Here is a 142,476-nt window from a genome sequence, read left to right as displayed (position 1 = left end):
CCCATGTCAGGAGTATTTTTTCAGTGGTAGTCGTTTGTTGCCTTGTATCATATATTTTTTTAATTTGTGCACAGACCAAACTGTTAGTTTTCTCTTTTAACTGTTCAATTGTTTAACATACGTCATCTCGGTACCTTGTATACATGACTATGCTGTACGTGATTTGGTTTCCTCATTGTTAAAGGTCATACGGTGATCTAAAGTTGTTATCCCTATTTGGTCTCGGGTGAACAGTTGTCATACTGGCAATCATACCAAATCTTCTAATTTTTATGAGCAATGTTTAATAATCAGAAAATCTGATTACAGATTTTATAACTATTATTTTACATAAATTTCGTCCCAGGTCATATCTAATCTCGCACGTTCAAATACTATGAAACATAAATACTTAAAGGTCACCAACAATCTTTTAAGATTTCTCCATGTATTACTTCTATTAATCTGTATGTAGTTCAAACTAATATTTATAAATTGATTTTCGTTAAGTAAATGACACCTCTGTATAAAAATTACTACGTGCAATACCGAATGTTACAATGATCATGCATAATGACTTCAATTCTTTTCGTTTCTTGTATAGTGCAAAACTATTATCTTGATTTGAAAAAAAAAAAACATATTTGTCAAATAATGTCTTAGCTGGGCTTTTTTATGTCATAGAAAACAGCAAAAAGGGATAAGATACCAAGATGGCAATACAAATACATGACAACTCTGAAACCACGCTAAAGTGAGGCAAACCAAAACAAAAACCTGGAATGACTCAATTAAACCATCCACAATTTCGAACTCTCAGGTTTGGTATGATTACCATTGGAAACTATCCATTGGTCATCGTAAGGCATTTAGCAGTAGGCCATACCACAATCATAGAGTAAGCTTTAAATTGCTGCTTAAATGACAAAATGATAAGCAATTTTAAACAAAACAAGAAAAAACGTAAACAAACTAAAAATATCACAGACATCAACGAACTACAACCACGGAATAACAGGCTGCTTCTGAATTGGGGCAGTCGAATAAATAACGAATTGTAAAGTCAATTGGTGCACAAAATGCCTGTACCAAGTCAGGAATATGACATTTGTTATCCATTAGTTTGATGTGTTTGAAATTTTTATTTCGCCATTTGATAAGGGACTTTCCTTCTTGAAATATCCTCGGAGTTCAGTATTTTCGTGATTTTACTTTTTGGAAATAGAAAATATTTCATCAAATTGGTACAACGCACGAAAACGACTTCCAAAGAGACACAATGTACCCATCTAAGAGTACTCGTAGTTATTGAAAGCTATTGCAAGCCAAACACAACGTAGAATTGCCTGTCGACTTGTCTATTCTCGTTTGTGCATAATTTACGTAAAGTATTAAACAATATTTCTGTTGGCTTCAGATATATTCCAATCATACTATAATGAGATTTATTATAAACAATTATAGACAGTATCTTTTCATTAAACATTGACAATAACATTGCCAAATAAATTGGCTTACATGATGTTAGGCTTGTACATATTTATTTGTCTTGAGACAAGGCTAAAGACCAGTTCTTGTCACGACAAGACAGGGGTGGGCGATGTACTTTTGAGGTGATAGATTGAGTGTTTAGTCACAAAAGTACAATGTATTTTCGATTTTAAAATTGTTTTCTCCTGTTTCAAACAGAAAGTTTGATTGAATTTATGAAATTATATTATGGTTTCTATTAGTTTTATGCCAATGAATAAATCACGAATATTCGATTGCTACAATCTTGTAAAAGAAATAGATTATAGGACATTTAAGGGAAAATATATTTTACGGAAAACGTTTACGAGATCATATCGTTCTTTGTGGGCTATAACATATTAAAACAGAACATGATTCCTTTTTTATCTGTCCCTTTGAAATGATAGTAATCGTTTTTAATCCATATACGAAGCTCATTGTGTGAACCGATACTAATCCCTATTAATTATCATAACTATTGTTAGAGCGTGAAATTACAAAGGGTCAATTCTCCTGCTTTGACAAGATATGTTTGATTGAAAATCTGATTTTGTTGCATTGTGAAATAGTTATTACAACTTACATTGTACTGGACACAACCTTAAGGTAAAGATACTTTTATTACCAGTCCTCCCAAAATGCAAAGTAAAAATAAAGTGATAAGATGGACGCATATGTATGTTGTCTTAGACCTGAATAGGTTTTATTCGATCTTCATTAGATTGTAAACCCCAGAATCTTTTGAGATGCCGCAATACAGGTGAATATAATTTTGTCTATTTGCACAACAAAACATTTCCTTTTATAGTGATCTATTAATATTCTTAATTAGTTCTATCTTTACTAAAGAAAGATGTAAAGATCTTTTGATTTAACTTTGATGATCTAATAATTTAAAGCCTCATTTCTGAATAGATCATTCAATTAGTACGTCTGAATTTATAGAAAATGAAACCTCATTTTTTGCACATTTCGCCAAATTTCAGTATTTATTCATGCAATCTGTAAGAAGGACATAATTCTCATTATGATTGTTTTTTTTTAGAATTTATGTTATAACCATGTTAAAAAGACCAATGTGACTATTACATTGTCATGTCAGTCAATTTGTTTTAACAAAACAAATATGAGCGAAATCCTTACCCAAAAAGATATTATATACACATTCACATTTTCGTATAAATACATCAAGAAGCAACATTTATTTTAGGCGTTAAGTCTTATCTCTATGTAAATATTAATTATACTAGTAAGCTATTCTGACAGTTTGAAGCCCTAATCAATTGTGCAGGACAAAAGTAAAAAAATATAGTTACTGATGCATGACTTGCATTATACTTGAAATATGCAATATAATCATGTATACTTGATTTTTTTTTTTTTTTTTTTTGCATTTTAGGAAGGATCTTCAGTTTTCGTTAGGGACACGTGCTCTTTAAGATGCACTCAATGTTGCTGGATTCGGTTATATATATTACACAATCGGTGAGCGTAAAATTGATTGAAATCAAAAATGGATTTGCTGAAAAATTACGTTATTAATGCGGTTTTCCTGATATATAATGCCTATTAATCTTCACGGAAGTAGTGAACTAATTATTTTATCTAAATGTATTTTTGTTTTTGAAAAAAGTACATTACTCCTTGGTTTTTATGCTGAAAAAAGACATATTTCTTCATTTCTTGATCTTTTTTTAGTTTGAAACGATCGAATGTTATTGTTCCCGAACTCCATTAAACAAATTACCGCTATCGAAAGTGTAATTTGAATAAAATATAATAACAATATTAGCTATTACATAATTCATGGTTAAAATGAATGTCACTTACTGTACATAGAATTCCCTAAAGTGTGTAATAAATTGCTAAAGAGGGTTTGCAGGTCGTATACAATAGCAATTAACATCGCAGTGGGAAGTTTAAGACGCGAATTGACTGACTATGTTGATGCCAGATGATGTCACAAGTATTGTTTTCAGTGCTTATAATGGTTAAAAGCTTTTTATAAAATATTTTAAAATGATGTGTTCGTTAAAAATTATCTAACATTGTTGAGCTAAATTTCAAACCAAGTATAATAATTTGTGGCATAGAGAAGCCTTGTTAGTCCATGGTTATTGAATGGAGAATGTCAATCCCATATTTAGACATAACAAACACATATTGATACGACTGCATGGTACGAACAGACATTTATCAGCCTTTACGACCAAAAACCCTGGCGGATTTGTAAGGTATCTATCTATATTTCACCATACATCATGTATTGAATTATAAACCTAGCTACAGCTGACGAAGAAAGGCATTACTCAACTATTGAAGATATATTTTTATTCTTGCTAGTAGTCGAGTGGTCTAGGTAGTTTGACATATATCTAATTTATAAAAAAGTGGTTGAACAAATTACTGGTTAAGTTGCCACCATACCACAAATACAGGGGTTTAAATCCCGTTGAGGAAAGAACAAAATGTTCATCTACAATTGTTTGGGTTTTTTTTTTTTTTGACCCGGTAGCATCATACAGTAAATATATTGATAGATGTTTGACTTTCAATAATTTAGTTTCTTTAAAAAAAATGTTTAATCACTCATTTTTATATTCATGCAATCAGTAATAGGATCGAATTTACTAAGAACATATATTCTGTAAGTTTAGACAAGGAAGTATTATAGACTAGATGACATTTGCATGGTTTCAGTAATTAAAGTAGCTACATCCATTGATGAATAAATTGGTATTGTTAAATGGTTTAGCAAACTGCATTTGTAAGTAAATATCAAATCATCGTGGGAAATATAAATGCAATTCTAATTTGGAAAGTAAGCTAATATAAAATTGAATATATAAGCCATACAATATAAGTGTATATAATAAGATAAACATGCATCTCTGGGACATATCAATTTCCGTCAAAACATTGTTTACGTGCACGTTCCACATTTTAGGTTTAAAATAAATTAATAGTCATCAAAATTTGAAATTGGAATTATATTGATTCAAATAGATTTGCATTACTTCCATTAAATCAGATGTAGAAATATAGATTCCTACTGCAACAAGTGTACTACGATTTTTCTCCACTCGAGACAGTTAAATTTTATTATTTGAAGCGCGAGGCTTGCCGAGCTTTTTAGATAATTAAAATTTAATTGTTGAGAGTGGAGAAATATCGCAATACACGAGTTACAGTGGTGGAATCTGTTTCTCTTATGGTTTTTAATCCTTCCTTTACAAAGATTTGAGGAAGTTGTGTCCTTTTGATGTGACGTCATCAGACATGGGTGTATTTTTTTCATAACGTCACAATAAGAAAATTCAGAAGAAAACAAGAAAATTTAACGTCACAAATAAATTTCAACCAATCATTTGCCGAGAACAGATTTTTCACAAGTCAGTAAATGTGAAAATAGCACAGAAATTAGAGAAAATATTATTTTAAATAAAATGTATACTTAAGTTGCAGACAGCTAGCCTATAAGCAATGTGGTATCATGGTGAACAAGATATTGGTAGGTCAACACAATATATTTTGATGTACAACATATAATGTAGTTACAAGTGAAGAAATATATAGAGTGTTTTCAGCTATATTTTTGTTCTTCGTGATACAGATTTTAGAAGGGAAGGCCTTCGTTAATGCGGAGAACTCACGCCTTACAGCAATATAAAAACGTATTGAGGTTAGATTTTAAATAGGCATTTAAACCGAATGACCTGATGTTCAAGAAGTACACCAGAACTCTAGTTGCTGACTTTGTCTTAACACCTCAGTTTGGCTCAAGATTTAAGTGGAAAAGGGAAGGGTTCTTATTACATTTTTTTTACCGCCTTCAAAATGAGCTGACATCAAGTTGTATATCACTAACTAACTATAGCATTCTGTTTTTAAGTAAGAAAACTTGGTTTTCGCTGTTTAGAAAGATAATATTCAAAGGAATTCTAACCAAAATAGAATGACGATATACTTAAATTATAAGCAGATGCATAAACTCATCACAGATACATGTTATAAAATACATTCATGTAGTAGAACCTAAACGTAAAACCAATTAACAAAAAACAAACAAACACAAACATGATATTGATACCTCTACACCCATGTATATTTGTGTGTGAATGCACAAAAAACAGAAACATAATCTACTTGTTTAGTTATAGCTAAAGCTCTATTGCATTCATGTTGCAATGATAGTCTAAGTTTTCCCTAATTATAAGCTGTTACACCTGTTCAATGATAAACACCTTAACATATTTTAGCAATTGTTTTTGATTGGTTTCAAATTGAAATACGACAGTACCTGTTAGCACAAATAATTGCAATTAATTAGCTCTTCTTCTCAAAAAAGAAAAACAAATAAAAGCTATCATTTTAAAAAAAACCTACAAAATAATTAAAGATTAGAAGTTGAGAGTGTTTATATACTATAAAGGAGACGGACTTAGATTGTATGATCTCTTTCGGATCTTTAGAATTTACAGTATCTCTGGCCGATTCACATCCCAAGTAAGTAGGTAGTTCTCTCTTAACTCGGATAAAAGCATGATTACATCATGTTATAATATTTATTCGTCTGCAGCACTTTTCTCGATTAACCTTCATCAGGAACGCCCAAATAAAAATTAATAATTTGGAAAGATGTTTTGTGGAACATTTGATGATTCAGCAAAATAAAGTAATTGGTATCGAAAAAATTTCGGTGTTGGGGAGATTTGGAAATAACTTTTTGATTGAAATTCCGAAGAAAGCTGTAAGCCTCATGGTATTGTTCAGTATTACATTTTCAGTACGTGTCATCGTAGGTTACTTTTAGTTTCCAAATGAATTTTTAATACGCAATTCCTCTTTTAAAAGTACTTCATATAGATTTATTTACACACAAGAACAATAATATTTGGGGCTACAGGGAAAACGACATTTTTTTTCGTGGAGGTGTTTGGTAACAATTAAAATCTTTATAGATAGATGGGAAAATTGCATGCTCTATCCAATAAGTGCTTACATAATGTCAAATTATCCCACTTGAATAGCAAATTATAATCTACGTAATCTTTCCAAGTGTTTAAGGTGAATGCCTTACCAATTCGGTTAAGATCGGTAGATTGAATTTCTATTCATTTTTATTTAAAAAGAACATATCCATGCTTTGAATATAGATAAAGATGAAGAGATGTAGTATTATTGTGGAAGCATTGCCAATGAGACGATATAAAAAAATTACAAGGTACAAAGATGTTTAAGAAAACCTACATGTAACCAATTGCCCTTAAACTATGAGGTAAACCGTTTCTCTGTAGTAAGCGTTAAACAGTTCAGGGATGCCTGTTTAAAATCAAACAAATTTAATGATTAATTGGTCGTCACTCGCCCTCTGTATTGAATACAGGGTACCAACTAAAAACAAAGTACTGATATGGTCAATTACGAAAATAACTATATTTGTGTTATTAAAAAAAATGTTTAAAGATATATATTCATGCATTTAGCAGGAATGTCTCTGACTTGGTCATTGGTGGTCATTGCGCTCTGTTTTGAATAGTCAATCTTCAATATCAATCTCGAATTTACAGTATTTAACAATATTTTTTCTATTGGTTCGTTTGAAACTCCTGTCTACGGGTGTGATATTGATATATTGTATATGATTCTGCAATTTCCATGTACAATATACATTGTGCTGTAAATTTTTCCCCTTTATAAGGTTAACAAGGTATATTTCAGGACAAAATAATGACAAAAACCTTTTTCCTCTAAATTGACCAAAAAGGTCATATTATTGGAAGCTGGTGTATTGACTTTTTATTGTCATTGGAGAAGATACTGATGCCTTGACATAAGTATATATTATAATCTTAGTTCTTTATTTTCTTATCTCAATTTGCACTATTATCAGACAATCAAACATGTTATAATAACTGAATTGTCTATCTGGTAAAGCAATCAGCATTTGCTTTTCTATTTTTTATAAATTAAAACATGATATCTCATTGCTTATTAATTTGTATTATTTGTTGCAATTATTTGTAAACACAATTATTTATGCTTCATCGTTCATAAAATTGTTTGTTGGAGTTTTTTAAGTCGTAAACACATACTTACATACTTAATTAACACTCGGAAACAATTATTTTCTCCGACTGCCGTCAATAGAAAATTGTGTCCTTCTAAGATGTTTAATTTACCAACTAATTCACACATTTTGTTATTTGAGATTTAAACAAATAGCATTTAAATAGATAAAAACTAAGTTATTTAAGTAAACATTAAAGCAACTAAATCTTTTATAATACACACTGAAAATGAGGCGGATTATATTTTGAGAGAACAAATAGCATTAAAATATATATATGTATATAAAAATAGTCTAGCCAAAAAGGTTCAGCATGTTTAGAAATTCTGCGTGCTATCATGAATGCAGACGACATCAGGTGATTGTACTTTAAAAAATGCCGACTGGTATGCTAAATATATACTTTGAAAAGTCATTATCCTTATTTATACTTTATCAATTTTTAATCTTATTAGTTGTATGCTAAAAAGTCAAATCACAAAAATACTGAACTCCGATGAAAATTCAAAAAGAAAGTCTCTAATCATATAGTTATATTTATAAGCTACATGATTGATTGAACCTTTTCATGCTGCGTTTCTAAAGTACAATGTTCTGATACCTCTGAAGATTTAAATGGGAAAGAGACATGTGTCTGTTCATTGTTGAAGATTACAAAATGTCTTAATGATTTTATATCCTATTGTTTCTGTTACATGGAATTCCTGTTTCCACATGCTATCACTACAACTTGAGTATTATATGTTGGCATGACCATCTGATCCTTCATCATATTTTTACATCAGTCATTGAACCCGGAAAAAATAAAACATGCATTTCTTACAAAAGTTAACTCTGCAATTTTTTTCCCAGCGCAAATAATATTTTTTTTTTCACCATCCTTAGCTATGTCGACTAGTCACTTAGATCGAAATATATTTGTGAATTTATTTGAAATAAAACAATAAATGAGGATAATCTTTGTATAAAAGAGCTTAAACGGAAGCATATACAGACATTGGAGTACTTAATTGCTGACAGAAGTTACAAAACAGTGAGAGAGCATGCAAACTCGGAGAACAGATGTTAACATTCAAAACAAAACTCACTACAGATACTAGTCTTATCTTTTTGTATTCCAGAAGCGGCTTTCGTCAGAGGCCTCCGGGTGCGGAAATTTGTCTCTGCATTGATGACTAATTTGTGACCTTCTGCTGTTGTCTGCTTTATGGTCGGGTTGTTGTCTCTTTGACACATTCCCTATTTCCATTCTCAATTTAAAACATTCATCAGTGACGGTCAAGTAAAATAAAAGGCCAAATAAAGTAAGAAGTTAAAGAGCGTTGCAAAATAACTAGTTCGAATTGTTTTGCTAGATACAGCTAAAGCAATATATTCCACGGTATAAAATCCATAGTATTTGGAAAAAGTATATTTTTTAAACCGCTAATGTATTGATATTTTATTAGTACATAGACACAGTGGCAAACAAGCATAAATTAACCCAATGTAAGTAGATAGTTGTACAGCCCTACAAAATTTCAAAAAAAGGAAAAAAACTATATAGGCTTGCATTATACCTTTGTAAGTCTTGCATGTTGTTTTAATTTTAGTTCATTTATATATTTTGAAGTTCAGTGTTACGTCAATTTTATTTAGGGGCCAGCTGAGGACCGCCTCAGGATGCAAGATTTTCTCGCTGAGTTGAAGACCCATTGGTGGCCTTCGGTTGTTGTCTGCTCTTTGGTCGGGTTGTTGTTTCTTTGACATATTTCTCATTTCCATTCCCAATTTTATTATTCCTTTTCCAACAGCCGATGCCGATTAGTCTTCTTGTGAGAAAAATATGAATTACTACGGGTTTTATTGATTCGATATTTCTTGGTATTATTTTGGAATTCCATATACATTTTATTAGTACAAATACTTACTTTGAACCATTATCAGAATGATATGGACAATGAATGATGACAAATTGTATTACATAAATACAACTTTAATTGCATCAGTATAATAAAAGCATATGATGGCAGTCATCAATTTACATTTCCTAGATACAGGATTATAGAAATGTAGCAAATCATATTAAAAGGTCAAATGTTCCTTGATAGAGATGTTTTTCCTCCACGTTAATGTTTATTAACGAGCTCCTATGCCTGTATCTTATATGGCAGAATTAAAAACATTGCATAATGTTACAGTACAGTATGATGTTAATAACCTTTGGGAATCGGTCAGTAACATCAAAATTTTGTGTTTCCTTGTTTCCTCAAATTACTTTAATTGAAGGTCACATACCATTGCTGTCTAATAAGGAAAATGTAGATTTATCTTGATTTTGTTTTATAATGATAGTCGTTAAACACAATAGAACACTAACATTTCTAAAGATCTCGAGCACGGCCCATATTCAGTATTGAGAAATAGAAAACGACAAAATAATGAGAAAAGACCTTGTATTGATGTGTCTAAACACTATTCTGTTCATCAAGAATGGAACTTATAAAATATCAATTGTATAATATGGCATTACAAAAGAAAATCATATTTATTGAAGAAATCGATTAAAAAATCCTTAGCCGTGATTTAAGGTGATATGGGAGTCGAAATTCAAGTTGATAGAATTTGTTCATACTTTACCAAAACGTATTATTTATTGATATATGTTCAAAAATATAATAAAAATGATAGGTCACCGCGCATTTTCTCAAGATACAGGTTGTGACAAAATGGCATATTGTGTATGGATTATACAGGAAAAAGCATCAATATATCATAAGAAGCTAAACTAAATGATAGAATTATCAAATAGAATACGAGAAGATACCTTTAGAAAATGTTTTCAGAATGTCAAAAGATAAGATAGGGTCACCGTGCGTTTTTTTTTTTCAGGCTAAAATACAAAATAGTAAAATTCTAGTAGATTCCTTCAGAAAATGCACTATTTCAGAATTACCTCCCCTTAAAATACCATTTTTTTATATATTAAAAATGATGCAAAAACAATCTGCACTTGTAAAAATATTAATATGTATAAGCTATAATCTAATAAATGATTGAAAATCTGGAACTTAGATTCTCTGATTTTTTATACAATTCAAGATGGCGAAAGACACACATTCTACCTTAAAATACAATAAGGACTAAATAATATTTCATGAGAGAGAATAAATAGCTCCCTCAAAAACAGTAATGAAAAATATTCATTATCTATTTTTGACATTTTTTCATATTATGTCTGTTTGTTTTTGTCACACATCGTTGTCAATATAATGGAATTTTAAATGACTGTCATACAAGTGAGAGTTTTATCTAGCTATAAAACCAGGTTTAAATCACCATTTCTGCATAAGAAAATGCTTGTACAAAGTTAGTAATATGAAAGTTAGTGTTCATTCGTTTGATGTGTTTGAGCATTTTATTTTGCCATTTGATTAGGCACTTACCGTTTTGAATTTTCTTCAAAGTCAGTATTATTGTGATTTTACTTTTTGCATGCTGAATAAATCTAATCCGTTGTAAAACATAAATTCAGTATCATGTGTACGCTAAATTAATGTAACCCGTTGTAAAATGTATTCAGTATCATGTGTACGCTGAATTAATGTAACCCATTGTAAAATGTATTCAGTATCATGTGTAAGCTGAATTAATGTAACCCGTTGTAAAATGCATTCAGTATCATGTGTACCCTGAATTAATGTAACCCGTTTTAAAATGTATTCAGTATCATGTGTACGCTGAATTAATGTAACCCATTGTAAAATGTATTCAGTATCATGTGTACGCTGAATTAATGTAACCCGTTGTAAAATGTATTCAGTATCATTGTACGAAGAATCAATGTAAACCGTTGCTAATTTTATTCGTTTTACACTTAGTAAATATTAAGCATAGTAAATAATTAATCTAAATCGTTTGTAATTTTTTTAGTATTATCTGTATGACGAATGAATTAATTACAATTAAGACGACAGTATTTTATTGATGTTTCTGAAGCGGTTTGGAAGTGAGACATCGGGATGACAAACACAAACCATTGTAAAATCCATTCCATTTTATAATTTTTACACTAAATTTGCACAGTATTATTAGTACGTTAAATGTAATTAGTATTATTTGTACGCTGCAGAATCTATCTGATTCATAATTCATAAAACAAAGATTTATGTAAGCTGTGTTACATTTTTGTCATGGCTAAGTTTTCAATCGCCATGATTGCTACATTTTTGCATATTCGTTTTGGCTTTCACACCTGTTTAATACAGTTTTTGAAATGTTTATGACAAAGAAAATGTTCATGTTTTTGGTTTTAGATACTTTAATTTAAAATTTTGGATATGAAACTCAAAGATACCAGGTTTATAACTGTGTACGCCATACACGAGTGTTGTCTACAAGAGAGGCAAAAGATACCAGAGGGACATTCAATTTCATAATTCAAAAATAATCTAAAAACGCCATTATTTTTATTACCTCAGTTTTAAAACAACATTTACCTTAACGTTCAGTTATAATTTAGATCAAATGAGACACCTTTCGAACTGTGTGCATTAAACAAATTTTTATATTTCTTATACATTTGAAATTTACATGAAAATAATGATATAAGAAGCTTAATTTTAAACTTATTAAAAGTGTGAATTTCTAATATTTATTTAGAGTTGCATCAGATCAATAGTTTTAATTTCAAATGACGTTTGCTTCGAAGATGGACATGCCTCCATGTGACTAAAATTTATGAAAAAGAAAAATAATGTACTAGCTTCCAACACAATGTGTATTGTTTTTGGTTTTTATTAGAAAAAGTAAAACAATTTGAAAATGCTAGTATTGCCGCCTATTGAGAAAAACAAATACTAACATTTTTCTTTTACCCAACACATGCCGTGAAAAATCAATCTAAGTTTGTAATGAATAAAATTAATTTGATTACCATATTGTTTTTTTCATTCAACTTTGTGAGTGGTCATAATTTGAATATTTTTGCCGAGGTTTGTTTTCGTTTCCGTAAGATTGTTTAGACACTGGCAATTAAAGTTCATTAAAAATTCTTAAAAAGACCGCATGACGTTTGCATACAAATTGGTAAGCCGATTAAATTAACAAGACATCAGATATATCTAAATAATGTAACACAATTCCCAGTATGGAGGAAAAATGATAAATCAGTTACTGTGGTGGATTATGTAACACATTGTTAAAATGAACGGCATTTCCTATAAATTAATTTAAATATGATAAAGATGCCTTACATAAAGACAATTTCGTTTTCTGAGAAAAGATCATTTATTGTTCATGAAGAGATTGTAAAAAGAAAAGTAATATTAAAGTATTTATTCTTTTTTAACTATTGCTTGTTCTCAACTGCTTATTTAATGTTTCGCTTTTTTTATTTTAAGTTCGGAGCATCTGAACTCTTTTAATCATAGTTAAGAATTAATTTCTGTATGGATTGTGGATGCAGCAATGTACATTTTTCTATATTTGTAAAAAGTAAATTAACAAAATACAGAACTCGAAGGAAAATTCTAAGAGGAAAGTCCATAAGCAAATGACAAAATTAAAAGCTCAAACACATGAAACGAATGGATAACAATTGTCATATTCATGAATTGCTACAATCATTTTCTTATGTAGATAAATACATATCTAGATAAATGGTAATTGTTAAGTGAAATATTAAAAACAAAATCGTGTTCTGTGTATTCTCTTCAGTTTAATGGTACTCAAATTTGACAACGTTTCAAGGTAATTTTTCAAAAATAACTTTAGTTGCTTTTCATTGCTATATGATATACAATTGGTAGCTTAACAAGATAATAAAGTATATCATATTATGCAACTTTGGTGTTACTGACAAAATCAACACTGTTTTCTTAGTTAAACTACTGTGATTGACATTTCTGAACTCGATGTAGATATTTGTATTTGTTTAAAATTATTTGCTCGATGCAACAGATGGATATCAACAAAGCACTTTAAAACCTACATATACTCCAGTAATCAATTTATAGAGATTAATTCATGAAAGAGAAAAAAATATTGTTATTTTGTTAATAGAGCTTTTCATTAATGCTAGAGGCCGCAATGTTACGTTTTAATATAGATCAGCTTCAAAAGTGCAAATCCATCGCATTGGGTTTTGCAAAGTGAATGCAGGAATTTTGTGTCATTAGTTAACACACCTTTTGTCACTACAGAATTGAATGTTAGTTTTTTTTTAATTCATTCGAGTGTAAAGCAGGTGATGAGTAACAATTAACATCTTGTTGATTTTCGCGTTTCGTGAAAAATGTGAATCGTCTATTGTTTATGCTTTAAATCGATTTTCAAAAGTAAAGCATTCATTTCATTCATAGTTATAGTTTTTCATAATAAATAGATACTTTGATATTATTTTGAATTTTGAATGTGAAGGAAAAACATTTTAAGGCAAAACTATCGGTTCGGAAGGAAGACACCATGAAAACAAACAAACAAAATTCTAAAATGCATTACATTTTATTTGTACTAGAAATTAACACCATATTTTCACTAAGTTAAATGTAATCAGTATTATTCGTACGCTATTTTACTCAATATTATTTATATACGTATACGGTGCAGGAAATGTTTACCCTTCCGGAGCACCCAATTTCACCCCAACTAAAAACCGGGAGTGAATTCGGGTGCTCCAGAAGGGTAAGCATTTCCTTCACCGTATACGTACCGTATATTTCACTTCAGGTTTTTAGCGGAGTTCGTGTTGTTTCTTATTTATTATTTATAACTGTTGATGTAAATGTCCTTTGGTTTTTTTGAGTGTTTGTTTACTCCTTGGTTTTGATTGTTATTGTCTTGTAAGCTTAAGAATCTCTCAGATTAATTAATCATTTATATCATCATCAAACAAAGATTTATGCAAGTTGTGTTACATTTTTGTGGAATAACGTCGCTGAGACTACGTTTTCGATGGCAATGATTGCTACATGTTTGCACCTTTCTTGCTTGTACATATGTTAAACACAGTTTTTTTCTGTTTTTATGACAAAAATAAATGTTAGTGTTTTTTGTTTTAGATATTTCATTAAATATTCTGAATAGACAACTCAAAGATACCAGGTTTATAACTGTGTACGCCAAACACGAGTGTTGTCTACAAGAGAGTCGAACGATACCAGAGGGACATTCAAACTCATAATTCAAAATAAACTGACTACGCCATAGGTGAAAGAGAAAAAGACCATCAAACAAACAATAGTACACAAAACAAAACATAGAAAAATAAAGACTCGTGATTGAAGCTCAAATCAAAAATATAAAAGGCTAAATAAAGTACAAAATTGGAGAGTTTTTGAATTGACATTTTCATACCCATGTTAATTCATGACAATACATAAATGCTGAAAACTGGGTTAGCAACACCTTCGGCGAGGAAAACTCCACGAGAGATCGCATCGACCAAGTGTCTGTAAAAAAAACTAATCCAATGTACCAGGCCTACTATTTTTGTAAAGGACGAGTTTGAAGCGTATTGACGAGCCAAAATTCAAAAAGATTCAACCAAATACAGCTAATGTTATATATTAGTGGGATGGAAGATCTTTAATATTTCGATCAATTGAAAGTGTTGTATATTTTGTATGAATCATTGTTTCTGCTAGCTGTTTTAGAATTCGTTTTTTTAACGATGCTGTTCTTAAAAAAGATACAAAAAATCAGAAACTTCTATAATGAATCTTTTGAACCCCAAAAAGAATCAACATATTTCTCAGTGTCTCGAGAACGGGACATACATAGTATTGACGGATAGAATGCAAATAAAATTGAGAAAAGACACTCACCTTTTAAAACTAGTACTACTCATTGTTCTTAATTTTTTTTCAAGATTGCAACATAAGATTTATCAGAAATACAATATGGCAGCGCAAATAATTTAATTTTTTTTTGGAATAAAAACGATTAAAGAAAAGTTAATCGTGATTGATCGATTAATGGTTCATAAAAGGAAACACCTTGCTGCCTTAAAAACAGTTATAAAGTTTATTCAGTATCATTTGTACGCTGAATGAATATAAACGTTGTAAAATTTGATCAATTATAATTCGTGTCAACACAGTAGTGTTGACTACTAGATGAACGTAACCACACTTAAGATGGCGAATACGATAAAACCCTTTTTCTTGGAATAAAAGGATGAATGGGGTGTGTTATGTGTCCTTTTTGGCTTAAACAATGCAGTTATATTAGAAAATCCGATTATTCTATCTTGATAATAATTGTTAAGTATGAGTAGTTGAAATATAATGAAGATCTATGAAGATTTTATGGTAGAAAGATTTGCATATTTTTAAACATATTTGTTAGTTATAAATGTTGAGCAAGCCAGGCCAAATGCAAGGCACCAATGTTGTTCATAATAATTTCGACTTGAATGTGTTTCCTAATTGTTAGTCTAAAATATCTAAAAATTTGTAATGAGTATTTTCAGACAGCGTTGAAGGGCATTGTCCTTTAGGTCATAGATGTATTTGATTTGACTTCTTTATCGAAAACAACTCGTTTTTCGTTTTATTCAGTTTTAAAACAGTATTTACTTAAACATTCAGTCGAAATTTAGATCAAATGAGACACCTTTCAAATTTTGTGCATTAAGCAAATACTTAGATGTAGCAATTGATGATACAAGAAGCTTATTTTTAACTGATTAAAGTGTAGTTTTTAAAATTTATTTAGAGCTGCATCATATCAATAGTTTTGATTTCAAATGACGGTTGTTTGGAAAATATCCATTCCACCATTTAATTAAAATTATGAAAAAGAAAAATAATGTACTAGCTTCCAACATAATGTCTATTGTTTTGGTTTTTATTAGAAAAAGTAAAACATTTTGAAAATGTTAGTGTATTGCCGCCTTTTGAGGAAAACAAAAACTAGCATTTTCTTTTACCCAACACATGCCGTGAAAAATGAATATAATTTTGTAATGAATAAAATTAATTTTTATTCAACCTTGTGAGTGGTCATAACTTTTTCCCGAGGTTTGTTTGAGTTGCAGTAAGATTGTTGAGACACTGAAAATTAAAGGTCATTAGAGATTCTTAACGACAGCATGACACTTACAAATAAATTTGGTAAGCCGATTAAATTAACAAGACATCAGATATATCTACATAATGTAACACAATTCCCAGTATGGAAGGGAAATGATAAATCAGTTACTGTGATGGATTATGTAACAAATTGTTAAAATAAACTGTATTTCCTATAAATTAATCAACAAATGGTAAAGATGTTTTCAACTGACCTTACTTAAATACAATTTAGTTTTCTGAGAAAATTATCATTTATTGTTTGTGAAGAGATTGTAAAAAGAAACGTAATGTTATAATATTTTTTTAACTATTGCTTGTTCTCAACTGCTTATTTAATGTTTCGATTTTTTTTTATTTTATGTTTAGTGCATCTGGAAGTCTTATAATCATAATTAAGAATTAATTTCTGTGTGTATGGGGGATGAAGCAATGTACATTTTTCTATATTTGTAAAAAGTAAATTAACAAAATACAGAACTTCGAGGAAAATTCTAATTTAAATTAGGAAAGTCCATAAGCAAATGGCAAAATCAAAAGCTCAAACACATGAAACGAATGGATAACAATTGTCATATTCATGACTTGCTTCAATCTTTTCTTATGTAGATTTATACATATCTAGATAAATGGTACTTGTTAAGTGAAATATTAAAAACAAAATCGTGTTCTGTGTATTCTCTTCAGTTTAATGGTACTCAAATTTGACAACGTTTCAAGGTAATTTTTCAAAAATAACTTTAGTTGCTTTTCATTGCTGCATAATATACAATTTGTAGCTTAACAAGATAATAAAGTATATCATATTATGCAACTTTGGTGTTATTGACAAAATCAATGCTGTTTTTAGTTAAACTACTGTGATTGACATTTCTGAACTCGATGTAGATATTTGTATTTGTTTAACATTGTCTGCTCGAAGCAACAGATGGATATCAACAAAGCACTTTAAAACCCTACATATACTCCAGTAATCAATTTATAGAGATTAATTCATGAAAGAGAAAATAACTGTTATTTTGTTAATAGAGCTTTTCATCAATGCTGGAGGCGCAATGTTACGTTTTAATATAGAGCAGCTTCAAAAGTGCAAATCAATCGCATTGCGTTTTGCCAAGTGAATGCAGGCATTTTGTGTCATGAGTCAACACACCTTTTGTCACTACAGAATGGAATGTTAGTTTCTTTTATAAATTCATTAGGACGAAAGCAGTTGATGAGTCACAAATAGCATCTTGTGGATTTTCGCGTTTCGTGCATAATGTGAATCGTCTATTGTTTATGCTTTAAATCGATTTTCAAAAGTACAGCATTCATTTCTTATAGTTACAGTTCTTTGAAATAAACAATTACTTTCAATGGATATTATTTTGAACGTGATAGAAAAACATTTGAAGGCAAAACTACGATAAACATTGCTTGGTAAAATTTTCAAAAAAAAAAGACAAACGATCCTTACGGTCATGACAATTTCTAAGCCGAAAATAATCTGACAACGCCATGACAAAAAAGAAAAAGAACATAAAACAAAGAAAAGTATACAAACCAAAACACAGAAAACTAAAGACTGAACAACACAAATCCTTCCGGGAGTAGTCAACATGTCGAATGTGGGAAGTATATGAAAGATGAACGTTGTTTGAAAAAAAACATCTATGCAATAAAGCGTTCCTTTTTACCAAGACAGGAACAAAACCGTTGTTTTCAAGTCGATCTGTCGTTTTATATAGTCGACCGCTTCGTTATTTTGGACACCTTATCTATTAAATAACCTTGTAGTTCTGTTTTTGTTATTTCATTTGTGGTTTTCATAAAATAGTTTTCATTTACGTATTTGAATAAAGTTTGTTGCGTATTAAAGGAATTTTGAAGAGGACAAAAAGTAACCTTCTAATCTTGTTTATTGTAAATGTTTTGACATGTTTTGTTCAAAATTATATAATACATGTTTCACAATTATCTTCTGTTCATTTCATGGTAGTGCATCTAAAATTCTTTCAAAGATAAGACTTTGCTGGAACAAAGCTGCATGTTTAGTTTTTTTTAAATTCATTTATGTTCTAAAAATATAAAAAAAGAGGTAAGAATGATCCATAATGAATGCCTGTCCAAATAGAACTCAGGCTAAAGCCATGTTTCGGGCTCATTAAAGGTTCATTTAAACAAAATTTAACATGAGTGAAAGGTTCTGTTTTGAATGAAAGTGTTATATGTCATTAAAACCGTTAATTAACCATTACTTTATACACGAAAGCAACAAAACATGACAGCCGTTTTCGTTTTCTGCAATTTTGCAGTCTTAACAATGCTATTTAGTTTTCTCTTATTCAAATCGGATGGTTACCTTGTTAGTACATTTAGCATGTATTCAACAAAGAAGAGCTGTCTATATACAATGTGTATACAAATGACAACGAATCTTGATCATACTATTAGGCTATTTCATTTATTATCATTATTATACATACATGGTGCTATAAACATATACATAGTTAACAAAACAGAAATTTTCACATATCTTCTTGGCAAAGACCTGATTGGCGGTAATTGACAATATAAATCATTATATAACATAAGATAGATAACATCTATGGAGGTCTTAAAATACAAGTAAAACATTTAATACAATTATTGGCTTATTTATTACTAAAGAATCCGATTATTTCCGAGATGAATTCTTTAAAGCAAAATGTCTTTAATTTAGGAGAGAGAGTGCAAGTGGGTTTTTCTGTAAATTAACATTAACAAATTTTGAATTGCACATTTCCTGAAAGCACTCGATTAAAGGAAAACTGTTCCTATTTATAATATTAACCAATAAAGTATATTGAATATATAACTATCTTTCAGGAAAAATTAACAGTATATATAAATGATTGATTGGTGTCAATGTCAAATGGAAAATATTGCATGCATAGGAAAGGAACAAATATAACTCCAAAAAAATCTTTTTTTTTTGAAAAAAAATATGGACAATTGGAAACAATGGATGGAAATTTAGGCTGCTGCTGAAAAGTAGAATATGTTTTAAAGATGCAAACCTTTTGCCTGGCAATTTGCATACTTATACAGATCACTCAAAGTAATGTTGCGATGTTTCTTTAATGTGCGAAGAGCATTACACTCTCTTTATAATAGACATGGGATTTAACGTCCCTATTCCTACCGTACTATGTTGAATACTTGTATACCCCCTCACAGTCAACCAGACACTACACTTTGGCTCCACTGGTTTTGTTGGATAATCAGCAAAGTTTTTTACCCTAAATCAATACACAGGTCATTCTTATAAATAAACTGCTTGCAAAGTATAACTTATTCGAAATACTAGGAAATATCATATTCCAAACATATATTACCTTAGCTGTATTTAGCTATTTTTTTATTTTTTTTTAATTTCAGGTCCTCGATGCTCGTCAACTTTATACTTGTTAAGCTTTCTACTTATTTTGGTCTGAGCGCCGCTAATTAGTCTAATGTAAACGCAACGCGTGTCTGAAGTATCAAATATGTACGCCTGGTACCTTTGATAACTAATTAGGGTCTAATTCAGAATATAAATATTAGTGTCTATCCACCTTAAAAGAACCTTAAAATAATCAATTGTAACTAAATTCAATGACGAAGCTTGATTTTTCCGTTATGCATGTCAATGACGACAGACTTGGCAGCTTGAAGAGGTGTGTATAATGTTTTCCTGTGAAGATTTGGTCAATATTTATCTTCACTAAAAACAAAACATAGACAAACTGTTTTGTTCTTGTCCAGTAAGCTAATGGATTTTAGATTATATATAATTACAAGTCCATTTACCTATTAGCTGGATTGCCATGCCTATATAGTCAACATACTATTCCTTTGATGAATATAACTTGTTGACAAATACAACAAATATATCATTCTATATATGTATAAGTTTTTTTAAATGACCACATCTGATGGCATTTAAATAAACTTTCCCCAGACATTTTTCAACTTATGATGGTTGGAGGTGCATGTTTAGAAGACTTTAAAAAGTATGATTCAATAATACAATTGCCAGTTATTAATTGCTAAGCAAACTGAAAACTATACCACGCTTGAACCAGAAAAAAACTTGTGATTAATGGTTGCATTTTGAGTGTGACATTGTGGTTGTTAAAAGGAGAAGAGGAAGTATTGTATTTCTGGATCAACCCAAGTTTTTCAACGGAATCGTGTTGCCCTTTATTTCATTTTCTGTGACTGTTGTTTCTCTTTTTCTCTTTTTTTCCTTTACCATTGTGGTGTCTTAATCTCATCTTCTGACAGTTATCAATTGCCCTTTAATATTTTCATTTCCTTTGAACGGCCTAAAGTTGATATTGAGTGTTCTTTCGAAATATTTTTCATATTTTTTTATATAAAATTGCGTTTAAAACATATTGTTCAAATCAAGTTCAGGCTGTAGTAGCTACTGTTGTTTTCAGAATGGGTGTTTAGTTTAGCATTGTTAGGTGTATGAATATGCAGCCACTTCCGATTGTTGTATGAAGTGTTCTTGTTTGAAGACTACAATTTTACCTGTACGCAAACTAATTGTTGCTATAATATAGATATGTCAATAGCCTTTTACGAGGCAATCTTTCTGTTCTTGTTAAGTGAACAATTTCAAATGACAATATTACTTATCATGTTGTGGCTTTTTAAATTCTTCTATATATACGGTATGATTATGTTCACAGTTGAAGGTCGTATCGTATTCTGTAGTTAATTACTTCCTCTTTCCTCAATCTCTAGTGAATTATCATAGTTATAATCATCAGTCTCTGGTAGAGATTAGATAATGCGTTATATAAATATTGTAAATAATAAAAGTAAAGAATAAAAATAAAGTATCCTTATTTGTATATTACTTGTCTCAGTAGATCCAGTTTGCAATAACCTAAATGATAGATATGTTATTTAAAGTATTCTTGTGCTTGATATGCATGGAATGCTTACTCCGGAAGTTGGTTAAATATCTAAGGAATGTTTAGTTCATGCGGGATAAAAAGTCAATTACAAAGTATTATAATTTTATGAAATTATGCAGAGATTGAGTACAGACAACCCTATTATGTAATATAACGGATAACCGTTAGACTAAGTCATTAGCATGAGGTCAACACCTTCATATATGTTCCGGAAGGAAAATAAATAATCCTAATGTACAGAAATATTTTAGTTAGCAGTAATGGTCTTTGTTTTTATGTGAAAATAACCACAGAAAACCACCAAGATGTAACAGTTGTCATTTTGGAATATTGGTACTATGTATAAATTATCATAATTCCTGTACGTAAATATATCGAACACAGGACATAAAATCAGCCTACTACATGAAATACTCATCATAAAAATTCATAAACACCTTATCGCCAATGCGTAATTATCGAGTCCCATGTTTTTCTTACTGGTCTCATTTTCCAGCTTCGAACTGCAAGTCTTTTTTTATTCTTCATTCTTTCAAAGCAATGTTTTTTTCTATCTGTATACCTGTTCTGGAAATCACTAACACGAAAAAAGACAAACAAATCAACGGTTAATTTTATAATTCTTGAAGTTTGTATATAAGTTATAAGATAATCGAGGCTTTATCTGTTACATTGCAGAATTTCTAAGATAATATCAGTGTTCTTTTTGCAACAATTGTTATTTAAAGGGTTGGCAAATGAAAGCAAAAGACCGCTGATCCTATCGTAGAAATTCTGCAGTGTCAGAGATAAAAACATCAAACTTTTTATCAATAACTTCAATTTCCTGTACCAAGTCACGAATATGGCAGTTGTTATCAAATAGTTTGTTTCTATGCATATATTGGCGTTTGATTTGTTGCACTGCAGTGTTTCTGTTGTTCCGTTGTTTTGTTTCCCCGGGCTTAGTTTGTAATCAGAATTTCTATTCTCTCAATCGTTTTGTGACTTTTGAACAGTGGTATACTACTGCTGCCATTATTCGTACATATTAGCTGCAAACATGGTAGGTTATCTTCGCTATGCCAGAATACGATAATTTCAATGTACAAAACTGCCCAAAGTAGACCGTATCCGGTAACCGTTTTGTATTTTTCCGAATTAACAATGTTTGCAGCTAATGTGTAGTAGTCACATTGTTCTTTGGTCTCTGCTGAGTATCCCATTGACAAAAGGAACACCACATCATTGCATTCAATCATCAACGGACAATCAGTCTGGATGTGATAGCATCCACACTTTAGGACTAGCCACAGTGGAACTAGCACATTTAATTGATATCCAACTAGTGCCGAAAATATAAAAGATAACACGGTACACCGTCCAACGCACATTTCCTGAGTTACCTCATGTGCGCAATTTCCTGAACCAAACACTTCTCACAGAGAATACAGAGTAAGAGAAAGAGAAAGGATGAAATCATAACTGAAGTTTTCAAAGAAGTATAAAAGACTCGGGTTATTTTTGATAATTGCTTTAGTGGTTTGCATATATTGACCCAAAACCAGTATCATAGTATTCCTAAAGGACATCAGAAGATTCCTATTAAGCTATAAACGTTCTCGTAAAAATGTCATCTACTGTTATCTTGTATTTTGTCTCTGTTGCAATATACCGCATGATATATCTAGCATGCTAATGTGTTCAACTCAAGATATTTTTGTTTCATTATTTCAAGGCATAGAAAATGATTTTTTTTATCTTGATGTGGGTTACCAGTTTCATAATGTTAGTACAATCTTATTAACTATATTGGAGACTTTGTACCACTTGAGACTGTCTAATAATAGAATATTGAAAAATAGTTAAAATTTCATACACGTTCCAACATATGTGAAAATGTATCATGAAGCCCGACTTTGTGTTGTTCCCAATGTTTTAACATGTAAAATAAACTCGACATGGATACTAGACTTAAAGTGTGTACGCCAGATTCACGTTTTTTCCACAAAAGACTCCTTAATGATGTTTGAAACAAAAAAATTAAAAGGCAAACTTAAGTACGAAGTTGAAGAATATAGAGGACCCAAAACAATTTTTCTCCGACAGATTTTGCCAAATACAGGTAAGGTAATATATTCTTGAGGTAGAAAATCCTAAATATTACGAAAAATTTCAAAATTATGTAAACAGTTTCAAAATTTATCATCATGATTAAATCAATAACAATCAATGTCAACCAGAAAGTGTTGATTACTGTGCTGTTGATATCTTCGGGATGGAAACCGCCACCAGCAGTGTCATCGGCACATATTTGGTATTTTGATGGAGACCATGGTAAAGTTAAATATACAATTATCTAAACCATACTAAACATATTGACACGTCTCTTTGAAAATATTTCGGCACCATATTTTATTCTTAAAACTGATCAGAATATTTAATATTTACCTTAGCAATATGTAGCTCAAATATTACATCATAGAGATTGCTGTTAATGTATTATGCGTTTTGAATAATTGGAATATTCGCTTGGCTGTGAAGATCTTAAATCGGACGTGAAATTATCCAAAGAAATAGGGATTTTTCTACAAATGATATGTTATTAATGTGTTTAGTGACAGAAAAAAAAGAAGTGCGTAACAAATGATGTTTGAGTTCTTTAAATCATAATTCATTCAGGTATAATTAATTTCTAATCTACGATAGCAGCATGTTAAACACATTAAATTACATTTTATGTCATGCTGCATTTACTTTATATTTGTAATCAATGCTTTTTTGTATTTTATTTTGCAAATAAAACTTCTGATATACATTTTGATAACTGTTGAAATAGAGAATATTTAAAACAGCTAAAAACATGTAGCTTTTTTATATTGTTGTCAGATTTCAAATCTTGTACTATAACAGTATTCCTTGCAAAAGTCACGTTTGTTGTTTTGCGAAAAAAAATCTAATACAATTGTTTTCAAAACAAAATCTAGCGTTATACATATTACCTTGAAAGGAATAATTAAAAATACATAGACAGAAACTGTAGACAGCAAACATGATTAAAACCATCCACTGAAACCCCATAGGGAGAGTTCTTTCACTATTGACGATTTATTACATTTTTTATTGGTTTATCATATATCTTTAAAATAATGAAAGAATGATAAAAACAATATACTTATAGCGATAAACAATATAAAGTCTACAAAATACAGTTAAATACTGAACCCTTCATTGGCTTCATTATAAAGTATTACCTGGTAATAATTATTTTTATGAAGTTATGATGTTTTTGTATAAAGAATTCAATCTTGAAAACATCAATGAATAGATAGAATATGTAACCAGTAACTTAAAGATTAAAACGCAAGCTAATCGAGGTATGTTTGTAAATCATTGATTGATTTTTAATATTACCATGAGTACTTACTAGTAGAAGAGGAACTTTTGAGTTACGGAAGAAAGAGGGTCGGGTCTTGGAGGATTTTGTCATTAGAGAAATAGGAGCCTCGGAATTCTTGTTTCCTTTGTCTGATTACTTTCATTAATTAAGGAGTCTTTTTAAAAGGAAGATTAAATAAATCAATGATTGTTATTGATGATAATATGTCGGATATCTGTTGTGGGTTTTGTTGATTATTTTCCGACCGTCCGATATCCTTATTGGAATTCAAATGTGATTTAACACCCCATACTTCGCATATATGGGTATGGACCAAATGATGATGCAAGTGCTACCTTTTAAGTGCAGATCATAATTTGTAATTTTGAGTCATATGAAAAATCGAGATTATTTTAATTTCTCATTTAATATCCTAATGCATTTGATATTAAAGAGAAAAGATAGTATTTAAGTCAATGATAAGAATCCTTGTATCAAATGTGATAAAACGAATGAATTGAAGGTTAAAGATTTCATTTAGTTTTATCTCATACTAAATATAATTGAATTATCCAGCTCAGTAGTTGCACAAAATGTCGAATGTACTTCAATGATTCAAGTCAACACAAATGTCACTAACTATTAGCTGCTAATCTAAATGAAATGTATCTGACCATAGAGAAGCTGGTTTTCTCCAGGAAGAAAACAAGTTAAATCATGCGTGAAATTATACCATTCTGATAGATTAAATTAAAAGAACAAGGGTTAGTTTTTATTTTCAAGGGATTGTATTCGTTGATGCTGATAATTAGGCAGTAATTTTAGTAATCTGAAGACTGATCCTTTTTTTAACTAGACTAGTGTTTGAAAGTTCAACTGCATAAATTTTATTTTATAATCTCAGTCAATCCAATTTTCCGTTTTCCAGCTATGACTTAAAAAAAATTAAAAAAAATTAGATTAACTTTGTGCACTATAACATTTTTATTAAACTCGCAATAAACAATACACCAATGAATACAAATACTATACACATATAGCCTTTGTATGAGGTCGATACAAGGATAATTATATTGACCTGAAAGAAGTATATTGACTGAGGACGAAGTCCGAGTTCGATATACTTCTTTGGGTCGATATATCTTGTATTGACCTCATACAAAGGCTATATTTGTTATATTATTAATTTCCGACCATATTTGTATCAAAATCGTCATTTGATTTTGTTTGATATTTATAGATATCATATTATCTCCTTGACAATAACAAAATATAAGTTGTTATTCAATTTACTTTTTTTTTTGGTTTGATTGACAAATCTTATGACATAATACTGTATACGTATTTGAAGATTTTTTTTCGTCAAATAATCAATCACAGATATCCTTTGTTGCAAAACGTTTAACAATATCCTGAAATTCATTACATGACGTCACAAAGTATATCGGTTTTTAGATATTCTAAAAATAACCGTGCAATATGCGTTTTGCTGTGCAATATGCTTTTTGCTATCCGCCGTTTTCGCTCTACCTTCGAAAATATAGTTTAAAATGTGACTATCGCTAAACGAATCAAATTTTTTAAAAATATGCGAATAAATAATATTAACTATTTTAGTATAAGAATATCACCAAAAGACAATAAGTTGGTGTTTGACGGTATAGCTGTCTCATTAATACATAAACTAACAGCATGGCAATTAGTCATTATTGCTCGATTTTTGAGCATTTTGTATGCACGCAGCTTTTGAAAACATATATCAAGGTAAGAGGGTTTCTTACATCAGAAATAAAAGAGAGAAAAAATAGTATCTGATGGAGTTATTCCTAAAACTCCAGAATTGAGTATTTTTCGGGATTTATTTTCTTAAACCAGTGGGCTTTAAATTATCAGCATCTAAAATATTTTCGAGTCCTACACGTAAAATCAGTACTTTTACTCTTCCGATTATCTTTGTTTTGCAATGTTTATCTGTATGTATTTCCAGGATTAAGTCCTTATTCAAAATAGATCGGACTTACTATGTTCGAAACCCTTTTTCTCGGCCTCACTGTTGCTTAGCAGTGGACTAGCTCACTCTTATAATTTTTACGCGCAAATGTTATGGTTATGGGTGCAATTATAATGCACGGTCGTGTGGCAAGTTTTTATTCATCTCTGGCCGGGATTCAAACTTATGCTAATGAGTTATCGAAGCACCAAATCGCCTTGCACTATTACCGGTGTGCTAGACCACTCGACCACCTAGGTTCGACAAAAATTAAGATTTCGGAGGCCGAGGGTTAATTTTCCTCGTCAGTTTTTATTACAGATTACAACATAATAATTAGTGGTATTGTTTTATACGTGGGTTATTTCGCGTTGTACTTTTTCTTAATTGAATGAATAAACATTTCGCACAGGGGTTTACTGACAGAACGAAAAGTTCTAGAAAAAAAAATAGACGTTATTTCAGCCGGAATGTGGTGGAGAAAAGTGATAACAAAAAAGTTCTATCTTGTACTTTCTTCTGCTATTCCGAACTTTTCGATGTGTATATTAAAAGTACAAAACGTTAGTTTAAAGTGCCAGTAAATCATACAGAGATATGCTGAACTGTCTCCCGTAGACAATCCGGTCTTAAAAGATTGATTCAGACAATGGCTGGCGAGTTGACATTCTTTCTTTCATCTCTTTAAAAGATTGATTCTGACAATGGCTGGCGAGTTGACATTCTAATCTTTCTTTCATCTCTTTAAAGTTGTAGGAGTATTGCATAACTATTGTATATGTCTATGACATTTCAAAATTAAGAAATCACACTGACAAGGATTAAAGCACTTAAATTTTTAACTTTGAATTGTTCTATTTCCTTCAGATGCGTTTAAATTGAAACAATTAGTAAGTGGGGTGTAGGTTTTGTTTTATTTTCTATTAGAAGTGCTATTAGATATACGCTACGAAATGTTACCAGACAATTGGAAATTCCTGACTTTAGATTTATAGTAAGTAAGTAATTAGTTTATTACAGTGTCACAATTCAACATCATACATAATATATTATACATCAGATGAAAGCAGCATAAAAATATATTAGATTCCTGCCATAAAAGACATATTAAACACCTTTACCTAATGCTCATATAACTCCGTCCTGTTTATGTAAAATGTGTTTATTTATTTTTTTGTAAAGTTGGTATATGTATTAGTGAGATATTCGACTAATTATTTCAGCTTTAAACTTTCCCTGAACTTTTTTTTGAAATTATATTAACTTACACAATACATGTAACACCTAGAAAAACATCTGAAACTTAAAAACTTGAATAAACACTAGTAATGGGTGGTAAGTACTTGTTAATGTCTATAAATGTGTTTGTAGAACATTTCTAGACGTGATAAGCACACTCTTTGTCCATCAATCTTTATAACAAGCTCTGTAGTTTTGGGTCAGTGAAAATTACATAGACTTCATATGTTAACGAGGTTGAAGAACATATTTATAAACTTTTTCCTGTCAGTTAAGATCGATGTTGAAATGATGGTATTAGGGTGAACGAATTATTTTCTAAAAACCGAATCGACGAACGTTAATCTTGTCAGTGTCAGAGGTAAAGACTGAATTTTAGTTTTCTTTTCTGTCTTTTTTGCTTTCTGTTTTGCATACTATAACAGCTTTTGCAGTTGGCGTGTTTAATTCAAAACGCATGCAAGAAAACAAAAGCTGAGTAATATTCAGTAGAATTTTACCTCCTACATGGTCAATTTTGTATTTATTTCTGTATTTTTGGATCAAATGATTCTTTCTTCTTTACTGTGATTTAATCATTATCAAACAATGGGATTTGGTGCCATTGCAAATAGGGAAACTATAATCATCAAATATAAATAAGAAGATGTGGTACGAGTGCCAATGAGATAACTCCATCCAAGTCACAAATTGTAAAAGTAAACCATTATAGGTCAAAGTACGGTCTTCAACACAGCGTCTTGGCTAACACCGAACAGCAAGCTCTAAAGGGCCCCAAATATGACTAGTGTACAACCATTCAAGCGGGAAAACCAACGATCTAATCTATATCAAAACGGGAAACGAGAAACACGTACTTATAAACTACATGAAAAACAACAACTACTGGACATCAGATTCCTGACTTAGGACGTGCAAACAAATGCAGCGGGTTTAAACATTTTTAGGTACCAACCTTCACCTATAACAATAAACAAATACTTGCATGTTTATTGAGTTAACATATGTTTCCGTTTTGTAATGCTCAAACTGAAGGAACGGATTGTTTTTATGTTATCATTAAACTACAGGTCCATTTGAGTTAACAAGATTGGCCGCAGAATAATAGATTAATAAAGTTTCGTCAGAATTATCAAATTACAACTTTTTGCCATTTTCGCTATTTTCATATCTTAGTTGTTCCTAGATTAATTGTAAAACTGTAAGCTACAATAATTAATTACGCTTAGAAAACTAGGCTCTACTTAACAATTTGATATACATTTTATTTATATATTTTAGTATAATATGAGTCATTATTTTCCCTCTGAAATTGCTAAAAGTTAAATGTGTCAATCCTTTCAAAATCAGGTTAGTTCAATTTATTGATAAATGAAAGGATGGTATATAATCTAGACGCTTCATTTCAGAAATGTCGAATATGTTTTCATTAATAATGGTATAACATCTTAAAAGTGTCGAACATGACTTAAAACAAAGTGTAGACGAAATCTCTAAATTAGACTATGTTTGCAGTTTTGCATAAATGCAAGAATTTTGTGTGAGATGAACAATTGAATTTACATTCGTAATTTCCAGGTTCATAGTAAAGATTATAAATGATAAATCTTTCTCTTGATTTTGATGTTGAAGCTAACACTTCTGCACTGAAGTACACTCATCTTATGGAAATTTATCAGAAACCAAATATAACACGGTTTTTACTCTTTTCTTTCTCCCTTCTATGATACAGATTTAAGATAAATGTGTTGTGTAACAAAACGTTTAAGGAATAATTCTATTATGTGTCTCATATACCTTCATGAAATGCTCACAGCATTTCCATTTTAAAATTCCATTTTTTCGTTGACACAATAACTGAAATTTCCACTGAAATTGTTTTGAACACGAGGTTGTCCTACTTATACGAATCTGTTGACATGAAAGATGGATATTAAATTAAACTGATATGTTGAAGGATTGAAACATTATGTAATCGCTAGTTTAGGACTTCCTAATCGTTTCTTCTTCACTTCTTTATAAATGTCTTTTTTTATACTAGTAATTAAAAAGTCTAAAGAAAGACCAACTGCATTTTAAGCATACCTGTAGCCAGTCTTGAACATATATCTTCTTTAACTCATATGAATATGCATGAAATAGTTACTCCTGGACTTTAGGTAGACAATAATCAATCCTTCAATCCTTTTATTCATGATTAAAAGCATTTTAAGATATTTTAACCGGATTTTTTTTGTAACCATGTGCATGCGATTTCCTATGTTTTCAGTCGATTTGTATTACTAGTATCAAAACGGATTTACGGTATTTGATCATTGGTAAACTACTGTAATATAATTTGAATTGTATTGATACTAGTTTAGACTATTGAAACGAAGTTTGATATGACAATATTATCAATCTTATAATAAACTGCTTTAGATTCTCCGTTTAATCCCCATTGGACCATTCATTTTTCAATTATTTGTTTGCATCATTACTTCTCCTCTTGTAAATCTAATGTTTGCATATAGAAGTTAAATGAGATTTAAACCTGAAATATTCCAATTTGATTTAAAATGCATTCCATGCAGAAAAATAGATATCTAAATTAATGTAAACTGCTGATAACACATTTTTACAATTTAAGGAAGTACTTTAAGAACCGTGCTTTAACAAGAAGGGAATTTTGTTATCTTTATTTTATTAATTATTCTAGATATTGGACAGATTCTTGTCAAACGTCTGCGATCGTATACAATCTCTATCATTATTGCAACAATACTGTAAACATAATGCATCATAATTATCTTGCCTTTGTCTATCTATTTGTCAGACCATTCATTTATGGCTGATTATAGTACTTTACTTCCATCGGTTCTGTGTTTTAGTCTGTTTCTTGTCCAAGTATACAAAAAAGAAAATATGTAGACTTTTTTTTCAAATTTGATACCTTACAGGATTTCTTTTCAACTTGGTTGCTCGTGATTTTCACCTTTTTGCTTAAATCTTATTGTTATGATAACCTGAAAATGATATTGACGTACTATATACTATAATATATGTTTTTATATTATATAAGCATGTAATGACATATCTTTTGATAGTATAATTCAGCATGACTAACACTATATTTTTTTTAAATTATGAGGTATGTGTTCATTAGATAATATCCTGTTAACGACAAAATCACCAATATATATCTAGAGGGTATCATACTGTCTTCAATCATAGTCGAATGTTGATACAAAATGTCAAGCTCCTAGTAAATCGTCCCAAGTCTTTATCGCCACAAGTCCTTATCGTCCCAAGTCTATTTCGTCCCAAGTCTTTAAAAACAAAGTGTGAATAAACTTTAAAGAATCCACCAAAAGTCTAAACTTGTTTCAAATGCGTATAGTGTATATTTTTGAATAGGTACCTTTATTACATATAGATGCGATGAATGAAACTAAAATGTGTGTGTGTTTAGAAAACCCTTCTGGCGTATATACTAAATTTAGTCCCGGTATCTATGATGAGTTTAATTATCACATATGCATGCAACCAAAAGATTGATGTATGCTTTGGATAGTTTACCCTTTATTACTATTGCATGCGATGCATGAAACCAAATGATTAGTGTAGGTTTTGAAAACCCTTTTATCACATATATGCATGCGATGTATGAAACCAAAAGATCGATGTATGTTTGGGATACCCTTTATTACGTACTATGCATGCGATATAAGAAACCATAAGATTGGTATATGTTTTGGGTACACTTTATTGCGTGTACATGCCATGCATGTAATCATAAGATTGGTGTATGTTTCGGATACGCTTTATTCGGCAAACATGCCATGCATGAAACTAAAGCATTAATGTTTGTTTTGGATACATTTTATTACGCATACATGCGATGCATGAAACCAAGAATGATTGAGGAAAATATTTTAGAAAAAAAAAACTAATATACAACCTAAACAGAACAGCCAATATCATGCAAGGTCAATTTTGTATGTAGGAGTTGCAATCTTAATTTAAGTTCAATTAAGAAGCTAAAAATTGACAGTTGTAAACCATCAATTGATGATTAAATTGTCTAAATGTACTATAGTAATGAATATATATAACACTATTTGAATACTAACAATGCAGTTCTCGTGTTTATTTTGTTGACCTCGAGATATATAGGGAAAGTGTTATAAATTGAATTTTGTTGAAAGTGTTAAAGGATTGGTATATATTATAATCATTGTTATATGAGAAGACAGATTGATTTCTTTGCATGACCACATTTCCTGGAGACGTTACGACAGAACAGCTCTTTAAAACTAATCAAACAATGATGCAGTCTGAGTAAAACAAATATAATAAACATTTCCATTTTCAGCTTAATCTTTCTAACAGGAACTTATTACGACGCGGAAGCATTTGTCATTCTGCCACTGCTTTTAATTTCTTAATTTGTTTTTCTTTTCTGGTAAAATGTATGTTATCACTACAAGTAGACAGACAGATGCTGTTGTTTAGTACATAAATCAGGCTTTTAAATTTTCGTTTGCATTGTTTAATATTTGTCATTTCGGTGCATTTTATAGCTGACTATGCGTAAGGTCGTACGGTATGCTTTTGTTGTTCCCTTCAACGCCATTTGGTCTCTGGTAAAGAGTTGCCCATCTCATTGGCAATCATGCATTTATTTATTTTTTTTTTATACAGAAAGCTACTGTTTGATAAAATAAAAGGCTCCAGTGATACATTATTTATTTTATTCATTTATTAGTTGTGGGTGCCTACTCATGTTTAGTTACAGGGCATATCAGAATAAGAATTTTTATTTATTAGTTTAAAATCGAAACCAATATGATTGTTAATAAATTAAAAAAACAAACAAACATACAAATAACATTACGATAGACATAAAACATTACAAAATATGTAGCATTGAAAAAAATAAAGAATATTAATATTTTATTAAGATACTGCAAACTGATGTTACTGACTCAAAACAAAAATTAATTTTCTGTTCACAATTGTCTCTGGTGCTCTAATGAGAGATACCGCATAAGTTGGTCACCATGTCAATAAAACTAATGCCTCAAATATTTGTAAATCTCACTTAATCTCTAATGTCTTACGGTTGGAGACATGGTTCTCATTTCATTTACAGTTTATTTTGACATCAATCCCATTTTATCTTCCTTCAGACATTGAACGAGTTTTCTTGACATGGAAAAATACAGATTGAACAATATAATCAGCAAGCTGTTGTATGCGATAAATTAAAACTGAAGTAATCGAAAGTCAAATTGATATTAAAATATCTTTTTTTTTTAGCTATATGGATGCATCTCAGTTTCACGCGACTTATGTGATTTTTTGCAAGATAAAGCAATGCATTTTATAAATAATGTCAAGGGTAAAGTACAGACTTATTGGCTGGTTATACCCTCTGTTAGAAACAGTCCACCAGAAGCTCTATCAAATCAGTACTAAAATGATAAAATCATACTTTATTCTTACCATGTCCGGTTTGTCTTTTTGATAGACTTTTTTCTGCTAAATATCGATCTATTGATTGTCAAGGTTTGTTCTTATGTTGACCTGTTACAACACTGCATGTTTCAGGTTAGGGTAATTTGTCCCTTTCAAGCATGTTTGACCACGCCACATTCTTTATTTGCATTTACCAAATCAAGAGCCTCAAGTCAAGAGCCTGTAGTTCAGTGGTTGGGATTGGTTCTTTTCTGTCATATTAATTTGTTTTAAGCAAGTTGTAAAAAATCCTACCGTTCGTTTTCTCAATAGAAATGTTTCATATTTTTCTTGTCGGTGACTTTTATTGTCGACTATACGGTATAGGTTTTTTCATTGTTGAAGGCCGTATGAATGCTTATAATTGTTTATATCCACTTCATTTTGACTTTAGTGCAAAGTTGTTTAATTGGCAAGCATACCACACCACCTTTTTTATAATGGGGTATGCTGTCAAAGTATAATTATTCTGTAAATAAGTTCAAAACTGAATAGGACTGAAAGCAGTCTAAACTGATACAATGTAAACGTATGCAGTTTCATGAAATTATGCGTCTTGAATGGTATTTTCTTTCTATAATAAACGTAGAAAGTCTTTGCGCGATATCAGTTATAGTAGTTAATTGCGTAATTGTCTCAAATAAAAAAAAGTGTTTGCAATTTTCAAATTTTCCATTATTGTTCTATAATTCCGATGATATATGATATAGTGTTAAAACGAGCTTTGTCAGGATAACTTTGAATTTGAAGTATGTTTTGTTTTATCAGATAATGTTTTGTTAAATAATTGGTGCTTTAGATTATATCTACAACATTCAAATGTCTTTATGGTAAGCGAAGATGACATTGGCTGTTTGAGTAAGTAGATGTTGTGTAGTACGTTATATTTACAGAGTTCTCTAGATACGCATGTACCAAAACAAAGCTCTCTAGATACGCATACTTGTACCAAAACAGAGTTTTACTGATCTTTGTGCACGGTGTACGTTTAATTTCAAACATTTATCTAAATACGCATGCATGTACCAAAACTGAGTTTTACAAATGTGTCAACTATGATCTTTGTGGCAGTTTATAATAAATAGTATGTTACCGATCTAAACATTACAATTATGTTATCTCTCCTAGATAAAATAAAAATTATTGTCGGATTGCAGTGTGGTAAACGTTTTGCTTGTAGAATCTTGTTCTTTTCTTGAGGTGAAGATAATACCTCGTTCTGGATTAATATGCAAAATAAAACACCTTTTCATATTTTTTTGAAAAACAGATCTGTTTACTAAAAGCAAATGATCTCCATGCCATTTGCAAATTATGCATCATATTTTATTTATTTATTATAGTTTCTATTGGTGTTATTATTATGACGTACGTGTGTCTTTAACAAAAAGCAAGAATGGTCTTTTGCAAATCTAAGTTGAAAGAAATCTATTTCCATGCTTTGTATTTTTTTTTTTTTACATCATAAATACTAGTCGTACCACGCAACTGCTTATTATCTTCTAATAAAATAAAACGTGAGAAGACATTAAAAGATAATTGATTGTGTAGCAATCTGTATTGGTTATGAGAATAGAGATATTGGTATTGGTATTGTAGCATTCACTCCTATGGACAAAGGTCTACATTTCTAGGAAAGTAATGAATGAACTCAAAAGAGACAATTTTTTTTATTAAATCATCAAGATAAACAAACCACTTGACAACCACTGACGAGATGTTTTACATGACTATCGACATGTTGTGATATAGTATTTAATATTCACATACTTATCTCGTTCAGTTTGTCTAGTGGCTCTTCGCATTTTCAATCTTCGATTTGTCAATCTACTCCTCAACTATATTCAGCAGAAGATTTCTTCTGATGGATTAAGCTACAGACATTTTTGTTCTAATAATACTTCTAAGATGTTGAAGTATTTTGACTTGTAGTTTGAACGGTTTAAATAATTTCTAAATTGACCATTCAGAATCTATTTGAAAAATATCTTCATGTAGCCTTCAATTTTATCCGCTAGTAATTAAACTGAGGATCATCTCTTTACAATTTTTGGACAATATGGTTAAAACTGACAAAGTAGTTTCAGAGCAAGCATGATAATGTAATTGTCCGAAGGGTTGCCTGAGAGTTTTGAGCAACCTATGACGTTATGTTTGCCAACTTTAGCATTTTGCATTGACAATCATATGTAAAGTGTCTTTTAACCTGAAATATACTTACGATAAAATTTGGACTTGTTCTGTCGGGGAACAAATATTTTTTCAGAAATGTAAAATTGACCAATCTGAATCAAAGACTGATTGAATGGCAATGTATTTCGTCCAGTCGGGACCCAAATAGATAAGATCAAAACGCAACGATCATCATAGTTTGAATGGGAGATAAATAGTATGTTATGTTGACCTCTCGATCAACATTAACATATATCAAAAACACGTTGTCTAATCATTGCCTTAAGTTTACAAACTTTTGCAATTTATTTTTACAACATTCTCTTTAAATTGTCTAAATAAAATCAAATATTTCTGGGTCAAACACTTTGTATTTTACTAACCAATGCAGTTCAATTTGGCCTGGTGATGTGCAAAATCTAAATTATCTATCGATTGACGGACACATTGTCTATCGATGGACGAACATACAGCTCTTCAAGTGAGCTATACGAACAAGCACAGTTCAAATTACAGAACAAATATCGGTTAACAAAAACGCTGAACTCAAAAATGATTTGCCATTATCCTCATCAGAATTCGGTTTATAGTTTCATTTATTACATACATATATTGTTTGACGAAGCATTTTTTTCTCTTTTAGAAACCTCTATCAACCAAAAGTTTTTTAACCAAAAGTTTTAAGCGTTTGCACCGGAAAATACCTTTTTGAAGAAAATTAGATCAAAATAATTTGTGAAACCAAACCTTCACATTTCATTAACTTGATGGTTTTAACGATTATTTCTTCCCGTCAATAAAATAACAACAAAGAACGTCATACAAAAGCACAAATTAGATCAAACTTCTAGTTTGTGTATTTAGACTGTCTAGGTATCAGTTCATTCACTTAAACAAAGCCATTACTGAATAATAAATCGACATTATATAAACAAGATTACAAATAATCGTTGTGCAAAAGTGCAACAATGCATAAATAACCTAAGTATTTATAGTAATTCTAGGACATAAAATATTAATAAAGTTTACAAAGCGTTTTAACCTATTAATATATGTATATAAGTTTGTTAAAAACTTTGCCAAGAAGGGTGTCTAAAATGACAAGTAAGACAGTCGGCATATATCATGTGTTTCTGAATTTCTATATGTAATATAAATTTTTCATCGGTGGAGAGTTCAAAATTTGTAATTTAAATGATTATTCTAGACAGATTTTAATTATTATGATTTTATATTTTTTAAGTGGGTTTTTGTATATGCTTTGCAAATTGTTTTTCCTAAGACCAGCCAAATAATAATTGATGGAAACACAAAAAATACTTTGGAGCAAAGGTTTTTTTTTAATTTAAACAGTCGTTCCAAATATACAGCTTATCAAAACATATATGTGTCTTATCTAAATATTATAAAGGTTTTTAAAGCCAAGCAAGAATCTCTTATGAGCTTTCAAAAATATCAAGAGCAACGCTGGAGATTTGTGAAAACTACAAATAATATGTTTGTACATAAGCTTTTTTGTAGGAATTTCCGTGAATTAATGTAAAAATCATTCAGTGCATTTTTAAAATGTTATAATGTTATGCACTTGTAGGTTCAGATAGACTTAATTCTTAATTAAAGGAAGCTTAATTGAAATACGTCTGAATGCTTTTCTAAAATTTGCACTGACAGAACATACTGCTGTATAATTAATTCATCGAATAATTAACATTTACTTTCAGGAATTGATTGAAAGTCTTAATTTTCTACGAAGATTTTTTTTCTTCTAAATTGATATTCCAAGTCGTAATGCGTAGGAGAACGTGATAATTTAATCACAAACTAACAGAAAAAAACAATTCATTCACCTCAAAATGATTTCTTTGCGAATTCCCAACTCATATTTTTTTATATTTTATTCAAAAAATAATTGATTGATAAATTTAGTTATATTGCAAGATCAGCTATAATTGACTTACAAATGAAGCACATTTTGGATTTATATAATATATTTACGTACAGATAACAAAAATGATATCTTGAAAATCAAGGAGGTTAATTATAACCAATATCGGTATAACTAAATTTCATTAAAAAAAGAAGCGGAAGTGATTTTCTTCTGATGAATCATGTACCTGTTTTTTTCTAAAGTGCTATAATTCCAGATTAACTGGCATTTACACGTAGATGCTAGTTAGTGTACATGTAGCAAAATCAATTAATTACTGGGAAGCTTACCGTTCAGCTTCAATAGATCTTGCATATTCAAAACCGAAACCTAAACATGTGAAAGAACTCGTTTCAAAGAAGATAGAAAAAGTGGAATAAACTTATCTGATTATGTGCGGATATATCAACACCTGTTCGTCAGTAGTCTATTCATATCATACCCTTACCAACCCCGCAAAGACGGCGTCTCCTATTTATCATTTTAGAAACACTGAATCTTTCAGCACCATGAGTTTCTGAGATTTGACAGATATGCCAAAGGTCGCCAGGAAAGCTCGTTTGTTCATCACTATAATCATTTACGGATTCTACCATATCCTTTTTATGAAACCAGAAGGTAGAATGCGATAGCCAATAAGACTTCTCCTGCCAAGCAATACAACTGATGCTGGGTCGGGATCGTCGATTTAGATATTCCGCAACGTATGATCGCAATGGCGACGGCATATCCGGTCATCGCACAAGTCGATGATCAAGCTCACTTTTGCCTGCCCCAACCAAACAATCCCCTTTCAATTCTGCGTCAAAATAATTAACCAACTCGTCATTCTTGTGGTCGACCCACATATCTAACACTTATAATATTAATAATAATAATTGCTAATTCTTCCGTTTTGTATTGAAGAATTAAAAATGGACCTAAAAATTGGATAAACTACTAAACAGGCGTATTTTAAAATCGACAATTATTTTATGTTGCGAAAGCTGCTCAATATCAATAAGCTGTATTTGATTAGATACTTTCTATTTTCATACAACTACCTTCTAGTCTATAGTGCATGAAGTATCAAAAAAGGATATAACACAACTGGGGAGGGGAAGAATTTCAACAATTGCGTAACATTTTTTTAATGAATGGAAAACTAACATGTACACTGATACAATCTGTACAGTTTTGACAGTTCTACCGTAATTCATTTATCATAAGATCGTATCACTATATTTCAGATCTGTTTTAATATTTGAAAAAATAATTATTTGAAAAATCATAGATAAGTATAGATGTTTGGTTATTTAACATATGTCAGCTTGCTAATAAGATATCAATAATTTTATCAAATTGTAAAAAAGTGTTTTCATTACAGGATAAAACATCTGCTAAACGACAAATCTTGGCAGAGAGCTTATCTGAAGCTTAGTTTTTATGTATTGAACCTGAAATAATAAGATCTAATAAGTATCCAATAATACGCTCTCCCTAGCAAATCAAAGATGCATTCAGGTTTTCCGCTAATTTTCTCTCCAATAAAAGGTGGTTATAGTCAACACCATGGTGGTATAAACTATACGTGCATTTCTGTTTAATAAGCAGACATTATTTTTAGTCAATATTTGATGAAAAGTATCATGTTATAGTTATATGAGCGACTTGTTTTTGGATATACACTTTTTGTATTTTTGAAGTAAGCTATTTATATAGTTATTATGATATTTGATGAAAAGTATCATTTCATAGTTATATGATCGATTTGTTTCTGGATATACACTTTTTGTATCTTGAAGTAAGCCTATTTATATAATTATCATGATGCATGCAACGTCTTAGGTTCTGTTATTATTCAACGTATCAAACAATAGATCAATCAGAATCAATTAACCGTTTTATTTTCTATATGTTGGATGTAAACTATATGTTGTGGCTTTGATATTTATTTATTACCAAAGTGTCTTCCGCGAGTGTTCAAATGAATTGGAAATAAAGTAATAATTCTTCGGTAACAATAGATTTTCTGTTGAAGAAGTAATTTGTGCCTCATGATATAATAATCAAAAACAAAACCTGCCTTTTCATAATCAATTTGCTTCGTTAATTGTGCATGTTAAAGGATTGCTTCAGCTGACACTGTAAGATGGTGAACATTTAAATATATTATTTCATAGTTTGATTTATAATAACTGATTTTTCTTCTATTGTGTGCAATCTATTAATTAATACTCTTGAAAGCAACAGTTTCTATAAATCCAATAATTTATAAAAACTCGTGGCTATAAAAGCGCGATTGAAAGCAATGACCATTTTGTAACGCTATATTATATATTGAGAAGTGATCGTAAGGAGATTCAACTATTACTGTTACGCTCGTTACGTTCAAGATATTTAATTAATATCTCTATCGTTTCTTTCAGAACGAATTACCAGCCATACTGACTACGGAAGGCTTTGATTGTGAATGAATAAAGGCATGTCTGATTCGTATATTACAATATAGCTTGTGTTTTACTTGAGCAAATAACATAAATACTAGAGAATAGAATTGGAATGGCTGACGAGGAAACATGTATCAGCGAAAACGAAATTCATTTCACAGTAGATTTAATTCCAACAACTTTAACATTGACTATCATCAACTTGGTCATTTTGGCGGGAAATAGTTTAGTTATCATTGCAGTAATTACAACAAGAAAGTTACGAACAAACACGAACACATATATAGTGTCTTTAGCATGTTCAGATATTTTGTTGGGAATTTTTGTGATTCCTTTCTCCGCATCATTAGAAATTTTGACATATTGGCCGTTTGGTGAAGTATGGTGTAGTATCTGGCTAGCTATAGATGTATTGCTGTGTACTGCTTCCATTTTAAATTTGTTAGCCATAAGTTTTGACCGATACTTAGCTGTAACTAAGCCTATACAGTATGCTAGTGCTATGTCCAGACGTCGGAGTAAAGTACTCGTGACTTTTGTATGGCTGTTATCCTTTGTAATATGTATCCCTCCGTTATTAGGATGGAATGATAAAACTTCATATTCCAAAGAAACCCAAACGAGAAACGTAACCATTTACGTCAATAACAATTTCTCATCATGGGTAAATATTGAGCCCGTCGTCTGTAATAATACAGCGCCACAGTGCGAACTAATATCTACCCAAGGATACAGGATATATTCCGCTTTGGGTTCATTTTATATTCCAATGTTTTTAATGGTTTTCTTTTATTGTAAGATTTATAAAGCCGCAGTTCGAACAACATCGGCAATTCGAACGGGAATTTTAACCGCAAGACAAAACGACGATCTTAAAAATGATGATCCGATTATCCTGCGTATTCATAGAGGAAATTCAGTTGTTTCAAGATCATCGGCTTCGTCTCGGTATTCTCAGAGAACTGGTTCTTTAAGAAGTGCTCTACGTAACACGGGAGATAGGTGTACCCGTAATAGACATTGTGTTTATTCAGAATGTAACCCGAACGGCGGAATTCCGAGTAGTAAAGAAATGGAAAGAATGCAGTCGAAACGATTATATTTTGAAGATCCAGGACCGGAAGCTGAAAAAGAACCTTTGGAATATATAAAACTAAACAATAATACAAAAACTCCGGAAGATAGTCCATTTATGAAAAGGAGGCGATCTACTCCATTTATATACGCTATGAATAAGAGAAGTATGGAATCCAGATCATTGGCTACAGTACCAGAAGGTCGTCATAGTAATAGAATTCATATAAGAAAAATTTTGAAAGAAACAAAAGCTACCAAAACGGTTGCCATAATTGTTGGAGTGTTTACAATGTGTTGGTTTCCATTCTTTACAATGTATCTAATAGAGGCGTTTTGGGGAACACGTGTTCCGTCGTTGGCTTTTTCTGTGATGTTTTGGTTAGGGTATTGTAATTCTATGTTAAATCCATTTATATATGGGATGTTTTCTAGAGATTTCCGCTGTGCTTTCAGACGGATTCTTCGAAGATCTTGTTATAAATGTTGTAAGTGCAAATGTTTTAAACGTCCAAAGAACGTGATTGTTCACAAACATCATCTTGGATTCCCGGTGATTGACTTTGAAAGCACATCAGAATCGTAATAAGGGTTCAGCAAATGGAGTACCGTTTAACATTGGATCTCCCGAACATTTGTAAAAATCCAAGAGCTCTAACTGAACTTCTTTTGTAAAAAAAAATAGAAATTAGAAGAAAACTACTATTAAATTATGTGTCATTGAAAGAATGTTTTGCATCTATAGAATAAATAAAATATTATGGAATACAAACCTGCTTACTCTGCATAAAACGTCAAAGACATGCAGTTACTATCTGTAAGTTATAATATTTTGATTTTATTCAATCGATAATACCAGATCAATAGCTATATTTCACAAGAGCAGTAAAAATTATTAGCACACCACTGTGAGTTTTGCCCTTACAAAAATAAGATCACTTTTAAGTCCAATATGGCACTAACAGACACTGCTGTGAAAAGGAAAAAAAATCGAAAAAGTCCTTTTTTACAATATTAAAAAAATTCACTTAAACCCAACCATTTCAATTTAAATATTTTATAACCATATTTCGTTTAAAATGTATAGGTATGAGTCAATTAAAAATACAACTGTTTTGTGTACTTCTTCCGACTTCTTAAAATTCAAAATTAAGTAGTATTGTAAATCAAAAATCGACTTTCAGATGTTTGTCTCACCCTATGGATTTTACTAACCCTCTATGGATCCGAAGGGGGTCAGTAGCGAACCATATAACTTATATTAGTGTCAACTTGACGTTTTTCTTCCATATGTTATTAAGAGACTTCGATAGTTATAGAATTTACTGAAAAACTATACACCAACATTTTTTCGTATTGAAATCGCACTTTTTAATATTTAGAAATGCTAGAAAAAATGTAAAACGCAATTTTAGTTCATCGATATCAATTTCGACATGTTTATGACATCATAGTGACATCACAATCGACATTTCTGCTATGAATGAGAGGAGATATAGTTATTAGTAAATGGGGCGGCTACAAAACGACATAAAAGCCAAAATGATCTATATTATATTATCAACCTATGATTCTGTATATAAAGCGTTTGTAAAACTACTACTTGGTTATGTACTTGCCATTCCAAAGTTTTGAACCTTCTGTTCTGTTTTGACGAATTTTGTTTTGATGCGCCTCGGTGTTTCATGTACTAAACGGTCCAAAATTTCGAACCTTCTGTTCTATTTTGGCTAATTTTGTTTTGATGCGCTTCGGTGCTTTATGTACTTGGCGTTCCAAAGTTTCGAACCTTTTGTTACGGGTACACCTATCTCCCGTGTTACGTAGAGCACTTCTTAAAGAACCAGTTCTCTGAGAATACCGAGACGAAGCCGATGATCTTGAAACAAGTTTAATGTGACTTGGCGTTCTAAATTTTCGAACCTTCTGTTCTATTTTGACGAATTTTGTTTTGATGCGCTTCGGTGCTTTATGTACTTGGCGTTCCAAAGTTTCGAACCTTTTGTTCTATGTTGGCTTATTTTGTTTTGATGCGCTTCGGAGATTAATGTGACTTGGCGTTCAAAATTTTCGAACCTTTTGTTCTGTTTAGGCTAATATAAGTTTGATGCGCTTCGATGTTTAATTTACTGGGCGTTCTAAAGTTTCTGCAGCGAATTACGAATCACGCGGTGTGTGCACTGGATTATACTGTATATGTTTTTGTATCACACAAGGTTCTACACCGATCTCAATGTAAAGCTGACCATGTGGTATGGGTTTTTGCCATTGTTGTAGGCGATGCTGTTGTCTTTAATTGCTTAAATCCACTTCATTTGAACTTTGAACGTATAGTTGCCTCCCTGACAATCATACAATATCTCCTATCTTTCTTTTTTTTTTTTCTTGGTCTTTAAAACAGTCATTGCTGCCAATTTTAAACTTATGAATGGGATAATGTTAATGTGTCACTTATTTTGGCAATCATTTACTGTACAATTGTTTAGTACAATGAACAATCATGTTGTGCACATAGAACATCTTCTGAATAAAAATCTAGAAATAGTTGTTTTCATCACGGTATAATGTAAATAGTACAAGCAAATATAGTTAAATGTAGCATACTTCATTGTGGTGTCAAAAAGATAAATTAAGAAACAATCAGATTGTATTTTCATGTATATTACTGACGGGAAGTAATATAGCAAGCGATTATAACAGAGAAAAGAAAAATACAACAAACAATCGTGTGAACAGTTTAAAAACCAATTAAGTGGTCCAAGCCAAAGCATCTTTCAAAATGATAAGTCTATAAATTTTAGTTTATTTAAACAAAGCTCAACATCAAAAGCATATAAAAGACAATAGTGTCATTTTTCAGTAGAAAAAATATTTCATCAATAGATATGAACGGTTCTACATACACATAATACATATAATAGTGCCTTTATCATTGCAGACATTAGCAATATTTTTTTCGAAAGATTTATTTGAATTCATCATTGAATTTCACGAAATCTACAGAAGCATTTCTAAAACAGGGACATTGACTTTTTTTGAGTATTTATTTTTAACGACGAACATCTTATTGAACTTTACAACTAAAAAAACAAGGTTTAAGATTGTGCGTTTTCAATTGAATCACGTACATTGACATTATGGTGTTTATAACTAATAAAGCACACAGTTAGTTTGTCAACTTTTGTCTTTCGTTCCAAATTTGAAAATCTTTTAATTCCAGCGGGCTGATATAACAAACTTTTAGTTCCGAAAAATTGTATGAATTAAGTTCGTAACGAAAAACCTGATTTCATTGGATATGGTTAGACATTTGCTCCATACTAAGTCAAGATTTCTTAACGGCAGATGGACTTGAAATCTACAAACACGTGCATTGGATGAAATCGGGAAAATGTTCATGCATTCCCTTTATCTCACCCATCAATAGTGTACAAACTATCTCCAAATCACGATTATATGATCATCCGATCGAACGATTTATGGAGTTCTAAATCTGAATTGAATGATTCCAACAAGATTTTGGTTAAATGATTGAATTATTGGTTATTTGTTCCTTAACATCAGGTGCCCTAAAAATGATTCATGTTGCACTGCGTTATGATTAAGGATTAAAGCAAATGTAATGCGTAAAGAGTAGTTTGAAGATGGACTGCGTTATGATTAAGGATTAAAGCAAATATAATACGTAAAGAGTAGTTTGAAGATGGACTAGAAGTAGGAGCTGATCTGCACGAACACAGTTAAGCGTAAATCGTTAGCTCATTTACAGTCAAGAAAAATGACATATTATAGATAAATGAAGATGCTGCGTTCACCACAATCGTTTAAGCCTCGGTCACACCTTACCGGATAGCACGAACGGACGCCTAACGGATGGAATTAAAAGTTGTCCGTTGACAAAATTGTTATCCGTTGGGAGTCCGTTGATGTACTGACCGAATAAAACGGACGTGTAACGGATGTATAACGGACACACACCAGATATGCAACGTACGAGAAACGGACACGTACCGGACAGAACGGATGTCGAACGTACATCCAACGGACGAGTACCGCATAAAACGGACACCTAAAGGAAGCGTACCGGATAAAACGGATGAACAAGATATACGGAAAAATCAAAGGAGATAATAATAAAACATGAAAATCGCATAAATATTCAAAATGTTTCTGTGTTACTGGTTTTGGTTTGTTCTTCAAAATTCCGACAAAGGGCAGTGTCTGCCCTGAATGTGAACTGCTTGATTGTGAAGACGTGCCTAGCTATATTCTAAGATCGATTATGAATAATAAGAATTCATGAACCTTAAGAAATCTGATATACCAATAATTGGCATTTCTGACGCAAAATTTTCAATTAGCATTTATCCGTTTCAGATCCGTTCATCATCCGTTTTATCCGTTATACGTCCGGTAGAAGTCCGTTTCTCATCCGTTCAACATCCGTTATATCCATTAAACGTCCGGTAGAGGTCCGTTGGTGAATTTATCTTCCAGACCTCCAACGGATGTATAACGCATGTAACGAATACAAAACGGACGCCTAACGGACGTTCAACGGACATTTTATCCGTTGGACGTCCGTTCAAAGTTTTGAACATGCTAAAAATTTTCCACCGGACAGAACGGACGTCGATGGATAAAACGTAAGCTTAACGGATATGCAACGGATATGGACGGACGTCTGACGGACATGAACGGATTGAAAACAAGTTATCCGTTAGGCGTCCGTTCGAGCTATCCGGTAAGGTGTGACCGAGGCTTAAGCAAGCAAATGAAACAAAAACACACATTATGTCATATTAGAGTCTTTAATAATAACAAGATGACTAGACTAAATGGCTTGCTCTACAAATATCACAATATTTCAAAACTCCAGTAACGGTATGGTTCACCAAAAACAGGAAAAGGCATTTATATATTGTCACAGCAAAACCAAAAGATATTTTGATATTTAAACAAGAAAGCATTATCACATATACAAATAAATATTAGAGTTGAAGTATATATTATAGTGATGGTTATACAATAAAAAAACTGCAGAAAAAAGATTTCAAAATTAATATTCTAGGGATGAATTAAAGACAACTCCGATTATGATTTCTTTTCAGAATTTTAGGGATGACCTTTTTTATATTTATAAGAAATTTTAATCTTATGATTCAGAAATGTGGAACAGTCTTGTTTATATTGCGGTGACATATAAAAAAGAGAACGTTTAAGTTTAGTATTTCATCCTTATAAATAGAATCTGTCGTTTGGCTTCCCTGGTGCACAGATTACGGAAAACACTGTAAAGTATACTTTAAAATCTGCAGAGAAAAGCAAATAAGAAGATTATATAATGTTTTTAGGAGTCATCTGTGATCAATTTACGATAGTATTAGTCGTATTATTGCAACAGGACAGCTAAAGTGCAGACAAAAATAACAGACACCGTCATTATTGTTATCAAGCACTTTCCTGAATAAATTTGTTATGGCATGAAGCCAAAAGATTTGAAAGGAAACAGTTAGTATGGTAAAATCTACAAGTCTCAAGACACCCTTTTAAGTACTTTAGTTCTACTACAGTTCTGATTAGATTTTGTTCTGATTCCTGGTGGTAATTTGACAACGATCATGATTTTATCATAATCACCGTCGTCTTCGTCTTCTTCTTCTCCTCCTCCTCCTTCTCCTCCTTTAATTATTATTATTTTATTATGATTATGATTATTATGATTATTAATATTAGTATTTTTATTATTATTATTATTATTATTATTATTATTATTATTATTATTATTATTATTATTATTATTATTATTATTATTATTATTATTATTATTATTATTGTGGATGTAACGCGTCTTCTGATTGGCTGACGTTATTTTTTTATGAGCCCATAGACATATTTAGTCATGTGACCGTGATGTCATCAACGTTTTTTCATGGTTTTCTACGGTTTAAAATGGAATTCAGAATTAAATTATAGGAAATGACTGTAATATTTTTTCTGTCTATTCGAAATAACATAAAAAAAATGTGGTGTACACTATTAAATAACCTGCTACGGTCGTTATTCAGTGTGCACCAATTTTTTTATGTTATTTCTTCATAGACAGAAAAAATATTACAGTCATTCCTTAATTATACTATTATTAATTTTTTTTTATTATTATCATTTTTTATTATTATTATTAATATCATTATAAATAAAAAAAAACTATTATTACTATTTTTTTATTATTGGATGTTCATTCTACGTCAAACACGGTTTTTGTTGTTTTAAGTTTTCTAATGGAAGGCAAACTTTATCGATGCATCAATACAGCATATAAACTACAAGTGAAAGAAAGAATACGATTTTTGTGAAAAGTGGAACAGATCGCAACCGTTAACAACTCATATATGAATCATTAGGTCAGTTATAAATGAATGTCTTGGTGATAGCATATTGCCTATAACGAACATGAGGCGTCTGTTATTCGTGTAGTGAAAGAATCTATCTCTCGCAAATCATAATTGTTCTTGTTTACTTTTCTAAACATACATACTAATGTGTGTTAACTGTTAACTCATTTTTGAGATATCCGTCGATATAGATTTCTAAAGGAAATACTTTGTGTTCTAAAATTCGATGACGCCAAAAAATAAGGAAATAACTTCTTCTGAAACGTATTTACTGTTTTATTGCTTACAAAGAAACCGCGACTTTTTTTGGTTACCAATCCTTATTCATGCAAATGCACGAAGAGCACAACTTGAGAATTAACTGAGTTAACAAACGCATTGGCGAATTAATATGAAGGTTGATTTTTGCTGATACCACGAAAGCAGGTTTGAAAAGTATCAACCTTTCAATATGTCTATTTACATGCATTAATCATACATTTGGCACTTTTCAAACATCGTTAAATGTTTTGATTCTGTTTTCATTATATACATTTTCCGTTCATCGTGGCAATGTTCTACGAATAAACTAAATTGCATACGAAAGTAAATATAATTGAATTATTTTTCTGGCTCAATATACCGAAAACGAGCCTATTCATATACTCCTAATGAATACCAACAAACAAATTATTATTCTGAGCGTCGAGCGGAATTTTCAAGGATGGAAAATTATGTTGCAAGTAAGGTATAACCGTTACAACACGCAATTAAGGACTCTTCGAACGTGTCGAACGTGTCTGACCGCATTCTAGTGATTCAAATAACTAAAACTAAAGAAGATATTTTTTTATCTTTATGAAAATATAGTGATTGTATCATTTTTAATAATCATCAATTAATTTGATTCCCCTTCCGTTTATTTTTGATAAAATCATAGTATCAGACCTTCGCTCTAAGATACTAGACAGGATAATATACGTTTTTATACATTTTATAATTTAAACTGATTTAAAGGTCGGGTTTATTGCAACATTTATTTCTGTACATAAATGCAACATTTCTCTTAAAGAAATTGCAGCAATTCCAGTAAATTTCAATTCAAAAGAGGCGTCTTTTGTTGTGACACTAATTTGTAATTATAGTTTTAGCTCTATCTAATATTTTCAAACATTTACTGTTATTACCGTTTTTATATATGAGTGATCTCAATCGTAAAATAACAAATAATACTGGAGGCTTTTACAGACGGTTAAAGTCGATAGGGATACTTTGCTTAGATCAGATGAAACTAAATTGAATATGGTTTTATATATGATTTAGAATAAATATCAATACCCTCCATAAATAAAGCAAGGGCTCATCTGATTAATCTGTGTTCCTGGAAATGGGAAAAAATATATTATTATGCATATATTTATGGCCGTTAGGTAATATTAACAAAAAGTTAGATTCATTTTATAATTTGCTCCTGTTCCGGAACATACAAGTAAATGTATTTGGAACGTATGCGTATGGTTTTAACGGGTCGGACCATATGCATATTTAGACTATATATAGGTATTTTTCGAATAAATTCAAGTTGCAAATTTTTTTATTTGATATGGATTGTATACGAAAGACAAAACGTTATTTATGAGTTGGAAGCAGTCTAAATTATAAGATGTTGAAATAAAATGTAGGAAATGGCGTTTTTTAAATACAAAATGGATAATGTTCAAAGATTTTCTTGTTCATATGAACGTGTGTTACTACCAAGAGTCGAACTTTCTTGACTGTTAATAAGTTATCTTTGTGTTTTGTTTTTGTCTTTGTATGTACATTGTATATGTACGTCTGGTGGCTTTTCCAAGACGGAGTCGATTGTTAGTGGTTACTGTTGTCTGTTGTATTGTCTAGTATTTTCTTCTAACTTGAACACTTTTAAAAACAAAAAGGGAATTCCATTTCCAAAAGATCATTTAAAATTTTCTATTAGTATAAAGCAACATTACAGTGGCGGTTACATTTGGGTTTATTTTTCTACGAGTTTCCTCTAAGAGTTAACTTGTAAAAAGTTTGCTGCATACAAGTAGGATATGAAACCTTGGTCTCTTATGCAATTTCCAGTCATCTCTTGGAAAGTTTACGCGGACGCAAAATGTTGTTATTTAGATGACAATTAAGAAAAGGCGATGTTATAGATTATTCCAGATATGTTCACTTAGCTATACACACACTTGTTTATAACTTGTCAAAGATGCGACTCTACTTTTTTTTATTGTTATTAGCAACACGACGGGTGCCAGTAGTGGAGCAAAACTATTTGTCCTTACAAAAGGGCACAAGTATTCTGTCCCATTTATGGGTTAGTCTATAGCATTGTTTCGATCGTTTTTTTGTTTGTGATGATGTCATTTGTTTTGCTCAGGCATATTATTTTCGTTGACCCTTCACATGAACAGTCTGTCATATGTGTTTTTCGTTTATTGTTTTATGCATATATCAAGTTGGGTTTCTGTTTGAATTGTTTTACATTTTGACATGTCGGAGCCTATAATTGCTGAAATTTACGTCATTTGGTCTCTGATGGATAATTATACCACATTTTCTAAGTTTTAATAATAAATAATATTATTTTATAGCAACAACATAATTTTTACAGAATGTAACCAAAAGTTAGTTTTTAATAAATAAAAAATTGCACTAAATTTATGAAAATAGGGCTTCAAATTAATGACGTCATTAAGGAACACAGCATCTTCTCGGATTATTTTGGACATAATTTCTGGCCTCATCGAATTGTTTCAAGTTTTTTTTTTTTACCGTGCATACAGACTGTCAAACTCCTGTGCAAGGCATTGAATTTGTATATCCTTATTCTGAACGGACACTGGACGTTAATCAATCAATCTTTCTGGATTATTCGAATCCACTGCAAAACGGAAGTCTCTTTTTAGCATGGGTTGATTAATCAAAATATTGGAGATGTTAAGGGTACCATATTATTTCAATACCCAGTAATTTATTCGGGTATGATTGCCTGAAATGATATGGATAATAAATGGAAAATAAAAATACTAGAAACCAATAGTATGCAAAGCAAGATAACTCAATAGACTTGCATGTATCAGATAAATTATTATATATTTGTACATATCGAAATATTTGACAAATTTTTATCTTGATTTTGTACGTTGCCATTTTCTAGTTTCTTATCTCTTACCCAATATATCATTACTGCTCGAGCGTAATTTTGTTAATTTGTTAACTTTGTGTGTTACGTATTCATATAACAAAATCTCCATGTATATCAATGTTCTAACTGGCGAGCTTTAAGGATGGTGGGGGTAATTAAAAAAGCATCTGAAACGTTGAATATATTTAAATTAACTAGCTAAGAACAAATCAGAATTGTAAGACAATTTGAATATAAATCAAGAATCCTAATTCCAAGTTGTAAATAACTACTTCTTATATTTCTTTTTAAAAGAAACAACAAACAAATAAACGAACAAACAGGAAATCGTGTGTGTACCAAATATATATGGGTATTTATAAGCATGCACCAAAGAGATAGATAATGAACCCTCTAATTGTTTCTTTTTTTACTTTGATGTGTCTATAAACGTTTGTATGTCTTATATTCCTATTATTATATAGTTGATGTATTTCCCTCGGTTTTGGTTTGATTTGAAACCCGGATTTGTTTTTTCTTAGTTTTCATGACTATTTTTACTGACTTTTGAAAACCAGCATACTTCTGTTGCCTTTATTCATTGGTTCTAATTGACTTTACTACATATTTGTATGCATTCCGGGATTTCAAATATTTAGCACTTAGCGAATATGGGTTTTCTAATTGTTGAAGGTCGTACGATCATTCGCCATTTCAACTATGTTGGATAGTTGGAAATTATATCACATCCTTTTTTTATGATCTCGTGACGAATGATATGAAGATAAAACTATCCATTAATGTCACATTCCACAATAAAGATTATGTTTTCTTATTCAAATATTCTAAGTTTGGTGACTGTGTCAAACGCATCAATCCCATCGAACTTAAAATAAAGAATATCCCATTCACAGTTCAGTATATATATGCCCCGTGTCTTGACTTAATTATAGAATTTGGTAATAAGGATCGAATGGGATCACTTCAGCTTTTCAGTTGTGAATTATCCATTTCTATGAGGCAACATTCAAGCACCCCCTACTAATATAGTATATATATCCCAGTTGATACGATATTACACAGCTTTCTGCGTTTCTTCTTATTATATCCCGGGCAGAGGGTTAACGCTACAGCTTACAAGGAAGGTATTAGCAAAACGTTTCAAGAAGTAAAGTTTAAGTCATCTCTTCCAAAGTTTATCGAGATGTAATAATTTTATAACCACAATTTCGTCCTCGTTTCTTCGATTGTGACACCACCGAGTGAGACTCGTCGCCAAACTTGAACTAAACACATGAGCAAAGCGATGAGTGCCACTCGTCGAGCAGGATCAGCTCACCCTTCCAGAGTACTTTAGACCATCCTATGCTGTTTCGTTGTCTTTAGAATTTGTATATATAGTCTGTTATAACCATTTTTGTTTTTTTATGTTGTCTTTCACTGTTTCTCATGGCGTATTCAGTTTGTCCGCACTTATGAGTTTTGGATGTCAGATTGGTACATTCTGCCTCTTTTATGAAAAACAAATGATATACTAGTACTTGTCCATTTTTATTTGCAATTTATAAATTTAGCTTGCTAACTTCACTCTTAAGATATATGTGTAAAGATTACTGATTAATATCTTCAAACCTACCTTTTATACATCCTATTTTTTTTTTTTTAACTCCTTTCTTTTATTATCTTGCAGCGAAACGTCATTTATCTTTTTTACTAGTTGTTTGAACCGTTTGAAGATATAAGTTAATTAAAAGTGGTTTCTTTTTTTTATTGTTACGTCGTTTCCATTAGCACGATGTCCTTTTTTCCAATTACTTTAGATTTCTTTCAACTTATATTTAAAAGATAATTGTAAGACTTTCACATACGCTCAAGTTTTAGGTTGTAACTTACAAGTGTCTATGGTTTATGAATATGATGATGCCTAAATTGAAGAATATAAATGCAAGAGTAAGTAGAATTTGTATATGGGATGTAACACTCTCTACACTAGTTACAGATGTGTTAAAAACAACCATTCTGAGGCCGTTGCATATAGTATTTTTAAAATGTCCCCTACCGACCGTTACGTTTATATGTAATGCATTTATATCTATACTGCTTAATCGGAATGTAACTTTTGTTTTTAACTCTGATATGTAACTCTGTATATGAAATACCTAAGTACATGCAGTCAATTGCTTCAGGACTAAGCATCATAGAAGAAAGTGCGGAATACCCAGATTTAAAAAAAAGTTTTTCATCCAAAGTGAAGTGAAAAACATTGGCAAAAATATCTCACCAGAATAAAATTTAAAAGGCAAGCTGTAACTTCTTATGACAAGCACATACACCAAATATAGGAATGATAAATGGAAACATTATTAAACATGAACGAAAGTAGATTTCCAAGAAAAAAACCTGTTTCTAAGGGTTACAATCGTGATAAATATTACTCAACCATGATAACTGAACTCTTAGAATAATAAAGTCAGTAAGTTTGCACGGCATGGGTACATGCCATATACCAAACCAATAGATAAAAGCAAAACAGGAGAAAGAGTGGAAAACTTAAAAAATCACCTTTTGATATTTAGGTGGGGGGGGGGGGGGGGGGGGTAGGATTAAATTTGAAAAGAAAGGCAGGACAGAAGTTTTGATAATAATAAAAAAAACAGAATGAGACCATTTTCAAAAAGAAATTATAGTCTCAAAGTTCTGAATGGCATTATAATCTAGAAGTGCTTCAACTTTCAAACTCCTTGACGTGTTAATAAATTTGCCAACCAGCAAATGATGAACGCGCAAAATATCTGCTGAACAAATTTCCTTTCGGTGTATATCCACCTCCAACTCTTATAAAAACAACATCTCCTTGATTTAGAGAAATCACAATTGTCAAAGAACTGTATACAAAGTTATTAGTTTCCGCAGCATCTACGAAAAACACGCCTTCAACATCTGCATTTTTCACGATTTCAAATGATGCAAATGCCTCAGTCCCGTCCATAGCTAAGCTGCTGGTAAATACATATAAACCACTAGTAGAACACGTGAACATACCAGAATATCTGTTATATCCATTTTCAGAGTTCGTTTTTACGACGTCAAACACTAGTATTTGATGGATTCCTGGTTTGATAACATCTCTGCTTTGAAATGCATAAAAGGCTACCATCTTATCAAGTCCACGAGTTACCACTTCTTTACTGTCTTTAAAAGAATATAAAATAATTTTAAGCTGACTTTGTTTGGTACCGCATATTATGTTTTCTGTGTACTAGTAGCTGAAATACTAATAGTATACTTGCATACATTATGGTACATCATAGTTTTGTAGTTTCTTTGATGTGAAAAATAATTGTGGTATCATTAAAATATCAATCTACAAGATGAGTTTACGTGCTTTAATTGATTTAGTGGAAACTTTTCATAATTGTTGGAATTGCTGAACATAACAAACTGCTCTATTCAAAATGTGTGTACCGGTATTTATTCAATTTGAATGCCAGTAATGATCTTATATAAAAATGTACGAATTGTTGTAATAACGCTGCGTGTAGTTGTCGATGCTTATTTGAATTAGTAGGACTGTGATGTAAATATAGGAATAAGAGAAGCGAAAGATACAAAAGGGACCTTCGAAGATATCCAAATATGAACCGAATCATTGTCAACTTCCGACATTCTTGAGCATTCACATTTTTTCTCGATTTCCACCAGATTTTCCTTTTTCAATCAGCGATTTAGATTTGTAAATCTATTATCTATAGGTTATCTCTTTGGACAAAGTTTGGCATTGGTCTTGAGAATTACTACTATGTAATTCTCGTAAAAATGGCTCTTGAATTATATCTTCCTTTTTGTTCTTCTCGTATTGGTGTTAACTGAATTTATGAGAAACTCCATTATCTATTTACTTCTGTACTGTGCTACGTTTAAAAAAAAAAGCCTTATCAAATCATATCTGACAATAATCCCAATTACAGAATCACTAATAATATATAACAAATGATACAAGGGGTAGTATGGCTTAAATCTAAACTTCTATCAGATTTTGACCAGTTTCAGTGGATAATGGAAATTATACTTTATAATTTGTGGCGTTTAAAGAACGTTCCTTTACCGTTTTTCTATTATCCAACATTTGAAAGCCAAGGGTGTATAAGTAAGCGAATAAATGTAAATGTGTAGAGTTGTCTCATTATCAATCATACCACATCTTCTTGTTTTTATCCGTAAGGAGCAATATGTATGACCATAAGGGACAATCAAAGAACAGTCAAATCCATCTAAGGTAAAAACAACTATGCAAATGAGAACAATGTCTAGAATTCAATCTTATTTTTAGTCATTGGTTCTCGTTTGTACCTCTGCAGATTCATTTTCTTTGGCAAAATAAAACTTACTTGTAGTAACATAATTTTCATTCCGGATAACTGGTTCAGCTTGCTCAACTCTATGGTTTTCGTTTTTCATACTAGCTTTATTCTGTTGAACTGCACGTCTCCTGTTGTAACCAAGCGCCTTACTGATCCACGAATCGGAGTTCTGACATTTTAGTTTATTTTTCCTCAATTTAGTCTCCATGTATTTTAGTCGCTCATTCAAACGTTTGATACTCATGTCTTGTTCGTGAATTGTGCTTTCTAGATCAGAAAGTCGCGAGTTCTGAATATCGACTTTTTTCTCAAGTTTCAAAAATCTTTCCTCTGAAATAGACTCGCATCCACGAATAAGTAAAACGGTCAGAACAACCGAACCAAAGAGCAATATAAAGACCCGTCCCATACTTTAATATTCAGATGTAAAACGTTTGAAATGATTGAAAGGAGAGATAAGATAATTCATGTAGGCCATATAACTAGATAAAAAATGTTTCGGACAGGTCCAATCAATATTCAACTACCGATCTATTAACTGAACAAACAGAATAAATAATATTGAGTCGTTATATCTTATTTGTGTCTTAAATAATTTTTAGGTATTTTTATTTGAAATTGCAACATTCTGCATGGTCGTTCGTAATTTTATCTGCCTGAAAAAGGGTCAGACATATAAATGTACAATATTATCCGATCGACCCTACTGAAGTAATTCCATTCTCTTTTTTTTAAAAGAGAAACGAAAGATACTAAATGATCATTCAAACTAAAAAAAAAACTGACAATACTGATACTGTCCTTTAAATTTTAGAGGGGTCCGAGGGTTGCATGAAGGGATATGTAATACATTCCATAATTTCAAACTATTTCAAATTGTAATAACAGGTGGTTTCCGGCAGCTATCATCGAGGGGCACCGAAGAGGTGATACAAAGAGGTAAGTGTAAAAACATCAGATGATGTTGTGCTATGTGGATTTTAATAGTGTGGTTATATAGAATGTTGCTTTAGAATACTGCATTTGGGGTTCAAAAAGGGAACTCAAAGAAAAAGGTCATATTAAACAGTGTATTTGTTTTGAAATCAATTTATTTTCCATCCTGCGAAAGATGATCTTCAAAGACTTGCATATGATCTACTAACCACATTTCCTTTTGGTGAATATGAGGAACCCATTCTGACGAAAACAGTGTCAGATTGTTGTACTTGGATCACAACTGTTAGGGAACTGTATTCGAATCTCTGATTTACGGAAAATGCACCTACGATATCCGCATTTTCATTATCTCATATAAAGCAGAAGCATCGTGTTCTCCGTCCATGACGATAGAACATGTTAACATATACAGTCCACTTATTGGAACGGTAAACGTTCCTGAAAACTGGTTATATGCATTTTTTACGTTTGTGTTTATAACGTCAAAAATTAAGGTGTGCAGTTTTCCGGGATTTACAACATCTCCATGGCCACTTAGGTATGCGTAAAATGCCACGCTAGTATTCTGTGTATCCTGTTTGTGAAACAGTGATATACTTTCTGAAGAAGAAAAGAAATAGCTAGGTATACATTTCAGTATTCAACATATCGAAATTAAAAATAAGAAGTTCAAGTACTCGAATAAAACTGATTTTACCCTGTCGAAGGTCCATGCACCTATTAGTGAAAGGTACCTCGTCAATGGTTTCTATATTTTAATCTAATACATTAAATGATGTTTTTGTGCTATTTGAACATTTAATTGTATTAGTCATTTGATTTATAACTGTAGATAAAGCATAATTCAACATAAGTTCAAGGTTCAAATTATTTCAATATGATTTAAGTTTGGATGTAATGCGTCTTCTGAAGTTCTGATTGGCTGACAGTGTTTTGTCTATCAGCTCATAGACATATAATTTGTCATGTGACCGTGAAGTCATCATCGCTTTTTCATGACTTACTCCCGCTTAAATTGGAATTTAGAGTTAAATTATAAGGAATGACTATAATATTTTGTCTGTCTATTCGAAATATCATTTAAAATGTGGATTATTCAATGTGCACCACAATTTTTATGTTATGTCGAATAGACAAAAAACGCGGGTTATGTCATTGTAAGCATTACATTTTTTATGTTATTTGAAATAGACAGATTTTTTTTACAGTCATTCCTTAAATAATTATTTCTTGTTCAGCTGAAAGTTCAGATATTTTCGAATTGCGCATATGTTGCATCAAATGAGTTTATGTATTGAGTAACTGTATATTGTCAAGTATAAAAAACATTCATCATTTTCCCTAAGCAACATTGACATGGTCAAGTACTCCTTAAGATAAACTCGCTACCTTTTGGTCAGCCACAAGTGAAAGATTTCCTCTGGCTTATCTGCTATAATTGTTTTTATCAATTTGTAGAATTCGCTTTTCTACATAGAGAACACCCTCCCCTCTTATAATACATTTATATTGTTAAAATCATTTTATGTTAAAGTATTCTCTTCATTCAAATGAGTTTAGCTCATTATGCATAAAGCCAGCAAAACTATTTATTGAAACAGATGATTTAAGATATTTCGGACGGACGAACAAATTTATTGTTCGATCGAATATGATAATTATACTCCTCTGCCGATTATTATTCAAATTTATTGTCGACTCCTAGGAGTCGATATTAAGAATTGAACGATGGACAGTCAGTGCGTGAATTTTTCTTGCTACCTGATTGGAAGATATTACGAGACGTGAATAATCAAAGTTTATTGATTGGTGAAGACAATCCAAACCTAGTAAATGTCCTTCAATCCCGTAGAGTATCGGATTTGTCCTCTCTATTTTAGCAATTAGATTTTGCCTGGTCATTAATCATGCATATTCATGACATTGGTACACAGGTAACTTTTATCTATAAATAGTCGAATCTTCTGGAGTTTCGTAAACAACAACGTTAAACGATTATACTACTTCATAACGTGTGACCTCACGTGTGTGGTAAAATTTTTTGATTGATGCACGTGGCTATTCTAGTAAATGAATTAATCTACAAAGCGAGAGCACTTTCAATTTTCATCAGCTAAGAGTCGACTAGCCCTTTTTGAAAGGCTAATGCTTGTATAATACATCTAGCATAGTACCCTCAGCATTTACTTTCCGTCGATCAATACCGTTATATGTGCCATGAACTTTCTCCGGATTTGTTGAATAATTTTCATTTGATCTCCATTTCCCAAACTGCTTCTTCATTATGATTTTTATTAGGATTTTCGAACCATGTTCTATAAATTGAATGTGTGGTTCGTGTTTGTTAATTTGTTGTTTTAAGGTCTGTACTTCGTCATTTTGATGCGCAATATTTTCTTCCAAATAGGATATTCTGTCATTTTGCTTAATCACGAGTTTTTCGAATTGGAGCATTTTATCATTCAGATAACTTAAAGATATCTCTGAATCTTCTGTAACTACATCGCCATAAAACCGAAAAAGCACTATAATCCAAGCAAGTAAAGGAATTGACATGATTCTTTTGAATTCTATGGTTATCTATGTAGAAACTTTCCTTGGATAAAAACACCTTATCAATATACGTTTAACTAGTTTGTCACCTACGTTATATACATGCAAGATAATTTGTACAATAGATATATGCATAAATGATGATGTCAGTGCGTGTTCGGAACCTTACAATAACTGAACTGGACACATGTACTGATGTTATAAGTTTGTCGTGATTTTAGAAGGTGACGTTCGGGAAAGGCAACATAGTTAGAAACGGAGCATATATGTTATAACATTTGCGCGTATACACGAGTACCCCCTATGTTAGTCTACGGTACGGCTCCTGCTTACCACCGATGAACTGGAAGTGGGATTTCAAGCAGGATGTTTTGTACATATGTAGGACTCGGAGGTGCGATGGGGACGCTGAGGAGCGATGGTCACGCTAAAGTGCGATGGTCCACGCCGAAGTACGATGGTCCTTTCGCTGAAGTGCGATGGTTTTGTGTATGACGTTTGAATAATGTGATGTTTTGAAAATACAACATGGATTCGCAGGCAGGAGAATAGGGTTTTGTAGAAGGTTTCATGCTAAGAAAAGAAAAGTAAGGAAAAAGAAAGAAACGAACGATTCAAGTCTCGAACAGTTTTATGCATTATATGTTAAGGTTACAAAAATATTTTAAAACTTTTTAGGCAGCAAAGCGGCTGAAAGATAAACTTGTTCATCAAATGGGCTATTCAGTATTCTGAATTATGTCGCAGACTTTTTGTACGATAAATACAGTGTACTAATTAATCTAAATATTAATCTTAATTTATCTTTACGTAAGCGTCACATGAATTATATGTGGGCAATTAAATAACAAATGCTATAGTATTAGCAATGTTTCAATGTTTTTGCTATATCAAGTTCATATGATGTTGTTTTATTCCCCAGATATTTTTTTTTGTTTTAAAAGAACACCGTCGCTCTAGTCTTATTTTTTTATGGTGTCAGTGTAAATGTTCTACTGTAACAACATGTCAGACAGAAATTAACCTGACTAAACCCTACGTGGACTTCCCAATTTATCATCATCATTTTTTTTTTCGTGAAATAATTGACAAGCCTCGCTATTAGTCAAGCATAAATTTATTTCGTGGATACTATTCCGACATCAGGTATATATATGAATATATAAATTGATGAATAATTGTTGAGTTATTATTTTAAAAGTTATATCGTCATATTTAAGTAAATTAGATGGACATTTTTTGTACTAATATAAAGACCTACACGCTGAATCTTTTTTTTTTTATTTATTTCTCCCGTAAACACCTTATTCCATACTCTTGCGTGCTAAAAGGAGAATTGGAGACGTGCAAAATTAGATTAAAACAAAAAAAAATAAAGACTTTGGTTTGATCTAAACAGAAGTTAAAACATCTTCCAAATAAGAGGCTAGCAGCTACTTTTGTCAAATCTTAATGGTGTCATTTTATTAAAACAGCTCATGTACATTTTGCTTTTACCCAAAGTCTTAGGTTGGCAATCGCACTACAGCAGTAACCACCATCGCACTTCAGCGTAGATATCAACAAGTTAACGTCACAATGTCACCATCGCACTTAACCATCTCACTTCAGCGTGACCATTGCGGTTCGGAGTACCATTGCGGTTCCGAGTCCTACATATGTATGTATTATTCTGCACAAGAACTAAGTCCTCGAAATATACACAGATACAAGTGTACAAAAATAGCAATTTTACAGGGTAAAAACACGGAGTTAACATGTCGGTGTTCGTGTACATGTGTTTAGTTTCCAGTTTTCTGGCTTGTAACATACTGTACATTAAGCTGTAGTTCGTTTGAATGGCTTTCAGCATTATATATTTACCCCAAAACTTGTCCTTTTCGCTCAAACGTGCCTTAAAAGTCACGATTATTATCTTCGCTCAAACTTTCCCTATATTTTCCACCTCAACAAACGATACAGGCAATTTTTAACCAGCGACGCAAAGCAAGAATTTTTCAAAATTTTCAGTGATATTATTTTCTCAATGACGTCAATAATGTCTATAGCAAAACCAATATCAATCGCTATAAGCTTTACAAAGAACAGAGATGCAAGTGTCCCAGTTGTACATATTTTATTTGTCGGAAGACGATAACAAGAACAAATTATTTGGTTCATTAAAACTTTTTATAGATATTTCAAAGTAATGTAGGCATTATATCACTTAAAATGCAATCTTCCAATTACAATTTCAAAGGACCATAACTCTTTTAAAAAAAAGTTCATCGGCACTGATTTTCGATCTTGTACGAGACATTGCTGATATATACCCTTGATATATATTTCATATTAAATATTTGGCAAGAAATAAACATGTAAGAGCGCTTACAATGCAATTTTTCATATTATCTAATATTTCCGAGGGGCAGAATTCATTTAAAAATAGTTTATCGTTACTGATTTTAGAGCTTGTTCGAGACATCCACATAGTTTAATACTAATAGTATAGAAAATATGTTAAGGATTATGTACCCTTGTGTTGCTTCAATGCTAAACATATGGAAATTTTATAGAAAATCCACAGTCTTCATCCTTGTTCTATCATATCTGGCAATTTGATGACTGATAGATATATGATTAATGCATGCAGTGCTAGCATTGATTTCCTTAAAACAAGTTTATTAATGTAGTTATTGGTAAGAACAAATAAAAATATGGACCAAATCAAGTACAACTTTTAGGGTGCGCTCGACTTTAGTTACTCTGCACGAGGTATTTTGGAATTTACAGGTTGGTTAGAACTTTTTGTAAAAAATAAACACTAGCACATCATAGAAAAGCAAATGAGTAATCTATGCTTCAATTTTTATAACAAAAATCTCTTTATTAAAGGCTGTGGATTTTCTATAATAATCTTGGTTTTTTTGCCACAAAGTACTCTTTTTCTATTAAATGCAACGCAACAGTAAATAATAATGCTTTGCATCAAGTTTCCCCTAGTATATGTTCAAAAAGGCCTGTCTCTATTATTCATTATATCTGTAGTTTTGATACAATTGATGTTTAAAAAATTCGTACAAAAATGGCTACAGAAGGGTATATAAACCTTAATTTGATAATTGTTGGTGATTAACCACGTCAATATGGGAATCACTATTGTTACTAAATAAGGAGCGGTAAGGATGGTGAAGGAAATTAAAGAAACATTCTAAACGTAGAATTGTCAGTTAATTTGAACTTAAATCAAGAACACTAATTAAAGGTTGGAAATCGACTTCTCCTTTTTTCTATAAGAAAGTGGAATTAAGGGAATAAACAAATTATGAAACTTTGTGTAGAAAAATGCCAGCACATCAATATAGAGTTATACTGGTTTAAATCAACGTCATCTTAAAAGAAATAATATTCGAAAAAAAATTGGAAATCGTGTTTTACCTTATCTATACGAATATTCTAGTACAAAAAAAAAACGTCATACCAATGAGAGATGGACTAGGACACCCTAGTTTTATTACAATAAAGCACCACGCAGTTGTTAATAGTGATACAGTACTTAGCAGTCATAGTATAAGAGTAAGTCATGTAGAAATGAAGGATGCTGGTGTTGATGCTCCAATAAATAAATAAAATTGAGAATGGAAATGGGGAATGTGCCAATGAGACAACAACCCGACCAAAGAGCAAGTAACAGCCGAAGGCTACTAATGAATCTTCAATGCAGCGAGAAAATCCAGCACTCGGAGGTGTGCTTCAGCTGGCCCCCAAAACAAAAATATATACTAGTTTAGCGATAATGGAAGTCATACTAAACTCCGAAATATATACAAAAAACTAAGATAAAAATTCATACAAGACTAAAGCATGCCTTCAAATTGTTTCAGGTATTCGTGCTTGCTAAAACATCTAAATACTTACTTATCTTGTAATTAAAACTATGTCAATGGTAGCACTGCATGTTGTGATGTCAGTCCTTACAAGTGACGTTCTTTGACAAAATCATGGTCCATCAACATCTCAGTCAATGGTGACGTTTCAAAAAGTATGAGTAGCAGCTGCAAGCTTTTGGATACCAAATGAGATGGGAAATGTATATCCCAGATGCAACAGAAGTTAGTATATTGGTACTAGAGTGACGGAAATTGATGATTTCAAAATTAAAATCGTCTCGATTGTTATAGATTCTGGTACTGAGATAACCACTATTGACATATTTCAGGAAAACTAAAAGTTCCAATATCACAAGTTGCATGACAATTCAGTGTAACATATCGTGGTATCTTATTACTTGTGCGTGGAATATTTCAACATTACATGTAGTTTTCCATATTAAACGGTGGTACAGACTGCATTTTCTGATACAGTGAGAACATCCATAGCAAATTCAAAATGTTCCCCCCCCCCCCTTATATTTAGAATAAGATTTCATTTGAGTTCTTCCCGGTTTATTGGTCGATACCGCAGCTAGTCGATTGTTAGCATCCTTCATTAGCAATCAAAAGGCACGTGTCTCAGAAACATATAAAAGCTATACTAGTAAAAGGAAAAAAATTCTGAGGAAAGTGCCTGTGCGTGATTTATATATGATATATAGTTTTTTTTAATAAGTTTATCAAATTATGTAACTTTAAACAAAATGAAGAAGAAAAAGTTTAAACTAAAAACACTCAACTCCTCGGTAAATTCAAAACATAGAAAGTTCATAAAACCAAACGATCTCGACTATATCAACCAACGTCACCGTGACTGGAAACAACTGTCATATTCCCGGCTTGGAATAGCCAAATCACAGGCGTTTGCGGAGTGGATCCCCCTTTATTTGTGTGTTTTTATATGATTAGAATATATTTTTCCATATTTCAACTTATATTAACTTTGTTTTACTTATTTAAGGTGTTTAAAGTCTTTTCAATGCGATTTTAAAACAACATTATGCTGCGTTCACACGTAATTCAAATTCGATTCGCATATATAATTGCCTGTTAATGTTAATGTTTATCCAGTTTTGCTTTTGTGGAAAACTTTGGTAAATAAAGAACCAAAAAAGATCAGCAAGACAAGATCAACATAGGGAACAACTACGACCTTTCAACGGGCAAGTTCACAGCACCAAAACAGGATTGTACCAGATAGCATGTACTATACAAGGGTATCAGACGTCTGCTGTAACCTTCCAAATACAGAAAAATAATGACAGATTTGACTTTGGTTATGCAGGAGGTTGGGACTGGCATGCTGTAACTCGTGTCATTCTGCTGCAGCTAAAAGAGGGAGATACCGTGTTCGTACAGCATAGAGAACGACGGAGAAAAGAAACTGCTGCAGGAGGTCGCCTTTCGTATTTCTCTGGACGTTTTTTGCAATAAAATTAAATTTGATATGAAATTTATCAATAATAAATGTATTTTCTTTTCTTTTCAACCTGAACGTAGTGACATAAAAGGCAAATGTGTATTCACAACAAACACTTAAAATTATTGGTTTAGGTAAAACATTAATGCAATCCAAAACTGTTGGTAATTTAAAGAACCGGTCAATGTTTTTAATTGTAAATTTTAATTTTGGATTTTTTCCATGTCCTACTCGTGAAATTCAATACTAATCTTGAAGACCCAAGTTCATTTTATCTAAATCTCAACAAATACTCTTGTCACACGTGCCAGTCGAAATTTCCGGTCTACCCAATATTCAGGTACGTACATGCAGGGTTTATAGTTGACTTGCGTATAGTATTGTCCCAGGGTTTATAGTTAACAATTTTGTGACACCAAATTTGCCCTTTGATCTTCAACTCCTAAGCAGCTTTGCGTTCATTCACCGGTACTGATGACTACCTGGCTGCATATCGAACAAACTAGTGTCAAATTACCCTGAAGTTGTGTTCGAAAAAAAAGTGCTATCTTGCATATCGTTATAGCATTACAACAAACTTTTAAAAGTATTTTTGTTAATCCCATCAACAAAATTTTGTAATTCATTTTCGTATTTCTAACTCATATTTACTGTTTTGCAAATAACATTTTGTCAATTATATATTGGAAAAATTGAAACAATTTGTTATATTTTTAACTCAAAATATAAATCATATTTAGATATTTAGGGGACGACCATTTGATTTTCTGGGAGGGGGGGGAGGAGGATTTCGAAAATAAATAACTCAGCCTTGATAATCACAAATATAAATGGTTTGTTCTGTGGTAGTTTGAAAATAAATTACCTGACTTGCAATGTTTTGAAAATAAATAACTCAGCAGGTCTAATCCAGACCAGATTCTTCATTAATACATCTTTTTTCTCAAAAAAAAAAAAAAAAAAAAATCAGGAAACACAATTTTTTTAATGATAAAAGTTATTAGTATAAATATTATTCAAATATACTTGAAATTGGTTTCATTAAACTTGAGGTGTATCAATGTCTCAGGAAACCACAGGGCCGTAACTCAGTACATTGAGGCAAATGCCTCATGTAGGAAATTTCAAAACCAAACGCTTGTCTCCATATCAAATTGTGTTCACGGTGAGTGCCTTGCAAGAAGCAAGTTCTGTTTTCCCTCAGACGTAGCCCTGATTTTTCGGGATCAATGTTTCTTATTTAATTGTCTTTCGTTCATTAATTGCCCTTCTGTATTCTGTTAGTGTTGCATTCCTTTTGTAATCTAGCAATTTTGTTATGAACTTGATCATGAGTTTAAATTTAAAAAAAAAACACCAGCCACAGGTTTAACTATGTGAATTCTATTTTTGCTTTATCATGCACATTGGTCTTTTGATGTTGTCCCTAGAAACTTAAGTCTTACACTGAATTTATACATTTTGCTTTGAGACTAAAGCATTGTCAAAAAATTATTAAAAAAAAACTTGCATTTTTAGATTATGAAAGGGTCTTTGGAACACCCAGAAAGCATGATTTTGCATCATTTGTTCTATAGCTACTTGGGCCTTCAGTGGCTCCAAAACCCTTCAAAAAAACTTTTGCCTCGCTCCGCTCGGCAAAATATATTTGCCAATACTTTTAAAAGAGGTTGGTTTCAATCAAACTTTAATAATATGTGTGTATGCAATACATACATGTGCAGTTAGGAATATAAAAGATTCATTTCTGCAGAGGATGATGATTAATTCTGATTAAATGGTACAATGTTTTCGAATATCATAAATATAGTTGTGAAAACTGAATAATCAGTCCCTTGTTTAAATGAAAATGAAAAATCTTGCTTCAATAGTGCGGAAAATGAATAATCTGTCCTCTTAGTCAAAAACAAATCCTCCTGCCCCCCCCCCCCCTTAAGAATATCAAATGGTCGTCCCCTTAAGCGTATTTAACATGATGTACGTTTTTGCGATTCGTAACTCATATTCATGACTTAAAAATGAAGAAATTCGATGAGAAATTCAACTAAACATGTACAACCGGCATAACAATTTCTATTTACAACTTCGAAACTCACCTTTTCAATTTCGTAGCTCATTTTATGACGGAAAAATGTATAATTTGAAAACAAACATTGAACATAAACTCTTCATAAAAAAAACAGGCTGCAAACAATTAACCGTTACCAAATGACTCATCAGTGACGCCGAATTAATAAAGTGATACACTGCAAATAAATTAAGAGGTCGAATGGCAGTGACGTCGACATCTCAAAATTCCGAATATTTTAGCCATATACAGGTAAGGTAATCTGTTACGTACTTGAGTAGTTAATTTAGGATTTCGAAAATGCAAAGTTTTGTAAACAGTTGATTTATCATCATTATCAATGATACTGTATGTCCGCACTATAGAGTAGGATGACCACTGGTCGGGTGAAAATATTATGATATTGTTGTACAATACAGTTAATTTTTTTAAACTATAATTTATTTGTGTAAAAACGTGGACAAAAGGCAGGCCGCCGTGTCAGTCACGTAATGAACGTCCAGGAAAAAAGCAGTATTACATTTTCCTGGCTTTAGGTTAGCCTTAATTTTGGTGTAAAATTTTAGACAAAAGTCAGACGCCTAGTCAGTCATCCAATGTCCTATGAACGTCAAGAAAAAAATTAGTATTACATGTTCCTGTCTTTTGTTTATTTTTATTTTTTTAACCTTAATTTATTTTGGTGTAAAAATATGGACAAAAGTTATTCCCGAGTCATTTACACTATGACTGTCCAGAAAAAAGTAGTATTACATTTCCTGGATTTAGGTCGGCCTTTTGGGATTCATGCAGTAAATAAATGTACGTCATCAAGGACCGCCCATTTGGGGGAGAGCTTTCTGTATATAACTGAAGTTTTGTGCTCTTCTGATTGGTAGATAATGTTTGTAACAAATATTTTTTGATAGAAGGATCAACACTAGAGTAAAAAAAATCAATAAAAAAAGAATGCTGAATGTACTAATTTTTGTTAATACAGGACTGAAAAGTAATTAAGTGCAAATATACAGTGTTTGTAAACAAGGCCATGTGAATGCCCAAACATGCCATATAACCCTATGTATTTATTGTTGCAAAAGATAGGGCATTATTTATACTTTCAGGCGTCATTATTTATACTTTCAGGCGTCAAATTTTATTGGGATGTCTTTTATCTACTTTTAGGAATCATTTCTATGTATGTATCGCCGGGACGTCAGACAATTATGTGCGTTTTTACACGTAATCATGTAATAAGAAAAAATACTATTAACCTTATTTTACTGAACATATCACATTTGTAAAACTCATGTAGAGATCCTGCGCGGGTAAGATCATACTTTTAGGGATCATTTCTATAGTATGTATCGCCGGGACGTCAGATAACTCTGACTGGACCTAAACCCACGATGAAGAGAAATAGCGTTTTCTTCTGAGCGTGAAGCTGACCGAGACTGTCTCTAGCTTGGTGAGACACGGTCTTCGGTCATTGATGACCGTTCCTCTCCCTCTTAAGTGGGGAGTTGGAGGAAGGAAACGCATTCTGAGTGGTAAAAAAATAAATAATAAAATCATCTTGCTTTTAAAAGTATTCGTATTTCCACATCTATAACTTTAGACCATATAGAAATAATCAAACTCCAGAAAAGTCCTTTCAGGTATTATATCTTCTCAGAATTACTTTTTCTCATGATAACAATTCAAGTCCGCAAAGTTTTATTTTTTAATTTTATTGGGATGTCTTATAGCTACACAATTTAAACTAACTTTATTTGGCTGCAATTCTAAATTTTCAAGTTGACCATTTATAGATATATATTATACATGTAGGTTGCACTTTTTAAATGTAGCTGATGTATATACAACACCTCTTTTTGACCTAATATTGTGGTTATTTGTTTAAACTACTTAATTTTGTTACCAAAAATATGCTTTTGTACTAGACTTAGGATTGTCATAGTCATAGTAATAATTTGGTTATTTCCCCTTGAACGTACGTGTTTTACATATATACCGTAACGTTTAAAACTCAAAAGCTGAATGAAAATCCTGCTATATTTTCTTCTTCTGTATTTGATTACGTTTCAAAATTACAATTGCAACTTGGTATTGTGTGCGTTTTTACACGTAATCATGTAATAAGAAAAAATACTATTAACCTTATTTTACTGAACATATCACATTTGTAAAACTCATGTAGAGATCCTGCGCGGGTAAGATCATACTTTTAGGGATCATTTCTATAGTATGTATCGCCGGGACGTCAGATAACTCTGACTGGACCTAAACCCACGATGAAGAGAAATAGCGTTTTCTTCTGAGCGTGAAGCTGACCGAGACTGTCTCTAGCTTGGTGAGACACGGTCTTCGGTCATTGATGACCGTTCCTCTCCCTCTTAAGTGGGGAGTTGGAGGAAGGAAACGCATTCTGAGTGGTAAAAAAATAAATAATAAAATCATCTTGCTTTTAAAAGTATTCGTATTTCCACATCTATAACTTTAGACCATATAGAAATAATCAAACTCCAGAAAAGTCCTTTCAGGTATTATATCTTCTCAGAATTACTTTTTCTCATGATAACAATTCAAGTCCGCAAAGTTTTATTTTTTAATTTTATTGGGATGTCTTATAGCTACACAATTTAAACTAACTTTATTTCGCTGCAATTCTAAATTTTCAAGTTGACCATTTATAGATATATATTATACATGTAGGTTGCACTTTTTAAATGTAGCTGATGTATATACAACACCTCTTTTTGACCTAATATTGTGGTTATTTGTTTAAACTACTTAATTTTGTTACCAAAAATATGCTTTTGTACTAGACTTAGGATTGTCATAGTCATAGTAATAATTTGGTTATTTCCCCTTGAACGTACGTGTTTTACATATATACCGTAACGTTTAAAACTCAAAAGCTGAATGAAAATCCTGCTATATTTTCTTCTTCTGTATTTGATTACGTTTCAAAATTACAATTGCAACTTGGTATTGTGTGCGTTTTTACACGTAATCATGTAATAAGAAAAAATACTATTAACCTTATTTTACTGAACATATCACATTTGTAAAACTCATGTAGAGATCCTGCGCGGGTAAGATCATACTTTTAGGGATCATTTCTATAGTATGTATCGCCGGGACGTCAGATAACTCTGACTGGACCTAAACCCACGATGAAGAGAAATAGCGTTTTCTTCTGAGCGTGAAGCTGACCGAGACTGTCTCTAGCTTGGTGAGACACGGTCTTCGGTCATTGATGACCGTTCCTCTCCCTCTTAAGTGGGGAGTTGGAGGAAGGAAACGCATTCTGAGTGGTAAAAAAATAAATAATAAAATCATCTTGCTTTTAAAAGTATTCGTATTTCCACATCTATAACTTTAGACCATATAGAAATAATCAAACTCCAGAAAAGTCCTTTCAGGTATTATATCTTCTCAGAATTACTTTTTCTCATGATAACAATTCAAGTCCGCAAAGTTTTATTTTTTAATTTTATTGGGATGTCTTATAGCTACACAATTTAAACTAACTTTATTTCGCTGCAATTCTAAATTTTCAAGTTGACCATTTATAGATATATATTATACATGTAGGTTGCACTTTTTAAATGTAGCTGATGTATATACAACACCTCTTTTTGACCTAATATTGTGGTTATTTGTTTAAACTACTTAATTTTGTTACCAAAAATATGCTTTTGTACTAGACTTAGGATTGTCATAGTCATAGTAATAATTTGGTTATTTCCCCTTGAACGTACGTGTTTTACATATATACCGTAACGTTTAAAACTCAAAAGCTGAATGAAAATCCTGCTATATTTTCTTCTTCTGTATTTGATTACGTTTCAAAATTACAATTGCAACTTGGTATTGTGTGCGTTTTTACACGTAATCATGTAATAAGAAAAAATACTATTAACCTTATTTTACTGAACATATCACATTTGTAAAACTCATGTAGAGATCCTGCGCGGGTAAGATCATACTTTTAGGGATCATTTCTATAGTATGTATCGCCGGGACGTCAGATAACTCTGACTGGACCTAAACCCACGATGAAGAGAAATAGCGTTTTCTTCTGAGCGTGAAGCTGACCGAGACTGTCTCTAGCTTGGTGAGACACGGTCTTCGGTCATTGATGACCGTTCCTCTCCCTCTTAAGTGGGGAGTTGGAGGAAGGAAACGCATTCTGAGTGGTAAAAAAATAAATAATAAAATCATCTTGCTTTTAAAAGTATTCGTATTTCCACATCTATAACTTTAGACCATATAGAAATAATCAAACTCCAGAAAAGTCCTTTCAGGTATTATATCTTCTCAGAATTACTTTTTCTCATGATAACAATTCAAGTCCGCAAAGTTTTATTTTTTAATTTTATTGGGATGTCTTATAGCTACACAATTTAAACTAACTTTATTTCGCTGCAATTCTAAATTTTCAAGTTGACCATTTATAGATATATATTATACATGTAGGTTGCACTTTTTAAATGTAGCTGATGTATATACAACACCTCTTTTTGACCTAATATTGTGGTTATTTGTTTAAACTACTTAATTTTGTTACCAAAAATATGCTTTTGTACTAGACTTAGGATTGTCATAGTCATAGTAATAATTTGGTTATTTCCCCTTGAACGTACGTGTTTTACATATATACCGTAACGTTTAAAACTCAAAAGCTGAATGAAAATCCTGCTATATTTTCTTCTTCTGTATTTGATTACGTTTCAAAATTACAATTGCAACTTGGTATTGTGTGCGTTTTTACACGTAATCATGTAATAAGAAAAAATACTATTAACCTTATTTTACTGAACATATCACATTTGTAAAACTCATGTAGAGATCCTGCGCGGGTAAGATCATACTTTTAGGGATCATTTCTATAGTATGTATCGCCGGGACGTCAGATAACTCTGACTGGACCTAAACCCACGATGAAGAGAAATAGCCTTTTCTTCTGAGCGTGAAGCTGACCGAGACTGTCTCTAGCTTGGTGAGACACGGTCTTCGGTCATTGATGACCGTTCCTCTCCCTCTTAAGTGGGGAGTTGGAGGAAGGAAACGCATTCTGAGTGGTAAAAAAATAAATAATAAAATCATCTTGCTTTTAAAAGTATTCGTATTTCCACATCTATAACTTTAGACCATATAGAAATAATCAAACTCCAGAAAAGTCCTTTCAGGTATTATATCTTCTCAGAATTACTTTTTCTCATGATAACAATTCAAGTCCGCAAAGTTTTATTTTTTAATTTTATTGGGATGTCTTATAGCTACACAATTTAAACTAACTTTATTTCGCTGCAATTCTAAATTTTCAAGTTGACCATTTATAGATATATATTATACATGTAGGTTGCACTTTTTAAATGTAGCTGATGTATATACAACACCTCTTTTTGACCTAATATTGTGGTTATTTGTTTAAACTACTTAATTTTGTTACCAAAAATATGCTTTTGTACTAGACTTAGGATTGTCATAGTCATAGTAATAATTTGGTTATTTCCCCTTGAACGTACGTGTTTTACATATATACCGTAACGTTTAAAACTCAAAAGCTGAATGAAAATCCTGCTATATTTTCTTCTTCTGTATTTGATTACGTTTCAAAATTACAATTGCAACTTGGTATTGTGTGCGTTTTTACACGTAATCATGTAATAAGAAAAAATACTATTAACCTTATTTTACTGAACATATCACATTTGTAAAACTCATGTAGAGATCCTGCGCGGGTAAGATCATACTTTTAGGGATCATTTCTATAGTATGTATCGCCGGGACGTCAGATAACTCTGACTGGACCTAAACCCACGATGAAGAGAAATAGCGTTTTCTTCTGAGCGTGAAGCTGACCGAGACTGTCTCTAGCTTGGTGAGACACGGTCTTCGGTCATTGATGACCGTTCCTCTCCCTCTTAAGTGGGGAGTTGGAGGAAGGAAACGCATTCTGAGTGGTAAAAAAATAAATAATAAAATCATCTTGCTTTTAAAAGTATTCGTATTTCCACATCTATAACTTTAGACCATATAGAAATAATCAAACTCCAGAAAAGTCCTTTCAGGTATTATATCTTCTCAGAATTACTTTTTCTCATGATAACAATTCAAGTCCGCAAAGTTTTATTTTTTAATTTTATTGGGATGTCTTATAGCTACACAATTTAAACTAACTTTATTTCGCTGCAATTCTAAATTTTCAAGTTGACCATTTATAGATATATATTATACATGTAGGTTGCACTTTTTAAATGTAGCTGATGTATATACAACACCTCTTTTTGACCTAATATTGTGGTTATTTGTTTAAACTACTTAATTTTGTTACCAAAAATATGCTTTTGTACTAGACTTAGGATTGTCATAGTCATAGTAATAATTTGGTTATTTCCCCTTGAACGTACGTGTTTTACATATATACCGTAACGTTTAAAACTCAAAAGCTGAATGAAAATCCTGCTATATTTTCTTCTTCTGTATTTGATTACGTTTCAAAATTACAATTGCAACTTGGTATTGTGTGCGTTTTTACACGTAATCATGTAATAAGAAAAAATACTATTAACCTTATTTTACTGAACATATCACATTTGTAAAACTCATGTAGAGATCCTGCGCGGGTAAGATCATACTTTTAGGGATCATTTCTATAGTATGTATCGCCGGGACGTCAGATAACTCTGACTGGACCTAAACCCACGATGAAGAGAAATAGCGTTTTCTTCTGAGCGTGAAGCTGACCGAGACTGTCTCTAGCTTGGTGAGACACGGTCTTCGGTCATTGATGACCGTTCCTCTCCCTCTTAAGTGGGGAGTTGGAGGAAGGAAACGCATTCTGAGTGGTAAAAAAATAAATAATAAAATCATCTTGCTTTTAAAAGTATTCGTATTTCCACATCTATAACTTTAGACCATATAGAAATAATCAAACTCCAGAAAAGTCCTTTCAGGTATTATATCTTCTCAGAATTACTTTTTCTCATGATAACAATTCAAGTCCGCAAAGTTTTATTTTTTAATTTTATTGGGATGTCTTATAGCTACACAATTTAAACTAACTTTATTTCGCTGCAATTCTAAATTTTCAAGTTGACCATTTATAGATATATATTATACATGTAGGTTGCACTTTTTAAATGTAGCTGATGTATATACAACACCTCTTTTTGACCTAATATTGTGGTTATTTGTTTAAACTACTTAATTTTGTTACCAAAAATATGCTTTTGTACTAGACTTAGGATTGTCATAGTCATAGTAATAATTTGGTTATTTCCCCTTGAACGTACGTGTTTTACATATATACCGTAACGTTTAAAACTCAAAAGCTGAATGAAAATCCTGCTATATTTTCTTCTTCTGTATTTGATTACGTTTCAAAATTACAATTGCAACTTGGTATTGTGTGCGTTTTTACACGTAATCATGTAATAAGAAAAAATACTATTAACCTTATTTTACTGAACATATCACATTTGTAAAACTCATGTAGAGATCCTGCGCGGGTAAGATCATACTTTTAGGGATCATTTCTATAGTATGTATCGCCGGGACGTCAGATAACTCTGACTGGACCTAAACCCACGATGAAGAGAAATAGCGTTTTCTTCTGAGCGTGAAGCTGACCGAGACTGTCTCTAGCTTGGTGAGACACGGTCTTCGGTCATTGATGACCGTTCCTCTCCCTCTTAAGTGGGGAGTTGGAGGAAGGAAACGCATTCTGAGTGGTAAAAAAATAAATAATAAAATCATCTTGCTTTTAAAAGTATTCGTATTTCCACATCTATAACTTTAGACCATATAGAAATAATCAAACTCCAGAAAAGTCCTTTCAGGTATTATATCTTCTCAGAATTACTTTTTCTCATGATAACAATTCAAGTCCGCAAAGTTTTATTTTTTAATTTTATTGGGATGTCTTATAGCTACACAATTTAAACTAACTTTATTTCGCTGCAATTCTAAATTTTCAAGTTGACCATTTATAGATATATATTATACATGTAGGTTGCACTTTTTAAATGTAGCTGATGTATATACAACACCTCTTTTTGACCTAATATTGTGGTTATTTGTTTAAACTACTTAATTTTGTTACCAAAAATATGCTTTTGTACTAGACTTAGGATTGTCATAGTCATAGTAATAATTTGGTTATTTCCCCTTGAACGTACGTGTTTTACATATATACCGTAACGTTTAAAACTCAAAAGCTGAATGAAAATCCTGCTATATTTTCTTCTTCTGTATTTGATTACGTTTCAAAATTACAATTGCAACTTGGTATTGTGTGCGTTTTTACACGTAATCATGTAATAAGAAAAAATACTATTAACCTTATTTTACTGAACATATCACATTTGTAAAACTCATGTAGAGATCCTGCGCGGGTAAGATCATACTTTTAGGGATCATTTCTATAGTATGTATCGCCGGGACGTCAGATAACTCTGACTGGACCTAAACCCACGATGAAGAGAAATAGCGTTTTCTTCTGAGCGTGAAGCTGACCGAGACTGTCTCTAGCTTGGTGAGACACGGTCTTCGGTCATTGATGACCGTTCCTCTCCCTCTTAAGTGGGGAGTTGGAGGAAGGAAACGCATTCTGAGTGGTAAAAAAATAAATAATAAAATCATCTTGCTTTTAAAAGTATTCGTATTTCCACATCTATAACTTTAGACCATATAGAAATAATCAAACTCCAGAAAAGTCCTTTCAGGTATTATATCTTCTCAGAATTACTTTTTCTCATGATAACAATTCAAGTCCGCAAAGTTTTATTTTTTAATTTTATTGGGATGTCTTATAGCTACACAATTTAAACTAACTTTATTTCGCTGCAATTCTAAATTTTCAAGTTGACCATTTATAGATATATATTATACATGTAGGTTGCACTTTTTAAATGTAGCTGATGTATATACAACACCTCTTTTTGACCTAATATTGTGGTTATTTGTTTAAACTACTTAATTTTGTTACCAAAAATATGCTTTTGTACTAGACTTAGGATTGTCATAGTCATAGTAATAATTTGGTTATTTCCCCTTGAACGTACGTGTTTTACATATATACCGTAACGTTTAAAACTCAAAAGCTGAATGAAAATCCTGCTATATTTTCTTCTTCTGTATTTGATTACGTTTCAAAATTACAATTGCAACTTGGTATTGTGTGCGTTTTTACACGTAATCATGTAATAAGAAAAAATACTATTAACCTTATTTTACTGAACATATCACATTTGTAAAACTCATGTAGAGATCCTGCGCGGGTAAGATCATACTTTTAGGGATCATTTCTATAGTATGTATCGCCGGGACGTCAGATAACTCTGACTGGACCTAAACCCACGATGAAGAGAAATAGCGTTTTCTTCTGAGCGTGAAGCTGACCGAGACTGTCTCTAGCTTGGTGAGACACGGTCTTCGGTCATTGATGACCGTTCCTCTCCCTCTTAAGTGGGGAGTTGGAGGAAGGAAACGCATTCTAAGTGGTAAAAAAATAAATAATAAAATCATCTTGCTTTTAAAAGTATTCGTATTTCCACATCTATAACTTTAGACCATATAGAAATAATCAAACTCCAGAAAAGTCCTTTCAGGTATTATATCTTCTCAGAATTACTTTTTCTCATGATAACAATTCAAGTCCGCAAAGTTTTATTTTTTAATTTTATTGGGATGTCTTATAGCTACACAATTTAAACTAACTTTATTTCGCTGCAATTCTAAATTTTCAAGTTGACCATTTATAGATATATATTATACATGTAGGTTGCACTTTTTAAATGTAGCTGATGTATATACAACACCTCTTTTTGACCTAATATTGTGGTTATTTGTTTAAACTACTTAATTTTGTTACCAAAAATATGCTTTTGTACTAGACTTAGGATTGTCATAGTCATAGTAATAATTTGGTTATTTCCCCTTGAACGTACGTGTTTTACATATATACCGTAACGTTTAAAACTCAAAAGCTGAATGAAAATCCTGCTATATTTTCTTCTTCTGTATTTGATTACGTTTCAAAATTACAATTGCAACTTGGTATTGTGTGCGTTTTTACACGTAATCATGTAATAAGAAAAAATACTATTAACCTTATTTTACTGAACATATCACATTTGTAAAACTCATGTAGAGATCCTGCGCGGGTAAGATCATACTTTTAGGGATCATTTCTATAGTATGTATCGCCGGGACGTCAGATAACTCTGACTGGACCTAAACCCACGATGAAGAGAAATAGCGTTTTCTTCTGAGCGTGAAGCTGACCGAGACTGTCTCTAGCTTGGTGAGACACGGTCTTCGGTCATTGATGACCGTTCCTCTCCCTCTTAAGTGGGGAGTTGGAGGAAGGAAACGCATTCTGAGTGGTAAAAAAATAAATAATAAAATCATCTTGCTTTTAAAAGTATTCGTATTTCCACATCTATAACTTTAGACCATATAGAAATAATCAAACTCCAGAAAAGTCCTTTCAGGTATTATATCTTCTCAGAATTACTTTTTCTCATGATAACAATTCAAGTCCGCAAAGTTTTATTTTTTAATTTTATTGGGATGTCTTATAGCTACACAATTTAAACTAACTTTATTTCGCTGCAATTCTAAATTTTCAAGTTGACCATTTATAGATATATATTATACATGTAGGTTGCACTTTTTAAATGTAGCTGATGTATATACAACACCTCTTTTTGACCTAATATTGTGGTTATTTGTTTAAACTACTTAATTTTGTTACCAAAAATATGCTTTTGTACTAGACTTAGGATTGTCATAGTCATAGTAATAATTTGGTTATTTCCCCTTGAACGTACGTGTTTTACATATATACCGTAACGTTTAAAACTCAAAAGCTGAATGAAAATCCTGCTATATTTTCTTCTTCTGTATTTGATTACGTTTCAAAATTACAATTGCAACTTGGTATTGTGTGCGTTTTTACACGTAATCATGTAATAAGAAAAAATACTATTAACCTTATTTTACTGAACATATCACATTTGTAAAACTCATGTAGAGATCCTGCGCGGGTAAGATCATACTTTTAGGGATCATTTCTATAGTATGTATCGCCGGGACGTCAGATAACTCTGACTGGACCTAAACCCACGATGAAGAGAAATAGCGTTTTCTTCTGAGCGTGAAGCTGACCGAGACTGTCTCTAGCTTGGTGAGACACGGTCTTCGGTCATTGATGACCGTTCCTCTCCCTCTTAAGTGGGGAGTTGGAGGAAGGAAACGCATTCTGAGTGGTAAAAAAATAAATAATAAAATCATCTTGCTTTTAAAAGTATTCGTATTTCCACATCTATAACTTTAGACCATATAGAAATAATCAAACTCCAGAAAAGTCCTTTCAGGTATTATATCTTCTCAGAATTACTTTTTCTCATGATAACAATTCAAGTCCGCAAAGTTTTATTTTTTAATTTTATTGGGATGTCTTATAGCTACACAATTTAAACTAACTTTATTTGGCTGCAATTCTAAATTTTCAAGTTGACCATTTATAGATATATATTATACATGTAGGTTGCACTTTTTAAATGTAGCTGATGTATATACAACACCTCTTTTTGACCTAATATTGTGGTTATTTGTTTAAACTACTTAATTTTGTTACCAAAAATATGCTTTTGTACTAGACTTAGGATTGTCATAGTCATAGTAATAATTTGGTTATTTCCCCTTGAACGTACGTGTTTTACATATATACCGTAACGTTTAAAACTCAAAAGCTGAATGAAAATCCTGCTATATTTTCTTCTTCTGTATTTGATTACGTTTCAAAATTACAATTGCAACTTGGTATTGTGTGCGTTTTTACACGTAATCATGTAATAAGAAAAAATACTATTAACCTTATTTTACTGAACATATCACATTTGTAAAACTCATGTAGAGATCCTGCGCGGGTAAGATCATACTTTTAGGGATCATTTCTATAGTATGTATCGCCGGGACGTCAGATAACTCTGACTGGACCTAAACCCACGATGAAGAGAAATAGCGTTTTCTTCTGAGCGTGAAGCTGACCGAGACTGTCTCTAGCTTGGTGAGACACGGTCTTCGGTCATTGATGACCGTTCCTCTCCCTCTTAAGTGGGGAGTTGGAGGAAGGAAACGCATTCTGAGTGGTAAAAAAATAAATAATAAAATCATCTTGCTTTTAAAAGTATTCGTATTTCCACATCTATAACTTTAGACCATATAGAAATAATCAAACTCCAGAAAAGTCCTTTCAGGTATTATATCTTCTCAGAATTACTTTTTCTCATGATAACAATTCAAGTCCGCAAAGTTTTATTTTTTAATTTTATTGGGATGTCTTATAGCTACACAATTTAAACTAACTTTATTTCGCTGCAATTCTAAATTTTCAAGTTGACCATTTATAGATATATATTATACATGTAGGTTGCACTTTTTAAATGTAGCTGATGTATATACAACACCTCTTTTTGACCTAATATTGTGGTTATTTGTTTAAACTACTTAATTTTGTTACCAAAAATATGCTTTTGTACTAGACTTAGGATTGTCATAGTCATAGTAATAATTTGGTTATTTCCCCTTGAACGTACGTGTTTTACATATATACCGTAACGTTTAAAACTCAAAAGCTGAATGAAAATCCTGCTATATTTTCTTCTTCTGTATTTGATTACGTTTCAAAATTACAATTGCAACTTGGTATTGTGTGCGTTTTTACACGTAATCATGTAATAAGAAAAAATACTATTAACCTTATTTTACTGAACATATCACATTTGTAAAACTCATGTAGAGATCCTGCGCGGGTAAGATCATACTTTTAGGGATCATTTCTATAGTATGTATCGCCGGGACGTCAGATAACTCTGACTGGACCTAAACCCACGATGAAGAGAAATAGCGTTTTCTTCTGAGCGTGAAGCTGACCGAGACTGTCTCTAGCTTGGTGAGACACGGTCTTCGGTCATTGATGACCGTTCCTCTCCCTCTTAAGTGGGGAGTTGGAGGAAGGAAACGCATTCTGAGTGGTAAAAAAATAAATAATAAAATCATCTTGCTTTTAAAAGTATTCGTATTTCCACATCTATAACTTTAGACCATATAGAAATAATCAAACTCCAGAAAAGTCCTTTCAGGTATTATATCTTCTCAGAATTACTTTTTCTCATGATAACAATTCAAGTCCGCAAAGTTTTATTTTTTAATTTTATTGGGATGTCTTATAGCTACACAATTTAAACTAACTTTATTTCGCTGCAATTCTAAATTTTCAAGTTGACCATTTATAGATATATATTATACATGTAGGTTGCACTTTTTAAATGTAGCTGATGTATATACAACACCTCTTTTTGACCTAATATTGTGGTTATTTGTTTAAACTACTTAATTTTGTTACCAAAAATATGCTTTTGTACTAGACTTAGGATTGTCATAGTCATAGTAATAATTTGGTTATTTCCCCTTGAACGTACGTGTTTTACATATATACCGTAACGTTTAAAACTCAAAAGCTGAATGAAAATCCTGCTATATTTTCTTCTTCTGTATTTGATTACGTTTCAAAATTACAATTGCAACTTGGTATTGTGTGCGTTTTTACACGTAATCATGTAATAAGAAAAAATACTATTAACCTTATTTTACTGAACATATCACATTTGTAAAACTCATGTAGAGATCCTGCGCGGGTAAGATCATACTTTTAGGGATCATTTCTATAGTATGTATCGCCGGGACGTCAGATAACTCTGACTGGACCTAAACCCACGATGAAGAGAAATAGCGTTTTCTTCTGAGCGTGAAGCTGACCGAGACTGTCTCTAGCTTGGTGAGACACGGTCTTCGGTCATTGATGACCGTTCCTCTCCCTCTTAAGTGGGGAGTTGGAGGAAGGAAACGCATTCTGAGTGGTAAAAAAATAAATAATAAAATCATCTTGCTTTTAAAAGTATTCGTATTTCCACATCTATAACTTTAGACCATATAGAAATAATCAAACTCCAGAAAAGTCCTTTCAGGTATTATATCTTCTCAGAATTACTTTTTCTCATGATAACAATTCAAGTCCGCAAAGTTTTATTTTTTAATTTTATTGGGATGTCTTATAGCTACACAATTTAAACTAACTTTATTTGGCTGCAATTCTAAATTTTCAAGTTGACCATTTATAGATATATATTATACATGTAGGTTGCACTTTTTAAATGTAGCTGATGTATATACAACACCTCTTTTTGACCTAATATTGTGGTTATTTGTTTAAACTACTTAATTTTGTTACCAAAAATATGCTTTTGTACTAGACTTAGGATTGTCATAGTCATAGTAATAATTTGGTTATTTCCCCTTGAACGTACGTGTTTTACATATATACCGTAACGTTTAAAACTCAAAAGCTGAATGAAAATCCTGCTATATTTTCTTCTTCTGTATTTGATTACGTTTCAAAATTACAATTGCAACTTGGTATTGTGTGCGTTTTTACACGTAATCATGTAATAAGAAAAAATACTATTAACCTTATTTTACTGAACATATCACATTTGTAAAACTCATGTAGAGATCCTGCGCGGGTAAGATCATACTTTTAGGGATCATTTCTATAGTATGTATCGCCGGGACGTCAGATAACTCTGACTGGACCTAAACCCACGATGAAGAGAAATAGCGTTTTCTTCTGAGCGTGAAGCTGACCGAGACTGTCTCTAGCTTGGTGAGACACGGTCTTCGGTCATTGATGACCGTTCCTCTCCCTCTTAAGTGGGGAGTTGGAGGAAGGAAACGCATTCTGAGTGGTAAAAAAATAAATAATAAAATCATCTTGCTTTTAAAAGTATTCGTATTTCCACATCTATAACTTTAGACCATATAGAAATAATCAAACTCCAGAAAAGTCCTTTCAGGTATTATATCTTCTCAGAATTACTTTTTCTCATGATAACAATTCAAGTCCGCAAAGTTTTATTTTTTAATTTTATTGGGATGTCTTATAGCTACACAATTTAAACTAACTTTATTTCGCTGCAATTCTAAATTTTCAAGTTGACCATTTATAGATATATATTATACATGTAGGTTGCACTTTTTAAATGTAGCTGATGTATATACAACACCTCTTTTTGACCTAATATTGTGGTTATTTGTTTAAACTACTTAATTTTGTTACCAAAAATATGCTTTTGTACTAGACTTAGGATTGTCATAGTCATAGTAATAATTTGGTTATTTCCCCTTGAACGTACGTGTTTTACATATATACCGTAACGTTTAAAACTCAAAAGCTGAATGAAAATCCTGCTATATTTTCTTCTTCTGTATTTGATTACGTTTCAAAATTACAATTGCAACTTGGTATTGTGTGCGTTTTTACACGTAATCATGTAATAAGAAAAAATACTATTAACCTTATTTTACTGAACATATCACATTTGTAAAACTCATGTAGAGATCCTGCGCGGGTAAGATCATACTTTTAGGGATCATTTCTATAGTATGTATCGCCGGGACGTCAGATAACTCTGACTGGACCTAAACCCACGATGAAGAGAAATAGCGTTTTCTTCTGAGCGTGAAGCTGACCGAGACTGTCTCTAGCTTGGTGAGACACGGTCTTCGGTCATTGATGACCGTTCCTCTCCCTCTTAAGTGGGGAGTTGGAGGAAGGAAACGCATTCTGAGTGGTAAAAAAATAAATAATAAAATCATCTTGCTTTTAAAAGTATTCGTATTTCCACATCTATAACTTTAGACCATATAGAAATAATCAAACTCCAGAAAAGTCCTTTCAGGTATTATATCTTCTCAGAATTACTTTTTCTCATGATAACAATTCAAGTCCGCAAAGTTTTATTTTTTAATTTTATTGGGATGTCTTATAGCTACACAATTTAAACTAACTTTATTTCGCTGCAATTCTAAATTTTCAAGTTGACCATTTATAGATATATATTATACATGTAGGTTGCACTTTTTAAATGTAGCTGATGTATATACAACACCTCTTTTTGACCTAATATTGTGGTTATTTGTTTAAACTACTTAATTTTGTTACCAAAAATATGCTTTTGTACTAGACTTAGGATTGTCATAGTCATAGTAATAATTTGGTTATTTCCCCTTGAACGTACGTGTTTTACATATATACCGTAACGTTTAAAACTCAAAAGCTGAATGAAAATCCTGCTATATTTTCTTCTTCTGTATTTGATTACGTTTCAAAATTACAATTGCAACTTGGTATTGTGTGCGTTTTTACACGTAATCATGTAATAAGAAAAAATACTATTAACCTTATTTTACTGAACATATCACATTTGTAAAACTCATGTAGAGATCCTGCGCGGGTAAGATCATACTTTTAGGGATCATTTCTATAGTATGTATCGCCGGGACGTCAGATAACTCTGACTGGACCTAAACCCACGATGAAGAGAAATAGCGTTTTCTTCTGAGCGTGAAGCTGACCGAGACTGTCTCTAGCTTGGTGAGACACGGTCTTCGGTCATTGATGACCGTTCCTCTCCCTCTTAAGTGGGGAGTTGGAGGAAGGAAACGCATTCTGAGTGGTAAAAAAATAAATAATAAAATCATCTTGCTTTTAAAAGTATTCGTATTTCCACATCTATAACTTTAGACCATATAGAAATAATCAAACTCCAGAAAAGTCCTTTCAGGTATTATATCTTCTCAGAATTACTTTTTCTCATGATAACAATTCAAGTCCGCAAAGTTTTATTTTTTAATTTTTTGGGATGTCTTATAGCTACACAATTTAAACTAACTTTATTTCGCTGCAATTCTAAATTTTCAAGTTGACCATTTATAGATATATATTATACATGTAGGTTGCACTTTTTAAATGTAGCTGATGTATATACAACACCTCTTTTTGACCTAATATTGTGGTTATTTGTTTAAACTACTTAATTTTGTTACCAAAAATATGCTTTTGTACTAGACTTAGGATTGTCATAGTCATAGTAATAATTTGGTTATTTCCCCTTGAACGTACGTGTTTTACATATATACCGTAACGTTTAAAACTCAAAAGCTGAATGAAAATCCTGCTATATTTTCTTCTTCTGTATTTGATTACGTTTCAAAATTACAATTGCAACTTGGTATTGTGTGCGTTTTTACACGTAATCATGTAATAAGAAAAAATACTATTAACCTTATTTTACTGAACATATCACATTTGTAAAACTCATGTAGAGATCCTGCGCGGGTAAGATCATACTTTTAGGGATCATTTCTATAGTATGTATCGCCGGGACGTCAGATAACTCTGACTGGACCTAAACCCACGATGAAGAGAAATAGCGTTTTCTTCTGAGCGTGAAGCTGACCGAGACTGTCTCTAGCTTGGTGAGACACGGTCTTCGGTCATTGATGACCGTTCCTCTCCCTCTTAAGTGGGGAGTTGGAGGAAGGAAACGCATTCTGAGTGGTAAAAAAATAAATAATAAAATCATCTTGCTTTTAAAAGTATTCGTATTTCCACATCTATAACTTTAGACCATATAGAAATAATCAAACTCCAGAAAAGTCCTTTCAGGTATTATATCTTCTCAGAATTACTTTTTCTCATGATAACAATTCAAGTCCGCAAAGTTTTATTTTTTAATTTTATTGGGATGTCTTATAGCTACACAATTTAAACTAACTTTATTTCGCTGCAATTCTAAATTTTCAAGTTGACCATTTATAGATATATATTATACATGTAGGTTGCACTTTTTAAATGTAGCTGATGTATATACAACACCTCTTTTTGACCTAATATTGTGGTTATTTGTTTAAACTACTTAATTTTGTTACCAAAAATATGCTTTTGTACTAGACTTAGGATTGTCATAGTCATAGTAATAATTTGGTTATTTCCCCTTGAACGTACGTGTTTTACATATATACCGTAACGTTTAAAACTCAAAAGCTGAATGAAAATCCTGCTATATTTTCTTCTTCTGTATTTGATTACGTTTCAAAATTACAATTGCAACTTGGTATTGTGTGCGTTTTTACACGTAATCATGTAATAAGAAAAAATACTATTAACCTTATTTTACTGAACATATCACATTTGTAAAACTCATGTAGAGATCCTGCGCGGGTAAGATCATACTTTTAGGGATCATTTCTATAGTATGTATCGCCGGGACGTCAGATAACTCTGACTGGACCTAAACCCACGATGAAGAGAAATAGCGTTTTCTTCTGAGCGTGAAGCTGACCGAGACTGTCTCTAGCTTGGTGAGACACGGTCTTCGGTCATTGATGACCGTTCCTCTCCCTCTTAAGTGGGGAGTTGGAGGAAGGAAACGCATTCTGAGTGGTAAAAAAATAAATAATAAAATCATCTTGCTTTTAAAAGTATTCGTATTTCCACATCTATAACTTTAGACCATATAGAAATAATCAAACTCCAGAAAAGTCCTTTCAGGTATTATATCTTCTCAGAATTACTTTTTCTCATGATAACAATTCAAGTCCGCAAAGTTTTATTTTTTAATTTTATTGGGATGTCTTATAGCTACACAATTTAAACTAACTTTATTTCGCTGCAATTCTAAATTTTCAAGTTGACCATTTATAGATATATATTATACATGTAGGTTGCACTTTTTAAATGTAGCTGATGTATATACAACACCTCTTTTTGACCTAATATTGTGGTTATTTGTTTAAACTACTTAATTTTGTTACCAAAAATATGCTTTTGTACTAGACTTAGGATTGTCATAGTCATAGTAATAATTTGGTTATTTCCCCTTGAACGTACGTGTTTTACATATATACCGTAACGTTTAAAACTCAAAAGCTGAATGAAAATCCTGCTATATTTTCTTCTTCTGTATTTGATTACGTTTCAAAATTACAATTGCAACTTGGTATTGTGTGCGTTTTTACACGTAATCATGTAATAAGAAAAAATACTATTAACCTTATTTTACTGAACATATCACATTTGTAAAACTCATGTAGAGATCCTGCGCGGGTAAGATCATACTTTTAGGGATCATTTCTATAGTATGTATCGCCGGGACGTCAGATAACTCTGACTGGACCTAAACCCACGATGAAGAGAAATAGCGTTTTCTTCTGAGCGTGAAGCTGACCGAGACTGTCTCTAGCTTGGTGAGACACGGTCTTCGGTCATTGATGACCGTTCCTCTCCCTCTTAAGTGGGGAGTTGGAGGAAGGAAACGCATTCTGAGTGGTAAAAAAATAAATAATAAAATCATCTTGCTTTTAAAAGTATTCGTATTTCCACATCTATAACTTTAGACCATATAGAAATAATCAAACTCCAGAAAAGTCCTTTCAGGTATTATATCTTCTCAGAATTACTTTTTCTCATGATAACAATTCAAGTCCGCAAAGTTTTATTTTTTAATTTTATTGGGATGTCTTATAGCTACACAATTTAAACTAACTTTATTTCGCTGCAATTCTAAATTTTCAAGTTGACCATTTATAGATATATATTATACATGTAGGTTGCACTTTTTAAATGTAGCTGATGTATATACAACACCTCTTTTTGACCTAATATTGTGGTTATTTGTTTAAACTACTTAATTTTGTTACCAAAAATATGCTTTTGTACTAGACTTAGGATTGTCATAGTCATAGTAATAATTTGGTTATTTCCCCTTGAACGTACGTGTTTTACATATATACCGTAACGTTTAAAACTCAAAAGCTGAATGAAAATCCTGCTATATTTTCTTCTTCTGTATTTGATTACGTTTCAAAATTACAATTGCAACTTGGTATTGTGTGCGTTTTTACACGTAATCATGTAATAAGAAAAAATACTATTAACCTTATTTTACTGAACATATCACATTTGTAAAACTCATGTAGAGATCCTGCGCGGGTAAGATCATACTTTTAGGGATCATTTCTATAGTATGTATCGCCGGGACGTCAGATGACTGGACCTTTAAACCCACGATGAAGAGAAATAGCGTTTTCTTCTGAGCGTGAAGCTGACCGAGACTGTCTCTAGCTTGGTGAGACACGGTCTTCGGTCATTGATGACCGTTCCTCTCCCTCTTAAGTGGGGAGTTGGAGGAAGGAAACGCATTCTGAGTGGTAAAAAAATAAATAATAAAATCATCTTGCTTTTAAAAGTATTCGTATTTCCACATCTATAACTTTAGACCATATAGAAATAATCAAACTCCAGAAAAGTCCTTTCAGGTATTATATCTTCTCAGAATTACTTTTTCTCATGATAACAATTCAAGTCCGCAAAGTTTTATTTTTTAATTTTATTGGGATGTCTTATAGCTACACAATTTAAACTAACTTTATTTCGCTGCAATTCTAAATTTTCAAGTTGACCATTTATAGATATATACTGTGAAAGTACTTTAATTCGTGGGTATCAATTTTCGTGGTTTCAGGAATATTTACATGTTCGTGGGTTTTTAAATTCGTGGATTTAAGTTTTCTAAAAAAAAAATGAAAAATTTAAGCCATTAGAAACCACGGTTACACATAGTCTGGATTGAAGGAAATTGCTAAGTAAACATTGACCTGTATATATGTATAAATCGTAGTGTCAACACTTATTAACTCAATATAAAGTGATCAACAGATTAAAGACCATCAAATGTGTTAATTAGGCCATAAACATGTCACCTAAAGAAAACAGTAACATAATCAAATGCTATAAACATATCTTGAATTGTAAAATAATTCTTATCAAAATCAAGCCCAGCATGAAATTATTATTTCCCATATGTACGAGAACTATGAGGATATAAAATGAACACTTTATCATACTAGCATATCAATACCGGAAATCTGACTTCATTGATCAAAATTATTGTATGAGGAATTAAAAGATCAAAAGTTGTACAGTTTAGGTTCTTAAAGATTAAATGGATATAATCCTGCACGCAGTTGTAGTTCATAGTTCATTTGCCCTTTCTTTCCATGACTTGATTTGGACATTGGTTGTTTTAATTCGTTGAACACTTAAATTCGTGGATCAAGTCATCCACGAAAACCACGAAAATTGGTACCCCACGAATAAAAGTACTTTCACAGTATTATACATGTAGGTTGCACTTTTTAAATGTAGCTGATGTATATACAACACCTCTTTTTGACCTAATATTGTGGTTATTTGTTTAAACTACTTAATTTTGTTACCAAAAATATGCTTTTGTACTAGACTTAGGATTGTCATAGTCATAGTAATAATTTGGTTATTTCCCCTTGAACGTACGTGTTTTACATATATACCGTAACGTTTAAAACTCAAAAGCTGAATGAAAATCCTGCTATATTTTCTTCTTCTGTATTTGATTACGTTTCAAAATTACAATTGCAACTTGGTATTGTGTGCGTTTTTACACGTAATCATGTAATAAGAAAAAATACTATTAACCTTATTTTACTGAACATATCACATTTGTAAAACTCATGTAGAGATCCTGCGCGGGTAAGATCATACTTTTAGGGATCATTTCTATAGTATGTATCGCCGGGACGTCAGATAACTCTGACTGGACCTAAACCCACGATGAAGAGAAATAGCGTTTTCTTCTGAGCGTGAAGCTGACCGAGACTGTCTCTAGCTTGGTGAGACACGGTCTTCGGTCATTGATGACCGTTCCTCTCCCTCTTAAGTGGGGAGTTGGAGGAAGGAAACGCATTCTGAGTGGTAAAAAAATAAATAATAAAATCATCTTGCTTTTAAAAGTATTCGTATTTCCACATCTATAACTTTAGACCATATAGAAATAATCAAACTCCAGAAAAGTCCTTTCAGGTATTATATCTTCTCAGAATTACTTTTTCTCATGATAACAATTCAAGTCCGCAAAGTTTTATTTTTTAATTTTATTGGGATGTCTTATAGCTACACAATTTAAACTAACTTTATTTCGCTGCAATTCTAAATTTTCAAGTTGACCATTTATAGATATATATTATACATGTAGGTTGCACTTTTTAAATGTAGCTGATGTATATACAACACCTCTTTTTGACCTAATATTGTGGTTATTTGTTTAAACTACTTAATTTTGTTACCAAAAATATGCTTTTGTACTAGACTTAGGATTGTCATAGTCATAGTAATAATTTGGTTATTTCCCCTTGAACGTACGTGTTTTACATATATACCGTAACGTTTAAAACTCAAAAGCTGAATGAAAATCCTGCTATATTTTCTTCTTCTGTATTTGATTACGTTTCAAAATTACAATTGCAACTTGGTATTGTGTGCGTTTTTACACGTAATCATGTAATAAGAAAAAATACTATTAACCTTATTTTACTGAACATATCACATTTGTAAAACTCATGTAGAGATCCTGCGCGGGTAAGATCATACTTTTAGGGATCATTTCTATAGTATGTATCGCCGGGACGTCAGATAACTCTGACTGGACCTAAACCCACGATGAAGAGAAATAGCCTTTTCTTCTGAGCGTGAAGCTGACCGAGACTGTCTCTAGCTTGGTGAGACACGGTCTTCGGTCATTGATGACCGTTCCTCTCCCTCTTAAGTGGGGAGTTGGAGGAAGGAAACGCATTCTGAGTGGTAAAAAAATAAATAATAAAATCATCTTGCTTTTAAAAGTATTCGTATTTCCACATCTATAACTTTAGACCATATAGAAATAATCAAACTCCAGAAAAGTCCTTTCAGGTATTATATCTTCTCAGAATTACTTTTTCTCATGATAACAATTCAAGTCCGCAAAGTTTTATTTTTTAATTTTATTGGGATGTCTTATAGCTACACAATTTAAACTAACTTTATTTCGCTGCAATTCTAAATTTTCAAGTTGACCATTTATAGATATATATTATACATGTAGGTTGCACTTTTTAAATGTAGCTGATGTATATACAACACCTCTTTTTGACCTAATATTGTGGTTATTTGTTTAAACTACTTAATTTTGTTACCAAAAATATGCTTTTGTACTAGACTTAGGATTGTCATAGTCATAGTAATAATTTGGTTATTTCCCCTTGAACGTACGTGTTTTACATATATACCGTAACGTTTAAAACTCAAAAGCTGAATGAAAATCCTGCTATATTTTCTTCTTCTGTATTTGATTACGTTTCAAAATTACAATTGCAACTTGGTATTGTGTGCGTTTTTACACGTAATCATGTAATAAGAAAAAATACTATTAACCTTATTTTACTGAACATATCACATTTGTAAAACTCATGTAGAGATCCTGCGCGGGTAAGATCATACTTTTAGGGATCATTTCTATAGTATGTATCGCCGGGACGTCAGATAACTCTGACTGGACCTAAACCCACGATGAAGAGAAATAGCGTTTTCTTCTGAGCGTGAAGCTGACCGAGACTGTCTCTAGCTTGGTGAGACACGGTCTTCGGTCATTGATGACCGTTCCTCTCCCTCTTAAGTGGGGAGTTGGAGGAAGGAAACGCATTCTGAGTGGTAAAAAAATAAATAATAAAATCATCTTGCTTTTAAAAGTATTCGTATTTCCACATCTATAACTTTAGACCATATAGAAATAATCAAACTCCACAAAAGTCCTTTCAGGTATTATATCTTCTCAGAATTACTTTTTCTCATGATAACAATTCAAGTCCGCAAAGTTTTATTTTTTAATTTTATTGGGATGTCTTATAGCTACACAATTTAAACTAACTTTATTTCGCTGCAATTCTAAATTTTCAAGTTGACCATTTATAGATATATATTATACATGTAGGTTGCACTTTTTAAATGTAGCTGATGTATATACAACACCTCTTTTTGACCTAATATTGTGGTTATTTGTTTAAACTACTTAATTTTGTTACCAAAAATATGCTTTTGTACTAGACTTAGGATTGTCATAGTCATAGTAATAATTTGGTTATTTCCCCTTGAACGTACGTGTTTTACATATATACCGTAACGTTTAAAACTCAAAAGCTGAATGAAAATCCTGCTATATTTTCTTCTTCTGTATTTGATTACGTTTCAAAATTACAATTGCAACTTGGTATTGTGTGCGTTTTTACACGTAATCATGTAATAAGAAAAAATACTATTAACCTTATTTTACTGAACATATCACATTTGTAAAACTCATGTAGAGATCCTGCGCGGGTAAGATCATACTTTTAGGGATCATTTCTATAGTATGTATCGCCGGGACGTCAGATAACTCTGACTGGACCTAAACCCACGATGAAGAGAAATAGCGTTTTCTTCTGAGCGTGAAGCTGACCGAGACTGTCTCTAGCTTGGTGAGACACGGTCTTCGGTCATTGATGACCGTTCCTCTCCCTCTTAAGTGGGGAGTTGGAGGAAGGAAACGCATTCTGAGTGGTAAAAAAATAAATAATAAAATCATCTTGCTTTTAAAAGTATTCGTATTTCCACATCTATAACTTTAGACCATATAGAAATAATCAAACTCCAGAAAAGTCCTTTCAGGTATTATATCTTCTCAGAATTACTTTTTCTCATGATAACAATTCAAGTCCGCAAAGTTTTATTTTTTAATTTTATTGGGATGTCTTATAGCTACACAATTTAAACTAACTTTATTTCGCTGCAATTCTAAATTTTCAAGTTGACCATTTATAGATATATATTATACATGTAGGTTGCACTTTTTAAATGTAGCTGATGTATATACAACACCTCTTTTTGACCTAATATTGTGGTTATTTGTTTAAACTACTTAATTTTGTTACCAAAAATATGCTTTTGTACTAGACTTAGGATTGTCATAGTCATAGTAATAATTTGGTTATTTCCCCTTGAACGTACGTGTTTTACATATATACCGTAACGTTTAAAACTCAAAAGCTGAATGAAAATCCTGCTATATTTTCTTCTTCTGTATTTGATTACGTTTCAAAATTACAATTGCAACTTGGTATTGTGTGCGTTTTTACACGTAATCATGTAATAAGAAAAAATACTATTAACCTTATTTTACTGAACATATCACATTTGTAAAACTCATGTAGAGATCCTGCGCGGGTAAGATCATACTTTTAGGGATCATTTCTATAGTATGTATCGCCGGGACGTCAGATAACTCTGACTGGACCTAAACCCACGATGAAGAGAAATAGCGTTTTCTTCTGAGCGTGAAGCTGACCGAGACTGTCTCTAGCTTGGTGAGACACGGTCTTCGGTCATTGATGACCGTTCCTCTCCCTCTTAAGTGGGGAGTTGGAGGAAGGAAACGCATTCTGAGTGGTAAAAAAATAAATAATAAAATCATCTTGCTTTTAAAAGTATTCGTATTTCCACATCTATAACTTTAGACCATATAGAAATAATCAAACTCCAGAAAAGTCCTTTCAGGTATTATATCTTCTCAGAATTACTTTTTCTCATGATAACAATTCAAGTCCGCAAAGTTTTATTTTTTAATTTTATTGGGATGTCTTATAGCTACACAATTTAAACTAACTTTATTTCGCTGCAATTCTAAATTTTCAAGTTGACCATTTATAGATATATATTATACATGTAGGTTGCACTTTTTAAATGTAGCTGATGTATATACAACACCTCTTTTTGACCTAATATTGTGGTTATTTGTTTAAACTACTTAATTTTGTTACCAAAAATATGCTTTTGTACTAGACTTAGGATTGTCATAGTCATAGTAATAATTTGGTTATTTCCCCTTGAACGTACGTGTTTTACATATATACCGTAACGTTTAAAACTCAAAAGCTGAATGAAAATCCTGCTATATTTTCTTCTTCTGTATTTGATTACGTTTCAAAATTACAATTGCAACTTGGTATTGTGTGCGTTTTTACACGTAATCATGTAATAAGAAAAAATACTATTAACCTTATTTTACTGAACATATCACATTTGTAAAACTCATGTAGAGATCCTGCGCGGGTAAGATCATACTTTTAGGGATCATTTCTATAGTATGTATCGCCGGGACGTCAGATAACTCTGACTGGACCTAAACCCACGATGAAGAGAAATAGCGTTTTCTTCTTGAGCGTGAAGCTGACCGAGACTGTCTCTAGCTTGGTGAGACACGGTCTTCGGTCATTGATGACCGTTCCTCTCCCTCTTAAGTGGGGAGTTGGAGGAAGGAAACGCATTCTGAGTGGTAAAAAAATAAATAATAAAATCATCTTGCTTTTAAAAGTATTCGTATTTCCACATCTATAACTTTAGACCATATAGAAATAATCAAACTCCAGAAAAGTCCTTTCAGGTATTATATCTTCTCAGAATTACTTTTTCTCATGATAACAATTCAAGTCCGCAAAGTTTTATTTTTTAATTTTATTGGGATGTCTTATAGCTACACAATTTAAACTAACTTTATTTCGCTGCAATTCTAAATTTTCAAGTTGACCATTTATAGATATATATTATACATGTAGGTTGCACTTTTTAAATGTAGCTGATGTATATACAACACCTCTTTTTGACCTAATATTGTGGTTATTTGTTTAAACTACTTAATTTTGTTACCAAAAATATGCTTTTGTACTAGACTTAGGATTGTCATAGTCATAGTAATAATTTGGTTATTTCCCCTTGAACGTACGTGTTTTACATATATACCGTAACGTTTAAAACTCAAAAGCTGAATGAAAATCCTGCTATATTTTCTTCTTCTGTATTTGATTACGTTTCAAAATTACAATTGCAACTTGGTATTGTGTGCGTTTTTACACGTAATCATGTAATAAGAAAAAATACTATTAACCTTATTTTACTGAACATATCACATTTGTAAAACTCATGTAGAGATCCTGCGCGGGTAAGATCATACTTTTAGGGATCATTTCTATAGTATGTATCGCCGGGACGTCAGATAACTCTGACTGGACCTAAACCCACGATGAAGAGAAATAGCGTTTTCTTCTGAGCGTGAAGCTGACCGAGACTGTCTCTAGCTTGGTGAGACACGGTCTTCGGTCATTGATGACCGTTCCTCTCCCTCTTAAGTGGGGAGTTGGAGGAAGGAAACGCATTCTGAGTGGTAAAAAAATAAATAATAAAATCATCTTGCTTTTAAAAGTATTCGTATTTCCACATCTATAACTTTAGACCATATAGAAATAATCAAACTCCAGAAAAGTCCTTTCAGGTATTATATCTTCTCAGAATTACTTTTTCTCATGATAACAATTCAAGTCCGCAAAGTTTTATTTTTTAATTTTATTGGGATGTCTTATAGCTACACAATTTAAACTAACTTTATTTCGCTGCAATTCTAAATTTTCAAGTTGACCATTTATAGATATATATTATACATGTAGGTTGCACTTTTTAAATGTAGCTGATGTATATACAACACCTCTTTTTGACCTAATATTGTGGTTATTTGTTTAAACTACTTAATTTTGTTACCAAAAATATGCTTTTGTACTAGACTTAGGATTGTCATAGTCATAGTAATAATTTGGTTATTTCCCCTTGAACGTACGTGTTTTACATATATACCGTAACGTTTAAAACTCAAAAGCTGAATGAAAATCCTGCTATATTTTCTTCTTCTGTATTTGATTACGTTTCAAAATTACAATTGCAACTTGGTATTGTGTGCGTTTTTACACGTAATCATGTAATAAGAAAAAATACTATTAACCTTATTTTACTGAACATATCACATTTGTAAAACTCATGTAGAGATCCTGCGCGGGTAAGATCATACTTTTAGGGATCATTTCTATAGTATGTATCGCCGGGACGTCAGATAACTCTGACTGGACCTAAACCCACGATGAAGAGAAATAGCGTTTTCTTCTGAGCGTGAAGCTGACCGAGACTGTCTCTAGCTTGGTGAGACACGGTCTTCGGTCATTGATGACCGTTCCTCTCCCTCTTAAGTGGGGAGTTGGAGGAAGGAAACGCATTCTGAGTGGTAAAAAAATAAATAATAAAATCATCTTGCTTTTAAAAGTATTCGTATTTCCACATCTATAACTTTAGACCATATAGAAATAATCAAACTCCAGAAAAGTCCTTTCAGGTATTATATCTTCTCAGAATTACTTTTTCTCATGATAACAATTCAAGTCCGCAAAGTTTTATTTTTTAATTTTATTGGGATGTCTTATAGCTACACAATTTAAACTAACTTTATTTCGCTGCAATTCTAAATTTTCAAGTTGACCATTTATAGATATATATTATACATGTAGGTTGCACTTTTTAAATGTAGCTGATGTATATACAACACCTCTTTTTGACCTAATATTGTGGTTATTTGTTTAAACTACTTAATTTTGTTACCAAAAATATGCTTTTGTACTAGACTTAGGATTGTCATAGTCATAGTAATAATTTGGTTATTTCCCCTTGAACGTACGTGTTTTACATATATACCGTAACGTTTAAAACTCAAAAGCTGAATGAAAATCCTGCTATATTTTCTTCTTCTGTATTTGATTACGTTTCAAAATTACAATTGCAACTTGGTATTGTGTGCGTTTTTACACGTAATCATGTAATAAGAAAAAATACTATTAACCTTATTTTACTGAACATATCACATTTGTAAAACTCATGTAGAGATCCTGCGCGGGTAAGATCATACTTTTAGGGATCATTTCTATAGTATGTATCGCCGGGACGTCAGATAACTCTGACTGGACCTAAACCCACGATGAAGAGAAATAGCGTTTTCTTCTGAGCGTGAAGCTGACCGAGACTGTCTCTAGCTTGGTGAGACACGGTCTTCGGTCATTGATGACCGTTCCTCTCCCTCTTAAGTGGGGAGTTGGAGGAAGGAAACGCATTCTGAGTGGTAAAAAAATAAATAATAAAATCATCTTGCTTTTAAAAGTATTCGTATTTCCACATCTATAACTTTAGACCATATAGAAATAATCAAACTCCAGAAAAGTCCTTTCAGGTATTATATCTTCTCAGAATTACTTTTTCTCATGATAACAATTCAAGTCCGCAAAGTTTTATTTTTTAATTTTATTGGGATGTCTTATAGCTACACAATTTAAACTAACTTTATTTCGCTGCAATTCTAAATTTTCAAGTTGACCATTTATAGATATATATTATACATGTAGGTTGCACTTTTTAAATGTAGCTGATGTATATACAACACCTCTTTTTGACCTAATATTGTGGTTATTTGTTTAAACTACTTAATTTTGTTACCAAAAATATGCTTTTGTACTAGACTTAGGATTGTCATAGTCATAGTAATAATTTGGTTATTTCCCCTTGAACGTACGTGTTTTACATATATACCGTAACGTTTAAAACTCAAAAGCTGAATGAAAATCCTGCTATATTTTCTTCTTCTGTATTTGATTACGTTTCAAAATTACAATTGCAACTTGGTATTGTGTGCGTTTTTACACGTAATCATGTAATAAGAAAAAATACTATTAACCTTATTTTACTGAACATATCACATTTGTAAAACTCATGTAGAGATCCTGCGCGGGTAAGATCATACTTTTAGGGATCATTTCTATAGTATGTATCGCCGGGACGTCAGATAACTCTGACTGGACCTAAACCCACGATGAAGAGAAATAGCGTTTTCTTCTGAGCGTGAAGCTGACCGAGACTGTCTCTAGCTTGGTGAGACACGGTCTTCGGTCATTGATGACCGTTCCTCTCCCTCTTAAGTGGGGAGTTGGAGGAAGGAAACGCATTCTGAGTGGTAAAAAAATAAATAATAAAATCATCTTGCTTTTAAAAGTATTCGTATTTCCACATCTATAACTTTAGACCATATAGAAATAATCAAACTCCAGAAAAGTCCTTTCAGGTATTATATCTTCTCAGAATTACTTTTTCTCATGATAACAATTCAAGTCCGCAAAGTTTTATTTTTTAATTTTATTGGGATGTCTTATAGCTACACAATTTAAACTAACTTTATTTCGCTGCAATTCTAAATTTTCAAGTTGACCATTTATAGATATATATTATACATGTAGGTTGCACTTTTTAAATGTAGCTGATGTATATACAACACCTCTTTTTGACCTAATATTGTGGTTATTTGTTTAAACTACTTAATTTTGTTACCAAAAATATGCTTTTGTACTAGACTTAGGATTGTCATAGTCATAGTAATAATTTGGTTATTTCCCCTTGAACGTACGTGTTTTACATATATACCGTAACGTTTAAAACTCAAAAGCTGAATGAAAATCCTGCTATATTTTCTTCTTCTGTATTTGATTACGTTTCAAAATTACAATTGCAACTTGGTATTGTGTGCGTTTTTACACGTAATCATGTAATAAGAAAAAATACTATTAACCTTATTTTACTGAACATATCACATTTGTAAAACTCATGTAGAGATCCTGCGCGGGTAAGATCATACTTTTAGGGATCATTTCTATAGTATGTATCGCCGGGACGTCAGATAACTCTGACTGGACCTAAACCCACGATGAAGAGAAATAGCGTTTTCTTCTGAGCGTGAAGCTGACCGAGACTGTCTCTAGCTTGGTGAGACACGGTCTTCGGTCATTGATGACCGTTCCTCTCCCTCTTAAGTGGGGAGTTGGAGGAAGGAAACGCATTCTGAGTGGTAAAAAAATAAATAATAAAATCATCTTGCTTTTAAAAGTATTCGTATTTCCACATCTATAACTTTAGACCATATAGAAATAATCAAACTCCAGAAAAGTCCTTTCAGGTATTATATCTTCTCAGAATTACTTTTTCTCATGATAACAATTCAAGTCCGCAAAGTTTTATTTTTTAATTTTATTGGGATGTCTTATAGCTACACAATTTAAACTAACTTTATTTCGCTGCAATTCTAAATTTTCAAGTTGACCATTTATAGATATATATTATACATGTAGGTTGCACTTTTTAAATGTAGCTGATGTATATACAACACCTCTTTTTGACCTAATATTGTGGTTATTTGTTTAAACTACTTAATTTTGTTACCAAAAATATGCTTTTGTACTAGACTTAGGATTGTCATAGTCATAGTAATAATTTGGTTATTTCCCCTTGAACGTACGTGTTTTACATATATACCGTAACGTTTAAAACTCAAAAGCTGAATGAAAATCCTGCTATATTTTCTTCTTCTGTATTTGATTACGTTTCAAAATTACAATTGCAACTTGGTATTGTGTGCGTTTTTACACGTAATCATGTAATAAGAAAAAATACTATTAACCTTATTTTACTGAACATATCACATTTGTAAAACTCATGTAGAGATCCTGCGCGGGTAAGATCATACTTTTAGGGATCATTTCTATAGTATGTATCGCCGGGACGTCAGATAACTCTGACTGGACCTAAACCCACGATGAAGAGAAATAGCGTTTTCTTCTGAGCGTGAAGCTGACCGAGACTGTCTCTAGCTTGGTGAGACACGGTCTTCGGTCATTGATGACCGTTCCTCTCCCTCTTAAGTGGGGAGTTGGAGGAAGGAAACGCATTCTGAGTGGTAGAAAAATAAATAATAAAATCATCTTGCTTTTAAAAGTATTCGTATTTCCACATCTATAACTTTAGACCATATAGAAATAATCAAACTCCAGAAAAGTCCTTTCAGGTATTATATCTTCTCAGAATTACTTTTTCTCATGATAACAATTCAAGTCCGCAAAGTTTTATTTTTTAATTTTATTGGGATGTCTTATAGCTACACAATTTAAACTAACTTTATTTCGCTGCAATTCTAAATTTTCAAGTTGACCATTTATAGATATATATTATACATGTAGGTTGCACTTTTTAAATGTAGCTGATGTATATACAACACCTCTTTTTGACCTAATATTGTGGTTATTTGTTTAAACTACTTAATTTTGTTACCAAAAATATGCTTTTGTACTAGACTTAGGATTGTCATAGTCATAGTAATAATTTGGTTATTTCCCCTTGAACGTACGTGTTTTACATATATACCGTAACGTTTAAAACTCAAAAGCTGAATGAAAATCCTGCTATATTTTCTTCTTCTGTATTTGATTACGTTTCAAAATTACAATTGCAACTTGGTATTGTGTGCGTTTTTACACGTAATCATGTAATAAGAAAAAATACTATTAACCTTATTTTACTGAACATATCACATTTGTAAAACTCATGTAGCGATCCTGCGCGGGTAAGATCATACTTTTAGGGATCATTTCTATAGTATGTATCGCCGGGACGTCAGATAACCCTGACTGGACCTAAACCCACGATGAAGAGAAATAGCGTTTTCTTCTGAGCGTGAAGCTGACCGAGACTGTCTCTAGCTTGGTGAGACACGGTCTTCGGTCATTGATGACCGTTCCTCTCCCTCTTAAGTGGGGAGTTGGAGGAAGGAAACGCATTCTGAGTGGTAAAAAAATAAATAATAAAATCATCTTGCTTTTAAAAGTATTCGTATTTCCACATCTATAACTTTAGACCATATAGAAATAATCAAACTCCAGAAAAGTCCTTTCAGGTATTATATCTTCTCAGAATTACTTTTTCTCATGATAACAATTCAAGTCCGCAAAGTTTTATTTTTTAATTTTATTGGGATGTCTTATAGCTACACAATTTAAACTAACTTTATTTCGCTGCAATTCTAAATTTTCAAGTTGACCATTTATAGATATATATTATACATGTAGGTTGCACTTTTTAAATGTAGCTGATGTATATACAACACCTCTTTTTGACCTAATATTGTGGTTATTTGTTTAAACTACTTAATTTTGTTACCAAAAATATGCTTTTGTACTAGACTTAGGATTGTCATAGTCATAGTAATAATTTGGTTATTTCCCCTTGAACGTACGTGTTTTACATATATACCGTAACGTTTAAAACTCAAAAGCTGAATGAAAATCCTGCTATATTTTCTTCTTCTGTATTTGATTACGTTTCAAAATTACAATTGCAACTTGGTATTGTGTGCGTTTTTACACGTAATCATGTAATAAGAAAAAATACTATTAACCTTATTTTACTGAACATATCACATTTGTAAAACTCATGTAGAGATCCTGCGCGGGTAAGATCATACTTTTAGGGATCATTTCTATAGTATGTATCGCCGGGACGTCAGATAACTCTGACTGGACCTAAACCCACGATGAAGAGAAATAGCGTTTTCTTCTGAGCGTGAAGCTGACCGAGACTGTCTCTAGCTTGGTGAGACACGGTCTTCGGTCATTGATGACCGTTCCTCTCCCTCTTAAGTGGGGAGTTGGAGGAAGGAAACGCATTCTGAGTGGTAAAAAAATAAATAATAAAATCATCTTGCTTTTAAAAGTATTCGTATTTCCACATCTATAACTTTAGACCATATAGAAATAATCAAACTCCAGAAAAGTCCTTTCAGGTATTATATCTTCTCAGAATTACTTTTTCTCATGATAACAATTCAAGTCCGCAAAGTTTTATTTTTTAATTTTATTGGGATGTCTTATAGCTACACAATTTAAACTAACTTTATTTCGCTGCAATTCTAAATTTTCAAGTTGACCATTTATAGATATATATTATACATGTAGGTTGCACTTTTTAAATGTAGCTGATGTATATACAACACCTCTTTTTGACCTAATATTGTGGTTATTTGTTTAAACTACTTAATTTTGTTACCAAAAATATGCTTTTGTACTAGACTTAGGATTGTCATAGTCATAGTAATAATTTGGTTATTTCCCCTTGAACGTACGTGTTTTACATATATACCGTAACGTTTAAAACTCAAAAGCTGAATGAAAATCCTGCTATATTTTCTTCTTCTGTATTTGATTACGTTTCAAAATTACAATTGCAACTTGGTATTGTGTGCGTTTTTACACGTAATCATGTAATAAGAAAAAATACTATTAACCTTATTTTACTGAACATATCACATTTGTAAAACTCATGTAGAGATCCTGCGCGGGTAAGATCATACTTTTAGGGATCATTTCTATAGTATGTATCGCCGGGACGTCAGATAACTCTGACTGGACCTAAACCCACGATGAAGAGAAATAGCGTTTTCTTCTGAGCGTGAAGCTGACCGAGACTGTCTCTAGCTTGGTGAGACACGGTCTTCGGTCATTGATGACCGTTCCTCTCCCTCTTAAGTGGGGAGTTGGAGGAAGGAAACGCATTCTGAGTGGTAGAAAAATAAATAATAAAATCATCTTGCTTTTAAAAGTATTCGTATTTCCACATCTATAACTTTAGACCATATAGAAATAATCAAACTCCAGAAAAGTCCTTTCAGGTATTATATCTTCTCAGAATTACTTTTTCTCATGATAACAATTCAAGTCCGCAAAGTTTTATTTTTTAATTTTATTGGGATGTCTTATAGCTACACAATTTAAACTAACTTTATTTCGCTGCAATTCTAAATTTTCAAGTTGACCATTTATAGATATATATTATACATGTAGGTTGCACTTTTTAAATGTAGCTGATGTATATACAACACCTCTTTTTGACCTAATATTGTGGTTATTTGTTTAAACTACTTAATTTTGTTACCAAAAATATGCTTTTGTACTAGACTTAGGATTGTCATAGTCATAGTAATAATTTGGTTATTTCCCCTTGAACGTACGTGTTTTACATATATACCGTAACGTTTAAAACTCAAAAGCTGAATGAAAATCCTGCTATATTTTCTTCTTCTGTATTTGATTACGTTTCAAAATTACAATTGCAACTTGGTATTGTGTGCGTTTTTACACGTAATCATGTAATAAGAAAAAATACTATTAACCTTATTTTACTGAACATATCACATTTGTAAAACTCATGTAGAGATCCTGCGCGGGTAAGATCATACTTTTAGGGATCATTTCTATAGTATGTATCGCCGGGACGTCAGATAACTCTGACTGGACCTAAACCCACGATGAAGAGAAATAGCGTTTTCTTCTGAGCGTGAAGCTGACCGAGACTGTCTCTAGCTTGGTGAGACACGGTCTTCGGTCATTGATGACCGTTCCTCTCCCTCTTAAGTGGGGAGTTGGAGGAAGGAAACGCATTCTGAGTGGTAAAAAAATAAATAATAAAATCATCTTGCTTTTAAAAGTATTCGTATTTCCACATCTATAACTTTAGACCATATAGAAATAATCAAACTCCAGAAAAGTCCTTTCAGGTATTATATCTTCTCAGAATTACTTTTTCTCATGATAACAATTCAAGTCCGCAAAGTTTTATTTTTTAATTTTATTGGGATGTCTTATAGCTACACAATTTAAACTAACTTTATTTCGCTGCAATTCTAAATTTTCAAGTTGACCATTTATAGATATATATTATACATGTAGGTTGCACTTTTTAAATGTAGCTGATGTATATACAACACCTCTTTTTGACCTAATATTGTGGTTATTTGTTTAAACTACTTAATTTTGTTACCAAAAATATGCTTTTGTACTAGACTTAGGATTGTCATAGTCATAGTAATAATTTGGTTATTTCCCCTTGAACGTACGTGTTTTACATATATACCGTAACGTTTAAAACTCAAAAGCTGAATGAAAATCCTGCTATATTTTCTTCTTCTGTATTTGATTACGTTTCAAAATTACAATTGCAACTTGGTATTGTGTGCGTTTTTACACGTAATCATGTAATAAGAAAAAATACTATTAACCTTATTTTACTGAACATATCACATTTGTAAAACTCATGTAGAGATCCTGCGCGGGTAAGATCATACTTTTAGGGATCATTTCTATAGTATGTATCGCCGGGACGTCAGATAACTCTGACTGGACCTAAACCCACGATGAAGAGAAATAGCGTTTTCTTCTGAGCGTGAAGCTGACCGAGACTGTCTCTAGCTTGGTGAGACACGGTCTTCGGTCATTGATGACCGTTCCTCTCCCTCTTAAGTGGGGAGTTGGAGGAAGGAAACGCATTCTGAGTGGTAAAAAAATAAATAATAAAATCATCTTGCTTTTAAAAGTATTCGTATTTCCACATCTATAACTTTAGACCATATAGAAATAATCAAACTCCAGAAAAGTCCTTTCAGGTATTATATCTTCTCAGAATTACTTTTTCTCATGATAACAATTCAAGTCCGCAAAGTTTTATTTTTTAATTTTATTGGGATGTCTTATAGCTACACAATTTAAACTAACTTTATTTCGCTGCAATTCTAAATTTTCAAGTTGACCATTTATAGATATATATTATACATGTAGGTTGCACTTTTTAAATGTAGCTGATGTATATACAACACCTCTTTTTGACCTAATATTGTGGTTATTTGTTTAAACTACTTAATTTTGTTACCAAAAATATGCTTTTGTACTAGACTTAGGATTGTCATAGTCATAGTAATAATTTGGTTATTTCCCCTTGAACGTACGTGTTTTACATATATACCGTAACGTTTAAAACTCAAAAGCTGAATGAAAATCCTGCTATATTTTCTTCTTCTGTATTTGATTACGTTTCAAAATTACAATTGCAACTTGGTATTGTGTGCGTTTTTACACGTAATCATGTAATAAGAAAAAATACTATTAACCTTATTTTACTGAACATATCACATTTGTAAAACTCATGTAGAGATCCTGCGCGGGTAAGATCATACTTTTAGGGATCATTTCTATAGTATGTATCGCCGGGACGTCAGATAACTCTGACTGGACCTAAACCCACGATGAAGAGAAATAGCGTTTTCTTCTGAGCGTGAAGCTGACCGAGACTGTCTCTAGCTTGGTGAGACACGGTCTTCGGTCATTGATGACCGTTCCTCTCCCTCTTAAGTGGGGAGTTGGAGGAAGGAAACGCATTCTGAGTGGTAGAAAAATAAATAATAAAATCATCTTGCTTTTAAAAGTATTCGTATTTCCACATCTATAACTTTAGACCATATAGAAATAATCAAACTCCAGAAAAGTCCTTTCAGGTATTATATCTTCTCAGAATTACTTTTTCTCATGATAACAATTCAAGTCCGCAAAGTTTTATTTTTTAATTTTATTGGGATGTCTTATAGCTACACAATTTAAACTAACTTTATTTCGCTGCAATTCTAAATTTTCAAGTTGACCATTTATAGATATATATTATACATGTAGGTTGCACTTTTTAAATGTAGCTGATGTATATACAACACCTCTTTTTGACCTAATATTGTGGTTATTTGTTTAAACTACTTAATTTTGTTACCAAAAATATGCTTTTGTACTAGACTTAGGATTGTCATAGTCATAGTAATAATTTGGTTATTTCCCCTTGAACGTACGTGTTTTACATATATACCGTAACGTTTAAAACTCAAAAGCTGAATGAAAATCCTGCTATATTTTCTTCTTCTGTATTTGATTACGTTTCAAAATTACAATTGCAACTTGGTATTGTGTGCGTTTTTACACGTAATCATGTAATAAGAAAAAATACTATTAACCTTATTTTACTGAACATATCACATTTGTAAAACTCATGTAGCGATCCTGCGCGGGTAAGATCATACTTTTAGGGATCATTTCTATAGTATGTATCGCCGGGACGTCAGATAACCCTGACTGGACCTAAACCCACGATGAAGAGAAATAGCGTTTTCTTCTGAGCGTGAAGCTGACCGAGACTGTCTCTAGCTTGGTGAGACACGGTCTTCGGTCATTGATGACCGTTCCTCTCCCTCTTAAGTGGGGAGTTGGAGGAAGGAAACGCATTCTGAGTGGTAAAAAAATAAATAATAAAATCATCTTGCTTTTAAAAGTATTCGTATTTCCACATCTATAACTTTAGACCATATAGAAATAATCAAACTCCAGAAAAGTCCTTTCAGGTATTATATCTTCTCAGAATTACTTTTTCTCATGATAACAATTCAAGTCCGCAAAGTTTTATTTTTTAATTTTATTGGGATGTCTTATAGCTACACAATTTAAACTAACTTTATTTCGCTGCAATTCTAAATTTTCAAGTTGACCATTTATAGATATATATTATACATGTAGGTTGCACTTTTTAAATGTAGCTGATGTATATACAACACCTCTTTTTGACCTAATATTGTGGTTATTTGTTTAAACTACTTAATTTTGTTACCAAAAATATGCTTTTGTACTAGACTTAGGATTGTCATAGTCATAGTAATAATTTGGTTATTTCCCCTTGAACGTACGTGTTTTACATATATACCGTAACGTTTAAAACTCAAAAGCTGAATGAAAATCCTGCTATATTTTCTTCTTCTGTATTTGATTACGTTTCAAAATTACAATTGCAACTTGGTATTGTGTGCGTTTTTACACGTAATCATGTAATAAGAAAAAATACTATTAACCTTATTTTACTGAACATATCACATTTGTAAAACTCATGTAGAGATCCTGCGCGGGTAAGATCATACTTTTAGGGATCATTTCTATAGTATGTATCGCCGGGACGTCAGATAACTCTGACTGGACCTAAACCCACGATGAAGAGAAATAGCGTTTTCTTCTGAGCGTGAAGCTGACCGAGACTGTCTCTAGCTTGGTGAGACACGGTCTTCGGTCATTGATGACCGTTCCTCTCCCTCTTAAGTGGGGAGTTGGAGGAAGGAAACGCATTCTGAGTGGTAAAAAAATAAATAATAAAATCATCTTGCTTTTAAAAGTATTCGTATTTCCACATCTATAACTTTAGACCATATAGAAATAATCAAACTCCAGAAAAGTCCTTTCAGGTATTATATCTTCTCAGAATTACTTTTTCTCATGATAACAATTCAAGTCCGCAAAGTTTTATTTTTTAATTTTATTGGGATGTCTTATAGCTACACAATTTAAACTAACTTTATTTCGCTGCAATTCTAAATTTTCAAGTTGACCATTTATAGATATATATTATACATGTAGGTTGCACTTTTTAAATGTAGCTGATGTATATACAACACCTCTTTTTGACCTAATATTGTGGTTATTTGTTTAAACTACTTAATTTTGTTACCAAAAATATGCTTTTGTACTAGACTTAGGATTGTCATAGTCATAGTAATAATTTGGTTATTTCCCCTTGAACGTACGTGTTTTACATATATACCGTAACGTTTAAAACTCAAAAGCTGAATGAAAATCCTGCTATATTTTCTTCTTCTGTATTTGATTACGTTTCAAAATTACAATTGCAACTTGGTATTGTGTGCGTTTTTACACGTAATCATGTAATAAGAAAAAATACTATTAACCTTATTTTACTGAACATATCACATTTGTAAAACTCATGTAGAGATCCTGCGCGGGTAAGATCATACTTTTAGGGATCATTTCTATAGTATGTATCGCCGGGACGTCAGATAACTCTGACTGGACCTAAACCCACGATGAAGAGAAATAGCGTTTTCTTCTGAGCGTGAAGCTGACCGAGACTGTCTCTAGCTTGGTGAGACACGGTCTTCGGTCATTGATGACCGTTCCTCTCCCTCTTAAGTGGGGAGTTGGAGGAAGGAAACGCATTCTGAGTGGTAGAAAAATAAATAATAAAATCATCTTGCTTTTAAAAGTATTCGTATTTCCACATCTATAACTTTAGACCATATAGAAATAATCAAACTCCAGAAAAGTCCTTTCAGGTATTATATCTTCTCAGAATTACTTTTTCTCATGATAACAATTCAAGTCCGCAAAGTTTTATTTTTTAATTTTATTGGGATGTCTTATAGCTACACAATTTAAACTAACTTTATTTCGCTGCAATTCTAAATTTTCAAGTTGACCATTTATAGATATATATTATACATGTAGGTTGCACTTTTTAAATGTAGCTGATGTATATACAACACCTCTTTTTGACCTAATATTGTGGTTATTTGTTTAAACTACTTAATTTTGTTACCAAAAATATGCTTTTGTACTAGACTTAGGATTGTCATAGTCATAGTAATAATTTGGTTATTTCCCCTTGAACGTACGTGTTTTACATATATACCGTAACGTTTAAAACTCAAAAGCTGAATGAAAATCCTGCTATATTTTCTTCTTCTGTATTTGATTACGTTTCAAAATTACAATTGCAACTTGGTATTGTGTGCGTTTTTACACGTAATCATGTAATAAGAAAAAATACTATTAACCTTATTTTACTGAACATATCACATTTGTAAAACTCATGTAGAGATCCTGCGCGGGTAAGATCATACTTTTAGGGATCATTTCTATAGTATGTATCGCCGGGACGTCAGATAACTCTGACTGGACCTAAACCCACGATGAAGAGAAATAGCGTTTTCTTTTGAGCGTGAAGCTGACCGAGACTGTCTCTAGCTTGGTGAGACACGGTCTTCGGTCATTGATGACCGTTCCTCTCCCTCTTAAGTGGGGAGTTGGAGGAAGGAAACGCATTCTGAGTGGTAGAAAAATAAATAATAAAATCATCTTGCTTTTAAAAGTATTCGTATTTCCACATCTATAACTTTAGACCATATAGAAATAATCAAACTCCAGAAAAGTCCTTTCAGGTATTATATCTTCTTAGAATTACTTTTTCTCATGATAACAATTCAAGTCCGCAAAGTTTTATTTTTTAATTTTATTGGGATGTCTTATAGCTAAACAATTTAAACTAACTTTATTTCGCTGCAATTCTAAATTTTCAAGTTGACCATTTATAGATATATATTATACATGTAGGTTGCACTTTTTAAATGTAGCTGATGTATATACAACACCTCTTTTTGACCTAATATTGTGGTTATTTGTTTAAACTACTTAATTTTGTTACCAAAAATATGCTTTTGTACTAGACTTAGGATTGTCATAGTCATAGTAATAATTTGGTTATTTCCCCTTGAACGTACGTGTTTTACATATATACCGTAACGTTTAAAACTCAAAAGCTGAATGAAAATCCTGCTATATTTTCTTCTTCTGTATTTGATTACGTTTCAAAATTACAATTGCAACTTGGTATTGTGTGCGTTTTTACACGTAATCATGTAATAAGAAAAAATACTATTAACCTTATTTTACTGAACATATCACATTTGTAAAACTCATGTAGAGATCCTGCGCGGGTAAGATCATACTTTTAGGGATCATTTCTATAGTATGTATCGCCGGGACGTCAGATAACTCTGACTGGACCTAAACCCACGATGAAGAGAAATAGCGTTTTCTTCTGAGCGTGAAGCTGACCGAGACTGTCTCTAGCTTGGTGAGACACGGTCTTCGGTCATTGATGACCGTTCCTCTCCCTCTTAAGTGGGGAGTTGGAGGAAGGAAACGCATTCTGAGTGGTAGAAAAATAAATAATAAAATCATCTTGCTTTTAAAAGTATTCGTATTTCCACATCTATAACTTTAGACCATATAGAAATAATCAAACTCCAGAAAAGTCCTTTCAGGTATTATATCTTCTCAGAATTACTTTTTCTCATGATAACAATTCAAGTCCGCAAAGTTTTATTTTTTAATTTTATTGGGATGTCTTATAGCTACACAATTTAAACTAACTTTATTTCGCTGCAATTCTAAATTTTCAAGTTGACCATTTATAGATATATATTATACATGTAGGTTGCACTTTTTAAATGTAGCTGATGTATATACAACACCTCTTTTTGACCTAATATTGTGGTTATTTGTTTAAACTACTTAATTTTGTTACCAAAAATATGCTTTTGTACTAGACTTAGGATTGTCATAGTCATAGTAATAATTTGGTTATTTCCCCTTGAACGTACGTGTTTTACATATATACCGTAACGTTTAAAACTCAAAAGCTGAATGAAAATCCTGCTATATTTTCTTCTTCTGTATTTGATTACGTTTCAAAATTACAATTGCAACTTGGTATTGTGTGCGTTTTTACACGTAATCATGTAATAAGAAAAAATACTATTAACCTTATTTTACTGAACATATCACATTTGTAAAACTCATGTAGCGATCCTGCGCGGGTAAGATCATACTTTTAGGGATCATTTCTATAGTATGTATCGCCGGGACGTCAGATAACTCTGACTGGACCTAAACCCACGATGAAGAGAAATAGCGTTTTCTTCTGAGCGTGAAGCTGACCGAGACTGTCTCTAGCTTGGTGAGACACGGTCTTCGGTCATTGATGACCGTTCCTCTCCCTCTTAAGTGGGGAGTTGGAGGAAGGAAACGCATTCTGAGTGGTAGAAAAATAAATAATAAAATCATCTTGCTTTTAAAAGTATTCGTATTTCCACATCTATAACTTTAGACCATATAGAAATAATCAAACTCCAGAAAAGTCCTTTCAGGTATTATATCTTCTCAGAATTACTTTTTCTCATGATAACAATTCAAGTCTGCAAAGTTTTATTTTTTAATTTTATTGGGATGTCTTATAGCTACACAATTTAAACTAACTTTATTTCGCTGCAATTCTAAATTTTCAAGTTGACCATTTATAGATATATATTATACATGTAGGTTGCACTTTTTAAATGTAGCTGATGTATATACAACACCTCTTTTTGACCTAATATTGTGGTTATTTGTTTAAACTACTTAATTTTGTTACCAAAAATATGCTTTTGTACTAGACTTAGGATTGTCATAGTCATAGTAATAATTTGGTTATTTCCCCTTGAACGTACGTGTTTTACATATATACCGTAACGTTTAAAACTCAAAAGCTGAATGAAAATCCTGCTATATTTTCTTCTTCTGTATTTGATTACGTTTCAAAATTACAATTGCAACTTGGTATTGTGTGCGTTTTTACACGTAATCATGTAATAAGAAAAAATACTATTAACCTTATTTTACTGAACATATCACATTTGTAAAACTCATGTAGCGATCCTGCGCGGGTAAGATCATACTTTTAGGGATCATTTCTATAGTATGTATCGCCGGGACGTCAGATAACTCTGACTGGACCTAAACCCACGATGAAGAGAAATAGCGTTTTCTTCTGAGCGTGAAGCTGACCGAGACTGTCTCTAGCTTGGTGAGACACGGTCTTCGGTCATTGATGACCGTTCCTCTCCCTCTTAAGTGGGGAGTTGGAGGAAGGAAACGCATTCTGAGTGGTAGAAAAATAAATAATAAAATCATCTTGCTTTTAAAAGTATTCGTATTTCCACATCTATAACTTTAGACCATATAGAAATAATCAAACTCCAGAAAAGTCCTTTCAGGTATTATATCTTCTCAGAATTACTTTTTCTCATGATAACAATTCAAGTCTGCAAAGTTTTATTTTTTAATTTTATTGGGATGTCTTATAGCTACACAATTTAAACTAACTTTATTTCGCTGCAATTCTAAATTTTCAAGTTGACCATTTATAGATATATATTATACATGTAGGTTGCACTTTTTAAATGTAGCTGATGTATATACAACACCTCTTTTTGACCTAATATTGTGGTTATTTGTTTAAACTACTTAATTTTGTTACCAAAAATATGCTTTTGTACTAGACTTAGGATTGTCATAGTCATAGTAATAATTTGGTTATTTCCCCTTGAACGTTCGTGTTTTACATATATACCGTAACGTTTAAAACTCAAAAGCTGAATGAAAATCCTGCTATATTTTCTTCTTCTGTATTTGATTACGTTTCAAAATTACAATTGCAACTTGGTATTGTGTGCGTTTTTACACGTAATCATGTAATAAGAAAAAATACTATTAACCTTATTTTACTGAACATATCACATTTGTAAAACTCATGTAGCGATCCTGCGCGGGTAAGATCATACTTTTAGGGATCATTTCTATAGTATGTATCGCCGGGACGTCAGATAACTCTGACTGGACCTAAACCCACGATGAAGAGAAATAGCGTTTTCTTCTGAGCGTGAAGCTGACCGAGACTGTCTCTAGCTTGGTGAGACACGGTCTTCGGTCATTGATGACCGTTCCTCTCCCTCTTAAGTGGGGAGTTGGAGGAAGGAAACGCATTCTGAGTGGTAAAAAAATAAATAATAAAATCATCTTGCTTTTAAAAGTATTCGTATTTCCACATCTATAACTTTAGACCATATAGAAATAATCAAACTCCAGAAAAGTCCTTTCAGGTATTATATCTTCTCAGAATTACTTTTTCTCATGATAACAATTCAAGTCCGCAAAGTTTTATTTTTTAATTTTATTGGGATGTCTTATAGCTACACAATTTAAACTAACTTTATTTCGCTGCAATTCTAAATTTTCAAGTTGACCATTTATAGATATATATTATACATGTAGGTTGCACTTTTTAAATGTAGCTGATGTATATACAACACCTCTTTTTGACCTAATATTGTGGTTATTTGTTTAAACTACTTAATTTTGTTACCAAAAATATGCTTTTGTACTAGACTTAGGATTGTCATAGTTATAGTAATAATTTGGTTATTTCCCCTTGAACGTACGTGTTTTACATATATACCGTAACGTTTAAAACTCAAAAGCTGAATGAAAATCCTGCTATATTTTCTTCTTCTGTATTTGATTACGTTTCAAAATTACAATTGCAACTTGGTATTGTGTGCGTTTTTACACGTAATCATGTAATAAGAAAAAATACTATTAACCTTATTTTACTGAACATATCACATTTGTAAAACTCATGTAGCGATCCTGCGCGGGTAAGATCATACTTTTAGGGATCATTTCTATAGTATGTATCGCCGGGACGTCAGATAACTCTGACTGGACCTAAACCCACGATGAAGAGAAATAGCGTTTTCTTCTGAGCGTGAAGCTGACCGAGACTGTCTCTAGCTTGGTGAGACACGGTCTTCGGTCATTGATGACCGTTCCTCTCCCTCTTAAGTGGGGAGTTGGAGGAAGGAAACGCATTCTGAGTGGTAAAAAAATAAATAATAAAATCATCTTGCTTTTAAAAGTATTCGTATTTCCACATCTATAACTTTAGACCATATAGAAATAATCAAACTCCACAAAAGTCCTTTCAGGTATTATATCTTCTCAGAATTACTTTTTCTCATGATAACAATTCAAGTCCGCAAAGTTTTATTTTTTAATTTTATTGGGATGTCTTATAGCTACACAATTTAAACTAACTTTATTTCGCTGCAATTCTAAATTTTCAAGTTGACCATTTATAGATATATATTATACATGTAGGTTGCACTTTTTAAATGTAGCTGATGTATATACAACACCTCTTTTTGACCTAATATTGTGGTTATTTGTTTAAACTACTTAATTTTGTTACCAAAAATATGCTTTTGTACTAGACTTAGGATTGTCATAGTTATAGTAATAATTTGGTTATTTCCCCTTGAACGTACGTGTTTTACATATATACCGTAACGTTTAAAACTCAAAAGCTGAATGAAAATCCTGCTATATTTTCTTCTTCTGTATTTGATTACGTTTCAAAATTACAATTGCAACTTGGTATTGTGTGCGTTTTTACACGTAATCATGTAATAAGAAAAAATACTATTAACCTTATTTTACTGAACATATCACATTTGTAAAACTCATGTAGCGATCCTGCGCGGGTAAGATCATACTTTTAGGGATCATTTCTATAGTATGTATCGCCGGGACGTCAGATAACTCTGACTGGACCTAAACCCACGATGAAGAGAAATAGCGTTTTCTTCTGAGCGTGAAGCTGACCGAGACTGTCTCTAGCTTGGTGAGACACGGTCTTCGGTCATTGATGACCGTTCCTCTCCCTCTTAAGTGGGGAGTTGGAGGAAGGAAACGCATTCTGAGTGGTAAAAAAATAAATAATAAAATCATCTTGCTTTTAAAAGTATTCGTATTTCCACATCTATAACTTTAGACCATATAGAAATAATCAAACTCCAGAAAAGTCCTTTCAGGTATTATATCTTCTCAGAATTACTTTTTCTCATGATAACAATTCAAGTCCGCAAAGTTTTATTTTTTAATTTTATTGGGATGTCTTATAGCTACACAATTTAAACTAACTTTATTTCGCTGCAATTCTAAATTTTCAAGTTGACCATTTATAGATATATATTATACATGTAGGTTGCACTTTTTAAATGTAGCTGATGTATATACAACACCTCTTTTTGACCTAATATTGTGGTTATTTGTTTAAACTACTTAATTTTGTTACCAAAAATATGCTTTTGTACTAGACTTAGGATTGTCATAGTCATAGTAATAATTTGGTTATTTCCCCTTGAACGTACGTGTTTTACATATATACCGTAACGTTTAAAACTCAAAAGCTGAATGAAAATCCTGCTATATTTTCTTCTTCTGTATTTGATTACGTTTCAAAATTACAATTGCAACTTGGTATTGTGTGCGTTTTTACACGTAATCATGTAATAAGAAAAAATACTATTAACCTTATTTTACTGAACATATCACATTTGTAAAACTCATGTAGAGATCCTGCGCGGGTAAGATCATACTTTTAGGGATCATTTCTATAGTATGTATCGCCGGGACGTCAGATAACTCTGACTGGACCTAAACCCACGATGAAGAGAAATAGCGTTTTCTTCTGAGCGTGAAGCTGACCGAGACTGTCTCTAGCTTGGTGAGACACGGTCTTCGGTCATTGATGACCGTTCCTCTCCCTCTTAAGTGGGGAGTTGGAGGAAGGAAACGCATTCTGAGTGGTAGAAAAATAAATAATAAAATCATCTTGCTTTTAAAAGTATTCGTATTTCCACATCTATAACTTTAGACCATATAGAAATAATCAAACTCCAGAAAAGTCCTTTCAGGTATTATATCTTCTCAGAATTACTTTTTCTCATGATAACAATTCAAGTCCGCAAAGTTTTATTTTTTAATTTTATTGGGATGTCTTATAGCTAGACAATTTAAACTAACTTTATTTCGCTGCAATTCTAAATTTTCAAGTTGACCATTTATAGATATATATTATACATGTAGGTTGCACTTTTTAAATGTAGCTGATGTATATACAACACCTCTTTTTGACCTAATATTGTGGTTATTTGTTTAAACTACTTAATTTTGTTACCAAAAATATGCTTTTGTACTAGACTTAGGATTGTCATAGTCATAGTAATAATTTGGTTATTTCCCCTTGAACGTACGTGTTTTACATATATACCGTAACGTTTAAAACTCAAAAGCTGAATGAAAATCCTGCTATATTTTCTTCTTCTGTATTTGATTACGTTTCAAAATTACAATTGCAACTTGGTATTGTGTGCGTTTTTACACGTAATCATGTAATAAGAAAAAATACTATTAACCTTATTTTACTGAACATATCACATTTGTAAAACTCATGTAGCGATCCTGCGCGGGTAAGATCATACTTTTAGAGATCATTTCTATAGTATGTATCGCCGGGACGTCAGATAACTCTGACTGGACCTAAACCCACGATGAAGAGAAATAGCGTTTTCTTCTGAGCGTGAAGCTGACCGAGACTGTCTCTAGCTTGGTGAGACACGGTCTTCGGTCATTGATGACCGTTCCTCTCCCTCTTAAGTGGGGAGTTGGAGGAAGGAAACGCATTCGCATTCTGAGTGGTAAAAAAATAAATAATAAAATCATCTTGCTTTTAAAAGTATTCGTATTTCCACATCTATAACTTTAGACCATATAGAAATAATCAAACTCCAGAAAAGTCCTTTCAGGTATTATATCTTCTCAGAATTACTTTTTCTCATGATAACAATTCAAGTCCGCAAAGTTTTATTTTTTAATTTTATTGGGATGTCTTATAGCTACACAATTTAAACTAACTTTATTTCGCTGCAATTCTAAATTTTCAAGTTGACCATTTATAGATATATATTATACATGTAGGTTGCACTTTTTAAATGTAGCTGATGTATATACAACACCTCTTTTTGACCTAATATTGTGGTTATTTGTTTAAACTACTTAATTTTGTTACCAAAACTATGCTTTTGTACTAGACTTAGGATTGTCATAGTCATAGTAATAATTTGGTTATTTCCCCTTGAACGTACGTGTTTTACATATATACCGTAACGTTTAAAACTCAAAAGCTGAATGAAAATCCTGCTATATTTTCTTCTTCTGTATTTGATTACGTTTCAAAATTACAATTGCAACTTGGTATTGTGTGCGTTTTTACACGTAATCATGTAATAAGAAAAAATACTATTAACCTTATTTTACTGAACATATCACATTTGTAAAACTCATGTAGCGATCCTGCGCGGGTAAGATCATACTTTTAGGGATCATTTCTATAGTATGTATCGCCGGGACGTCAGATAACTCTGACTGGACCTAAACCCACGATGAAGAGAAATAGCGTTTTCTTCTGAGCGTGAAGCTGACCGAGACTGTCTCTAGCTTGGTGAGACACGGTCTTCGGTCATTGATGACCGTTCCTCTCCCTCTTAAGTGGGGAGTTGGAGGAAGGAAACGCATTCTGAGTGGTAGAAAAATAAATAATAAAATCATCTTGCTTTTAAAAGTATTCGTATTTCCACATCTATAACTTTAGACCATATAGAAATAATCAAACTCCAGAAAAGTCCTTTCAGGTATTATATCTTCTCAGAATTACTTTTTCTCATGATAACAATTCAAGTCCGCAAAGTTTTATTTTTTAATTTTATTGGGATGTCTTATAGCTACACAATTTAAACTAACTTTATTTCGCTGCAATTCTAAATTTTCAAGTTGACCATTTATAGATATATATTATACATGTAGGTTGCACTTTTTAAATGTAGCTGATGTATATACAACACCTCTTTTTGACCTAATATTGTGGTTATTTGTTTAAACTACTTAATTTTGTTACCAAAAATATGCTTTTGTACTAGACTTAGGATTGTCATAGTCATAGTAATAATTTGGTTATTTCCCCTTGAACGTACGTGTTTTACATATATACCGTAACGTTTAAAACTCAAAAGCTGAATGAAAATCCTGCTATATTTTCTTCTTCTGTATTTGATTACGTTTCAAAATTACAATTGCAACTTGGTATTGTGTGCGTTTTTACACGTAATCATGTAATAAGAAAAAATACTATTAACCTTATTTTACTGAACATATCACATTTGTAAAACTCATGTAGCGATCCTGCGCGGGTAAGATCATACTTTTAGGGATCATTTCTATAGTATGTATCGCCGGGACGTCAGATAACTCTGACTGGACCTAAACCCACGATGAAGAGAAATAGCGTTTTCTTCTGAGCGTGAAGCTGACCGAGACTGTCTCTAGCTTGGTGAGACACGGTCTTCGGTCATTGATGACCGTTCCTCTCCCTCTTAAGTGGGGAGTTGGAGGAAGGAAACGCATTCTGAGTGGTAAAAAAATAAATAATAAAATCATCTTGCTTTTAAAAGTATTCGTATTTCCACATCTATAACTTTAGACCATATAGAAATAATCAAACTCCAGAAAAGTCCTTTCAGGTATTATATCTTCTCAGAATTACTTTTTCTCATGATAACAATTCAAGTCCGCAAAGTTTTATTTTTTAATTTTATTGGGATGTCTTATAGCTAGACAATTTAAACTAACTTTATTTCGCTGCAATTCTAAATTTTCAAGTTGACCATTTATAGATATATATTATACATGTAGGTTGCACTTTTTAAATGTAGCTGATGTATATACAACACCTCTTTTTGACCTAATATTGTGGTTATTTGTTTAAACTACTTAATTTTGTTACCAAAACTATGCTTTTGTACTAGACTTAGGATTGTCATAGTCATAGTAATAATTTGGTTATTTCCCCTTGAACGTACGTGTTTTACATATATACCGTAACGTTTAAAACTCAAAAGCTGAATGAAAATCCTGCTATATTTTCTTCTTCTGTATTTGATTACGTTTCAAAATTACAATTGCAACTTGGTATTGTGTGCGTTTTTACACGTAATCATGTAATAAGAAAAAATACTATTAACCTTATTTTACTGAACATATCACATTTGTAAAACTCATGTAGAGATCCTGCGCGGGTAAGATCATACTTTTAGGGATCATTTCTATAGTATGTATCGCCGGGACGTCAGATAACTCTGACTGGACCTAAACCCACGATGAAGAGAAATAGCGTTTTCTTCTGAGCGTGAAGCTGACCGAGACTGTCTCTAGCTTGGTGAGACACGGTCTTCGGTCATTGATGACCGTTCCTCTCCCTCTTAAGTGGGGTGTTGGAGGAAGGAAACGCATTCTGAGTGGTAAAAAAATAAATAATAAAATCATCTTGCTTTTAAAAGTATTCGTATTTCCACATCTATAACTTTAGACCATATAGAAATAATCAAACTCCAGAAAAGTCCTTTCAGGTATTATATCTTCTCAGAATTACTTTTTCTCATGATAACAATTCAAGTCCGCAAAGTTTTATTTTTTAATTTTATTGGGATGTCTTATAGCTAGACAATTTAAACTAACTTTATTTCGCTGCAATTCTAAATTTTCAAGTTGACCATTTATAGATATATATTATACATGTAGGTTGCACTTTTTAAATGTAGCTGATGTATATACAACACCTCTTTTTGACCTAATATTGTGGTTATTTGTTTAAACTACTTAATTTTGTTACCAAAAATATGCTTTTGTACTAGACTTAGGATTGTCATAGTCATAGTAATAATTTGGTTATTTCCCCTTGAACGTACGTGTTTTACATATATACCGTAACGTTTAAAACTCAAAAGCTGAATGAAAATCCTGCTATATTTTCTTCTTCTGTATTTGATTACGTTTCAAAATTACAATTGCAACTTGGTATTGTGTGCGTTTTTACACGTAATCATGTAATAAGAAAAAATACTATTAACCTTATTTTACTGAACATATCACATTTGTAAAACTCATGTAGCGATCCTGCGCGGGTAAGATCATACTTTTAGGGATCATTTCTATAGTATGTATCGCCGGGACGTCAGATAACTCTGACTGGACCTAAACCCACGATGAAGAGAAATAGCGTTTTCTTCTGAGCGTGAAGCTGACCGAGACTGTCTCTAGCTTGGTGAGACACGGTCTTCGGTCATTGATGACCGTTCCTCTCCCTCTTAAGTGGGGAGTTGGAGGAAGGAAACGCATTCTGAGTGGTAAAAAAATAAATAATAAAATCATCTTGCTTTTAAAAGTATTCGTATTTCCACATCTATAACTTTAGACCATATAGAAATAATCAAACTCCAGAAAAGTCCTTTCAGGTATTATATCTTCTCAGAATTACTTTTTCTCATGATAACAATTCAAGTCCGCAAAGTTTTATTTTTTAATTTTATTGGGATGTCTTATAGCTACACAATTTAAACTAACTTTATTTCGCTGCAATTCTAAATTTTCAAGTTGACCATTTATAGATATATATTATACATGTAGGTTGCACTTTTTAAATGTAGCTGATGTATATACAACACCTCTTTTTGACCTAATATTGTGGTTATTTGTTTAAACTACTTAATTTTGTTACCAAAAATATGCTTTTGTACTAGACTTAGGATTGTCATAGTCATAGTAATAATTTGGTTATTTCCCCTTGAACGTACGTGTTTTACATATATACCGTAACGTTTAAAACTCAAAAGCTGAATGAAAATCCTGCTATATTTTCTTCTTCTGTATTTGATTACGTTTCAAAATTACAATTGCAACTTGGTATTGTGTGCGTTTTTACACGTAATCATGTAATAAGAAAAAATACTATTAACCTTATTTTACTGAACATATCACATTTGTAAAACTCATGTAGCGATCCTGCGCGGGTAAGATCATACTTTTAGGGATCATTTCTATAGTATGTATCGGCGGGACGTCAGATAACTCTGACTGGACCTAAACCCACGATGAAGAGAAATAGCGTTTTCTTCTGAGCGTGAAGCTGACCGAGACTGTCTCTAGCTTGGTGAGACACGGTCTTCGGTCATTGATGACCGTTCCTCTCCCTCTTAAGTGGGGAGTTGGAGGAAGGAAACGCATTCTGAGTGGTAAAAAAATAAATAATAAAATCATCTTGCTTTTAAAAGTATTCGTATTTCCACATCTATAACTTTAGACCATATAGAAATAATCAAACTCCAGAAAAGTCCTTTCAGGTATTATATCTTCTCAGAATTACTTTTTCTCATGATAACAATTCAAGTCCGCAAAGTTTTATTTTTTAATTTTATTGGGATGTCTTATAGCTAGACAATTTAAACTAACTTTATTTCGCTGCAATTCTAAATTTTCAAGTTGACCATTTATAGATATATATTATACATGTAGGTTGCACTTTTTAAATGTAGCTGATGTATATACAACACCTCTTTTTGACCTAATATTGTGGTTATTTGTTTAAACTACTTAATTTTGTTACCAAAACTATGCTTTTGTACTAGACTTAGGATTGTCATAGTCATAGTAATAATTTGGTTATTTCCCCTTGAACGTACGTGTTTTACATATATACCGTAACGTTTAAAACTCAAAAGCTGAATGAAAATCCTGCTATATTTTCTTCTTCTGTATTTGATTACGTTTCAAAATTACAATTGCAACTTGGTATTGTGTGCGTTTTTACACGTAATCATGTAATAAGAAAAAATACTATTAACCTTATTTTACTGAACATATCACATTTGTAAAACTCATGTAGAGATCCTGCGCGGGTAAGATCATACTTTTAGGGATCATTTCTATAGTATGTATCGCCGGGACGTCAGATAACTCTGACTGGACCTAAACCCACGATGAAGAGAAATAGCGTTTTCTTCTGAGCGTGAAGCTGACCGAGACTGTCTCTAGCTTGGTGAGACACGGTCTTCGGTCATTGATGACCGTTCCTCTCCCTCTTAAGTGGGGAGTTGGAGGAAGGAAACGCATTCTGAGTGGTAAAAAAATAAATAATAAAATCATCTTGCTTTTAAAAGTATTCGTATTTCCACATCTATAACTTTAGACCATATAGAAATAATCAAACTCCAGAAAAGTCCTTTCAGGTATTATATCTTCTCAGAATTACTTTTTCTCATGATAACAATTCAAGTCCGCAAAGTTTTATTTTTTAATTTTATTGGGATGTCTTATAGCTAGACAATTTAAACTAACTTTATTTCGCTGCAATTCTAAATTTTCAAGTTGACCATTTATAGATATATATTATACATGTAGGTTGCACTTTTTAAATGTAGCTGATGTATATACAACACCTCTTTTTGACCTAATATTGTGGTTATTTGTTTAAACTACTTAATTTTGTTACCAAAAATATGCTTTTGTACTAGACTTAGGATTGTCATAGTCATAGTAATAATTTGGTTATTTCCCCTTGAACGTACGTGTTTTACATATATACCGTAACGTTTAAAACTCAAAAGCTGAATGAAAATCCTGCTATATTTTCTTCTTCTGTATTTGATTACGTTTCAAAATTACAATTGCAACTTGGTATTGTGTGCGTTTTTACACGTAATCATGTAATAAGAAAAAATACTATTAACCTTATTTTACTGAACATATCACATTTGTAAAACTCATGTAGCGATCCTGCGCGGGTAAGATCATACTTTTAGGGATCATTTCTATAGTATGTATCGCCGGGACGTCAGATAACTCTGACTGGACCTAAACCCACGATGAAGAGAAATAGCGTTTTCTTCTGAGCGTGAAGCTGACCGAGACTGTCTCTAGCTTGGTGAGACACGGTCTTCGGTCATTGATGACCGTTGCTCTCCCTCTTAAGTGGGGAGTTGGAGGAAGGAAACGCATTCTGAGTGGTAAAAAAATAAATAATAAAATCATCTTGCTTTTAAAAGTATTCGTATTTCCACATCTATAACTTTAGACCATATAGAAATAATCAAACTCCAGAAAAGTCCTTTCAGGTATTATATCTTCTCAGAATTACTTTTTCTCATGATAACAATTCAAGTCCGCAAAGTTTTATTTTTTAATTTTATTGGGATGTCTTATAGCTACACAATTTAAACTAACTTTATTTCGCTGCAATTCTAAATTTTCAAGTTGACCATTTATAGATATATATTATACATGTAGGTTGCACTTTTTAAATGTAGCTGATGTATATACAACACCTCTTTTTGACCTAATATTGTGGTTATTTGTTTAAACTACTTAATTTTGTTACCAAAAATATGCTTTTGTACTAGACTTAGGATTGTCATAGTCATAGTAATAATTTGGTTATTTCCCCTTGAACGTACGTGTTTTACATATATACCGTAACGTTTAAAACTCAAAAGCTGAATGAAAATCCTGCTATATTTTCTTCTTCTGTATTTGATTACGTTTCAAAATTACAATTGCAACTTGGTATTGTGTGCGTTTTTACACGTAATCATGTAATAAGAAAAAATACTATTAACCTTATTTTACTGAACATATCACATTTGTAAAACTCATGTAGAGATCCTGCGCGGGTAAGATCATACTTTTAGGGATCATTTCTATAGTATGTATCGCCGGGACGTCAGATAACTCTGACTGGACCTAAACCCACGATGAAGAGAAATAGCGTTTTCTTCTGAGCGTGAAGCTGACCGAGACTGTCTCTAGCTTGGTGAGACACGGTCTTCGGTCATTAATAACCGTTCCTCTCCCTCTTAAGTGGGGAGTTGGAGGAAGGAAACGCATTCTGAGTGGTAAAAAAATAAATAATAAAATCATCTTGCTTTTAAAAGTATTCGTATTTCCACATCTATAACTTTAGACCATATAGAAATAATCAAACTCCAGAAAAGTCCTTTCAGGTATTATATCTTCTCAGAATTACTTTTTCTCATGATAACAATTCAAGTCCGCAAAGTTTTATTTTTTAATTTTATTGGGATGTCTTATAGCTACACAATTTAAACTAACTTTATTTCGCTGCAATTCTAAATTTTCAAGTTGACCATTTATAGATATATATTATACATGTAGGTTGCACTTTTTAAATGTAGCTGATGTATATACAACACCTCTTTTTGACCTAATATTGTGGTTATTTGTTTAAACTACTTAATTTTGTTACCAAAAATATGCTTTTGTACTAGACTTAGGATTGTCATAGTCATAGTAATAATTTGGTTATTTCCCCTTGAACGTACGTGTTTTACATATATATACCGTAACGTTTAAAACTCAAAAGCTGAATGAAAATCCTGCTATATTTTCTTCTTCTGTATTTGATTACGTTTCAAAATTACAATTGCAACTTGGTATTGTGTGCGTTTTTACACGTAATCATGTAATAAGAAAAAATACTATTAACCTTATTTTACTGAACAAATCACATTTGTAAAACTCATGTAACGATCCTGCGCGGGTAAGATCATACTTTTAGGGATCATTTCTATAGTATGTATCGCCGGGACGTCAGATAACTCTGACTGGACCTAAACCCACGATGAAGAGAAATAGCGTTTTCTTCTGAGCGTGAAGCTGACCGAGACTGTCTCTAGCTTGGTGAGACACGGTCTTCGGTCATTGATGACCGTTCCTCTCCCTCTTAAGTGGGGAGTTGGAGGAAGGAAACGCATTCTGAGTGGTAAAAAAATAAATAATAAAATCATCTTGCTTTTAAAAGTATTCGTATTTCCACATCTATAACTTTAGACCATATAGAAATAATCAAACTCCAGAAAAGTCCTTTCAGGTATTATATCTTCTCAGAATTACTTTTTCTCATGATAACAATTCAAGTCCGCAAAGTTTTATTTTTTAATTTTATTGGGATGTCTTATAGCTAGACAATTTAAACTAACTTTATTTCGCTGCAATTCTAAATTTTCAAGTTGACCATTTATAGATATATATTATACATGTAGGTTGCACTTTTTAAATGTAGCTGATGTATATACAACACCTCTTTTTGACCTAATATTGTGGTTATTTGTTTAAACTACTTAATTTTGTTACCAAAAATATGCTTTTGTACTAGACTTAGGATTGTCATAGTCATAGTAATAATTTGGTTATTTCCCCTTGAACGTACGTGTTTTACATATATACCGTAACGTTTAAAACTCAAAAGCTGAATGAAAATCCTGCTATATTTTCTTCTTCTGTATTTGATTACGTTTCAAAATTACAATTGCAACTTGGTATTGTGTGCGTTTTTACACGTAATCATGTAATAAGAAAAAATACTATTAACCTTATTTTACTGAACATATCACATTTGTAAAACTCATGTAGCGATCCTGCGCGGGTAAGATCATACTTTTAGGGATCATTTCTATAGTATATATCGCCGGGACGTCAGATAACTCTGACTGGACCTAAACCCACGATGAAGAGAAATAGCGTTTTCTTCTGAGCGTGAAGCTGACCGAGACTGTCTCTAGCTTGATGAGACACGGTCTTCGGTCATTGATGACCGTTCCTCTCCCTCTTAAGTGGGGAGTTGGAGGAAGGAAACGCATTCTGAGTGGTAAAAAAATAAATAATAAAATCATCTTGCCTTTAAAAGTATTCGTATTTCCACATCTATAACTTTAGACCATATAGAAATAATCAAACTCCAGAAAAGTCCTTTCAGGTATTATATCTTCTCAGAATTACTTTTTCTCATGATAACAATTCAAGTCCGCAAAGTTTTATTTTTTAATTTTATTGGGATGTCTTATAGCTACACAATTTAAACTAACTTTATTTCGCTGCAATTCTAAATTTTCAAGTTGACCATTTATAGATATATATTATACATGTAGGTTGCACTTTTTAAATGTAGCTGATGTATATACAACACCTCTTTTTGACCTAATATTGTGGTTATTTGTTTAAACTACTTAATTTTGTTACCAAAAATATGCTTTTGTACTAGACTTAGGATTGTCATAGTCATAGTAATAATTTGGTTATTTCCCCTTGAACGTACGTGTTTTACATATATACCGTAACGTTTAAAACTCAAAAGCTGAATGAAAATCCTGCTATATTTTCTTCTTCTGTATTTGATTACGTTTCAAAATTACAATTGCAACTTGGTATTGTGTGCGTTTTTACACGTAATCATGTAATAAGAAAAAATACTATTAACCTTATTTTACTGAACATATCACATTTGTAAAACTCATGTAACGATCCTGCGCGGGTAAGATCATACTTTTAGGGATCATTTCTATAGTATGTATCGCCGGGACGTCAGATAACTCTGACTGGACCTAAACCCACGATGAAGAGAAATAGCGTTTTCTTCTGAGCGTGAAGCTGACCGAGACTGTCTCTAGCTTGGTGAGACACGGTCTTCGGTCATTAATAACCGTTCCTCTCCCTCTTAAGTGGGGAGTTGGAGGAAGGAAACGCATTCTGAGTGGTAAAAAAATAAATAATAAAATCATCTTGCTTTTAAAAGTATTCGTATTTCCACATCTATAACTTTAGACCATATAGAAATAATCAAACTCCAGAAAAGTCCTTTCAGGTATTATATCTTCTCAGAATTACTTTTTCTCATGATAACAATTCAAGTCCGCAAAGTTTTATTTTTTAATTTTATTGGGATGTCTTATAGCTACACAATTTAAACTAACTTTATTTCGCTGCAATTCTAAATTTTCAAGTTGACCATTTATAGATATATATTATACATGTAGGTTGCACTTTTTAAATGTAGCTGATGTATATACAACACCTCTTTTTGACCTAATATTGTGGTTATTTGTTTAAACTACTTAATTTTGTTACCAAAAATATGCTTTTGTACTAGACTTAGGATTGTCATAGTCATAGTAATAATTTGGTTATTTCCCCTTGAACGTACGTGTTTTACATATATATACCGTAACGTTTAAAACTCAAAAGCTGAATGAAAATCCTGCTATATTTTCTTCTTCTGTATTTGATTACGTTTCAAAATTACAATTGCAACTTGGTATTGTGTGCGTTTTTACACGTAATCATGTAATAAGAAAAAATACTATTAACCTTATTTTACTGAACAAATCACATTTGTAAAACTCATGTAACGATCCTGCGCGGGTAAGATCATACTTTTAGGGATCATTTCTATAGTATGTATCGCCGGGACGTCAGATAACTCTGACTGGACCTAAACCCACGATGAAGAGAAATAGCGTTTTCTTCTGAGCGTGAAGCTGACCGAGACTGTCTCTAGCTTGGTGAGACACGGTCTTCGGTCATTGATGACCGTTCCTCTCCCTCTTAAGTGGGGAGTTGGAGGAAGGAAACGCATTCTGAGTGGTAAAAAAATAAATAATAAAATCATCTTGCTTTTAAAAGTATTCGTATTTCCACATCTATAACTTTAGACCATATAGAAATAATCAAACTCCAGAAAAGTCCTTTCAGGTATTATATCTTCTCAGAATTACTTTTTCTCATGATAACAATTCAAGTCCGCAAAGTTTTATTTTTTAATTTTATTGGGATGTCTTATAGCTAGACAATTTAAACTAACTTTATTTCGCTGCAATTCTAAATTTTCAAGTTGACCATTTATAGATATATATTATACATGTAGGTTGCACTTTTTAAATGTAGCTGATGTATATACAACACCTCTTTTTGACCTAATATTGTGGTTATTTGTTTAAACTACTTAATTTTGTTACCAAAAATATGCTTTTGTACTAGACTTAGGATTGTCATAGTCATAGTAATAATTTGGTTATTTCCCCTTGAACGTACGTGTTTTACATATATACCGTAACGTTTAAAACTCAAAAGCTGAATGAAAATCCTGCTATATTTTCTTCTTCTGTATTTGATTACGTTTCAAAATTACAATTGCAACTTGGTATTGTGTGCGTTTTTACACGTAATCATGTAATAAGAAAAAATACTATTAACCTTATTTTACTGAACATATCACATTTGTAAAACTCATGTAGCGATCCTGCGCGGGTAAGATCATACTTTTAGGGATCATTTCTATAGTATATATCGCCGGGACGTCAGATAACTCTGACTGGACCTAAACCCACGATGAAGAGAAATAGCGTTTTCTTCTGAGCGTGAAGCTGACCGAGACTGTCTCTAGCTTGATGAGACACGGTCTTCGGTCATTGATGACCGTTCCTCTCCCTCTTAAGTGGGGAGTTGGAGGAAGGAAACGCATTCTGAGTGGTAAAAAAATAAATAATAAAATCATCTTGCCTTTAAAAGTATTCGTATTTCCACATCTATAACTTTAGACCATATAGAAATAATCAAACTCCAGAAAAGTCCTTTCAGGTATTATATCTTCTCAGAATTACTTTTTCTCATGATAACAATTCAAGTCCGCAAAGTTTTATTTTTTAATTTTATTGGGATGTCTTATAGCTACACAATTTAAACTAACTTTATTTCGCTGCAATTCTAAATTTTCAAGTTGACCATTTATAGATATATATTATACATGTAGGTTGCACTTTTTAAATGTAGCTGATGTATATACAACACCTCTTTTTGACCTAATATTGTGGTTATTTGTTTAAACTACTTAATTTTGTTACCAAAAATATGCTTTTGTACTAGACTTAGGATTGTCATAGTCATAGTAATAATTTGGTTATTTCCCCTTGAACGTACGTGTTTTACATATATACCGTAACGTTTAAAACTCAAAAGCTGAATGAAAATCCTGCTATATTTTCTTCTTCTGTATTTGATTACGTTTCAAAATTACAATTGCAACTTGGTATTGTGTGCGTTTTTACACGTAATCATGTAATAAGAAAAAATACTATTAACCTTATTTTACTGAACATATCACATTTGTAAAACTCATGTAACGATCCTGCGCGGGTAAGATCATACTTTTAGGGATCATTTCTATAGTATGTATCGCCGGGACGTCAGATAACTCTGACTGGACCTAAACCCACGATGAAGAGAAATAGCGTTTTCTTCTGAGCGTGAAGCTGACCGAGACTGTCTCTAGCTTGGTGAGACACGGTCTTCGGTCATTGATGACCGTTCCTCTCCCTCTTAAGTGGGGAGTTGGAGGAAGGAAACGCATTCTGAGTGGTAAAAAAATAAATAATAAAATCATCTTGCTTTTAAAAGTATTCGTATTTCCACATCTATAACTTTAGACCATATAGAAATAATCAAACTCCAGAAAAGTCCTTTCAGGTATTATATCTTCTCAGAATTACTTTTTCTCATGATAACAATTCAAGTCCGCAAAGTTTTATTTTTTAATGTTATTGGGATGTCTTATAGCTACACAATTTAAACTAACTTTATTTCGCTGCAATTCTAAATTTTCAAGTTGACCATTTATAGATATATATTATACATGTAGGTTGCACTTTTTAAATGTAGCTGATGTATATACAACACCTCTTTTTGACCTAATATTGTGGTTAGGGAGCTACCATTTGATTTTTATGGGGGGGCTAGGATGAAATTTGAAAAAAATAGGCAGGACAGGAGTTTTGAGTAAAAAAAAAGGCAGGTTGAGACACTTTGCAAAAAAAAAGGCAGGATGACAATTTAGGTAAAAAAAGTCAGGATAAACTAATAAAAAAAAAGGCAGGACCGAATAGAGTGAAAAATAAAAAGGCAGGACAGAGATTACAACTAAAAAAAAAATGCAGGACAAAATATTTCATCCTAGCCCCCCCATAAAAATCAAATGGTAGCTCCCTTATTTGTTTAAACTACTTAATTTTGTTACCAAAAATATGCTTTTGTACTAGACTTAGGATTGTCATAGTCATAGTAATAATTTGGTTATTTCCCCTTGAACGTACGTGTTTTACATATATACCGTAACGTTTAAAACTCAAAAGCTGAATGAAAATCCTGCTATATTTTCTTCTTCTGTATTTGATTACGTTTCAAAATTACAATTGCAACTTGGTATTGTGTGCGTTTTTACACGTAATCATGTAATAAGAAAAAATACTATTAACCTTATTTTACTGGCAGGAGGGGAAACATTTCACCTGATGGCACATCGGAAAGCACAGAAATGCACATTTTAAGATATAATTTACCACAATTCTTCCTTTTATGTTCTTGTTTTAGTTTTTAAGGTAAACAATCTGCTAGGAATGCAATTGATGTTTATTTTATTGTTTGCTGTCCTTAGCAACCAAATATACACATTTTGACACTTAGACATGTTGCGGTCTTAAATTTGTACTCCGTTAGCATCGCCCTTGTAACCAAAGATTGCGCTTTATATGATATCCTCAGAATGTATCGCTTTATATTTTTGAATACGAATAAGTCAAAAAAAAACATTTTTAGCTGGATTTGATATTATAATTTGGCATTAATTAAATTTAATGATGCCAGTACTGTTAGAAATTTATACCCTGCTTGAGAGCTTCTAAACCAAGGTTAGGAATGCTATTTACAGCAAAATTGACCTATAAGTCCTTTCAAATACCTAAAAATTGTACAATTTGTCCTCTTTTAAGGTAATTTTATGATTTTAAATTAAAAAAAGGGAAAAGTTTTAGAAATTTACCCCAAAAATGAGACAGACTTGAAGTTTTTCACTATGATCCAGCATTTATTTTTAAATCACTTTTTGTCGCGTTTGAACATCAACTGCTAACCTTCATAAAATCTTTATTACTGAACCAATTTTAAAAACTAAGGTACCATTTTCATCGTAACAGCCAGTAGAACACAGAAAATATAATAAAAATTGAGGCAGGAGGGGAAAAATTTCACCTTAATTAAGGTAGCACTCCACAGTTAGGTGTGTAGTTTCGCATTTTGGCCCCTGGGGATTTTTCAAATATGAGAGCTAGTGTGCAATAAAATTCAATTTTGGATAGCTGAGTATTAAAACAGCCTTTGTATTGGGTTTATATGAACATCAAGGTTATGTAATGTATGTAATATAGGCTGTTTTCTGTATGACAGTCCGTATTTGCATGTCCATACCATACATTGGTCCGGCAATTATTGTTATGTTTTTTTCCGACTTTTTATGGCACGAACTTTGTGATTGGATTTTAGGAAAAATGAGGCGAAAGACACCCATTTTTTATTTGATCATTAGGAAGATTAATGTAAACAGTTTCTAAAAAGGTATCACTCAAAGGCATTGAAATTCTAGTTTGATCCAAATTTTGGGGGGATATGTGACATGTTCACCCCCCTTTTTGCAATATTTATGGTAAATAAATGCAGAATGTTGCCATGGATACACATAAAAGGAATTAATTTCCACCCTTTTAACTTTTGAAAATCAAATCTATGGAAGATACTGATTACATACATATGCACATGTACAACACAAACTGTTAGGTTAATGTATTAGATATCCAGGAATAAGAGATGATAAAATATTTTATGGCTCATTTTTAATTTTATTTTCTAACTGTGGAGTGCTACCATAAACACAGTTTTTGTCCAGCTATTGTAGAATTTTTTCGAAGTTTTGACAAAGTTAATGATATCTTTAAACGTTAACCACATACTGAACCTACATGTATATAGTTATAATATTGACACCGCCGCCGAAATTAAGAATCGAAATGTCTCGTTTCCCGACATAAATGTCAATGCATATCGGAACTTAGTACTTAATGGATTGCTTTAAAAATAAAAAGGAAAGTGAGTATAGAATTCACGGTAGATTTAGACTTTGACAGAAAATAAATAAATATAAAATATGATACTAATTTTAGCCAGTTTCATTCGAAATTACATGCCATTGAAGAAAGACTAAAAAGCCCGCTGATGTTCTGGTAACCAATTCTTTTAATTTTATTTAGATGATTTTTTTTACAAATTCAAGTGCGCGCCCGGGCGTTTTGACGTAAACGTAGCTACGTACATGACATTTAAGGGCATCTGATACAGTTTCTCGATATAATTTCATTTTTATAATTTTGAAATATGTTGTAGGCCTTGGCGAATTATAAAATAAAACACAAAATAAAAAATAGGTCACCGTGCTTGTTTTCGAGATAATTGAGGCTGAAAATTGGGGATTTGTGCAATTTTGAAAAAAAAAGTTAGGCAATGTTACAAAATTTTTGGAGCAGATATTCTTCGTCGTAAATAATTAAGATCGGGTTCAATCTGAAGCTGTGATAAGAGACAATAAGGGGAAAATAAATCCCTAAACGAATGACTACACAATTATTCAAGCCTTGTTTGACATTACTGACCTGGAGTCGATTTCACCAAAAATCTTACGACTAAGATTGATCGTAAGTATACTGATTTGTTCATGACTTTTATTTAGACCAATCTTAGTCGTAAGTTTTTTTTGTGAAACCGACTCCAGATGCTCAAAAGTGGTATTTTTTATAACCTAAAAATATGGAAATAAAGTGTTTTTGAAAATGTCATTTTTATCATTTTTCTGCATAAACTGCATTTTGTCATGCTTTCTCCAAATCTCAAATAAAAAATATATATCACCGTGCTGGATTTCATGATAAACACGATTTATCCTAAAAAAAATGCGTTCCCCCTTTTTAACCTCAACGTTAGCGCTAAAGTGCACGACGTCGCTGGCAGACAATTTCGACAAGTTACCGGCGACATTTTTCAGATGTATAGATATTGCTTGTAAAGAGCTACCCATAAACTGGTAATATTGTTTTCGGAAATAAAATCGTGTGAATCATACATACCTCTCTCTGTTTGCGGTCTAAGTGAGAAACATCTCAAGAAAAGTTATTACAGACTGTTGATAAATTTTACGGCTTTTGAAATAAAGACTCAGCAATTTAGAACTTGACATTCAGGTACATGTAGTGTACACACTCGTGTATTATTTTATACCATATGTTTACCTTTTGATGTTGTTTTTGTTTTGTTTTGTTTGGTGGGCTGCTGTTTCATTACAACACTCCTTAAAATATTTTATTCACGTACTAATCACTTTTTAAAATTTTTCACATTTATTCAAAAAACTTTTATTCGGGTCAATTATTACAATTGAATAAACTTAAGAGGCTCCTAAACATTTTAAAGTTCACTTGTATATACTTATTTCCACTGGATCACAACACAAAGGTTACTTACAAGAGGTCTTGTCCTGCAAACGGAACTTCTTTTTTGTAAATAAATTATGCCGTTAGTTTTCTCGTTTGAATTGTTTTACATTGTCATTTCGGGGCCTTCCATAGCTGGCTATGCGGTATAGACTTTGCTCATTGTTGAAGACCGTACGGTGACCTAAAGTTGTTAATTTCTGTTTCATGTTTTCTCTTGTGGAGAGATGCTCATTGACAACTAAACCACATCTTTTTTATGTTGTCAGAAAACAAAAACAAAATCTTATAAAGGAGAATCTTCAGTTTGCTAAAGGATGCTTTTAGCCAGACAGAGAAACTAAACCCCCCATCTTTGGGTTTGCTTTTGTTCCTCTCGCAACTTTCCACACTATACCCGCGTAAATTCCGATTTCAAAGCAAGTCACTTGTATAAACTTGTACTATTAAGAATAATTTAACTAACATGTAAAGTTTTAAGCAATAATTATAACAGTTTCTGATATACGGCGCGACATGTGAAAATCCCCTCTTTTTTTTTTATATTAAACTCAATAATTCTACAATAAAATTTAAGCAATAATCATAAATCGTTTTTGAGATACAGCGCGAACTGTGAAAAAAAAAACACCTTGTTTTAGTTACAAAGTTCCGAAACTCAAAAAGTTCACAAAAAAGTATACAGATCGTTTGACCATCATAAAAAACAACCATGGTAAGTTGAAATTTGGATATTATACTGTACCATGTTTAAGACGGACAGACGGACGCCGGACATTTGTATACCATAATACGTCCCGTCACAATTTTTACGGGCGTATAAAAATAGTGTTGGCTATTGCCTTTTGTTAGATAAAATACGTGGAGTAAATATGAACTTTGTTCTTTTATTAAAATTGTATCATTGTTAATATCAGCGGAATACCATTATGTATTTAACATAAATAAATTGAATAAAACGTTCAGTTAGGAAATGGACTTCGTCGTGTACCTAAATTTTCGGTATTAAAATACCGTTCAATTTGGTTTTCTGTGCTGTAATAAAATGTCAGAAAATCAGATCCGGACAAAATCATGGATGATGAATGAAAAAAAAATGATAATTGACATGCAATATATAATTATTAGTAACACCAAAAGGGTCAGTCAGTCTTGAGATTGCTCAGTTGAGGCTATACAATATTTTGTTGCAGATCTCACAGAAACAGTAATGTGTTTTATTTCTAATGATTGTATTAGGCTGTTAGAATCAAATGCACTAATATTAATGGTGTAGAAGTTAGCATGCGGGAGAAACCGAAATTGGAGCATTGAAAATCCACATTACGTTTCTTATTACGGAAAACTACACGCATTACGTCCAGCAAACGTTTTCGGGAATTCAAACGTTTAACGTCTAGCCTGGGGTCCTGGCTAATCTTGTACGACGCGCAGCTACATGTAGATATCGGGCCGGGATACCAGGCTAGTTTAACGTCGCGCCAAGAGTTAACTCCCTTGAAACTGTATCGGATTGAGTAATATTTCCTAAACGTCTTATTAACTAACTTTGAACCACTTTATGTTTTTCACATTGTTGCAGTTTCCATGGTTACGGTGGTCATCTTGAAAATTGAGATTGTCATTATAGTACAGTATTATCAATGTGTGTCAAGGCATCTACGAAAACTACAGCTGGACAAAAAATGTGAACTATATAATCGTAGAATAACAATTTGTGTCCCATTTCCAACGGGGTGACCTGATAAAACAACAACAAAAATAATAGGTAAATTAACACCTCATATAAATACATGCGAGTACCTCTAAGTTATTAAGGTGAACGGTACTTCATACATACCTTACAACCGAAAATATTAGTTATTTATGACAGCGAAGGTCAATGTAGACCACAATAAAGTCATACTGTACAACAAAATAAGAAAAAAATACTAATTAGTTGGAAATAAATACTTTTTCTATGATATTTCAAAAGGTAGTTTACGTCTTCCACATTGCGTTCACATATACATAAAAAGTCACATTTTTGATTGTTTATATAACTGTTTGGTGGTATTCTTCTAAATGGTACAATGAATGTGTAAAGTCTGACCATAGATATATATCAAATAATTTATTTTACTCTTCGGATGCTTAAATCATCATGAATATTTTAAAAAGTTTATCTTATTCCTATAGGTTAGACATAGTTCTATTAATATCACTTTTGAAAAAAATACTACATTTTTGTTATGGCTTGTTCCTTATAGTTTGACATAGCGAAATCAATACTAGTTTGAACAGTACGTGTCATATTCGACTTGTTCCTTGATTTAACCATGGACGTGTTATATTGGCGGTCATATATTGCCATGGTTTAACATAGTCATATCAATTCTAGTTTGAACTGTATGTGTCATTTGTTTGGCTTGTTCCTTGATTTGACATAGAACTATATCAATATCGGTTTTACATATATACATGTCATTGGCTTGTTCCTTGGTTTGACATAGTTCTGTCAATACCAGCTTTAACAACATGATGAGACTTGTTCCTTTGTTTTAGTATAGTTCTGTTAATACCAGTTTGAACAGTTTACGTAACGTATGTATACTTGTTCTTTGCCGTTTGACATAGTCATATCAATACCAGATATAACAAAATATGTCACTTATGTTTGGCTTGTTCCTTGGTTTGACATAGATATTATCTATACCGACTGTAACAACATGTTGTGGCTAGTTCTTTGGTTTGGCATAGTTCTATTAATACCAGTTTTAACAATATATCATATGTCAATTATGTTTGGCTTGTTCCTTGGTTTGACATAGTAATACCAGTTTGAACAGTATATGTCAGCCTTCTGCCATTAGTACATGCATCTTCAGTGCAACATTTACACATATCTTTAAATTCCTTTCTAAATTTTAAATTAAAATATCCATATATAATTGGATTTTGACATGTGTTCAATAATGCTATAATAATTGTGACCGTAAACTGACTCGATGTTATTTGGTTATAATTTACTGCAAGAAAACTTAATACAAAGAACGGTAACCACATTATTACGAACACGCATACAATGGCGGCAAACATTTTCACTAATCGTATTTGTTTTCTAGATGACGATTCACTTCTATGTTGACAAGCTGCAGTTGCTGACCTTTTAACTAATCTATAAATTTTATAATAATTCATTGTTATAACAAGCAAAGGAATAAGGAAAAACAGAACTCCCATAGAGGCCAAATATGCATCGATGTGGAAACCACGTGGCCATTCTATTCCACAAAAAGTTTTACTGGTGCCTTTTATAGTTGTTGACATTTTTGACTGAGCAAATGCAACTGGTATTGGAAAACATGCAGACAATATCCATACAAGGATAATACAAAACAGAGATATCTTGACGGTCATCTTTCGATTAGGAGAATACATTATGCATGTGTACCGCTCGATGCTGATCAACATCATAGTTAAGATAGAGCTAATCCCAGACAAGAACTGCATGAAGGTTACCAGCTTACAAATCTCGTCCCCGAAAATCCAGTCACTTGTAATTCTTGTCGTGGCGATGAATGGTATCCAAGATGCAAAAAGAAGGTCAGCTATAGCCAAGTTTGAAATGAAAAAGTTCGTGACGTTCCTCATTTTTTTACGCCTGTATACTGCAACAATTACCTGAAATTCAAAGCAATAAGGACTCGATAACATGAAGATTTATTTAAAGCAATAAGGAATCGATAACATGTATATCAAAAATTGTATGTGTAGTGACTTTGTTGCTAAATGTAAATTATTGGCTACTTTTAATACGCATGTTACTGTTGGACGTACCTTCATTCGAAACAATGCGGGTCATTAATAATATTCTACTAGTTACCCAAAGTGACTGAAAATCTGCTGCACTCAATATGCATTGCTACTATAGTATGAAGAGTGCTATGGCAAACAAAACAACAAAGGAAGGACAATAACACGGAGAATCAAAATGATGCGACATTCATAAGTTATTATATTTGCAACTGTTTCAAAGTCTGCAGTAAAAATTAAGCCTTTAAATCATATCAAATTCAGGAAAATTAAATGTTGCTGTTATATTTACTCTGCAAATATCTATACTCACCATAATATTTCCTGTAAATGCTGCTATCATTATTATAACAAGTATAATCACTTCTATTACTATTTGCCCTGGAAAAAAAAGAAGAAAAAAAAGTATAACTTTTAATGTTGCTTTTTATTTAATGGTTATAAACTTACACATGTTACAGTTGAATGGGTATATGATAATCACACTAATATACAACGACTGAATTTTGAAGTATAGTATATTTAGAGGTTGTTGTTTACATCTTTTGTTTTGGCTCTAAATACACTGACAGGCACTTGTCTCAGAAAAAATCCTATATACTTTCTTATAACAGGTATAAAGGGGAAAAAACTTCGGCAGGTGTCCCTGTCTAAATAGGATGGATACTAGCATTTGGCAATTATTTTACCACATCTTTTTTATTTTCAAATAACTGTATCTAAAGTTTGAGTAAACTGCCTTTTGGGGACATATGGTTTAAATCAAGTACAAATCGTATTGTATAAATGTAAAACACATTTCTAGAGTAACATCAGGTACACACTCGAGACTAAAAGCATTCGAAAGAATTCTGTAAACAAAAAGGCAGGACTATAACAGCTAAACCCGTCCTAGGCGGATATTACCAGTACGTTTACCCTTTGGAATTTATACAACAATACAACAGAGATACCGACCAAGTGGTTATCCTCGCTACAAATTCCGGTGGACCTCCTACGGCACCCATTAGTAGTTGAAGATTTGATTTCATTCAACAAACTAATTTATTGCCTGCGTATACGTGTCGCTTAGAACACGGCCATATACCATTTATGTGATTTGCTCTATCAGGGATGTTTGCAAAATTTCAGCGGAGGTAATTTCTTGGCATGCATATAAACATACCCCACTGATATTTTTTTTGCTATTGTTATGTACTCTGAAATTTTTTGTTGGGTGCCGTTCTTTGGTAAATTTCTAGGAAAAGGTTTAAAGAAAAATGATAATCAACTATAATGCAAATATGCTGATATGGCATATATCATTCAAACGTATGCACTTCAATATCGTAATTAATTTGGCCCTCAAACTGTTTGATGCGACAGCCACTGATGCACGAGTCTTATGCAGATGAAATACGCATTCGGTGTGAGCCATGGCTCCGTGTTGAAGGCCGTACATTATAATGGTTTACTTATTAAACTTGTTATTTGGATGGAGAGTTGTCTCATTGGCACTCACACCACATCTTCCTATATCTACCAAATGAATAAGCTTTTTAACATTTCCCTAGTTAGTTTTTACAACCAAAAGGTCAATGGTACGACTGGATGATATTTCATTTTTTTTACATTAGTGTGGTACTCTGGTGTTTGAACCATTTTCTGTAAATTTACGGTGTATCAGAACGTTGAATAATTCAATACGCTCTAACAAAGATGACATTATTGACCCAACTTTGTGATGTATTTGGTTTTCAATGCTCTTCCAGTTCATATCCAACTGTTAGAAGATGTTTTAACCACCACTAGTTAGTGATAGCTAGAGGTATAGAAGAAAAACGCATTCCGTATTGTGTACAAAATTATAAAACTGATATCTTTGATGGACACATTAAAGTTACATTTTGTATATTAGGTAGTTTCGTTGTTAAATGTATCATCTTAAAACACAGTTAAAATTAACAGACAAATTAAACAGACTGAAATATATTAATCATTACAAAATTAATAGAACAGTAGCAGATAAAAGCAATAACTCAGACAAACATAATAAATATTCGTTTGATGTTGTTAAATGCTGAGCTAATGATGTGCCGAAATGTTTACAATGAGGGAACTGGTTTTTGTTGTATTCGTGATATACAAAAAATGTGAAATAGAAACATTTTGGTGATACTGGCTACGTGACTTTGAACTTTGAATAACATACAAAAAACTGTACGCATATATCCTTTGATTTTCCTGGGTTTTAAGGGGGTTGAACATATTCATACAACTGGAGCTAGTATCCGGACAAACAAACAAGGGAAGATGAATGGGGAACAAAAAGACAAAGGGGCAGGTATCAGTCGGATAAATTCAAAGGTACCGAACAAACAAATAAGGAAAAGGGAAGTTGAATGGGGAAAAGGCAAAGGGGCAGGTATTATGGGTAGCAGTCGGATCATGAGTAAATTCAAAGGTATACCGAACAAACAAATACGGAAAAGGGCAGTTATCCGGGGAAAATAATGAAACAGACAAATTCAAAGAAAAGGCGCATGTATCTTCACCGATAAAGAAGGTTTTACGTATTAGTTATACACCGAGGGAAAGGTGTGTCTGGATAAGAAACCCGGTCCCGCCGTATTCCGAGGACTAACTTACATTCCATTCTAAACTCTATGTTGTTGACATTGATTATTAAATTAAAAAAAAAACCGATAGCATATATTTTATTGACAATATCAAACCATGATTTATAAGATTTTTGTTTTATTACATGAAACCCCACTGGTAACCTTTTTTGGTTATCTTCGTTCAAACTTTGACAAGTAAGTATATTTTTCCAATGTCAAGGTTGTTTTGCATATTCCAATTAAATTCTTGGGTTAATATGGATCAGCAGGTCAAAGTTGACTGTATCGTGTATTCACAGTACAAACACAAAATACGTCATGCTCCTTGTATACAGTTGTCAATATGGAAGGAGTTGAGACGGATGACATTTTTTGGCATTTGGTAGAAGAGACTAAAGATAAAGGCAATATTAAAACCCAAAGTACTTACCTGTACCAGTTTTATAAAGGTAATCATAACTATTTTTTTATCTTACGGTTTTATAGAAAAAAAGCTCCCCTCCTCTCGAGAATAAATAAATAGAGAATATCATATGGCTTTTTCAATATCGCATCCGTATCAACCCGAGTCACCAATATAATCCCAAGAGCTCTGCTCGAGGGATTATATTGGTTGAGGGTTGATATGGTGTGTGATATTGAAAAAGCCATATCATACACTTTATTATATACATATACCTCAAGTAGATGTTTTTATGTAACATGACGTCATACAGATTATAGGTTTGACATGACGTCATACAGATTAGGGATTTGAAAGCCTTTGCAACAGTGACTGCAATCGATGACGTGACGTCATACAGATTAAAGGTGTGATAAAGCTTTTGCAACCGTGCTGATATCGATATTATCACGGGTGGCTGATACAGCACGCTTGCCAATGATTGTATTACAAATACAATTTATCTGTATTTACTACTAAGTATATAATAAACATTCATATTCGGACCTACAAGGGGATAAGTGTGTCTGCAATAGAAACTCGACTACCTGCAGACACGCTCAGCATACAAAGATACAGATTTGATATTTTGTAACTCTCTTTTGGAGAGAGGGGCTGATCCAGCTGGGGTCCCAACCTATCAGAAAGGGGATGGAGTTCCAATCAGTCAAATTCATTGATCTTTTAAATCGGGTCCAACCCGCGGAACCCCTACCCCGAATCGGCCACTTGATAATGAGGGGGGGGGGGGGGGGGGTCCGAGAGTCAGAATTCCCTTTTTTAAGAATAGAAACATGACTGGGATAAAAATATTATTTTCAGCAAAGGAGTAATTAAAGGATTTTTTTTTTGTATTCAAAATAGATGCTTAATTTTTTTTTCGGTATTGGAATTTCCGAAAATGTTTTTTTTTAAATATCTTGAAATAATTTATAGTGAACAGTATTAGTAATTTCTTATGTTCATGCTATTTAAAGAATAATCAATTTCTATTGTTATGAATAACAATGGACTTTGTTTGCGGGCTGTAGAAGCAGGGTTTTCTAGAAACCCCGCTTGTTATACAGCCTGTTGTAAAAATCCAGTGTGTCTGCTCTATGGTAGGGTTGTTGTCTCTTTGGCACATTCCCCATTTCCATTCTCAATTTTATTATTCGTAACAATAGATCTATTCAATTTACACGTGTTTCAAAAATAGAAACTATGTAGTATAACAATAGAACTGGGGTGTAAGCACAACGAACACTTCAAATCTGTTCAAACAATCGAAATATGAAAATAAAATCACACAATATGTTCATTACAAAAATATATAATACATCTGATGATCACGTAAATTACATGCCAGAATAAACATAAGATACTCGGTAGATCAAAGGCTTTGTAGATCATATATTCTGTCCATGATAATTATAGTAAAAGCATCCAGTCCTATTGTTTTTATAACCGTAAATTGCAAAATCATAACGATATGACGCGAATCGACAATAATTGTTATAGCCATTATCTGCATACAATTAGATCGTGAAATGTGACAATAAAGAAAGCTAATAGAAAGATAAGTAAAAGTATTTTCAAACACGTACTCTCAAGTGGATATATGCTAAAATCCCCGATTAAACCTTAATTACTGATAAGCGTAATTTGTGTGGTCATTTTTGTTGTTTTCAGGGTCAGGTTTAGTTTACAGGGTCAGGTTTTAGTATTTTTCTGATTTGAAAGCCTGTCACATGTATGCAATATCCTGCTTTCTTTCAGATAGCTTAAAATTTATGTCAATTTCAATTGATAAAAACATTATTTATATTACTATTAAAATGGCCATCACGAACAGATAAGAAATATAAGCAGTGTTCCATCATAATTTGTTAACTTTTAGTATTGAGTTTATACATGTTGTGTATAAGAATTTTAGACTTTTAAAAAAAAGTAATTGTAATTTATAATAAAGAAAATCATTTCAAATTGTGGTACACATACATGTATATAAAATGCAATTATGCAGTGCATCTACAGGATTAATATACTATTTCAATATTTAAAAAAAAAACAATGGCTCAATGGGTAATATTTTTTTATGTAATAACTTCTCGTATGTGACAAAATAAAAACAAACAATTTCAAAGACATCACTACAGGCAAAACATTACTTTCAGTATTACCGCAGCTTTGAGGATGACCGAGGAGATTGTTGTCCTATAACATGACTATAAGCAGTATGATATTATAGTTAGTTATATCATTTGTTAAGTCTCTTTCTTATGGTTAAACTTTATTAATTCTTAAAGTACTTACCAGGCCATACTTGATCAAATTCCGACAGAAAAGTAAACACACTAGTATTTTCAAAAAATTCTTTTCCCATTTTGATTTTTTTATTTTCCAACTACACTATTAACAAGATTTGTCATCCACTGGTTGCATTAGTGGTTGATATTAGTACATTATCGTAAGTATAACAGAAGCAGGTTGGTTATTTGTTTACTTTCGATAAATTACAAAGATACCTCAAAGTACTTAATTTCCTCTACCTAAAAAGGATATCAGTCACAACACTCTGGGGTGTACTTCCAAGAATATTATCCACAAATCAATTATGATATTCAATAATTACCGATCTGTTATTAGAATCTATAAAGAAGAGCCAAGTCATCTAAAGACCAATGTCAACAAATAGCGAAACAGTCAACGTTACTCCATCATAATTAATATGGAAACGATGAATTGTGTAAAGAAATGAAATTCAATCAAGCAGTTATTTCCTGAAAATGAATCCCACATTGGTAAACATTGTAAATATCTCGACACATTTTTGTGGATTAACTAACGATCCTTGCTAGATAGAACGCCATTTTCTATATGAGACCTGTACATGACAAAGTTAGTTGAATTAATCAAATTGTTGCATTAAATAAATTTGATTATCTTCGCTCGATGACCAGAACAACGCGTTGTTGAAGGATGTTGTCGCATATAATTTTATTATCCAGGACTGTAATTAAATTATGTACATGTCCGTAATTATTCACCCATAATTTTTTTGACCTTTTCAATACTCTTAAAATTGTCCACTTGAAATGAACTTTTACAAGATTTACAACATTGTACTAAAATTAAGGGCAATCGATCAAGTCATAATTGCCTGGATAGGTCCTTAAGTCAACATATTTGATGTCACGTTAGCTCAATAAACAATATATCAATGTTCAAGATAATCCCTATGCTAATTATGGTGTTTTGCAAGTATAAATTGTAAAAAAAAAAATGTGACCGTATTTTAAAAGTACGGTGGTTGGACAAAAAATGTTCAATTTCAAGTCTTTCCTGTTTGAATTCCCTGTGATAAATATAAACGGACATCGGTTAACATACAATTGTTTATTAAATTAAGATAATAAAAAGGTTTTTACACATGATTGATGGCGCAATCCCTTCACATCCCTCCACTCACCATACCCTTTTTTTTAGCGGCGTAATTGTTCACCATAAAAATAACTATAACATTTGATTGAAAAGGCTTTAACAGCGCCAGATCCAGAACTTTTCATAAAAGGGGGCGCTGACTGACATAAGGGGGGCGCCCCTCCAGTGATGCTACAGTGCTTCCCTATATAATCAACCAATTTTTTTCCCACGAAAGGGGGCCCGGGTCGAACAGCTCCCCCTCCCTTGGATCCGCCTATGTTTAATCATATCGAATGACAGCACATGTAAAACAAAACTAACAAATACACAAAAGACACAACACATAGATCTGAGTAAACTCGCAATAATTGAAGCAAGTTCAATGCAACAAATCATGAAACTAAGGCTTGAAGATTCAGAAAAAAAATCAGTTTTTGACTATGCTGGAGGAACAAACGCACGGAAATTGGCACTACCCATCGACGAAAACACCTTGTGGATAATTCTATGCATGAATGTTCAAATGACTTATCTGATAACTATATACTAGTATATATATAGGTATGTTAGAAATATCCAGGTAACTTTGGATAAAGGTTTGTAATATGTTTCAATTTAAGAATTGAATGCTTCTTTTTGTAACTTTATTGGGGTGTAAAAGCGTTGACCGAAGTACATTTTGTATGAGCGCGGAAGCGCTTCATACTAAAAATGTGCGTACGGTCAACGCTTTTACAACCCTATGAAATTGGCACTACCCATCGACGAAAACACCTTGTGGACAATTCTATGAATGTTCAAATAACTTATCTGATAACTATATATATAGGTATGTCAGAAATATCCAGGACCGAAGTACATTTTGTATGAGCGCGGAAGCGCTTCATACTAAAAATGTGCGTACGGTCAACGCTTTTACAACCCTATGAAGTTACAAAAAGAAGCATTCAATACTTATAATTACATTTTTTAGCAATGATCATAAAAAACACGAATTTATTATTGTTTTATTTAATTCACCTGTGCACTTTATTGTGGGACCACGTGTTATCATGAATGAAAAGTTTTATTGAGCAATGCAATTGCTTACGGAATAATACGTGATGTGCAGTTAGCCAATCAGAATAAAGTATCATAATGAAACATACATCTAATGTAATTATTGTCATATGAACATTTTTATTTACGTGCAACTGTTATGGACTTTTACATCCGAAGACTGGAATTAAGACTTCATCCATATATCTCCAACTGTTTCATTTCAGAAGTTATTGAAAATAATTACCATCTAGTAACCGTGTTGAGTTTTTTTTTCTTTTGAAAAGACCATTATGTAAGTGTTTGAAAATATTTCTAATTGGAAGAGGATGCTTATAACTTTATAACAGAAAGTTGATATAGCAAACCTTGGTCAAAAGGATTTGCTGCTGTTGCCAAAAAATTTCTTAGCCCTTCGTCTGCAGTTTTAGTATTCTTTTTTTACTCGGAAAGGAATACACAATATTCAAACTACTATGTATAGTGTAGTTAATGTAACAATCGTTCTCCTAATTTTAAATCTATTGCATTTAGCATGGCTATAAAGCTGAAATTCAGGAACGTAAATTAGAACTAGTATACTATAGGAGGGATTAAAATATACAGGGCCGGGTCTTGCTTGTTTGTTGTTGCAAAACTGTCCACCGAAATGAATCAGCCACAATTAAACTAAAAAAGTGTTTAGAATGCATTACCTCTGTCAAATGAAATTTTTTTTCTTCTTATTTCAATGTTTTTCGTTTGAACGTCAAATCTCTATTTCGTATTTTTATTGACACATTTTTTTAAGTAAGCAATATATGGGTGTGCATGTGAATTTTTAATAGCAGCAAAAAGGAAAAAGTAAAAATTTAGATATAGAACTTATTTTAAACATGAAACTGTATATTACTAAAAATTGTAATGCTCCGCGCTCCAATATCGAAATAAAGAAAGATTCTGATCAAAACAAAAATAATTAACTGACAAAATCATGACCTAATAATGAATAATCGAATGGTAAAGGGGAGAGAACTTATATATTAAACTCTAACTATGACATACATGTTATAAATTTTATCTCTCAGCCATATTTTTCTAAATTTTGTATTGGTAACATACATGGTACAATGTACTGGTATGCCAATTCCGGCATGGTGTCAGAGAATAACTACTAGTAATCGTAATTTCATGCGTGTCTGAAGATTCTTGTCAACGTTTTTTTTTTTTACAGTTTACAGTCACAGTTTGATGCGAGTCCGTGTTAGCTAGTTGGTCCAAACGATGCTATATGGTGAAAAAATCTCTCTCTCAGTATTGCTATGGTTTGAAATTATCTCCCGTTTCAATGAATTCATTGTTATGCGTTTACTTTTCTACATTGGCTAGAGGTATAGGGGAGGGTTGAAATCTCATAAACATGTTTAACCCCGCCGCAATTTTGCGCCTGTCCCAAGTCAGGAGCCTCTTGCCTTTTTTAATCTTGTATGA

General features: G+C 32.1%; 2 protein-coding genes and 66 non-coding genes across 68 annotated transcripts; 67 read left to right on the top strand and 1 right to left on the bottom strand.

The window, feature by feature from the left end:
- The first annotated feature begins 39,679 nt into the window (after positions 1 to 39,679).
- LOC143072857 (putative G-protein coupled receptor No9) lies at positions 39,680 to 42,008 on the top strand. Its single transcript, XM_076247974.1, has 2 exons — positions 39,680 to 39,867; positions 40,142 to 42,008. The coding sequence occupies exon 2, from the start codon at positions 40,275 to 40,277 to the stop codon at positions 41,820 to 41,822; it is 1,548 nt and encodes a 515-aa protein (XP_076104089.1). The 5' UTR covers positions 39,680 to 39,867; positions 40,142 to 40,274; the 3' UTR covers positions 41,823 to 42,008.
- A 25,320-nt stretch (positions 42,009 to 67,328) lies between these two features.
- On the top strand, positions 67,329 to 67,550 carry LOC143073915 (small nucleolar RNA U3). The gene has a single exon (XR_012977686.1). It is a non-coding gene; the product is annotated as a small nucleolar RNA U3 (small nucleolar RNA).
- Positions 67,551 to 68,213: 663 nt separating this feature from the next.
- On the top strand, positions 68,214 to 68,435 carry LOC143073914 (small nucleolar RNA U3). The gene has a single exon (XR_012977685.1). It is a non-coding gene; the product is annotated as a small nucleolar RNA U3 (small nucleolar RNA).
- A 663-nt stretch (positions 68,436 to 69,098) lies between these two features.
- On the top strand, positions 69,099 to 69,320 carry LOC143073913 (small nucleolar RNA U3). The gene has a single exon (XR_012977684.1). It is a non-coding gene; the product is annotated as a small nucleolar RNA U3 (small nucleolar RNA).
- A 663-nt stretch (positions 69,321 to 69,983) lies between these two features.
- LOC143073912 (small nucleolar RNA U3) lies at positions 69,984 to 70,205 on the top strand. Its single transcript, XR_012977683.1, has one exon. It is a non-coding gene; the product is annotated as a small nucleolar RNA U3 (small nucleolar RNA).
- A 663-nt stretch (positions 70,206 to 70,868) lies between these two features.
- LOC143073931 (small nucleolar RNA U3) lies at positions 70,869 to 71,090 on the top strand. Its single transcript, XR_012977701.1, has one exon. It is a non-coding gene; the product is annotated as a small nucleolar RNA U3 (small nucleolar RNA).
- Positions 71,091 to 71,753: 663 nt separating this feature from the next.
- Positions 71,754 to 71,975, top strand: LOC143073911 (small nucleolar RNA U3). Its single transcript, XR_012977682.1, has one exon. It is a non-coding gene; the product is annotated as a small nucleolar RNA U3 (small nucleolar RNA).
- Positions 71,976 to 72,638: 663 nt separating this feature from the next.
- LOC143073910 (small nucleolar RNA U3) lies at positions 72,639 to 72,860 on the top strand. The gene has a single exon (XR_012977681.1). It is a non-coding gene; the product is annotated as a small nucleolar RNA U3 (small nucleolar RNA).
- A 663-nt stretch (positions 72,861 to 73,523) lies between these two features.
- Positions 73,524 to 73,745, top strand: LOC143073909 (small nucleolar RNA U3). The gene has a single exon (XR_012977680.1). It is a non-coding gene; the product is annotated as a small nucleolar RNA U3 (small nucleolar RNA).
- A 663-nt stretch (positions 73,746 to 74,408) lies between these two features.
- On the top strand, positions 74,409 to 74,630 carry LOC143073907 (small nucleolar RNA U3). Its single transcript, XR_012977678.1, has one exon. It is a non-coding gene; the product is annotated as a small nucleolar RNA U3 (small nucleolar RNA).
- Positions 74,631 to 75,293: 663 nt separating this feature from the next.
- LOC143073929 (small nucleolar RNA U3) lies at positions 75,294 to 75,515 on the top strand. The gene has a single exon (XR_012977699.1). It is a non-coding gene; the product is annotated as a small nucleolar RNA U3 (small nucleolar RNA).
- A 663-nt stretch (positions 75,516 to 76,178) lies between these two features.
- Positions 76,179 to 76,400, top strand: LOC143073906 (small nucleolar RNA U3). The gene has a single exon (XR_012977677.1). It is a non-coding gene; the product is annotated as a small nucleolar RNA U3 (small nucleolar RNA).
- Positions 76,401 to 77,063: 663 nt separating this feature from the next.
- Positions 77,064 to 77,285, top strand: LOC143073905 (small nucleolar RNA U3). Its single transcript, XR_012977676.1, has one exon. It is a non-coding gene; the product is annotated as a small nucleolar RNA U3 (small nucleolar RNA).
- Positions 77,286 to 77,948: 663 nt separating this feature from the next.
- On the top strand, positions 77,949 to 78,170 carry LOC143073904 (small nucleolar RNA U3). The gene has a single exon (XR_012977675.1). It is a non-coding gene; the product is annotated as a small nucleolar RNA U3 (small nucleolar RNA).
- A 663-nt stretch (positions 78,171 to 78,833) lies between these two features.
- On the top strand, positions 78,834 to 79,055 carry LOC143073903 (small nucleolar RNA U3). Its single transcript, XR_012977674.1, has one exon. It is a non-coding gene; the product is annotated as a small nucleolar RNA U3 (small nucleolar RNA).
- Positions 79,056 to 79,718: 663 nt separating this feature from the next.
- LOC143073902 (small nucleolar RNA U3) lies at positions 79,719 to 79,940 on the top strand. Its single transcript, XR_012977673.1, has one exon. It is a non-coding gene; the product is annotated as a small nucleolar RNA U3 (small nucleolar RNA).
- A 663-nt stretch (positions 79,941 to 80,603) lies between these two features.
- Positions 80,604 to 80,825, top strand: LOC143073901 (small nucleolar RNA U3). The gene has a single exon (XR_012977672.1). It is a non-coding gene; the product is annotated as a small nucleolar RNA U3 (small nucleolar RNA).
- Positions 80,826 to 81,488: 663 nt separating this feature from the next.
- On the top strand, positions 81,489 to 81,710 carry LOC143073900 (small nucleolar RNA U3). Its single transcript, XR_012977671.1, has one exon. It is a non-coding gene; the product is annotated as a small nucleolar RNA U3 (small nucleolar RNA).
- A 663-nt stretch (positions 81,711 to 82,373) lies between these two features.
- On the top strand, positions 82,374 to 82,595 carry LOC143073899 (small nucleolar RNA U3). Its single transcript, XR_012977670.1, has one exon. It is a non-coding gene; the product is annotated as a small nucleolar RNA U3 (small nucleolar RNA).
- Positions 82,596 to 83,257: 662 nt separating this feature from the next.
- LOC143073898 (small nucleolar RNA U3) lies at positions 83,258 to 83,479 on the top strand. The gene has a single exon (XR_012977669.1). It is a non-coding gene; the product is annotated as a small nucleolar RNA U3 (small nucleolar RNA).
- A 663-nt stretch (positions 83,480 to 84,142) lies between these two features.
- Positions 84,143 to 84,364, top strand: LOC143073896 (small nucleolar RNA U3). The gene has a single exon (XR_012977667.1). It is a non-coding gene; the product is annotated as a small nucleolar RNA U3 (small nucleolar RNA).
- A 663-nt stretch (positions 84,365 to 85,027) lies between these two features.
- On the top strand, positions 85,028 to 85,249 carry LOC143073895 (small nucleolar RNA U3). The gene has a single exon (XR_012977666.1). It is a non-coding gene; the product is annotated as a small nucleolar RNA U3 (small nucleolar RNA).
- A 663-nt stretch (positions 85,250 to 85,912) lies between these two features.
- Positions 85,913 to 86,130, top strand: LOC143073933 (small nucleolar RNA U3). The gene has a single exon (XR_012977703.1). It is a non-coding gene; the product is annotated as a small nucleolar RNA U3 (small nucleolar RNA).
- Positions 86,131 to 87,490: 1,360 nt separating this feature from the next.
- On the top strand, positions 87,491 to 87,712 carry LOC143073894 (small nucleolar RNA U3). The gene has a single exon (XR_012977665.1). It is a non-coding gene; the product is annotated as a small nucleolar RNA U3 (small nucleolar RNA).
- A 663-nt stretch (positions 87,713 to 88,375) lies between these two features.
- Positions 88,376 to 88,597, top strand: LOC143073930 (small nucleolar RNA U3). Its single transcript, XR_012977700.1, has one exon. It is a non-coding gene; the product is annotated as a small nucleolar RNA U3 (small nucleolar RNA).
- Positions 88,598 to 89,260: 663 nt separating this feature from the next.
- On the top strand, positions 89,261 to 89,482 carry LOC143073893 (small nucleolar RNA U3). The gene has a single exon (XR_012977664.1). It is a non-coding gene; the product is annotated as a small nucleolar RNA U3 (small nucleolar RNA).
- Positions 89,483 to 90,145: 663 nt separating this feature from the next.
- LOC143073892 (small nucleolar RNA U3) lies at positions 90,146 to 90,367 on the top strand. Its single transcript, XR_012977663.1, has one exon. It is a non-coding gene; the product is annotated as a small nucleolar RNA U3 (small nucleolar RNA).
- A 663-nt stretch (positions 90,368 to 91,030) lies between these two features.
- Positions 91,031 to 91,252, top strand: LOC143073890 (small nucleolar RNA U3). The gene has a single exon (XR_012977662.1). It is a non-coding gene; the product is annotated as a small nucleolar RNA U3 (small nucleolar RNA).
- A 663-nt stretch (positions 91,253 to 91,915) lies between these two features.
- LOC143073921 (small nucleolar RNA U3) lies at positions 91,916 to 92,138 on the top strand. The gene has a single exon (XR_012977692.1). It is a non-coding gene; the product is annotated as a small nucleolar RNA U3 (small nucleolar RNA).
- A 663-nt stretch (positions 92,139 to 92,801) lies between these two features.
- Positions 92,802 to 93,023, top strand: LOC143073889 (small nucleolar RNA U3). The gene has a single exon (XR_012977661.1). It is a non-coding gene; the product is annotated as a small nucleolar RNA U3 (small nucleolar RNA).
- Positions 93,024 to 93,686: 663 nt separating this feature from the next.
- Positions 93,687 to 93,908, top strand: LOC143073888 (small nucleolar RNA U3). Its single transcript, XR_012977660.1, has one exon. It is a non-coding gene; the product is annotated as a small nucleolar RNA U3 (small nucleolar RNA).
- A 663-nt stretch (positions 93,909 to 94,571) lies between these two features.
- On the top strand, positions 94,572 to 94,793 carry LOC143073887 (small nucleolar RNA U3). The gene has a single exon (XR_012977659.1). It is a non-coding gene; the product is annotated as a small nucleolar RNA U3 (small nucleolar RNA).
- A 663-nt stretch (positions 94,794 to 95,456) lies between these two features.
- On the top strand, positions 95,457 to 95,678 carry LOC143073886 (small nucleolar RNA U3). Its single transcript, XR_012977658.1, has one exon. It is a non-coding gene; the product is annotated as a small nucleolar RNA U3 (small nucleolar RNA).
- A 663-nt stretch (positions 95,679 to 96,341) lies between these two features.
- On the top strand, positions 96,342 to 96,563 carry LOC143073884 (small nucleolar RNA U3). The gene has a single exon (XR_012977656.1). It is a non-coding gene; the product is annotated as a small nucleolar RNA U3 (small nucleolar RNA).
- A 663-nt stretch (positions 96,564 to 97,226) lies between these two features.
- On the top strand, positions 97,227 to 97,448 carry LOC143073883 (small nucleolar RNA U3). Its single transcript, XR_012977655.1, has one exon. It is a non-coding gene; the product is annotated as a small nucleolar RNA U3 (small nucleolar RNA).
- A 663-nt stretch (positions 97,449 to 98,111) lies between these two features.
- LOC143073920 (small nucleolar RNA U3) lies at positions 98,112 to 98,333 on the top strand. Its single transcript, XR_012977691.1, has one exon. It is a non-coding gene; the product is annotated as a small nucleolar RNA U3 (small nucleolar RNA).
- A 663-nt stretch (positions 98,334 to 98,996) lies between these two features.
- LOC143073882 (small nucleolar RNA U3) lies at positions 98,997 to 99,218 on the top strand. The gene has a single exon (XR_012977654.1). It is a non-coding gene; the product is annotated as a small nucleolar RNA U3 (small nucleolar RNA).
- A 663-nt stretch (positions 99,219 to 99,881) lies between these two features.
- Positions 99,882 to 100,103, top strand: LOC143073881 (small nucleolar RNA U3). The gene has a single exon (XR_012977653.1). It is a non-coding gene; the product is annotated as a small nucleolar RNA U3 (small nucleolar RNA).
- A 663-nt stretch (positions 100,104 to 100,766) lies between these two features.
- LOC143073880 (small nucleolar RNA U3) lies at positions 100,767 to 100,988 on the top strand. The gene has a single exon (XR_012977652.1). It is a non-coding gene; the product is annotated as a small nucleolar RNA U3 (small nucleolar RNA).
- A 663-nt stretch (positions 100,989 to 101,651) lies between these two features.
- Positions 101,652 to 101,873, top strand: LOC143073879 (small nucleolar RNA U3). Its single transcript, XR_012977651.1, has one exon. It is a non-coding gene; the product is annotated as a small nucleolar RNA U3 (small nucleolar RNA).
- A 663-nt stretch (positions 101,874 to 102,536) lies between these two features.
- On the top strand, positions 102,537 to 102,758 carry LOC143073878 (small nucleolar RNA U3). Its single transcript, XR_012977650.1, has one exon. It is a non-coding gene; the product is annotated as a small nucleolar RNA U3 (small nucleolar RNA).
- A 663-nt stretch (positions 102,759 to 103,421) lies between these two features.
- Positions 103,422 to 103,643, top strand: LOC143073918 (small nucleolar RNA U3). Its single transcript, XR_012977689.1, has one exon. It is a non-coding gene; the product is annotated as a small nucleolar RNA U3 (small nucleolar RNA).
- A 663-nt stretch (positions 103,644 to 104,306) lies between these two features.
- LOC143073877 (small nucleolar RNA U3) lies at positions 104,307 to 104,528 on the top strand. The gene has a single exon (XR_012977649.1). It is a non-coding gene; the product is annotated as a small nucleolar RNA U3 (small nucleolar RNA).
- A 663-nt stretch (positions 104,529 to 105,191) lies between these two features.
- Positions 105,192 to 105,413, top strand: LOC143073876 (small nucleolar RNA U3). The gene has a single exon (XR_012977648.1). It is a non-coding gene; the product is annotated as a small nucleolar RNA U3 (small nucleolar RNA).
- A 663-nt stretch (positions 105,414 to 106,076) lies between these two features.
- Positions 106,077 to 106,298, top strand: LOC143073923 (small nucleolar RNA U3). The gene has a single exon (XR_012977694.1). It is a non-coding gene; the product is annotated as a small nucleolar RNA U3 (small nucleolar RNA).
- Positions 106,299 to 106,961: 663 nt separating this feature from the next.
- On the top strand, positions 106,962 to 107,183 carry LOC143073875 (small nucleolar RNA U3). Its single transcript, XR_012977647.1, has one exon. It is a non-coding gene; the product is annotated as a small nucleolar RNA U3 (small nucleolar RNA).
- A 663-nt stretch (positions 107,184 to 107,846) lies between these two features.
- Positions 107,847 to 108,068, top strand: LOC143073873 (small nucleolar RNA U3). Its single transcript, XR_012977645.1, has one exon. It is a non-coding gene; the product is annotated as a small nucleolar RNA U3 (small nucleolar RNA).
- Positions 108,069 to 108,731: 663 nt separating this feature from the next.
- On the top strand, positions 108,732 to 108,953 carry LOC143073872 (small nucleolar RNA U3). The gene has a single exon (XR_012977644.1). It is a non-coding gene; the product is annotated as a small nucleolar RNA U3 (small nucleolar RNA).
- A 663-nt stretch (positions 108,954 to 109,616) lies between these two features.
- LOC143073871 (small nucleolar RNA U3) lies at positions 109,617 to 109,838 on the top strand. Its single transcript, XR_012977643.1, has one exon. It is a non-coding gene; the product is annotated as a small nucleolar RNA U3 (small nucleolar RNA).
- Positions 109,839 to 110,501: 663 nt separating this feature from the next.
- LOC143073869 (small nucleolar RNA U3) lies at positions 110,502 to 110,723 on the top strand. Its single transcript, XR_012977642.1, has one exon. It is a non-coding gene; the product is annotated as a small nucleolar RNA U3 (small nucleolar RNA).
- A 663-nt stretch (positions 110,724 to 111,386) lies between these two features.
- LOC143073868 (small nucleolar RNA U3) lies at positions 111,387 to 111,608 on the top strand. Its single transcript, XR_012977641.1, has one exon. It is a non-coding gene; the product is annotated as a small nucleolar RNA U3 (small nucleolar RNA).
- Positions 111,609 to 112,271: 663 nt separating this feature from the next.
- LOC143073867 (small nucleolar RNA U3) lies at positions 112,272 to 112,493 on the top strand. The gene has a single exon (XR_012977640.1). It is a non-coding gene; the product is annotated as a small nucleolar RNA U3 (small nucleolar RNA).
- A 663-nt stretch (positions 112,494 to 113,156) lies between these two features.
- Positions 113,157 to 113,384, top strand: LOC143073936 (small nucleolar RNA U3). The gene has a single exon (XR_012977706.1). It is a non-coding gene; the product is annotated as a small nucleolar RNA U3 (small nucleolar RNA).
- A 663-nt stretch (positions 113,385 to 114,047) lies between these two features.
- Positions 114,048 to 114,269, top strand: LOC143073866 (small nucleolar RNA U3). Its single transcript, XR_012977639.1, has one exon. It is a non-coding gene; the product is annotated as a small nucleolar RNA U3 (small nucleolar RNA).
- A 663-nt stretch (positions 114,270 to 114,932) lies between these two features.
- Positions 114,933 to 115,154, top strand: LOC143073865 (small nucleolar RNA U3). The gene has a single exon (XR_012977638.1). It is a non-coding gene; the product is annotated as a small nucleolar RNA U3 (small nucleolar RNA).
- Positions 115,155 to 115,817: 663 nt separating this feature from the next.
- On the top strand, positions 115,818 to 116,039 carry LOC143073922 (small nucleolar RNA U3). Its single transcript, XR_012977693.1, has one exon. It is a non-coding gene; the product is annotated as a small nucleolar RNA U3 (small nucleolar RNA).
- Positions 116,040 to 116,702: 663 nt separating this feature from the next.
- On the top strand, positions 116,703 to 116,924 carry LOC143073864 (small nucleolar RNA U3). The gene has a single exon (XR_012977637.1). It is a non-coding gene; the product is annotated as a small nucleolar RNA U3 (small nucleolar RNA).
- Positions 116,925 to 117,587: 663 nt separating this feature from the next.
- Positions 117,588 to 117,809, top strand: LOC143073916 (small nucleolar RNA U3). Its single transcript, XR_012977687.1, has one exon. It is a non-coding gene; the product is annotated as a small nucleolar RNA U3 (small nucleolar RNA).
- A 663-nt stretch (positions 117,810 to 118,472) lies between these two features.
- LOC143073863 (small nucleolar RNA U3) lies at positions 118,473 to 118,694 on the top strand. The gene has a single exon (XR_012977636.1). It is a non-coding gene; the product is annotated as a small nucleolar RNA U3 (small nucleolar RNA).
- A 663-nt stretch (positions 118,695 to 119,357) lies between these two features.
- Positions 119,358 to 119,579, top strand: LOC143073917 (small nucleolar RNA U3). The gene has a single exon (XR_012977688.1). It is a non-coding gene; the product is annotated as a small nucleolar RNA U3 (small nucleolar RNA).
- A 663-nt stretch (positions 119,580 to 120,242) lies between these two features.
- LOC143073935 (small nucleolar RNA U3) lies at positions 120,243 to 120,464 on the top strand. Its single transcript, XR_012977705.1, has one exon. It is a non-coding gene; the product is annotated as a small nucleolar RNA U3 (small nucleolar RNA).
- A 665-nt stretch (positions 120,465 to 121,129) lies between these two features.
- On the top strand, positions 121,130 to 121,351 carry LOC143073861 (small nucleolar RNA U3). The gene has a single exon (XR_012977634.1). It is a non-coding gene; the product is annotated as a small nucleolar RNA U3 (small nucleolar RNA).
- Positions 121,352 to 122,014: 663 nt separating this feature from the next.
- On the top strand, positions 122,015 to 122,236 carry LOC143073928 (small nucleolar RNA U3). The gene has a single exon (XR_012977698.1). It is a non-coding gene; the product is annotated as a small nucleolar RNA U3 (small nucleolar RNA).
- A 663-nt stretch (positions 122,237 to 122,899) lies between these two features.
- LOC143073934 (small nucleolar RNA U3) lies at positions 122,900 to 123,121 on the top strand. Its single transcript, XR_012977704.1, has one exon. It is a non-coding gene; the product is annotated as a small nucleolar RNA U3 (small nucleolar RNA).
- Positions 123,122 to 123,786: 665 nt separating this feature from the next.
- LOC143073860 (small nucleolar RNA U3) lies at positions 123,787 to 124,008 on the top strand. Its single transcript, XR_012977633.1, has one exon. It is a non-coding gene; the product is annotated as a small nucleolar RNA U3 (small nucleolar RNA).
- A 663-nt stretch (positions 124,009 to 124,671) lies between these two features.
- Positions 124,672 to 124,893, top strand: LOC143073926 (small nucleolar RNA U3). The gene has a single exon (XR_012977697.1). It is a non-coding gene; the product is annotated as a small nucleolar RNA U3 (small nucleolar RNA).
- Positions 124,894 to 125,556: 663 nt separating this feature from the next.
- LOC143073859 (small nucleolar RNA U3) lies at positions 125,557 to 125,778 on the top strand. Its single transcript, XR_012977632.1, has one exon. It is a non-coding gene; the product is annotated as a small nucleolar RNA U3 (small nucleolar RNA).
- A 5,883-nt stretch (positions 125,779 to 131,661) lies between these two features.
- LOC143072855 (somatostatin receptor type 4-like) lies at positions 131,662 to 139,749 on the bottom strand. Its single transcript, XM_076247973.1, has 3 exons — positions 138,859 to 139,749; positions 133,835 to 133,902; positions 131,662 to 133,389 (listed from the first exon to the last, which is right to left on the bottom strand). Exons 1-3 carry the CDS (start codon positions 138,926 to 138,928, stop codon positions 132,505 to 132,507), a joined length of 1,023 nt encoding a protein of 340 aa, XP_076104088.1. The 5' UTR covers positions 138,929 to 139,749; the 3' UTR covers positions 131,662 to 132,504.
- Between the last annotated feature and the right edge of the window lie 2,727 nt (positions 139,750 to 142,476).

This window comes from Mytilus galloprovincialis, chromosome 4 (genome assembly GCF_965363235.1).
Source record: "Mytilus galloprovincialis chromosome 4, xbMytGall1.hap1.1, whole genome shotgun sequence".
Classification (NCBI taxonomy): Eukaryota; Metazoa; Mollusca; class Bivalvia; order Mytilida; family Mytilidae; genus Mytilus; species Mytilus galloprovincialis.
The sequence above is the reverse complement of the archived record's forward strand: the minus strand, read 5'-3'. Positions and strand labels throughout refer to the sequence as shown.

What these genes read in the sequence shown, in the direction of transcription:
- LOC143072857 (XM_076247974.1), top strand. Translation starts at nt 40,275, where the DNA reads ATGGCTGACGAGGAAACATGTATCAGCGAAAACGAAATTCATTTCACA.
- LOC143072855 (XM_076247973.1), bottom strand. Translation starts at nt 138,928, where the DNA reads ATGGGAAAAGAATTTTTTGAAAATACTAGTGTGTTTACTTTTCTGTCG. An exon ending in ATTTGATCAAGTATGGCCTG is followed by an intron (nt 133,903 to 138,858) that starts GTAAGTACTTTA and finishes TTTTTTTTCCAG; the next exon opens with GGCAAATAGTAATAGAAGTG. An exon ending in CATTTACAGGAAATATTATG is followed by an intron (nt 133,390 to 133,834) that starts GTGAGTATAGAT and finishes TTTGAATTTCAG; the next exon opens with GTAATTGTTGCAGTATACAG.